This window comes from Myxocyprinus asiaticus, chromosome 24 (assembly GCF_019703515.2).
Source record: "Myxocyprinus asiaticus isolate MX2 ecotype Aquarium Trade chromosome 24, UBuf_Myxa_2, whole genome shotgun sequence".
Taxonomy (NCBI): Eukaryota; Metazoa; Chordata; class Actinopteri; order Cypriniformes; family Catostomidae; genus Myxocyprinus; species Myxocyprinus asiaticus.
The window spans coordinates 15,339,506-15,483,684 of record NC_059367.1 but is presented as its reverse complement, the minus strand read 5'-3'; the positions used below and the strand labels follow the sequence as shown (position 1 = coordinate 15,483,684).

At 39.0% G+C, this 144,179-nt stretch overlaps 4 protein-coding genes and 1 pseudogene across 6 annotated transcripts in view; 1 reads left to right on the top strand and 4 right to left on the bottom strand.

Moving 5' to 3' along the window:
- LOC127415242 (forkhead box protein D2-like) overlaps positions 1–96 on the bottom strand; it is a 2,332-nt gene extending 2,236 nt beyond the window's left edge. Inside the window, exon 1 of the mRNA XM_051653908.1 lies at positions 1–96. This exon is cut by the window's left edge and continues 2,236 nt beyond it. The gene's annotated coding sequence lies outside the window, so the exon portion shown is untranslated.
- A 4,930-nt stretch (positions 97–5,026) lies between these two features.
- Positions 5,027–9,310, bottom strand: LOC127415241 (forkhead box protein E4-like). Its single transcript, XM_051653907.1, has 2 exons — positions 7,303–9,310; positions 5,027–7,018 (listed from the first exon to the last, which is right to left on the bottom strand). The coding sequence occupies exon 2, from the start codon at positions 6,760–6,762 to the stop codon at positions 5,497–5,499; it is 1,266 nt and encodes a 421-aa protein (XP_051509867.1). The 5' UTR covers positions 6,763–7,018; positions 7,303–9,310; the 3' UTR covers positions 5,027–5,496.
- Positions 9,311–26,224: 16,914 nt separating this feature from the next.
- Positions 26,225–33,716, top strand: LOC127415245 (protein FAM78B). The gene is made up of 2 exons (XM_051653915.1): positions 26,225–27,316; positions 30,749–33,716. Exons 1-2 carry the CDS (start codon positions 27,054–27,056, stop codon positions 31,269–31,271), a joined length of 786 nt encoding a protein of 261 aa, XP_051509875.1. The 5' UTR covers positions 26,225–27,053; the 3' UTR covers positions 31,272–33,716.
- A 137-nt stretch (positions 33,717–33,853) lies between these two features.
- On the bottom strand, positions 33,854–42,586 carry LOC127415244 (UDP-N-acetylglucosamine transporter-like). 3 transcript variants are annotated; one of them, XM_051653912.1, is made up of 8 exons: positions 42,208–42,586; positions 41,503–41,725; positions 40,242–40,396; positions 39,793–39,915; positions 39,434–39,608; positions 37,425–37,543; positions 35,743–35,876; positions 33,854–35,611 (listed from the first exon to the last, which is right to left on the bottom strand). In XM_051653912.1, exons 2-8 carry the CDS (start codon positions 41,690–41,692, stop codon positions 35,521–35,523), a joined length of 987 nt encoding a protein of 328 aa, XP_051509872.1. In that variant the 5' UTR covers positions 41,693–41,725; positions 42,208–42,586; the 3' UTR covers positions 33,854–35,520. The 3 variants fall into 3 exon arrangements, with proteins under 3 accessions (XP_051509872.1, XP_051509873.1, XP_051509874.1); XM_051653913.1 differs by lacking the exons at positions 33,854–35,611; positions 35,743–35,876 and adding an exon at positions 35,889–37,239; XM_051653914.1 differs by lacking the exons at positions 33,854–35,611; positions 35,743–35,876; positions 37,425–37,543 and adding an exon at positions 37,759–39,043.
- A 2,409-nt stretch (positions 42,587–44,995) lies between these two features.
- LOC127415233 (neurogenic locus notch homolog protein 2-like) lies at positions 44,996–128,564 on the bottom strand (annotated as a pseudogene).
- Positions 128,565–144,179: the final 15,615 nt, after the last annotated feature.

Here is a 144,179-nt window from a genome sequence, read left to right as displayed (position 1 = left end):
GAATTTGGTAGCGTGTACAGCCGTAGCGCGGTGCGTGAATGAGACTCCAAGTATACCGCCTTGCGGCTCTCAAAAACTATTTATCCAGGCACCACAATCACGTGACCACCAGCATGTTAGTATCCAGGAACAACTGGAAGTTGAGAGCCGAGAAAAGCAGCACAGGAGAGAAGGTATATCAACTGCGTGTTATCTTCTATTTAACTGACAATCTCGACAAATGCCAAAAACACACGAGAAATACAGCAAAAAACAAAAAAAAACAAAAAACAAAAGCCGTAAAACAGGTAAAATTCCGCATGATTTATTCTTCTAGGATAGGACAACAAATAAACTGCAAATCCATTACTAAATAACTTTTGGTAGCTTATTACACTGCATTTTTTATTTTCTGATATTGTTCAAAATATCAATATAACATTGGACACAATGCATACGATAGTAATGGTGGTTAGAAATTACCCATAGTCTATTAGTAACAATAGCCTATTTTCAAGAGTGATTAATATAGCAAATATATTAAAGAAAGAAAAAAAAGATTTTTAAAAAAATTTTTTTTATGAATTATTCTTTGCATTAAATCTCGAGGTGGATGTCCTTTAGGCTAACAGAGATAGATACATTCAAAATAAATACAAATAATAAATTCGTTACCGTCAAAAGTAATTAACAAATGAAAATGTATTCAATGAATAAATAATAGGTTGAATGACACTGTAAATAGAAACATTTAAGATCTCTCAAACATCAGTGATCATTCACAAATTTGTACAGCAGCATTAGGGGCAAATTAGTTTAATTATTCAAACTAAAAATGAGTCCTCAATTTACTATACACAGACGAGAATGCAGTTAATTCCACTTATTTAGATATTTTATGTTATTTGTAAATTCTGTATTTATTTGCATTTTATTACCAATTCAAAACGCCATCAGTAACTTATTATGGTATTCGGCAGAGGCTCTTTAAATAACACAAATCGTGATCTAAAACACTAGTATACTATTTATTTAGTTAGCTATTCGTTTGCTTGTCTGTCTGTCTGCTTGTTTGTTTTTGTTTGTTCATATGTAAATTACACTAGGTTGTCTATTATTATTATTTTATATCCTCCCAAAACGGGGTTGAATCGAAATGTTATTAAAAAATTTTTTTTTTTTTTTAAGTGAAGTCTCTCCCTGCCTACGTGTGAATTCTGAGGTTTCTCTTTGTATAGCCGTTATTACTCTATATAGTCACTTCTCTGGGGTTTATGTTTTCTCTGTCAGGAATTCCAAACATCTCTGTTCACGTTTTTGGCATAGCTAACAATACTCCTAACATATAGCATACTGTATGTAAACGACACAAATGTACTCTTTGCAACCTGCTCCAATTCGTCTGATTGTTTATGGGTGGATGACAAGCTATGCGCCACAGAACTCTCTGTCATTATGCTCATTATTCACATAAACCAAAAACCCCGTTCGTGTCTCAGAAGACTAAAATGAAGTCAGATTAAAATCTTTTACGGTTTTTAGAAATTCTCATGTCACATTCCTCTTTTTAAAATACACTCTGTGTTTTGTCTGTCTATGTTTCTCGTTTCCAAAAGAAACTACTATTTCATTAGGCTAAACAGAAGGCCATCTTTGTATAGTTATTACACTTTTTAAAAAGTTAAATATTTTATTTGGATCTTTTAGTCTTATTTTAAAAAACGAACGACTTGTAAATTATAAGGATGTATGTTTGCCTGCACTTGGTAAACGTCGTTTAAAATATTGTTGTAGTTTATAAACTGAAGGAATCTGTTTATTTAAAACAATCCCGTGGACGAAGCTAAACTGTGTGCCTTCTGCAAAAAACAAAAACAAAACAAAATTATCATCAAATACAATATTTCTGATTTCTATGGCTCAAACTAGGATTTCCTCAAATTAGGCTCGGTTTTAGGGTGTATATTTTAGGAGTGTTTTTCAATGAGGCCTTACACCGTGCACCTAATGTAATGTCAAGAAATGATGTGCTACATCTCCTAAATCACTAAATACACTTTCGTAACATTCTCTCCTGGCTACTCAAATGAACAAAAAGTCTTTTGAAATGTCTGCACGTTTAGGGCTCTGCACGGCATGAATGTCATAGTGCAAATCACAGGCAACACCCTGAAAAAGACCCAGATAATCACCATCAGTTCTGGCCTAAACTGACAAAGAGGCTTCCGCCTCCTTTTTTTCCTCCGTTCCCTTTACCGTCCGATTTTTAAGTGGACTCACCAGTTGATGTGCTGAGGGCTGACACGGAATAAAAGCACCCTGGCAAAGGATACTGTAACTCAGTAACAACTTTTATACCGATTTACTGCCACCTAGCGATTGTCTGGTGCACTCCGTAAATCTCAAAAGAGATTGTGCTTGAATTTTACAAATTAGCGGCCGTTCAACCTCGTGCAACTCCTTAGCCATTAGTCAGACTTTAAAATTGCAGGCCTTTAAAAATTTCTCATTTCATAAGTACCCTACAATATTTATATATAATTCCTAAATGAACTCTAAATTTAATTCAATTGACTTTATGTTGCACTTAAAGGAATATTCCGGGTTCGATACACGTTAAGCTCAATCGACAGCATTTGAGGCATAATGTTGATTACCACAAAAAATAATTTCTTTAAAAAAAGCAAAAATCGTGGTTGCAGTGAAGCACTTACAATGGAAGTGAATGGGGCCAATTTTTGGAGGGTTTAAAGGCAGAAACGTGAAGCATTTAATTTTATAAAACAAATTAATTCAATTCAGTCATTCAGACAATACATTCTTCTGTTGAAACTCATGTATTTTATGTGAAGTTGTTTAAATTGTCGTTTTTACAGTTTGTTGACATTACTTCGTGCCTACAACTTTACACAGAAAAGGTTATTAAGCGATTTTATCCCACTAAAATCATGTTAACATGCATATTGTTTATGTCTTGTGGCTATACTTTTGAAACAGTGAGTATTTTAACGTTTACGGATTGGCCCCATACACATACTGTTTCAAAGCAGCTTTAATCATGCCGTAATGTCTTATAGCCCACACCCCAGTGAGCAAGCCAAAGGCGACAGAAAAACACTTCATGTTAAATCTCCATAAGATGTGAAGAAGAGGGAAAAGAAAAACCCTGGGAGGAACCAGACTCAGCTGGGGGAGCAAATCCTTATCTGGCATTACTAAAATGTATATATGTCAAATATTATCTACATAAGTGTAGCCTATTAATATATATATATATATATATATATATATATATATATATATATATATATATATATATATACACATATATATATATATATACACACACATATATATATATATATATATATATATATATATATACACATATATATATATATACACACACATATATATATATATATACACATATATATATATACACACACATATATATATATATATATATACACACACATATATATATATATATATATATATATATATATATATTTCATTCAATAACTTATTAAAAATCAATCAATCTGTTAACAAGGGAATGTTTAAAAAGTGCGGATAAATATTAAATGAATGATTACAGTAATAATTAGCTAGTTTATAGGCCTGGCCTATCCTAAATTAACTGGAGAGATGCAAGTAGTCAGTGAAACGGCCTTCGCCGTCAAAAAAAAAAAAAGAAGAAAAAAAAAGGCATAAAGTTATTTACTCATGTAAATTCAGACTTATATCTTGGCATGCACAGACTGCGACGATTTTTTTTTACCAACACTTTTCTAAATTCTCGATCAGCCTTTAGTGTAGAATGGCGTTGCAATGTTCGAAATGCATATTTTATTTTGAGTCTATTGTCTCAGATAACTGTGAAAGTAAATGGAAAGATCCAAGATCCACACAACTTACTTCTAGTCCGATGATCTCGTTAATTAACGAAAATGTTTTACATAGCCTACTATTTAGCTAACGATGTTGTCTATTTGGAAAAACGTGCAGTAGAGATTAAGCAGGCTCGTATTTACGTGCTATTGGCCTACCGTTTCGGGACGCCAAGCCATGGTCTTGACTTGGTGGTGCCTGACATCTAGTGGATTTTAGGTGAATTGCTGCAAATCATAATTTTACAGAGCTCGACCTTTAGTCCAATAATCCAAAGATGACCAGTCGATGTCGCACCCTCACCAGCAAAATGAGTGGACGTTTACACAGTTTGTCGTGATTGTGGGTTAAATAAAGCCTTTAAATATTATGTTGCATGTAGAATGCCACAGTGTGAATGAAAATGAGAGGATTCAAACGCAGAAAGACAAACGCAGTTTTTAGCCAAAAAGTAACATCCACAGCACAAAATGTCTATCTGTTATATTATATCAAACATCATGGCACACGTGTCAATCTTCATATCGCTCCAATGGCGGCACGAAGTGATTCTTACTTGTTAATCTGGTCCATACAACTGGACAGGAATAACTGTAATTATTCACATTTTAAAAATAGTTCACAATATAAAAACATATTTTATATTGATGGATAAATATAATCATTTCAAACCATGTTGAATAACTTAGTACTTAAATTAGCCCGAATTATTTAAATGGTTCAGCGACTTTATAAAATAAACACAGATATCCAACGAACAAGCCCACGTTAAGATTTCAGTGCTCTTGGATAAAAAGTAACCTGGCCTTACTCATGAAACACGAGCAGAACAAAGTTCTGTGCAAATCGTTAATAAAAGAAGTATTACGTAAATTGTCACATTCAATTAAATGGGTCAGTTTACGAAAAAAAAATGCATTTCCAAATTTGTTTTGCTCATGTTTCATAAATAAGGCCCATAATAATATCCAAACAGATTATAATGTTATTTGACAATACATGTTATTACAATAAGAACTGTGTATCACATACACTGAAATGAGCGGTTCAGCATATTTATTTAATTTAATGAAAGAACATAGCTTGAAATTACAATGGAAAAAAAGGAATGATCTGAAAACATTAGTTATTATATATTTAGTTTTTAGCAGCTCTAAGTAATGAAAACTTAACATAAACAACATAAACTATTGTATTTTTATTTACTTTTTTAAACAAAGTGATTTAAAATAGATGACAAACAAAAAGAATTACTCAGAACATATTTATTGGCTTACAAAATTTACATTTTTCATGGGACTGACTGTCAGTTTTCTCATATCAGTGGGACGAGAAATATATATATATAGGCATTCAGTATATATACATATCCAAACAAAGTATCAAATTAACCTACATTGCAATAACAGAACTGTAATTCTTCTTGTTTTAGGTAACACAACGTGCTCATTTTGCCATATGGTACACAACTTCTGTTTCACAGTCAGCACTCGTAAAGATTAAGAACCAATTCGAGTGTTAGCAGTGTGATGAAGTCGTCTGAACACTCATATCTGTAGTTCCTTTATCTGTTAATGTGAAACTGCAAAATGGGTTGTCAGTGCACGATATTTGGTCGATATTTCACATGTATCGCTCCAGTCCAGAGGCATAATTTGCTTGTCTCACATATGAATTATTGTAAGAGTTCATTGCTTGCCCGGAAAGACCTAAAAGGGGTTCTGTATGCTCGGCGCACGACCCAGAGCGCACAGCTGGCAGCGAAATCCTGTTCCCTGTACAATACACCTGTGAACCATCCGGAGAGAAGCTGGACAGCGTGACCCCGGACAAGTGAGTAGGTGAAGCCGACGGGGAGTAAGTGTAGCCGACTGTCATGTTGGAAGCAAGAGATCCGGTGTTCCTGCACAGCATGTTACTTGTAGGGTTTATCGACTGGGCCTGAAAGCAGGTTGAGTCAGAAGTAGATACGGAACAGCTGGAGGTCATGGTACCCAGGTCTCCCGTGACCAGGCCGAGGGACTGCGGGTTGAGGTCTCCTCCTGGTCCGCTTTGCATCTCTGACTGCTGACTAATAATATTATCGATGCTGAACATCCTGGGCTGACCTTGCGCGGCCCCGGCCGATGTCTGATAGTGATGGAGCATCGCTGGGTGCGGAGATCCAGTCAACTGAGACCCGTAGCCCGACGTCATACCCGGGTACAATGTGTTGGGGTATGTCTGTCTGCCCATTGCTGTGGGCGTGAAAGCGCTGGAGCTTTGCATGTACCCAGGATATGTGCTAACATCAGTCCGCTTGAACCTTTTCCTCCTTCGCAAAAAACTTCCGTTGTCAAACATGTCCTCAGCGGCGGGGTCAAGCGTCCAATAGTTCCCTTTGCCAGGCCTACCGGGTTCCCGAGGGATCTTCACGAAACAGTCGTTGAGAGTGAGATTATGACGTATAGAATTTTGCCACTTTTTCGAGTTCTCCCGGTAAAAGGGAAAGCGCTCCATGATAAATTTATAGATGCCTCCCAGGGTAAGTTTTCTCTCAGCTGAATTGGCGATGGCCATCGCTATAAGGGCGATGTAACTGTAGGGCGGTTTTCCTCGCTGTACCGGCCTTTTCCTTCGCCGGCTTCCAGTGGCGAGCAGGTGCTCCTCGGTTTGTCCCAGTGAAAGCCCTTCCTCTTTGTCTGTGTTTGGACTGCTGCCCCGAGGCTCAGCTTTAACGAGAACACCATCTTTGGATCGGACTTGGTGGTTCAGTGATGGCGGAATCGGTGAGTCCAGGCTCACGTTGGGAGATACCACCACTGGACTGACCGCCTCGGCTGGCGACTGCTGGGACTCTGCCGTCATGTTGCACATGCCCGTGAAATATGAAAAATCGGCAAGATTCATAAAAGTTGTTTTATATAAATCTTTTTTTTTTTTTTTTTTTTTGAATTTTAGAATTTTGTTTTTACTTAGTTTGTCAACTTAAAGGACGTATGAATACTGACAATAAAGTTGAAAGATTCGTGTCCTCAGCTGTGGATTAGAGAGGTGTTTGTCTAACCAGGTGAGTGAGTTGGAGGTAGTTTTATAGAGCGGGCCGAGTGACGACACAGGCTGCCTCATGACGAACGATTGGGCGCTGCAAGACAGTCCCCCCTCACTTACAAAGAAAGTAAGGTCAAAAGATCAGCGCTAAATTCATGTTAGACAGACAAATTCAGATTTTGTTAAAACTGCAATTGCAAAAATATAGTAAAGCCGATTAAACTGATTATCTACCAAAAGTCAAAAGAAATGTCCAAAGTTTAAAATATGTTAAATAAATAACACAAATAAATAGTCAAGAAAACAAAAACTTACTTTGTTAATGCTTTTATTATATATATATATATATATATATACACACACACTAACCTGTACCATGCTTAATGTAAACTGTCAAACCTGGTTTCGTCTTCTGTCCTTTAAGGAAACCCATAAAGAAAGTGGTACCTGATCCCTGATTTTGACCCTGTGAAATATACATGTGAGATTTTAGATAAGGCAAAGTGGCTGACATAATAGATTCCACTGAATCTGGGGTCTTACGATTGACAGGATTTAGAAGGAAAGGTTGGAGAGGTGGAAGTTAAATACTCTTCAATTAAACAATGTTACTTGAACTGTCTCACTGAGGACAGTTTTTTATAAGAAAAAGATGAAACTATGCCAGAACTGAATTCGTTGACAGAATTAAATCCAAAACTCACCTGCAAATTTCATCTTTGATCTCTCTCTCTCTCTCTCTCTCTCACACACACACACACACACACACACACACACACACACACACACACACACACACACACAGTTTGCCTAGAGTTCAATGAGTATCTAAGACAGAAACAACACACAGAATGGCTGTAACAGACTTCTCAAACTAGCTGTCAATCCACCAACTGAAAAATAATAACAAGCCTCTAAAAAAAAAAAAAAAAAACCTTTACAGAATGTTAAGAAAGTACTCTGGTTTATTTGTATTCTCCAAAATGAGACTAGATAAGTCTTTGTTACATGGTTATTACAGCATCATTGCAACACCTCTGACCCAAGATTTACAGAAAGACTATAATAGTCTATGTGCACATGCACTGCACAGAGAAATCTCTATGGCTGTAATGAATAGTTAAACCTATCAGGGAATTACAAGAGCTTTGCTTTTCAACACAAGGGATCTACAGGAAGGTCAGAAGATAAAAAGTAACTCGAGTTTTTTTACTCTCTCACTCTTTCTCTCTCTCTCTGTGAATGCATATAATAAGCCAATGTCCAAAGCACAGACCTAAAGCTCAAAGTTTTCTGTATATATGGTCAATATATATATTTATCTGGTAAGTGCTTTAAGTAGGAGTGAGCAAGAGAGTGATGATTAGCAAGATGGAGAAACTGAACAGACAGTATTTGTTTTAAAAAGTGAGGTTTAATTCAACAGTGCTTAGTAGCCCTCTGAGTCTGACTGATAAGAAAAAAATGGTAGGATGAATAAGACCAGAGTCATAAACCATGACAATGTCCATCCCTGCCCACACTCCTCACTGCCCCGACACAAAGCATGTGGCCAGACAAACTAAGCCCAGCTAGCCGAACACAGTGGCTAACAGCTTCAGACAGGCGTGGGATCAGGGTTGTATTCAAGCAGGATCTGCCCCTAGTGCTGCCAGGTCAGGCAGACAAACAAGGGCTACAGCCAGGAAACAGCCCCTCATCCAGCAGCCCCAGGGCCCATCATCTCATGGTAATCCCCGTAATATTACTCCCACATCACACACACACACACACACACACACACACTAGAGAACACTGCAGATACACACAGTCTCCCAACTCTTACAAAAGTACTGTAAGATTGTGTATGTCTCCACATACAGTAATGTACTATAATGTAATGTGACCACATAAGTATACATACATTGGCATATGTTATACCATGACAGCTGTGTCAGCATCTACAACAACGTATATAAACGAATTCCTCAGGGCCTTGTTTGAAGTTGTATTCAGTTGAATATACAGTTGAAGTTTAATGGTCCTGGAGCTATTAAATAAAAAATACACCCATGTCTGTTTCCCCTGGATCTTTATGTAACTTCAAGCAAAGGAACGATAAAAGATTTGGAACCAACATAGCTATAGTTGCCCCAAACAGTATTTAGACACTTGATGACTAGCATTCCTTTAGATCAAGGATTTTCAAACTTTTTGACCCCCAAAGTGGCCCTAATCCTGAAATACAAAGGGAGATTTATATCTTCATGTATAAAACAAATACCCATTTTATTTGTATGAGCATGTTCATAAGTGTGATATCATTAAGACAACATGATGTTTGCAAAATTAAATAATTGGATTTTATATTGTTATTGTACTATAGCCAGAATTTTACAAAGTGAATAACGCCTTAAATTCTGTTCTGTTCATCACACAAATTGATTGTATCCCTCCAGAAGACTTGGAATATAGTGCATAAGTCGCACTGACTACTTTTGCTGTGGTTTTATGGCATTTTATGGTCCTTTTTCGAGCTTGACAGACCAGAGTCACTATTCACATGCATTACTGCAAATAAACATTGTGAAGACCTTTTAAAAATTGACCTTGTGTTCCACAGAGTTAAAGAAAGCCATACAGGTTTGGAGTAACATAAAAAAAGTAATGACAGAACTTTAATTTTTTGGTGAACTACTCCTTTAAAGATTTTTTCACCCACTATTAGAGTAATGTCTAGAAAACCAAATGAAACAGTAAAAATGTCACTCCCTTGCGGCTCCCTGATGTCCACCGGACCACAGTTTTAAAAAAAACTCTGCATCAGATGAAAAATCCAAGATTTTATCCAAGAGTCATCTATAAACAAATGATGCTCAACCTTCTCCTTTATTAAAACATAGGCTACTTCTTTTGGTTAAATATTTTGCTTGAAAAGTGTGCTCTTGCAATCATTCTTTTAATTAAACCCAACTTGGTTTGATACTTTGTTATCTATGACAAATACATTTTTAGTTTCCAAATACTATATTAAACGCAGTCAAAGCTTTTTCATGTTGGAAGAGATGTGCTTAAAATTCAGCTTGACGTCCACTTTTCCTTTATCTGTCATTCTCTCAGAGCAGAGAGAGGGATGTGAAGGAACAGGGGGAGAAAGACAGAGAGAATTGCTGAGTAAACACTTGGAACTCATTCATTTTCACATTAGCTCCAGGCAGGGTTAGGGTTTGAGAGGGGGTGCATGAGAAAAAGAGAGAGAGTGAAAGAATGAGAGGGAGTGAAAGAGGGAAGAGCGAACGGGAGAAAGCGCTGCCCCCTTTTCTTACTCAAGCTCATCAAGTACGGGCCAGGGCTCCTGAAAACGGCAGGATTAGTGGAGGGCCGGGACTCGGTCAGGTCGGCTCAGCCCACATCACTCCTGTACTGCACGCTACACTGCTTTGCTAAAGCACTCTAGTATGGTTCTCACAGATACACACACACATACACAAAGACACAATGCATATACACACTTACTAGCATGTTCTCACAAAAATTCATCACATAGGTCACTGATGGGCATTATCGGTCAAGAGTGGCACAAACATTTGCTGTAATTCTGACACATCAACTCCCACACCAAAACAAACTTGTTCCACATACTACTTCTTACTCTCTTGTACAACTGCAAACAAGAGTTCTAAAATAAAAATAAGAACATCCATTTATATTTATTATCCTCTTTTAGCACTTTATTTAAGCACACCTAAAATGTTGCCTCTAAGCTACATGCATTGGTCAAGCTGTACATAAATTGGTTGATCTTATCAACAAACTCTTAATGACAGCGCTTAGTGATTTTGACCCTCAGGGCCTACGCCCAGGCACAAAGAAGAAAACTCACGTTCACTAGAACAGGCTCTGTTAGATCATCAGCAAAATTAGTTTATCCATTCTTTTTTTATTATAATCTTCTTTTCCAGTGGAGCAAGACCACATCGTCACTACACAATGGTATATACGGTATATGATACAACAAAATGTGAAAATTGTCAAAGTCCAGTACAAAGTCCAGTTTTAAAATAAAATTCAAGCCTATTCTGTGATTAGAACTTTATTTACTGAAGTGGCATTAACACAATTACTTGCTGCATGCAATTCAAAATAAATTAAAAAAAAATTAATGATGGTTTCAAACGACACCATTCTGAACTAACCCTGAAACAGGTAAACAAGTATATGACTGAACCTGTCAAATGGGAATATCCGTCAACAATTAAACTAATAACAAAAAGCAGGGATTCACCAGTGGTGTATCTGCCTCTAAATCCACTGGGTGCACCTAATACAGAATCTCTGTTTCGATAGAGTAAACTTCAGGATGACCGCATCACTGCTGATGAAACCACTTTGGGGAAGAACCAAAATCTCTCATTTTAAGGGACAAATCAAAGTATAATGTCTGTAGCACTACTGCAAGTTCATTATGAAGTAAAACCTTATTCACTCTGCCTTATGCATTATATTATATTCAGAGCCCATTGAGGGGGGAAAAAAGCTTCTTTTTTTTTTTTTTAAACTGGAACTGAAAAAACTACCACTCTCCAGCGGTGGTAGTCTAGGTTTTGTTGAGTTTGTTGATTCTCCAGTCTGCTGTTCTAATCGGGAATTGCCCTAAGCAGGCAGAAGATTTCTGAAGTGTTAGGTGGCCCAGACCGCTGCCTGACTGACTAATGTGTCAGTGTCTGTGTAGAAGCAAGCAGGGGTTTTGGGGAGCTGTGAAGGTTCTTAAAGCACTAAAGATCTCACAGTGAATACAAAAACAGTAGGCTGACTTTTCTTTTTGAGATCTTTTTAACTCGTTTTGTGCTTACCGAAATTCGAAGCACAGCAGGTGAAATACCCACTGAGGGGTGCCAAAAGAGAGATGTTCTGAGCTGTAAAAGGTGTAATACAGTGAGAAGACTGCATATTTTATGAACTCTACCCCCAAACCCTAACCCAAAATCTAACCATCTGTGGAATTAAAATGTAATGTTAAAGGGAAAACTCATCGCTAATTATGCAAACGCAACTACTTCCTGGTTTCAACACGAGATGAGGGTCTTCAGTCACAGGGGAAGGTAAACACACTTGAACCAATGCAAAAATATCTGATGGGAGATGGTGCTTGTCAGTAACTCGGCATAATAGGCCGATGTCAGGGTACTGGAACATTCCGACTTCCCCTGTGGTCATGTTGCCAGATCACAGGAATTATTTAAATGCAATAGACTAGAAAAAAGACTAAAACAATTTAAATACAGATGCTGTCATTAGAATTCCAATACAATTTTGGGGTTTTGTACAAGATTTGAATTTGAATGAACATTTTGTATGTAATTTGAATAAACATGAAAGAATTAAGAAATAGCTGATCATTCAGACATACAGTGGAATAGACCCTAAGGCTATCCACCAATAAATTCCAGTGGAAAAAAATTAAAGAGTGACGCAAGAGGGGCCACTAGCTCAGTGATGAGAAACCAAGACAACCAAAAAACACACAAAGGCCTTCTGTTTTATTCCAGTTTTATCTTTCAACAGACACTTTTCCTTGTCTTAACTCTGCTCATATTATGGAGGGGAAAAAAAACTCTGGTAAAATTTTGGTTAGATTCCAAGAAAATTCTGTAACTTTCCAGTTGGGTTCTTAATGTTACCATGTTAGTATAAATGGTTAACATTTAATTAAGCGCTTTCATAAAATATGCCTATACTTCACTTTGCCCACACATTGTACAACAAGGATTTTTCTTTATTTACTTTTTCATTTATGGAAACTGTTCATAACTGAACAGTAAGTTGAACGGTGTGAAAGTATTAAATGGAATCAGCCTGAAAGTCTGGCAGAAGTCGCGGTTTCCAGGTACTGTATCTGTGATGCAGCTGAGCAATGAATAGTGATGAGAGATGGCGCTCCAGCATCTCTAACCCTTTATTACATAGAGAGAGAGAAAATAAAGAGGGATAGAGGGAAGAGAAGAAAGAAAGAGGCTGTGGCAAGACAACGTATAACATACACATCTGTGGGTCTACATTCTGCTCACACTCACAAACAGGTCCAGCATCACACAAGCACACACAGTACTCAGCTTTTATCTTCATGACATTTCATTAAAACAGAAAGGTCAGATTCAGGCAGGTGTCTGATGAGTTCCTCACCTTCTGTGCTCCTCCCACAACTCATCCAGTAACATTCAAACACAAAAATTTCTCATAACCTTGGAAGACACCAAGAAAACATGGCATCAGATGCATGTAAGTTACAGGAATTTCACTATTCAACTCCCTGGTCTCTGTTCCATCTAGACTGCATGGATTAAAGTGTTTTGTTGCACTTGTTTACAGAAGGAGGATTCTCGTAAATGTCTCTTAAGTTTCAAGCACTGAGTCACATTACAAGGTTTGAATAGGTGGTAAAGTGGTCTAGACCTGTGCCTAATAGAAGAGAGAAGGCCTGGATTATTTACCCACCCATGTAAGGATTATAGAGCATCTTAACCTGTCCATTAGTCCATTAGTGCTGGACCATCTCAGACAGATAGGCTACCTGAAAAACGTCTCCCAGCTCTCACAGTCTCGATCTCTTTCTTCACCTGAGCTCTAATCCACCCCTCCAGAAGCCTGATCTGTTAGAGCCAGGCGGCTGAACTAAGATTCCTGCTTCCTCCCTTTTCTCTGCTGCTTTTCTCTGATGGCTTACTCTCTTGTTCTCTATGATGTCATACTGACCATAAACCAAGTGGGCTTGTCCCTAAAGAGATAGAAATACAAAGCTATGAAAATAAATATCAAGCACATATCTAATGGAAGAAGTTAAGAACTGTGGACGGTGCACTCCAAACAGATGTGTGTAATTACATAGAGGAGACCAGGGCTATATTGTCACTTGGGGAAGTCACACTGTAAGCATCGCAGCTAGGTAACTCCGTCCCTTTTGCTACGTACGGCAAGCCGCGAGCGCCGAGTGCATGAAGTGTCCAACTTTCCATTTCACGTTTTGATGGTTTATCATCATGATCAAGTGCATCTTCCGGATACTCATAGTACACTTCTTTTTATTGTATTTTCAGATAACATACTAATCACACTACTTATGCTACTAAATGACGTAGAATAGTGCAGAGAATAAATTCACACTGGCATACAATAATGTGAGATTTGATACAATGAAGTTAGATTTTAACTGAAAAGTAAGTGTGCTTTAGGCACAAACTGTGCTTTAAGTCAAATGCATTTATTTATTTGTTTATTTGAGGTATACAAAAAAGTGAAAAAGTTATATAGTGTGCAAAACTAATTACAAAAAAAATATATTTTTTTTTAAATAGGCCCCTACATGCAGAGCAATTTTAAGCCTATATAACCCTTTTGAGCAAAAAGGTTTTTTCTTTGTAAATCTTTGAAAAGAGCCTTTTGGCATAAAGGTTCGTTAGAGTTGAGATAAGAACCTTAGGGTTCTATATGGAACCCCAAAGAACCTTTTTTTTCCCTAAGAGTGTACATTTATTATGGGCTGGTTGCATAAACAGCCATTCACTTAAGACTGCATCTAACAATTATGTTGACTAACTATCGATGCTGCATAAAACAAGTTTGCAGCTGTCTTTAGTACCAGAGATTATTTTATTTATTAAGAAAACAGCCTCCGAGGCTCTATCATAGGAGAGAGCATAATGGTCAACTAGTGTGTTACAACACTTAGTCACCGTTGAACATGTTGAAGATTAGCGGACAGGCGGACAATTCATTAAGTGATAAGCTGTTTGCTCCCAAAAGCAGTTTATTCAGCACACAGAAGCATCTCCTCCATAGACATCCATTCAAAATAACAGGCTCTCGTCTCCTCACCACTCTACCGCCCATAGAATATGGGACTGCCATGTTACGTCCGGAAGATAATAACTTCTATTATTTCATAGCCATACTGACTACTGACAATGTGTAAGAAATACCACTTTTTAGGAATAGTTTTTATACATTCCCAAATTGGCAGCAAGAGTACTTTGTAAAATAAGACAAAAAAAAAAAAAAAAAAAAAAAAAAAATATATATATATATATATATATATATATATATATATATATATATATATATATATATATATATAATAAAAAGTCTCTTAATAATTTGGAAAGGTTTAGGACACTGGAAAACCAAACTAGTGGGGTATGGGGGATCCTCTACTGTTCATACATACATACATACATACATACATATATATATACACTGGCGGCCAAAAGTTTGGAATAATGTACAGATTTTGCTGTTTTGGAAGAAAATTGGTCCATTAATTCACCAAAGTGGCATTCAAATGATCACAAGTATAAGTACAGAAGTATAGTCAGGACGTTACTGACATAAAAAAAAACAGCACCATCACCATCACAAAAAGTAATTTTTGATCAAATCTAGACAGGCCCCATTTCCAGCAGCCATGACTCAACACCTTATCCTTGAGTAATCATGCTAAATTGCTAATTTGGTACTAGAAAATCATTTGCCATTATATCAAACACTGCTGAAAGCTATTTGGTTCATTAAATAAATCTTAACATTGTCTTTGTGTTTGTTTTGAGTTGCCACAGTATGCAATACACAGGCATGTCTTAAGGTCAATATTAGGTCAAAAATGGCAAAAAAGAAACAGCTTTCTCTAGAAACTCATCAGTCAGTCATTGTTTTGGGGAATGAAGGCTATACAATGCTTGAAATTGCCATAAAACTGAAGATTTCATACAAAGGTGTACACTACAGTCTTCAAAGACAAAGTACAACTGGCTCTAACAAGGACAGAAAGAGATGTGGAAGGCCCAGATGTACAACTAAACAAGAAGATAAGTACATCAGTCTCTAGTTTGAGAAATAAATGCCTCACATGTCCTCAGCAGACAGCTTCATTGAATTGTACCCGCTCAACACCAGTTTCATGTACAACAGTAAAGATAAGACTCAGGGGTGCAGGCCTTATGGGAAGAATTGCAAAGAAAAAGCTACTTTTGAAACAGAAAAACAAAACGAAAAGGTTAGAGTGGGCAAAGAAACACAGACACTGGACAACAGATAATTGGAAAAGAGTGTTATGGATCTTAACCCCATTGAGCTTTTGTGGGATCAGCTAGACTGTATGTTGCGTGAGAAGTGCCCGACAAGACAGCAACATCTATGGCAAGTGCTACAGGAAGCATGGGGTGAAATGTCACCTGAGTATCTGGACAAACTGATAGCTAGAATGCCAAGGATCTACAAAGCTGTCATCGCTGCACGTGGAGGAACTCTTTGAAATAGTTCTGAACATTCTTTTCAAATTGTAATAGTAATTTTTTCGTTATTAATGTCCTGACTGTACATCGTGATCAGCTGAATGCCACTTTGGCAAATAAAAGTACAAATTTCTTTCCATAAGAGCAAAATCTGTACATTACTCCAAACTTCTGGCTGCCAGTGTGTATATATATATATATATATATATATATATACAGGTGCATCTCAATAAATTAGAATGTCGTGGATAAGTTCATTTATTTCAGTAATTCAACTCAAATTGTGAAACTTGTGTATTAAATAAATTCAATGCACACAGACTGAAGTAGTTTAAGTCTTTGGTTCTTTTAATTGTGATGATTTTGGCTCACATTTAACAAAAACCCACCAATTCACTATCTCAAAAAATTAGAATATGGTGACATGCCAATCAGCTAATCAACTCAAAACACCTGCAAAGGTTTCCTGAGCCTTCAAAATGGTCTCTCAGTTTGGTTCACTAGGCTACACAATCATGGGGAAGACTGATGATCTGACAGTTGTCCAGAAGACAATCATTGACACCCATCACAAGGAGGGTAAGCCACAAACATTCATTGCCAAAGAAGCTGGCTGTTCACAGAGTGCTGTATCCAAGCATGTTAACAGAAAGTTGAGTGGAAGGAAAAAGTGTGGAAGAAAAAGATGCACAACCAACCAAGAGAACCGCAGCCTTATGATTGTCAAGCAAAATCGATTCAAGAATTTGGGTGAACTTCACAAGGAATGGACTGAGGCTGGGGTCAAGGCATCAAGAGCCACCACACACAGACATGTCAAGGAATTTGGCTACAGTTGTCGTATTCCTCTTGTTAAGCCACTCCTGAACCACAGACAACGTCAAAGGCGTCTTACCTGGGCTAAGGAGAAGAAGAACTGGACTGTTGCCCAGTGTTCCAAAGTCCTCTTTTCAGATGAGAGCAAGTTTTGTATTTCATTTGGAAACCAAGGTCCTAGAGTCTGGAGGAAGGGTGGAGAAGCTCATAGCCCAAGTTGCTTGAAGTCCAGTGTTAAGTTTCCACAGTCTGTGATGATTTGGGGTGCAATGTCATCTGCTGGTGTTGGTCCATTGTGTTTTTTGAAAACCAAAGTCACTGCACCCGTTTACCAAGAAATTTTGGAGCACTTCATGCTTCCTTCTGCTGACCAGCTTTTTAAAGATGCTGATTTCATTTTCCAGCAGGATTTGGCACCTGCCCACACTGCCAAAAGCACCAAAAGTTGGTTAAATGACCATGGTGTTGGTGTGCTTGACTGGCCAGTAAACTCACCAGACCTGAAACCCATAGAGAATCTATACGGGTATTGTCAAGAGGAAAATGAGAAACAAGAGACCAGAAAATGCAGATGAGCTGAAGGCCACTGTCAAAGAAACCTGGGCTTCCATACCACCTCAGCAGTGCCACAAACTGATCACCTCCACGCCACGCCGAATTGAGGCAGTAATTAAAGCAAAAGAAGCCCCTACCAAGTATTGAGTACATATATAGTAAATGAACATACTTTCTAGAAGGCCAACAATTCACAAAAAATGTTTTTTTTATTGGTCTTATGATGTATTCTAATTTTTTGAGATAGTGAATTGGTGGGTTTTTGTTAAATGTGAGCCAAAATCATCACAATTAAAAGAACCAAAGACTTAAACTACTTCAGTCTGTGTGCAATGAATTTATTTAATACACGAGTTTCACAATTTGAGTTGAATTACTGAAATAAATGAACTTTTCCACGATATTCTAATTTATTGAGATGCACCTGTATATATACACACACACACACACACAATCAGCCACAACATTAAAACCACCTGCCTAATATTATGTAGGTCCCTCTCGTGCCGCCAAAACAGCGCCAACCCGCATCTCAGAATAGCATTCTGAGATTATATTCTTCTCTCCACAATTGTACAGAGTGGTTATCTGAGTTACAGTAGACTTTGTCAGTTCGAACCAGTCTGGCAATTCTGTGTTGACCTCTCTCATCAACAAGGCATTTCCATCCGCAGAACTGCCGCTCAGTGGATGTTTTTTGTTTCTGGCACCATTCGGAGTAAATTCTAGAGACTGTTGTGTGTGAAAATCCCAGGAGATCAGCAGTTACAGAAATACTCAAACCAGCACGTCTGGCACCAACAATCATCCATGCGATTATCTAATCAGCCAATCGTGTGGCAGCAGTGCAGTGCATAATATCATGCAGATATGGGTCAGAAACATCAGTTAATGTTCACATCAACCATTAGAATGGGGGAAAAATTTGATCTCAGTGATTTGGACTGTGGCTTGATTGTTGGTGCCAGATGGGTTGGTTTGAGTATTTCTGTAACTGCTGATCTCCTGGGATTTTCACTCACAACAGTCAAAAACAAAAAACATCCAGTGAGTGGCAATTCTATGGACAGAAATGCCTTGTTAATGAGAGAGGTCTACAGAGAATGGCCAGACTAGGTTGAACTGAAAAAGTCTACGGTAACTCAGATAACCGCTCTTTACAATTGTGATGAGAAGAATAGCATCTCAGAATGCTATTCTGAGATGCGGGTTGGTGCTGTTTTGATGGCACGAAGGGGACCTACACAATATTAGGCAGGTGGTTTTAATGTTGTGGCTGATCGGTGTATACTGCAAACTGAGGAAAGATACTGAATGGGGGCATCAGGGCAGTGGCGAGGACAGGAATCTCCAAGTGGGTGGACCTCTATTCTGTGCCTACTCTCTAATTTTATCATGAATATTATGAAGCGTACCCCTTTCCTAAGCCGTTATGAGTCAATACTCGCTCATTTATGCAGCCTAATCATAAACAATTATTACGTTTATGATTAGTATTTTACGTTAAAGGTCATAGTGATATGATGAAAAATGAAATGGCTACAGAATAAAATACAGTACCATAATATTAAAGATTTAAAAAATTTAAAAATCATTATTAAACTTGACACTTTTCAGTCCTCCTGCAGTGCACAGGTGTATCTATTCCCGATAAGACTGAATCTTTACGTTAGCTGACACGCTCTCTCTTTTGGCTGATGTTTTGTGCTTTGTGGAGCTACTGTAAAGTTGCATAATATTTACACATAATACAAATCTCTGCAGTTACTCAACAAGCAGAGTTTGTCCATGTTAAAGCGGCAATTTTAAACTTGGCATATCGCCTTAACACGGTCACTTTAAACGTGCTTAGTTATTATGTGTAGACACATATTATTATCGCCTTAACACAGTAATTTTGAATGTGTAATATTTTAGACACTTTGACCATGTTACAAAACACTTTCTTTCTTTAGTTTAGTGGCATTAAGTAGTGTTTAACTGCTAACATACTATGATGAAGTAAATAAATAAAATGAAGTAAATCCTTAAGGATGTTTCCTTATTATATAGGTTTTAATTAATATTCTCACTATTTTGTAGGAGTGACATACATGTATTTATACATAACATATTTATACACTCACTGAGTACTTTATTAGGAACACTATGGTCCTAATAAAGTTACCGACGTGGTCTTCTGCTGTTGTAGCCCATCCACCTCAAGGTTTGACATGTTGTGCATTCTGAGATGCTATTCTGCTCACTACAATTGTACAGAGTGGTTATCTGAGTTACCATAGCCTTTCTGTCAGTTCGAACCAGTCTGGCCATTCTCCGTTGACCTCTCTCATTAACAAGGCATTCCCATTCATAAAACTGCTGATCACTGGATGTTTTTTGTGTGTGTGTTTTTGGCACCATTCTCTATACACTGATGTGCCAAAACATTATGACAACCTGCCTAATATGCTGTTGGTCCTCCGCGTGCCGCTAAAACAGCGCCGACCCACTGAGGCATGGACTCTACAAGACCCCTGAAGGTGTCCTGTGGTATCTGGCACCAAGACATTAGCAGCAGATCCTTCAAGTCCTGTATGTTGCAAGGTGGATTCTGGATCAGACTTGTTGGTTCACCACATCCCACAGATGCTCAATCAGATTGAAATCTGGGGAATATGGAGGCCAGGGCAACACCCTGAACTCTTCATCATGTTTCTCAAACCATTCCTGAATAATGTGTGCAGTGTGGCAGGGCGCATTATCCTGCTGAAAGAGGCCACTGCCATCAGGGAATGCCATTGCCATGAAGGGTGTACCTGGTCTGCAACGATGTTTAGGTAGGTGGCACGTGTCAAATTGATGTCCACATGAATGTCTAAACCCAGGGTTTCCCAGCAGAACATCGCCCAGAGCATCAGACTCCCTCCACCAGCTTGTCGTCTTCCCACAGTGCATCCTGGTGCCATCACTTCCCCAGGTAAATGGCGCACATGTACACGGCCGTCCAAGTGATGTAAAAGACTCATCGGACTAGGTGACCTTCTTCCACTGCTCCAAGGTCCAGTTCCGATGCTTCCGTGCCCATTGTAGGTGCTTTCGACAATGAACAGGGGTCATCAAGGGCAGTCTGACCGGTCTGCGGCTATGCAGCCTCATATGCAGCTGGGTGCGATGCACTGTGTGTTGTGACGCATTCCTCCCGTAACCATCAAATAAAATGTTCTGTGACTTGTGCCACAGTAGACCTTCTGTCGGTTCAGACCAGACGGAATAGCCTACATTGTCCTCGCGCATCGATTAGATTTGGGCGCCCAACACCCTGTCGCCGGTTTGTGGTTTGTCCCTCCTCAGACCACTGTCGGTAGGTACTCACCACTGGGAGCACCCCACAAGCCTTGCCATTTCAGAGATGCTCTGACTCAGTTGTCTGGCCGTAACAATTTGTCCCTTGTCAAAGTCGCTCAGGTCTTTACTCCTGTCCATTTCTCCTACATTCAACACGTTTACCACGAGAACTGATTGTTCGCTTACCATCTAATCTACCCAGACCTTGACATGTGGCCTTGTTAGGAGATAACGTTATTCACCTCACCTGTGAGTGGTCATAATGTTTTGGCTCATCAGTGTACACTCCAGAGACTGTTGTGCATGAAAATCCCAGGAGATCAACAGTTACTGAAATACTCACCCCAGCCCGTCTGGCATAACCAATCACGCCACGGTTTAAATAACTGAGATCACATTTTTTCCCCATTCTGATGGTTGATGTGAACATTAACTGAAGCTCCTGACCCATATCTGCCTGATTTTATACATTATACTGCTGCCACATGATTGGCTGATTAGATAATCGCATGAATAAGCAGATGTACAGGTGTACCTAATAAAATGGCCGGTGAGTGTGTGTGTGTGTGTGTGTGTGTGTGTGTGTGTGTGTGTATATATATATATATATATATATATATATATATATATATATATATATCAGCCACGGCCCGTGCATTTTAAGTCTAGGCCTTCAGTGCGAATCATGCCATTAAGCACAGTTTCACAATGAATAAGACAGCATATCATATGTTATGTGGCAGTCAACTAATAATAACAATTGACATTTTAAAAACACGTGCATGCACGAAAGCCAGAACCAAGGAGGTCTAATACCAAGAAAAAGCTCTCTAATAATATTTGCGATTTAAATTTTGCTTGCAATACATTTTGTTTCGTCAGGGTACATGGTTACTTTTCAAAACTTGATCCGACACTGAATGCTCAAGCAGCCTAATTTACACTTAAAAAACTCCTGATGTTGCTATAACAATGCAAAAAGCACTTACCAATTTTCTTGAAGTGAAAATCAGTCCTCCTTTCCTGTATAATTAATCGCACGATCATGCAGAACATCTCAGGCTTTTAAATCCATAAGGATTTCTTTCTCGATGGTAATGAGGCAGTGACAGCCAACTCGTCAGCAAGGTCTCGTGGTCTTCACTTTCAAATTACATACAGTTGCGATCGAAATTATTCAACCCCCCCAAGACAGTAAGGATTTACAAAGGTAAGCTTTTCTGATGACCCAGAATTTTTAAACTTTACATCTATATCAGTTGAGTGACACATTCAAAGACATAGTGTGAATATATAACCTAATATTTCTAAATAGCAGGATTTTTAAAAAATACAGCCATGTCATAATTATTCAACACCTACTGCATGTAGCTGTTCCTTAAATATGTAAGGCTACACAAGTAATTGTTTTAAAACAAAATTAAGTCATCAATCTGCAATGGCACTTATTTAAGTTTTAAAATGTAAGTTTAGCGTTGTAAGCAAAAATGTATTTCTATGCAAAAAATGCAATTAAAAATAAGCTGTCTCAAAAGCTAATAGAGGAGATTATTTCATTACACAAGAAAGGTCATGGCTAAAAGTACATTTCCAAGGCACTTCAATTTCCAATAGACAAAGTTGGCAGCACCATTCATACATTTTTTAAATATGGTACAACAGCAACCTTCTTGGGGTGTGGAAGAAAGCAAAACTTCACCAAGGGAAATGTTGACTTGAATATTCAAGAAGGAATAGGAAATAAGTAGGAAAGACCTGTGGAGTCCTGGAAGAAAGTTTTATAGACGTATGACACTAAACTGAAAATGAGTTTTAGATCCATGGGTCAGCAGTACGTCTGGAGTAAGATGACAAGGTGATGACAAGAACGACACCATCACCACAGTCAAGCATGGAGGTGGGTCAGTCCTGTTATTGGGGTGTTTTGCGGCTGCAGGAAACGACTATCCTGACTATGTGACTGACACCGTGGATTCTTTCAGGTATCAGGCCATTTTGGCATGACAAATGTGATGCCTTCAGTGTGTAAATTGAAGCTCGGTGATCACTGGACTTTTTCAGTAAAACTCTTTGTTCTCAAAATCACTCAAATGTGTATTAAAAACTTACTTTGACTGTTTACTGAGGTTTTAGTTGATGTGTTTTTATTCACATCACCAGAATGTATTGCTGGTCAGGGGGGTTGAATAATTTTGATTGCAACTGTACATCACTTAAAGCGTGATTGTGTCACTCAAGGCCAGCTAGAAGGCCTGGACTGGGACATATCCTAAAGACCACACCCACCAGGAACAAAAATCTACATGATTGACTGATTAATCTGGCAATCTGACTTTAGATGCCTATTCACTACAGTGTTGAGGGATTCTGTGGAAATTCTGAAGGCCTGATGGGGTGGAACTCAGACTCACACAGTGCTTCGCCTAAGGAGCATGGCTTCGGCATGTGATTTGTGAAACAGTTGTCACACTTTGCTTGTAAGCATCGAGGAATAAATTCTGATTGGATAAACTTTTTGTTTTTTACTATTCGTTTGTAGATGAATTAGGAGTGGAAAGAGTTGAAAATACATAGGCAAAAAGGTCAATGAGCCCACTTATTGTTCTGTTTTGCCCTGGAACCATTAGCAGCCACGATAAGAAAGGAAGATGATTTTCCAGGGGTGGTGGCGGGTGGCATGGCGCATAAGCTTTTGCTTTACGCAGATGATGTTTTATTATTTGTCTCCGATCCTACTAGATCTATGCCTTGCCTCAACCAAATTATTAATTCCTTTTCTAAGTTCTCATGATACAGAGTGAATTCGGTCTAAATCCAAAGCTTTGGCTCTGACAGCGTACTACCCGGTAACGGCTTTTCAGGCAGGTGCCTTCCAGTGGCCCAAACAGGGTTAATTTTGACTCTTTAATAAAAAGGTTTTCGACCGATGTGGGCAGGTGGGCTTCATTACATTTTTCTATGATTGGGAAGGTTAATGTTATTAAAATGAATTGTATTCCAAAATTAAATAACCTGCTACAATCTCTCCCTGTAGATGTCCCCCTCTCTTATTTCAAGCAATTTGATAGCATAGCGAAGTCCTTCATTTGGAATGGTAAACGTCCCAGATTACATTTCATTAAGTTACCGATTGACAAAGGTAGGCTAGGCCTACCCAAGATTTTGTTTTATTATTATGCATTCGGTCTCAGACATTTGGCTCATTGGTCACCTTTAAGAGGCCTTTAAGAGGGGGGGGGGGGGGTAAGGGTTTAATTTTATATAATTTAATTCTGTATTTTCTGTTATGTTTATTTAATTTGTTGAATGGAATCAATACAAATTGTTAATAATAAAAAGGTCAATGAGAACGAAAGGATAAAAAAATATTGATTTATTAGGCATTAGGCAGAGAAGGCTTTGCTGGCCCTGAGAAAATAGCCACTGATACAAAATATATATAAACTTATATATATATATATATATATATATATATATATATATATATATATAAAGTTTACCTTACAGTTACTGATATACACTCACCGGCCACTTTATTATGGTGCATCTTTTTTGTTTTTGTATCTGCATTTATTGCTGTATTTTTTCCTGGTCAATAACGGGGGAAATGTTCAGAGCTTTTTTGTTGTCTAGAAACCTTTAAGATGTCTATCCAAACATTCAAAAATAAACTTACCCCAAGAAATATGGAATAAAAGTTTTTTTAAAACTAGCCGTTGGCCTCTCCTATCTAATTTGCTGTTGTTATAGCATAATGCTCTCAAAAGAAACGTAATGTTTTTGACATTTGAAACCAGAACCTGTGTGCATGGGGGACACTGGACTTTTCACACAATGCGGAACTTTTTAGTTGGTGCCACAATATCTCCCCCTGCTGGATATTTTGTTAAATGCAGACCATGCTGACAGATTTTTTTTATTATTATTATTATTTTAAAAAACTACTTAAAAGGACACCAATATTAAATAATTGGATAACAGATTTTTCAGATGCAGAAAAATAGTTAAAAACACGTGTATATACAAATTTTAATTTTGCCATACACGTAGCTTGAAAAAATAAAAAATAAAAAAAATTATATATATATGATGTGTATGGCAAAACTAAAATTTGTGTGCTTTGTATTTGTAAAACTGTGTGCCGTTTGGTTTTCTGAAAATAAAAAACAGACTTTGTGACTCATAGATGCGAGGCATTTTTAAATGTACTGTAACTCAAATATGACTCATATTCAGTTATTATGAAGATAGGTTTATCTCTAAAAGTAATCTTTTTTCTTACCTCACTCTCTGTCTTATTCATGTCTCTTGCAACAGAGTCTCTCTACATTAGTTTAGTTTTAGACGAACGTGTAAAGTAACACGTTAATCCAGCATACTCGATTATTCTTCCCTGATGTCACTCACATCTGTACACATTTCATCTGTCAGGTCTATACTTTATTCCGGGGTGGGTTCGGATTCACTAATCACCATCATCAGCGTCTGACATCACGCAAACTTCAAGATAGCAGCTATTTTCCAAAGTGATGTTCCCTGACAGAGAAACGAATAATTTTGACACGAGTTTGTCCTTAGTGACGACATCCCATCTCTGCCGGTTGTCATGGTTACACGGAAAGCCATCAATTAAGAAGCGGAACATGTCTCTCGTGCTGTATAATCTGCACTGCGATCAAATCTAACGGGAAGTAAATATGAATTATACTTCCAGAAAGGTAAATATTATTTTCAGTTCGACAAGTGGAAATGTACCTCCTAAAGTCAGCGGCGAAATTCCCATTTAAATATTCTATAGTAGGCTATCTCTTGAAATATCAAAAGTTTCGTCATATTTAGAGTTCTTTTAGTACACAAAAAGTACACAGTACACATTTTCTCAGAAGCACGCTCTCTGAAAAGATCACATTCCATTTTATTTTGGGAAACGCAGTTAAATACTAGGCTATTCATTTTTCATGAGCCTGATATATTAGGAAGAGTCCTCTTCATATGATCTCACATATTGCATTAATACGCTGTTAATACGAATAAGTATTACACATATAGGCCTATTGTTGTGCTGCATATCCAGTAAAATCAACAGGTTTCATTTCAAGTTATAGTCTGAGCCTGCTTTTCACTGCATTTCCAACCAGACCTCAAGAGAATTCGTCACAATAGTACGTGGCATTTTATAATTGCATAACTGAATGATAGCATCGCAAAACTGCATTATTTTTTCCCCCTACTGGAACTGATTAACTGAGAGTTCATCAACGTGTGTACGTGTGGAGGACTAAAGCGTGCTCTGTTACTCCCAAGCGCCTCTGACCGTTCATTCAGCACCACAGCAACTGAACAGCGACAGCAGCGTGCACGCCAATAACGGAGACGGGAACTGTTTATTTAAAAGCCGAATACCAGTCATTTTGACAGGGCTCAGATTCAGACTTCAGGGGTACATCTAATCTCATTCAGACGCCTCGCGGGCTTATGTGGGTTATCTATGTTTACAGAGGAATACGCTATAACGGAACGTCAAATATGATGTGATCGAGAGCAGCATCCCACAATGTAACACACTGTTTTCGCGGTTCCTCGTTTGCCGTAGATCATGAAATACTTGAAGACTGTTGGTTTTTGCGAAAGAACAAACATCAACCGAAAAATGCAGAATCGCGAGCACATCTTGTCGAGGCGAGCGGTCCGCCACACCTGACTGTTTTGCTCTGTCTCCGGTTGTGACATGAAAACTCGGACCAGAAAGAAACGGATAAAAGGGCGAAGAGCTTCAAAAGCCCATTTGGATTTGACAGGAAAGATATCAGATTAAGGTGGTGGGTCAACACTTAACTCCGAAAGAGAGTGACAATCAGAAGCATGGGTAACCTACAGTAAAGATCAAGAGATGGTAGGAGGTCTTGCAACCTGTGAAGACAGTGATTTGATAGCTGTTGATCATTTGTTAATGGTCGTGATTTGGGAGATAAAATCGGTTCTTTGGTGTTTGTCTTAATTCAAATTAATTTATTCATTTTTTTATTTTTATTATTATTATTATTATTATTATTATTCACATAGTCTGCTTTTGGTGCCTGTTTCCCTAAGGCGCGTGGATATCAGCCTAGATTTATGCGTTTTTTATTTATTTATTTTTGAAGATAAAAGCAGACTATATTTGGGTAGTTATTCTGACCTTTTCGAACCATGGGCTGCCTTCAAAGCGTCGCCTGCAAGCCCCGCATTAAACGCGAGAACATCGTTGTTTACGACGTCTCAGCGACGATTGACCATTGCCCGACAGTGATTGAAGAGAATTCACCCATAGTGCTCCGCTACAAAACCCCTTACTTCAAGGCCGCCGCCCGGATAGTAATGCCACCGATCCCTCGAAACGAGACTTGGGTGGTTGGATGGATCCAAGCGTGCACTCAGATGGAATTCTACAACACTTATGGAGACCTTGGCATGTAAGTTTATCTACTGCCTGGCGAGTGTATAAAATAATGTTCCGGGTTCTATACAAGTTAAAAGAATATTTCGGGTTCAATACAAGTTAAGCTCAATCGACAGCGTTTATAATGTTAATTACCACAAAAAAATAATTTCGACTCGTCTATCCTTTAAAAATAGCAAAGCATCGAGAATAAAAGCAAAGCAGCAAAAATCATTTTAATGGATGCCCTTATAATGGATGGTTTAAAATGAGGAGCTTATTTTTTTTTTAAAGTACTTACATTAATTCATCTGTTAAAACTTTGTAAAGTTGTTTAAATAATCATTTTTATGGTCGTTTTAGGGTTTAGTACCTTACATTGTCATGACAATGAAGTTGTGAAATTGGATACACTATAACTTTACACAGAAAAGGTTAGTCAGCGATTTATCACACTAAAATCATGTTAACATTCATATAGTTTACGTCTTCTGGCTATACTTTCAAAACAGTGAGTATTTTATTTGTATTTATTTTTAAAAAAAATATCCCCTTTTCTCCCAATTTGGAATGCCCAATTCCCACTACTTAGTAGGTCCTCGTGGTGGCACGGTTACTCACCTCAATCCGGGTGGCGGAGAACAAGTCTCAGTTGCCTCCGCTTCTGAGACCGTCAATCTGCACATCTAATGACGTGGCTCATTGTGCATAACACCGTGGAGACTCACAGCACGTGGAGGCTCATGCTATTCTCCGCGATCCACGCACAACTTACCACGCACCCCATTGTGAGCGAGAACCACTAATCGCAACCACGAGGAGGTTGCCCCATGTGACTCTACCCTCCCTAGCAACTGGGCCAATTTAGTTGCTTTGGAGACCTGGCTGGAGTCACTCAGCACACCCTGGATTCAAACTCGTGACACCACGGGTGGTAGTCAGCGTCAATTCTCGCTGAGCTACCCAGGCCCCAAAACAGTGAGTATTTTAACATTTACGGTTTGGCCCCACAATGGCTCTTAGAATGGAAGTGAATGGGGCCAGTTTATAAACGTTTAAATCAGAGTTGGAATCTTGATCTTGCGGTCTTGGTCTTGGTCTGGATCTGGGTCTCGGCTTATGGTCTTAGTCAAGACCGCAGTGTTACGAGTTCACTAAATGTGATAATTATTTCAACCACTAGATGGCATGGCATAGCAGCCATGGGGGACGTGGGGTACATGTCCCCCACACTCTTTAAAAAGGTGATTTTTGTCCACCGCACATTTCCAAGCTAAACCCATACCGAGTCCAAATGGTGGATTTGAATACAGTATTCTTTGCGTTTTGTTACTTTGGGCTGATTGAGCGACCATCCAGGCAATCACAGGTGAGATTCATGAGCCGAAACCACCCTTACGTAAAGGGCCATCAGTCAGAGAGTCTAATCCAGTGTTTCTCAACTGGTGGGTCATGACCTAAAAGTGTGACGCAGGTCTATTCAGACAGCAGGGAAAGAACAATGACATGGTTCTCCACTGAAGATTTTTTGGCGGCTGCCCAAGTGATAGCCTATTTAGGACTGCCGAGACAAATTTAATGATAATCTCACAGCTAAAGGCTTTTCATCTGCACTGTGATATTTTCGAGGTGCGATTTATAGCTTTCGTGCAGGTGTAAAGGAACCAGCTAGCGCTTATGATCTGCTCTGCTCTCTGGCACTCACGCAACAACCGTGCTTCTCTCGATATTGTGGTGCACAGACATCAAAACTGATGAGATCAATTTAAATTCTAGTGAGACTTTTCTAGTTTAAAGTGTTATTTAGAAACTCAAGTCAAACCTCTCACACAGTAGGCAGCCCGGACATGCCAAACAGCACCGAGGAGGAAAAGAGCAACACTGTGTTATGCGCAAAAAAATGTTTTTTCATTACGCATCACCTTTACAAAATTGTTTTATGATTTTACATGAGTAAAAGTAACTGATATATTTTTACAAAATGTTATAGCTTCATATGAAATAAATCTATAGGTAGAATCTATTACACATCATTTTTATATCAACAGTGGCTGTTGCAGTTGTAGTTAAAGTTTCAATGTGTTTAGGCTAGTATTTTTTCATATATACTATAGTTTATTATTATTATTATATATTATTGTAGACTAGGAACATTGACCTAACCATGACAATGAGGAGCCTTTCCTCCTGTGTATTATGTATGTTCTGTTTGAATGATATTTGAAATTAGGAAACAAATGGCACAATAATGGGCTAATTTAAATAAATATGCTCTTTATTTTTTAAAAGGGGGGGAAAACTTCCTGTAGCTTTTGTCAACAACAAAAATAATGTCATTGACGCATGCCCTTATACTTGAAAACCATGAACAATACTATGCAAGATAAAAGGAAATGCGACCCAGGATACATTAAATACAGGTTACGTTTTTACTATGGTGGGTCGCCACTTGATTTCCAATGTAAAATCTGGGTCCTGAAGCAAAACCAGTTGAGAACCACTGCCTTGGTGTACAATTTTGGGTATACATTTTAACTAGAGGTACAGAAAAGGTCCTTTTGTACAGTAAAGGTCCCTAAACAGTAAACTTTTTTTTCTATAAGTGTTCTTTTAATACCTTCAATGCTCTTCTTCTCGACCAAAAACCATCTTTTGTGAAATTAAAATGTCAAAAATGATGGAAATGTAGCCATTTAAATGCAAATATTTGTTACACTGTTGTTAGTAGATCTGAGTTTGTGTGTGCCTTTTGGCTCAGGAATGGCAGGATGTTGTGTGAAAGGCCAATTTCTGTGGTGCAGAAGCAATTTATATTCACTGAGTGAATACATCAGCTCAGTGCCTGAGGGGTGGAGTGTTTGCACCTTCATCAGTCACATCTCTTTCATTTATACTCCCACAAATGTGTTTCACAGCTTGTCACTAGATCAGACAGGAGAGTCAGAACAAAAACAGAACAGCTGCTATACTGTATGAAACATCAGCGTGGTTCTACTACACAGAGAGAGTAATGAATTTAATGCTTAATCTACAAACAAAGATATAGAGGGTGAAAGAGTGAGAGAGATTCTCACACCCACCCACAAACCCTGTGACGTGTGATGTGGGCACTTCTGATGCTGCCTAGGGGGCCTGTCTGTGTGGAGGTGTGGACATGTGTGTGGGGGTGTGCATTACTGCCTTTGCGGGCGGTTGTGTGGGGTTGTCTGTGAGACAGATGGTGTCATACCAAAGATGAAATGCCAGCACTGGGGTCATACCTAACAACACCCAGGCACATTAATGTCCTCTCACACTGAGTCACTTTACACCGACAGCTGAGACCATGATAATGAATGTCATCATTAACCCTAGTTATCATGTGACAACTGGAATCGCCATCCTCTTCCGTTTTTTCCATATTAAACGATGTAACTGTGTCTTTGCAGGCAGGTGGTTTAACCTCTTAACTTAATAATCTTTACAGGTCAAGCTGGGAGCTGCCAGAGTTAAGAGAAGGACTGGTCAAAGCCATCAGCGACTCAGATGGCGTGAGCTACCCATGGTACGGTAACACCACGGAAACAGTAACCCTCTCTGGCCCTACATCCAAGCCGTCACGCTTCACCATTAGCATGAACGATAATTTCTATCCCAGCGTAACTTGGGCTGTACCAGTGAGTGAGAGCAATGTGCCTTTGCTCACACGGATTAAACGGGACCAGAGCTTCACAACTTGGCTGGTGGCTCTGAACACTGCCACGCAGGAGAAGATCCTCCTGCAGACAGTAAAGTGGAGGATGAGAGTGGACATCACCGTGGACCCCTTCAAGCCACTGGGCTCCAGAGCAAGACTCACTGGACGGCTGCACCAGGACCAGCCCAAGATGCTGACCAATATGGAGCCCATCCCACCAAACGCTCTAGGAAAACCCAATGCTAATGATGCCCAAGTACTTATGTGGAGGCCCAAGAGAGGGCCACCATTGGTGGTGATTCCCTCTAAGTAGCAAGGTGTGGGAAAACAATGTGAACCAGATGCACAAGTTTTTTTATTTTTTTTATCAATAGTGACACACAAGTCAATTTGCCTTAAATCCACACTGCTGCCTTCAAAGAGATACTTGGTTCCTAAATTGTCCTGGAGAAACTCTATAACTTTTGCCTTAAAACCTCTTTAGACTCAAGAATAAAAAAGAAGAGATCTTAAGGAGGGTCAGTCCACTGGCCTGTTGAGCTGCACATTGAATATCACAGCCTATTCAGCATTTAATGCTGCATTTAATCTGATAAGAGCTTTGACCAGTGTGGTTCAAACTAGAGCTTTAAAGAGAATGTCAGAAAACCTTTTGTGAAACAAGAGGCATCTGTTTTTGGCACAAATACAATATATGGGCAACTCATAGGGCCAGTCTTGCACAGGCAGTGCAGCAAACTGTACACGTTGTTGAGACACATGGTCTGTTCTAAAACCACGTGAGCTGCCTCACTGGCAGCATCTTAAGAAATGGTCATGTTTCCATCCAAGTAACAAATGTAATTTATGCAAAAAAAAAAAATAATAATAATAATAATAATAATAATATTGCAAAACAATATAAAGCAGTGTTGTGTTCAAGAGAACAAAATAGTCACTTCCAGTTGGCACACAATAGAAGTTGTAGCCACTGGGGACATTTTGTTTAATGTAATAAATTACGCCTCATATTTAAACCTCATAATAAATCTCATGATTGCTTGGGATCTGCAGCAGATGCATTATATCTGGGTACGAAAGTGTGTCAGGCAGTTCTGGGAGGTAATTGTAGCCAGTCATTTAGATGACAGGCTTTGGCTCCGGCATTTCAGAATGACCAGAGGAACATTTGAGATGCTATCCGATGATACTGGTCTGCCGGTTAGTCCAAGTAGGTATGGCTGCAAGCCGGAGACCTCCAAATGGGGGCAGAATCTCAAAAAGGGAGCGGAGTTACTCCAGAAAGGGCGTGGTTATTACAAAAGGGGGTTGCACTAACTCCAAAAGGGGGCATTACTTCCACTCACGGTTAAGGTTAGAGAAAGGGTTAGGTTAGGGGCTTCCTATATCTTTAATTCAAGTTTGGAACTCCCGCTCCTTTTTGGATCAAAATGCCTGCAGCTTTATCCTTCTCGGTTAGTCCAGTTGTGTGTTAATTATTCAGTCACACTACTTGAGGCAAAGTCATGTGATTTTTTTTATGCATATCTAAGAATTTATTCTGTAAATGTGCTTCCATCATAGTTTATGCATGTCTTCTTATCGATTAAAAAAAAGACATCCAGTTCAGGCAAGCATACATTGTTGTTTTTTTCCGCATTATAGAGATTATTCGCATCTTGGTGTTTTCATCAAGCATGTTTTATGCAGAATCCCAAAATTTTCACAAAAGTTTGATGATGGAAACAAAGCTAGGCACGCTCCAGCGCAAAGGCTAATCCAAAAGCCTAATTCTGCTGCTTCTGAAATTACCTAATTTCTTGCCAAATTCTAAGGTAGTATTCTTCCCCAGGAAGGCATTCTCAGAATGCACTGTTATGAGCTCGTGGAAAAATAAGTCCAAGATGGCAGACGAGGCAAGATAAATTTTTTGGTTATAAATATACTCATAATCCAATCAATATTGAAAAGTATCTATAATAATTTTACCCAAGTGTGTGTACTATATATTTGCCATTGTTTAAGTGTTACGTTGTTCCACTTGCATCGCCTGTACTGAAAACAATTGAAAGTTCAGTCTCCCCTGTGCTGTGCATGTGAAACTCTATCTGTATGGTGTGTGGAGTTGCTGCCTATGTAGAGCACTTCAAATCGGTCACTTATAAGGCTCCATGTCAGTTAGGATGATGCCATAGAAGGCAGCTGCCTAAGTAGGCAGGAGGCAGCGATGTAGCTCACTAGGTAATGGAACAGACCCAGTCTTGTTACTTAAAAGTGTACAGTTTAATTCAGTATTGCCTTTTATCTCAATTAGTTTACATTTAAACAAAGTTTATGGTTAAATCATTCTCATATGAAGCTTTGTATAAGAATGAAGCAGAAAGACATAAAGAGAAAAAAGTCAGGGACAATGAGGGCAAAATGGACAAGATTTTTTTCATTCCACTGAGCATAATCTGGACTGTGAATACTGCTGCAGTGGTTTTGTTCCTGGAAGTCAGAGGACTTCTGTGGCTTAAATTTTTATCCTCTAAAATGTCAGCAGCTGTCTACTAATTTGCTTTTCTGCTCACCTTTGAGCGAGGGAACGAGAAAGGAAAGATTTGAAAAGTATTGCCAATACTAACTCCCACCACTACTCAGTAACTCATTAGAGAGGCACAAACCATCCAAACCTTTCTACTGAGAAAATGAACACACACATCCAAACAAAGAAGCACAACAAACACTCACCTTTCTTCTTGCTAAGTACCATCCTCCCGATTCCCCTAAACCAGCACAACTTAAGCAGGAGTGACTGCTTGATTATCAAAAATAATCAAATCACTTCACTCAAGCATTAAAGCCATTGTGTTCGTACAAACTGAATTTATGGTGCCATATGGGATTTACTGACTTCAATAACAACATTACTGCTGCTGGTCTTCAGAGGTCATGGTAGAAGTTTATTGTTTTTGAGGTTCACAGTGTGGTTTGAATTACTGATGACTGATCAAACAAACATAGGTTTGAAAGCTGAACCAACTGTATGTAGGAACAGAAGAATCCTTTTGCCTTTTTAATCAGTTTTTTTCAATCTGTGATTGCATGCATTGTTTTACAGTAATTACACCTTTTTTTTTTTGAAAAAAGCCAAGCCTCTTTAAGTTTAGTGCTACCCTGGTGAAAGTGTGTAATGTTTGAAACAAACTGATAATTAAACAACTTTTTTATATTATATTACTCTTCAGCAGTGACTAACATAGTTTCACACACTGTGCAAAGTAGCTAAAACTGCACTTCCTTGCATATATAATGGAGTAACTCAAGTATTTTTAGTTGCCTGGTGACAGAGGTAATATGTAAAATAATCTGTAATCACGACAGTGGAGTAATTCCTCAAACTGACTGGCTAGCATTACTATCATCAGTATTGTTATTACATCAAAGGTTTACATGATATTCATAAAAGGTCCATTATTTATCTCCATTTCTACAGCACCAACACTAAACCAGCAACCCAGTCAATTAAAAATAACATTAAAAGCTTCTTTTTGGGACTTAAAGGGATAGCTAACCCAAAAATGAAAAATCTGTCATTATTTATTCACCCCCATGTTGTTCCATACCTGTATGACTTTCTTCCTTCCCATCTACAACGGACGTGAGTGATGTCATGTCGCAATGCCCTGAGGCTGTCTAAACTGGATGTGTTAAATTTGTCTTGTTGGCAAAATAGTACAGTGTATCCATTTACTGTCAGCAAGACACGACAGACACATCCAGTGTAGACAGCATCATTGATTATAATGGAAGCGATTTGCATTTGTCGCATCGCATTAGGCAGAATGTTAGTGTCAGTCACCATTCACTTTCATTATATGGAAAAGTAGATCCAATGAAAGTGAATGGTGACTGAGGCTAACATTCTGCCTAACATCTCCTATCGTGTTCCACAGAGGAAATTCGTACAGGTTTGGAAAATGAAGGGTAAAGAATTATGACAGGATATAAATTTTTGGGTCAAGCCCTTCAGCAACCTAAATTCCACAAAACAAGTTTTTGCAAGATTCAAGTTTCATTTGTGGTGAATTACTGCGAGCCACTGTAGCGATCCGAAAGCAGCCATCACCCGACAGAAATGAACATACATCAAACGATTCATGACAAATGAGAAAAGCCAAACTCTTCGGAATGGATATGGAATGGAGTTCTGTGCTACAATTCTCAGAAAGGTTTAATTCCTGATTGTCCAAAAAAAAAAGAAAACATTTTCAGTTCTTCAAGAAACATTTGAAAGAGTATGGCACGTTTGGAAAGGGTTTTATCCATCACCCATTGATAAGAGTATGCTTTTTACTCTAAAAGAGAGTTTTATTGAAACTCAAAGGCATAATCGGTCTCTCCTTCAGGCCCAGAGCATCTCACCCAGTGTGCTTTAGCTCAGAACTGCATAGCAGTGGCCTAGCCTACTGATCCAACCTTGAATCAATAAATTTTACACCTCTCTATACCTCCTCTCTTCTTCTCTGTCCTTCCACTTGTTTCATCCTTTTGTTCTGCTCCACTTTTACATTGTGCATCCCTTTTTCATCCCCTCTCTTTCATGCTTTGCTTGGGTTGGGAGCTGGCTTGCCCTCATAACCATAGAGAAATGTTGCCACTATGACGAACACAGTGCCCAGGAAGAACACACTGGATGGGAAAGAAAGAAGTGTTTTTACGGTCATTTCAGTTCAACTCCATTCCATTATATTGAATTCAAATGAATTTCAACTCTACAAATCCTAAATGAGTGTATAGTCACACTAAAGAAAACTCAGTACCTGGTAGGCTCAAAGTCCTCGAGCCAAAAATATGAAATTAATGTGGAGAGGATAATTGAGAGTGATGTAGCAAAGCCTTTTAGTATGTTGTCTGCATACTTGATGACAGCTGCTATAACCAGCCCTCCAAGAGCCTGAAGGATAAAGAAAAATCTATTCATATTGTTGCGCATTAATGTATTTCAGGTAAACAGCTCTCATTCAGGCATCTCTTTAATTGTTAATAAAGAAGCAATTATCAATTTTGAATCACATGAAGTACAAAAACAAGTTTTCCAGTATTAGGTGGCAAACATACAGGATGCGTTCTTGTGTTCAAAGAAGCGCAACACAGGTTTAATTAAATAGAACAAATCGCAGGGCTTTCGAAACACATTTTTAATAGTTGTAACAACTATTCATCTGTATTAAAGTATTTATCTTCATCTGTTACTATCATTTTGGTGTCATGTGTGGGTCATTTCCCAATCCCACCACCGTAACTTTACATGTGTCTAATAAATGCAAAGATGGTCATGGTGAGAGACAGTAAGAACAACGCAACCACTATGTACACATCCATCTGATGCATGTGTACATAGACCAACAATTAAAAAATAGCGCAGATGCAAAAACATGTGCTGTGTGAAAGGCCTTTGCAGACTAAGTGCAAATTTCAGTTGAGATTTTTCGCTGCGATTAACATTTTGAATAAAAACAATGGATTACAATGAAGCAATTTACACCTGGAGTGAACATTCATGCACCGACAAAGCATTTTTTTTTTTTTTTTTTTTACTGTGTGTTGATTCTTTTTTCTTCGCCCGGAGATTAAATTTCCTGACCAATAAAATATGACCTTTGGATCATGTATGAGGAGTTGCTGCAGTTCCCAAAACCACCGCAACTGGTGGCGCTTAAGCACAGAAAGCTGTTTTGACCAAGCTGAAATAACTAGAGGAAGAAATCCTGAACAAGCAGCGAGGATGTGTATTTCACTTCCATCAAATGCCTTAAAAACTGAAAGTTTTTTCACATGTAGGTTCTCTTAACATGTAAATGATATTGCTGCATCACAGTACATTTTAATCGTAACATACAGGGTTTTGAGCAAATATACATGGAAATAAGATACAATCAGTATTGTTCCAATTGATAACATGTATTAACCGTTATTGTTATTTTTTTTTACACTCAATTCTTTCTAATCACCCCTCAGACTGTGTATACTGCACATGATAATACTGCCAATCAACTTGTCCAGCAGGTGAACTGAAATAGTTTGTGAAAGTGTCTCAAATGTTTTCTTTCTTACTGAGAAAATCAACAATTAACTTGTCATCGCTGCTGCAGCTTGTAGAGAAATCTGTTTTGTTTTTTTCGATCTGCTCGTTAGAGAAATCTCTTGCTTGTCTTTTGAATTGAGATTTCATGGTTGTTTTGCAAACTTGTAGAGTAGTTCTTCATCTCATCCGTGATGGGCGAAGGGCAGACCAGCTGAAAGTTGCTTTGCGCCACCTACCATACCAAGGTAAAATTGCTGGTCAATTAGCGACACCTTTTGTAGAGGTGTGAATGTGTTTAAGGCAATCATTCACCTCACTTTTAATGTGAAAGGGCCATTCTTCCACGATTCGTTTCACATTATCGCATTGCCTTTGGTGTGCAAAGGCATTTATATAATGCAAAGTGTCTGGGCTCACCTGAAGAGCAACCACAATCCAGGTGAGAGTGTTGTAGCCCTGAAACATTCCACTTTCTTGGACTCTGGCACCATCATAGGCCAACATCCCAAAGATCCCGAAAACCAGACCAAACATGCCTGCAAATAGGAGACACAGAGGAACTTTTACTACCATGTCATACAGAGTACATAAGATATGTTTAGTATCATAAAAGGAGCAGCTTTCATAATTGTTTTTTTTATTTTTTTAGACAAATATACTTACACATCTTTGTAAGTCAGAATAAATAAGAAAAATAAACAATCAAAATTATGATAATTTAATTAATAAATTACTTGAGGGAAGGTATTAATGAAAAACTTCATGCCATTAAAACAAGAACCTAAATTAAATAATTCTGATAGACTTTGACATGAGTGCAGTGTTATTACAGATAGAATAAAATTATGCTGGCTCTCATAGAACAACAGGGTTGCTTTTTTTGGCTCAGTTCATTATGATGAACAGAAGTTCACATTAGGAGGTGAATCACTACAGACGCTCAATTCACACATTCCCAGTTAAAAATAAACTCAACACTGACACTCCACATGGCAGGAATGTAAACACTGAAAACTGGCTTTAGCTTCAAAATGTGACCTGAGAGATTTGTATTTCAATTTGGTGCAAGGACACTAGGTTTATAAAAAAAAAAAAAAAAAAAAAAGACAATTTTGAAATTATTTGAAATAAGACCTGTAACTAGATATTGGTTTGAAATGATGAAACCAGAACATTTATCTTAATAAATTGAGGTACTTGGAATCCAAATAAACTCCTTAAGGAAAGAATACGGGAGTAAAGCATAAAATATCTTGTGCGTGCCGTGGTACTCAATGTCGTTGTTAACATTTCATTTTCACCAAAGCACTCGAGTGTTAATTTGCACTCCATGGGTTAAATAACATGTTTAGATTTGAGAAAAAGAATTAAGCCACACTCTCACTACACAATTTTTGGTTGGATTTTGCTGTTGCGGACAGACTTCAAAGGTCTGTGACAAAACCCCCAGAACGTGGGCCGATGCTTGTTGAGTATGAGCAGTTCAGCAACATGATCTGAGCCTGTCTTGATCTGTCACAGACACTGCGATGTTTGATATTTTCGCCACATAATCTTAAAGTGTGAGCGATGCAGCAACAACAGCAAATTGCTCCAGCCAATCATATCATGCATCTTTGTACAGGAATGGAAACCACAATTTGATCATTATTGTGTTTTATTGTTATAAACTAACAAGGATAAATTTTTTCCAAATAAATAATTGGTACAAGCACTATACTTGACATTGTGCAATGTTTTATTGACCTCCAACTTTTTCTCTAAAACAGACAAAGACTGCCCACATCTTCCCAATGATTATTTTTTCCATACTTTATTTATTCGTTTTATATTTTTGTTTTTCAGACAAAATCGGAAAACACATTTTTGACAGTGAGCTGATCATGTCCCTCTGGAAAAATCCCTTGATCACTCTAATTTTTCGTCTGAAATTATGTGAGAACTTTTTTTTCCGCTGTTGGTCGGGGATGACTCTTGGCCAAAGATCTTGTAATTGGTGCACCTCGTCTGGGATCTGTTGTGTGGTATGTGCACTGCTACGAATAGAAGATGACAGATACCAAGAAACCTTATTGTGTAGTGTGAGCAGCACATTGATTCAGGTAGTCTGACTGTAGTGTACTGAAAGCGTGGCTTTAACCTCTACCATGTCTTATTTTTCACCATCCAAAATCTGTGCCTTTAATGAGCAAAACTGCAATTTATTGATTGTCATATGCAAGTGTCTGAAAACTCCTCTTGTACAAAATAATTATTATTTAATGAGAAAATATTTCTAACAGGCAAAATCCACAAGCAGTCTTTACAGCAAGATTATTCAACAGTCTTCTATGGTATGAGAATAACTGCTCCACTTCAAAATGCAATCCAAAATAAAGTGATATAATGAAATTTAGAAGAAGCCTTTTTGTAACAAACATACTGACCCAGTTGGATATTCCGGACCCAAACACTCTGTTTGGTCTCTTTAAGGATCTTCTCAAAGTAGACTCCAGCAAACCCACTGGAGCAACAGGCTACCGACACAGCCACCAACCCCACAAACTCTGAGCCTGCAGTCATCTGCTCTTTCTTAGGGTCTGATGGGGAGTCTGCTGGCCACTGTGCACACAAACAAGCACAAATTCTATTGATAATATATCGAAATGGAAAATATCAAAATGGAAAATTTCAAAATGAAATAAAAATGCATAAATGCAAAAATGTTTGTATAGTTTCAGGAAATCTAATTTCAAGTGATGCTGTCTATTATTGGCCTAATACTTGACATTTCATCCAGCTTTACCTGTACAAGTGCAACCCCAGTCATTAGAATGAGTAGAGACAGCCACTGGTACACCCCAAGCCTACGGTCCAGCATGGACACTGAGAATAAAGCTGTGGTCAGGATCTTTAACTGGTATGTCACCTACAAGTGTACAAAAAACAGATAAACCTTCTAAAATAATTCAGCTTGGGTTAAAAATTAATTATCATAGCTGCTGTACTACTCTTTTATTATGGATGGATGGATGGGTGTAGATATTTAAATGGATGGATGAATGATGTAGATCTATAAAAGGATGGATAAATGGTGTAGACCTATAAATGGATGGATGGATGGTATAGATATATAAATGGATTGATGGATGGATGGATGTGTTGTGTAGATCTATAAATAGATGTACAGACATAAGGATCCATAGACGGATGGTTTAGATCAACAAATGGATGGATGAATGAAGACTGACTCACTTGGTATGTAGCAGCATCAAGGTTAGATAGTGCTAGGTAGAGCAGGTTATTCTGCAGCGTGTACATTCCTGAAGGAATTGCCAGCTTCAACATCTCTATAGGCTTGTGAAGAATCTCCTGCCTCAGAATGCTGCTAAGCGCTCTGCAACTGTAACCTGCTCCACACAGACAAAGCAGTTACCCCGCAATAATGAAGCACATTTACAGAAATTCCTTCCTGATGTAGTTTCAGCCTCACAGTCTGTTCACTGACCATCTGGCGCATATTGCAAACAAAGCTGGAAATCACATGTGAAAATTGCAAGCTCAATCAGATTGCACGAATGCAAAAGGACTGCCAGGAAACTTTGAAAAATTGTGCTTGAAAAAGTACCAGGTTGATATTATGAGTGCTTGTGAGAAAGAACTAATCACTGGCTTTGCCAAAGTTTTCCAAGTTAGTGGTATCAAATATTGACAGATACGTATTCAGAGTTTTAAGGCACTTAGTAGCAAGCAAACAAGATATTCACAAGCAGAACTGCATATACAACTTTTTTTGTGTCTGTAAAATAATCAGAACATATAACTTTGAGATGGACATTCGCATCACAAAGACTAAACACCTTTTTTGTTATTTACTTCTGTGTTTTCTTTACTTGCTTTCCATGGACACTCCCACACCATAATCTGAATTAATATTTTAATTCAACCTATAATTGTGTTATAATCTACTTCAAACCTGACTCTAAACGGCACATAAAACCACAACAAACTGTAGTCAGTTGTTTTACAGTATTGTCCAATCTAAGTGGGTTTTTCTTGGCCAGAATAAGCTGCAACTGGATTTTACACCCAAGTCAAAAATCTGGCTAAAAGAGACAATCCCTGATGTAACTCAGATGTCTTGAGACAATGCAAACTAATGCAAATACAATAAGTCCATGTCTCACACATCTACATCTCAGCCTGATGAATGCAGGCTTTAAATACACAGAGATGTTACGTTTAATTTCACACTGCATTCATTACCATCCACAGTCACCCACGGAAAGTGGTGAGTGATTTTCTAACAGGTCTGATCAGGCTACATTCCTGAGATATTGTGGTGCTTTAAAGAAAACTTTTCTTAGAAAAGGTATCAAAACAGTTCCAAGAAACCAGAGAAGATTGCTATGAGGCTGGTCATTATATTACACCACAAATAAGTTTTAAACCTAAGAGACCAATGTATCATTTGAGGGCTGACATGGGCGAATAGCTTTGTTGAAAGGAAATTTACTGTTATCCTTGAAGACAAGCCCCACGCATGTGAGAATCTTAAGAAGTTCGGCCACCACCACAGCAGAGGATGCCAGGTAACGCGGCCCATCGCCCTGTAGGGTACGCGAGTACCGCATGGTCAGCACCAGGGAGGTGGTCTGGAACACTAGAACCCCCAGAGAAAGGTACTTCAGATTGGCCGATGCCATGGTAACAGCCTCTCAGGAGGAGACCAGGACAGGCTGGGGTGACATGAAAGAGAAAGGTGCATAGAACAGACAGATGTTGAAAGACAATGTTGTCCCAGCTGGGTCTGACAGACATGCTGCTCTGTAAATATTAATGGACATAAACAACACTGATGACGTGACCAGGGCTTATGTCCACACACTAGATCTAGTTTACTTGACAAAGAAATCAAACATTAACCCTGCAGTTACTTTATTTACGACAGAGGATTTAACAGAAGAAGAAATACAATGATCTCAAGTTTAAATGCATGTAAAATCATTTCTATGATAGATGAACGTGTAAAATGTTAATCAACTTTTCAAGTAAATAAAGTCAATTGCAGATTAGCGAGTATTTCCGCATTTACATGTGGAAATGGCTGACTGAATTGTAATATTTTCCCACAAAATACAAACGACTTGAGAAGACAGAAGGTTTAACATTTGAATATGATCCCAATTATAAAGTTTGCCATTTTAAACAAAACAGTTACCCTCTCAGAGATCCGGAAGAGAAGTTTCAGTAGTTTTTAAAGACGAGTTTGAAAGCAAACTTCTGGCCATAAAATTCAAATATCCATCCTTGCAGATGAGTTCCAGGAAAATAAATCTGAGTTCTTCGACAGACTGTGAGTTATAGAGTTAAGTAGTCTTATTTTGACAGTTAACGACAGAGAGCTACTGCAGCTAAGCTGTTAGTTAGAGAAGTCTGACGGAGTTATGAATCTCCATCACGAATTATCACCGGCTACATGTCGATCTCATGGCGGATTTCTTCTTTCATAACATATTAAAGCCAAACTTTCAAGCAAGGTGCACAAAACCTTCATCTGAATCTCAAGAGTCTTTCAGTACTTCCTAGTATCTTGATGTTTCGCTCCCCGTTGTCGCCACCTATTGGCTGGCGGGTGGAACGACGTTGGATACATTAGGTGCCGTTCATACCGAACTTGTTCTTGTTTACGTCTGCGCTCCTTTTTCTTTGTTTCTTCGTTTTTTGTTTTTCATGTAAATATGCGCTTGACGGACGTCTTTGACCGTTGCACCGCGTCCAACTGTTGTTTTCAGTGTCTCATGCAGGAGCGCCTCGTGTCAAGTAAAAATAACTTCAACTGTTAAAAACGCGTCTCGAGACACCTGCTTTCTGTTGTATGCGTTGCGCTGCGTTTAGCCTTTAAGCGCAAAAACGCGTTCGGTCTGAATGGCCCCTCAGTATGTGATCAAACAGTAATGGGTTACATATACAAAAATAAACAGACCTTCAAAATAATGCCCTTCTCTTTGCAAAAGGTGAAGTGCGGGTACAGAATGGGAGCAGTTGTAAAGTTGTAAAGCAGTTAAATAAAATGTTATGATTTAGTTTTTTTTTTAAATAAAAACATTTTGATGCCACTATTACTTTTAGTCCTGTAAAATCCCGGGATGCAATGCTGGCCCTCATACAAGAATTAAAACATATTATTTATAACTGATTAGACTGATTAAATCATTGTTTGATTTGGAATTTGTCGCATATATAGCATATAATTCAATCAAATAATGACATCAATACACTCAATCTTTTGTGTGTGTGGGTGTGTGTGTGCCTATTTTCAAGATACACATTTCAATTTAACAACAAAACTATCAAAATGAATTGTGTAATTTTAAACAAAATTAAATAAATTTTTTTTTTAAAATAAATATTTTATTGTGTTAAAGTTGATTTGATGCATTTTTGTTATGAAATTGAAATGTGTAAAAAAATTGTGTCATTTGTGTATGTGTGTGTACATGTTTATACTACACTGTGGGGACCAAATGTCCCCACAAGGATAGTAAAACCTGAGATCACCTACCTTTTGGGGCCCATCCAGCGGTCCCCATGGGGGAAATGGCTTATTAAACATGCTAAATGATGTTTTTTTGAAAATGTAAAAAGGTTTCTGTGAAGGTTAGGTTTAGGATTAGGGGATATAAATTATTGTTAGATCTGTATAAAATCCATAAAATGCATGGAAGTCTATGGAGAGTCCCCACAATGATATAAAAACAAGTTTGTGTGAGTGTGTGTGTGTGTGTGTGCAGGTTTAACATATTATTTCCATATTCTGGCTCTAAGCAGTTTTCTTGAGTTTAGGGTTCACACTGAATATTTAAATGTTTTAAAATGTATACATGTGTATAAAGCAGGCCTATAAAGTTATGTATAAAGTTTAAAAAATATTTGTACATTTAAACCAGATGAAATCAAATAAATGTAGCCTACATAAACATTTACTCAAAAAATATTTTCAAGATTAACAATATGCATTTCAAGATTTACACTTTTCAATTTCATAACAAAAGTCCATCAAATTTAACTGCGTAATCATTAACAAAATTAAATAATTTTATTTATTTATTTAGATATTTTAATTTTTACTTATTTAATTTAGTTAAAGATCACAAAAAAAAGGACTTACCTTTTTTTGACATGTTTTCCAGAAGAAACAAAAATATATCTTGAAAACATGTCCAAAAAAAGGTATTTATATATATATATATATATATATATATATATATATATATATATATATAGTATTATTATAGAACAAGCATTATAGTAAGTAGACTAAAATTTAAAGGACTGCTCATTGAGTGAAAAATCTCAAACTCAATCATCCAAACAAACCAGTTCACTAAAATTAATCAGACTTTCTTATGATTCATGTAAGACTGCATTTGATTCTCCTCCTTGCATAGCGTGCTTATAAACAAAGTTTCATATGTGTGAACTCGTCTGGAAAATATTAAAATTCCGGGACATTTTGCGTCCAGGGAATGGAATTTAATATTTCCAGGACAAATGGCCAAAAACCATGACGATCCTGGAAAATGTGAGTAGGAAAAGTCACAGTCATTGTCATTGATTGTAATAAATAATGAACAAAATAAAATATGCATGGGGAATGCTTTCATATAAAGCTATAGGGCATTTAATAGGCACCAGTGGTGTAGTAGTGTCTGAAGAGGTGGGCATACTGTGAATGTATGAAAGACCCAAATATTTTCCTACTTAGAGATATAAATTGAAATGATTTGATATCAAGACAAAGGCACTAACTCCCCCACCCAACAACTTTTGGGCCAGTTTCTATGTAAAATCTCTTCTCTTGCCAGTCTGCCCCTGACACTAGGACTTCAGGTTCTGCTACAGTTCAGGGTTACCAATTGTGGAAAGTGAATGTTAAAGGATGGGATGTTTAATTAAGCAAACCTTTTTGTCAGTGTGTAAGCTGCGGAAAGGGACATTTAGCCACATTAATTTGTAAAGCTTTTCCTTTATTTGTGTTTCACCTCTATTGTAATAAACTTGCTTGGTTTATTTCCAATACACAGGCTTTTGTTTTTTAATTCATACATTTTCAACTACAAAACACTAAGACGAAACAATTACTTCATTCTAGCATATTGTATGCATATATTTGGTGAACAGGTTAAGAAGGTACAATCAGCATAAAAAATTAACAATAACAAATTTATATACAGCACCTACAAAAAATAGTTTGCATAAAATTGGGTGAAAATGCAATGCTCCTAGAGCCTCTTTTGATCTTCATTTGGTTGACTAACACCCATTAAATCACTCAGATTTCAGAACACTAAAAGGTTGTACTGTTGAAGTTATGGTCATAAGTGCTACAGGAGGGACCATTTGAGAACATATAACTAATTTTTTTGAGCGTCGTACAATGATATGTAAAGCCACATATACTGACGCCAATTTTTTCAGAAAACATATACGTTGTATGGAGATCATATTACAAAAAAAAATCTTTCTGTTTGCAGAAGTGAGTTTAATGAACACTCATAATATTGACCTGGAGCAAACAATATCACATATCCACCTATTAGAACAAATACAACATATCGGCAGTTCATAAGACGTTAAACAGTATTTTGTCACTGCTTTGTCTAATGTATGAATAGATTTCGAAACACTATTTTGAGTGCTTATTTGGTGTTTAGGAGACCCAGGGGCTTTATTGTGCAAAACATAGAAAAGTGTGATTGTACTAATCAGTTTTATAAAGCTTTGCTTGAAAACAAAAAACAGCGAAACAGTACAACATTTAAACTGAATAAAGAATGATTTGTAAATTACCAAGTGATTCGAACGGTTGCACAAACATGCTGATTGTAATTAAGATAAAGAAAAGACATGACAAGTATTTAAGTCATGTAAATCAGAACACAAAAGGTAACTTCGGAACAAGTTAAATTGCTCAGAATATTAATATAACACTAAAAGCCAAAACAAAACAAATAAAATTGTAACAATGGTTACAAGTACATTGTAAAAGGCACTGATAATATTTGTCTAACCTTAACCTTTCTTTCCTTTCCCTGACGACTAATCTAGCTTGACGGTGGCTGCTGGAATTGCTCTCCAAACCTGCATCGGTCATGTTTGTGCGGCCACAGAATACTGCATACCATTTCAAAAGAAACAAAATGGAACCCATTCTTATTTACACACCTCCTTTTACCTATTTTAAACATTGGCAAGGCAGAGGATTAATCGTAACAGAATACATTGAAATACATAACAAATGTAACATTTTAAGGACAACTATTTACACCACAGTTTAACTCTGAACCACACATGATTGAGATGTATGTGGGCATGAATGTGGACCTCCTATAGTCCACATTCATGCAACCAATCTAAAAATCAAAGGTTCCACCAATTCATTAAAGAAACATTCAATTAATACAAAACTACAAGGCAGATAATCTAAGGGAAAACTGATGAAAAGGTGACCCATTACATGAAAAAACAGATTAAATTATCAATCAAGATCAGTACCAAACTAAGCATATCTGGCTTTAACAAAAACAAAAAAGTATATACATATATATATATATATATATATATATATATATATATATATATATATATATATATATATATATCAAAAAAGAGACTGCAGATTAAATGAGAAAATATCCTTCAAAAGGGATTAAAAATTACAAACCTCCCCGCACCAGGGACATTAACCACAGATGAGACGCCTTAGCTTGGCAGTGCGATCGTTCATAGGTGACAGTGCCTCAGATTGTAGATGGCTCTTGGATTTGTTTCAAAAACATCCTAAAGTTTTTTATCTGCTTAAAGAACAAGAATTGTCAGTTGAGTCCAATCCAACTGCGATTTCAAACAAAGGGGCTCCTGGGTGGTAAAATATTTGTGCTAGCTGAAATTTCTAATATAAAATACCACAGTAAACATGCAGAGCATAACAATGACATGAAGAGCAGAGAAAAAGAGAGGAAGACCATTTGACAGAGTGATAGTTGGTAACTCCATTGACAGCTGGAGAGAGACACCAAAATGGCCATTCCATGCAACTAAACTCGGTTAAAAAAAGGTTAGAGTTCACTACTGAGGTCCATGTTCCTACGCATACACACTGCTGCGTTGCGACTGCTGGGACTGCGATGGCTGCGCAGACTGCGACTGGGGCTGAAGTTGGGCCTGTTCAGGAATGTGTTTGTGACAGGAAGGAGGCAGTGTATGGGGGTTTCCTAAAGGGGTGGGGCTTGTGGTGACATCAGACCAGTCTGAGTTGGAGTGGGGGGATGAGGAGGACCAGGGGTCGGGTGATTCGGGCGAAGGGGTAAGGTAGGGGTGTTCGCTGGTAGGGTGTGCTGGGTGACCTGGGGTGGTTCCGTCGGAGCCAGCAGTGGCGTAGCTGTGCTGGGATGGTGGGGTGGGATATTTATCAACTGGGCTCTGGCGTGGCTGATAGGATGCCAACTGCCGTGCCTGCCCCTCTGCCAGCCCATGCCCGTGAGGGAGGGTGTGGTTGTGACCATGGGGGTGCTGAAGGGTGTGCGACAGGCCATGTTGCATCCCCACATCAGGCATGGGGTACATCATGCTCTGGTTGCAGTGCAGATGCTGGCCTTGTTGGGCATGTGCCTGCCCGTGGTTCTGCCCCTGTGCCTGCATCTGCCCCTGTGCCTGCAGCTGCCCCTGTTGTGCCTGCTTGAGGAGGCTCTGCCCGCTGCCTGTTGCCATCATCTGGAAGGTGACAATGGGTGGGAGCTGTTCACGGCTCATGGTGACATTCATCGGGGTGAGCATGCCAGGGCTGTGGTGCTGCTGCATGCTCGTGTGGCCTGTGCTCATCTGGCTGGGGGGCATCAGGCCAAATATGTGGCTATTGTAACTGTGTTTGGACAGACCCACCCAGCTCTGCTGCTGGCCCAGCATGTGGCTGACAGGGGGCAGCATGGGCCGTGCAGATGGGCTGCCCAGCAAAGGAGGAGAGTTTGCCACAGTGGAGGGGGTCACAGCCTCTCCAGCATATGAGTGTGGAGACTCCAGAGAATCGACAGGTGACATGGTGACTGAGCTCTCAGAGAGACCTCCGGCTGCTTTCGTGACATTACCTCCATTAACTCCACCCACTGCCACTACAGCTGGGCCCTCTCCTCCAGCAGGCTTCTTTCGCCTTTTGGCTTTCATGTCTTTCAGGTCTTTGGCTGTCCCGGCCGCAGCACTGCCTACTTTCCCTCCTCCTCGACGATTCTTTTTTCCCTGCGGTCCTGGACGCATGCCGATAAATCCTGTCCCATTGGCCCCACAGACCATAGAGGAGTGCCCTCCACCATTGCCCATGTGGTTGGGCCCAGAGTGTGGGCTGTGCACCAGGTTGTACTGATCCAGCAGACGCACAATGTCATGGTGCATCCTTTCTTGGGCTGTGTCACGTGGCAGGCGGTCAAGGTGGTCGGTGATGTCACGGTTTGAATAGTGATCTAGCAGAACTTGAGCTGCTTCAAAACTGCCCTCCCTTGCAGCCAGAAACAAGGGAGTCTCCTCCTACAACGCAGAACAAACATATTTAAAGTGTCTGACTCAAGAGAAAAAAAACCAAAACAAAACATAACATAACATTAATAAATAAACAAACAGACACATGAGAGTACGTGCTCTTACTTTGTTGTCCTGCATGTCTCGATTTGCTCCGTTCTTAAGCAGCACCAGTGTGGCTTCCACATTATTGACAGCAGCGGCCCAGTGCAAAGCCGACTTACCTGAGTAATTATAAGACACAAAAAAACAAGATTAAATTAGGCATAATATTTATTTGTAGAAATTATTACCTTACCATTCTTTTGTCATGTAAACAAAACGTAGTAATTCTTCACATTTCATAATGTTGTAATTTCATGTTAATGTGTTTGTTCATATCACCATGGTCATCCACAGCATTGACATCTGCATGGCAATGAACCAGTTCCTCCACCATGCCCTCCACTGCCAGTCTGGCTGCCAGGATTAGTGGTGTGGTGCCATCATTCATTCGGGCATCAAGATCCGTGGCACGGTTACGGATAAGAATCTATTACAAAATACGTAACAGTAATGAGTGGCATGCTAACACATGGACAAATATACAGTCTGAGTAATGTTATGTAAGCAGTAGATCTAAATGTACATTTGTTTCTACAACCAATAACCAATAATAGCCCAAAAGCATCATATTCCAATGATCAATTGGTATTAGTAAGACCTAAACTAAAGATGAACCTAAACACAGCTTAGTAATGTCTATTCACAGGGTTACCAGACTTGACAACTTTTAGCTCCCTATATTCAGAGAGATTAATTGAGATTTGAATTAATATTCATTCAAATATCTCGTAATCTTTCTAAATAAAAGTGACAGTACAAAAACAAGAAGTCATAAAACCTTTAACCGTCAAAAAAAGAAAAGAAAAGGGACTGAACAGCGTGTAACAGAGGACTTGTCCGAAAGAAAGGGATGATGCCGGGCCATGCTAAAAGGTGAACATGAGCAAGATGTAATTCAGTGGGATGGAAAATATATGCAGACAAATCTGCGACTTGAGAAAAGAAATGAAGACAGATCTGTGGTCTTTGAGTCACTATAGACTTTTCCAGGCCTGGATATCACAATTGAAAAATTCCCTGATATTTACAGTTTTTCAAGACCTTCGGAGCCCTGCTATTGTGTGTGAAATTAATGCTGGGATCCATTCAACTCGGAAAGTCAGATTTTACGACTTCCTACTAGGAAAAGTGCAATGCAACACCAGTTGAAGTCGGATTCCAACTTACGGAAACTCTTACGGAAATCTTCAACAGATATAAAAAGTGATAAACATTCACTTTTATTAAATATAAATATTTATTAAATATGAATTAATATGAAGCATTAATATTAATATTAACATTAATGCTTCAGCATTGTTTATCTGTTGGGTTGCTAGGAGACATCTCTGGTAACAGTCGAACCCCTGCTAAGCTAACTGGAGCATTGCCGTTTTGTTTCCTTAAACGTCATCTTCTGAATATCGGTCAATGGAATGCATTTATGGTCGGAGATCAGAGATATCAAGTAGGAATATCCCACAACCGACTTGAATGGATGGCAGCATAACCTTAGCAGGCAGATGAAAGGAAGCACATCACCTGGAAGACTCCTTGGGCGTCTGCTGCCACGGCCGCATGTAGAGGCGTGCGGCCCATTTTATCATGAGCATTCGCATCAGTACCAGCATCCAGCAGTCTCTTGGCAGCATCTGCGCGGGCATATCGTGCAGCGAGGTGAAGGGCGGTCTCTCCGGTGCGGTCCGTCTGGGCATTGAGTGACGCACCTTGTCCAATGAGGTCAGTGATGACATTTGTGCCAGGCTCATCTGCGCCACTTTCCTCCTCCTCCTCGGCCAGCATGCTGCCACAATCGGGGCTGGTGCCACTCCGAAGAGATGCCAGCATGAGAGGAGTGAAACCATCTATGAGATATAGAGCAAATGCTGACTTTTTTTGCTAATTGCAGAGTAGATTGACGTTTACACTACAAATGTGATCACATGCGTTTTAAACTACCTAAGAATGTGATATGAGTGATCCTTTCACCCTGTTAACAACTGTATATACTGCTGAGCACGTGTATGCGTAATGGATGTGTAAATGTGGTCTCAGTGAATTCACCTGGTCCTTTAACATTGACATCAAGGCTGTCCATGTCTATGTCCGCCTGAGGGGGAGTGAGTGTGATGTCAGCAGCTTTGTGATGCTGCAAGGTCCACTCTCTCCGGTCCACTCCTCCATCCACACCAACAGAAAGCAATGGCTTATCTTCCATCTGTGGGGTGGGATGGATGCATTCAGATTGATCAAACATAAAGAGATTTGATACTGTCATCTTCAGGGTAGTGGAGGTACTGTCTTTTACCCTGGGTTTCTTAGGTAGGTGATCTTCCTCTGACCAGTGGTGGGTGGAACAGCCATCCATCATTCCTACATCCTGTGGCTTCTGCATGTTCCTAAAAAAGGGTGGAGGAGGGAGCGAAAGAAAAGGAAATAATTAGAGATGCCACCTGAAAAGGGACACTGCCTAATATTAACACACTGATGAAGAATTCCAGTATAGCTTTATAGAAAATATAACTGAATTAGCTGGTTTATGAGGCAACAGGCTTGTGTGACAAAACTACATTTCCCATCATTCTCTGTGGCAGCACGAGAATGATAAAATCTACACAGATAAAGCATCAATTACACACCTAATGCGCATCATTTGTTGTTCAATTTGTTGCATTAGTTAGTGATAAAGAAAGAAATTGCCCAACACTTCCATTTTATTCACTTCAACGCACAACACATCATAATTAAAACTTCAGCGCTCATTAAGTAGAAACTTCCCAGGGGAACTTAAAGGCAGCATGTATCTTGAGATCACTGTGGAATTTAATTTACATACTTCATGCCAAAATCATCCTGCCCAACTGGCTCTCTGCGTTTGCTGTCCTTCTTTGCCAAGAAGCCATCGGGTAGCCATAAAGTCCCATGTTTGCGTTTGCGCTTGGCAGCCAACACACCCAGCACCAGAATCAGCAGGATGATAGCTGCTGCCACTGCAACGAGGTACAGGAGGGGGGGCATGGTTGGAGGAACCTGGTGATCACCTAAGGTGGAAGACGATGGTTAACAAAGTTTTTAAATAGAGAAAATCACACTGAAAAATACAAATCCATTTAGCTATGACCATAGAATGTGTTTTGGAAGTTTACTTACTGCTTACAGAGTAGACAGGGTATGGCAATTCAGATTTCAGGTACTCAGCCGCTATGAAGGCCGCCGCCTGGTCTGCACTGGAGATACATTCTTCTGAGTGCAGAGAACACTGCCGATTGTCGATCTCCAGGTAAACCTTCGATCTAAAGCACAGAGACATCCAAAACCATTCTAATTTAAAAACAAACACTTGTTTTTAGGATGTTTAGATACTTTAACTGGAAACCAATACAAAAATACAGATAAAAAAAAATATATTTTTTCAGTGTTCACAAACGTTTAGCAATGTTTAAATATGCGTGAGGGACGTACCCAATAACTTCCTTCTCCAGCTCTCGTTTTCCACGCTGCTTCATAGTAGCAGCCCCATCTTGTATGTCACCCTGCTCGATTCCATAGTATGGGTACACCATAGGCCTCTGCTGCTCGTCCAGCTTCAGTCGCAGGTTGGTGTGCAGCAGTGTCCCCAAAGAGCGCAGGAAACCCTTCAGGTCACCCAGCAGCTCCTTGGGCTGCAGCAACACCACGATCACCAGCGTGCCATCAGCCAGCTTGGGAGAAGTGTCTGTATCACAATCTAGACCATCCCAGCCACATGCTTCTGTATTACAGCCCTGGTTACAATGACCATTGGCGTAATGATCTGCACAGTACCTGTCGTATCTGAGATTAAATGAGGGTGTAGAGAGAAACAGAATGGAAAGAGAGGGAGAGAACGAGAGTTAGGCTTGTTTTACACATTTAAATGACACATGAGCAGCATGGCGCTGCATCCCAGAAACGGCATGGAAAGTAGAGTTTTGATGTTGAACCCATTTTGCTGCACAAAACAAGCTGAAATCTGCAGAGAACATGCTGAAAATGCACTATAAACCTATGTATTAATTTTTTTTTGCAAAATGGGCTTTATGAAGTAACATAAATTAATAGACGTCTTTGAAAAGTCACATACACAGTGACAGACATTCAAAAAACAATTTTCTATTCAGTAAATCTGACTGAATCTAGACGATTAAGTCGTTTACAGGTACACTTTGGGATCTGGATTCTGTTATGTGTAAGTTAACTACTTTTGGTTAAATTAGAAAAACTAGAAAATTACACTGAAGTGGTAATTCTTAATGGCTTACAATTTATGGTCATTAAAGGAAATACTCCATGTAGCAACCCAGAAATCACTTTACTTTTGGTACAGACAACTCTTGTTATACAGCAGAAACACTGTAAGTGTGAAAGCACAACATCAGTAGCAATGGCTGTTGCAATTAACCTTACTGCGGGATATGGATGTCACGTAGAATGTGTGAAACAGGCCTTACATGCAAATCTCTCTGGGTAAATAAGTTATTCATGTATTATCTGTCCATTTTATCCAAAGAAGAGCAGTGCTCTTCTGGAGTATGTGAGATATAATGGGACACGTACTTGCAAGTGCTCGGGACCGAAGATGAACCTTTCTGGCATTCAAAGCTGTCGAAGAGGCAGCCAGCGTTGTCACACTCTGGGTCACAGTGTCCATTATGGAATAAGTCCCAGCAGCGCACAGAGGCTGTGCAGTTCTTCCAGGGCTTATTCCAGTGTAGACTACAGTCGCCCCCATCCCACTCACACTCCGCGTTCTTACACTGTGGGTCACAAACTTTGTCCCCTGCCCTCTGCTCACATTCCACATATGGGCAGGTGGGAACAGGCTTGGGAATTCTCGATTTATTTTGACAGTTCAGCCCGTTGTAGCCGGGTGGACAGCGGCAACTGAACCTGTTGGAATCGTGTGGATCTGGGATACAGCTGCCTCCGTTTTGACACATGCAGTGTTTTTGGATGATCTCGCAGTGCTGGCCAGTAAAGCCATCTTGACACCGGCACTCTGGGCGACCCAGCATGTTCACACATTGCCCGCCATTCTGGCAACGCAAGCTTGCACAGGTGTACATCTCAAAGTCACCACAGTTGAAGCCAGTGAAACCCTGAAAGAGTCGCACAGAGGAATCAATCGTGAGATGCCAAAAATAAACAGTGCCACGGCAACTGATTCAGCAAGGTGCTATTTTACAACCAAATGGCTAGGCACTAGTCATGTAGCAACAGTGAGTGAAAAGAGAGAATATAAGATGAGCTAAGAGAGAAGATCAGTGGTTTTTTTATTTATTTCATACCTGATATATGCAGCCTCTGTCTTTATTGTAAGCATGAGAATAGAAAGAAAACAAGTAGTCTTGTGAAAAGAAAACAACTTAATGCAAAGCAGAGTCACATGCAGCCATTAAAGAAGAGAGAGATCAGAAAGCACAGTAAGAGACACACAACACAGTCACTTAAATATTCTCTCCCACCTCTCAACGAATTATTAGTGAATATTAGATAGAAGCTTTGTGTATTTATAGAAAGTTAATACACAAAGATTGGGAGAAGACAAGGTAATGGACTTAAAGGATAAATCTCACAAAAAATATCCAGGTCAGATATAATAAAAAACAAAAAAGAAAATAAACTATATCTTGCATAAAGAAAATTAGGCCTATTTTTGATCATTTTTACATAGTGAGCATTTTGCCTTATAGTAGGTATCTGAGAATTTTCAATGTCATGAACATAATCTCAATGCAAAAAGTCCTAAAAGTCCTAAAACTAGGCTTCATTTTCTTTGAAATATGTCATTTTTACGGGTGATAAATGATACATTTTGGAGTTTCTGTGAAATTCACCCTAAAATACTTGAATATTAAATACCATGCACATGTATGTGCACACACACACACACACACACACACACACACACACACACACAAAGACACTGCACTTACGGGCTGGCAGGTGCAGCTGTATCCATGTACTGAACTCATGTTCATGTCACATCTGCCATTGTGGTGGCATGGCTTAGATTGGCACAGATCCACCATTGACTCACAGCGTCGACCTGCAGGGAGGACGGAGAGCAGGTAAAATTTTAATAATCTCAATCAATATTTCTTATATAGAATAAAGTATATAGAAAAAGTATTTTTTTAAACAACTGTTTTTTACCAATTGTAAAATGTTCCCACAAAAATCACCTAAGAAACTGAAAGGACTGTGACACTAAAACAAAACCTCACCAGTGTAACCAAGACGACAGCGGCACTGATAGTCATTGTCGAGTGGCACGCAGTCGATGGTGCCGGGCGGGTGGCAGGGTCCAGACAGACATTCATTCACATCGCCCTCACAATGTTCTCCAGCGAAACCAGGCGGGCAGGAGCAGGTGTACCGCCCCACACCATCCACACAATGCCCACCGTTCAGACAACGTGGGCTGAACTCTGGGGCACATTCATCCACATCCACTTCACACTGCAAACCTAGAACAGAGAAGAGAGAGGGTCAGGGGATATCAAGTTATTTTTGCTTGATTCATTCGCCAATACAAGAGTGGTCTTTCACTTCATACTGACACAAATTGTAGTGGATGCAGCATTACACAGAAGCAAAGGATTTCGGTTAGTGGTGCAATTGTAGAAATACACTTTTTAAAGCGCATATTTTTTCTTCCATTATTAAACAACCAAAAGTGTCCGATAATAGGCGGGTTACTGATATAAAGTGAATAGAGTTTAGCTGGTCATGTGATCTTAACATGGTAGCCACTATGAGGGTGGAGCACCCTTTGATAGGATGAACAGGCCACTGATGTGACTGAAATCTTCTTCTCATGTGAGTATACAACATTCTAAACATCTCTCAAAAGTACTATTCATTTCTTTAAGTCTAAAACTTTTTATAAGTGGAAAAAATTACTTTGAGCACCTTTAACAAAAATACACACATGGTCATACCTTTGGTGCCAGGAGGGCAGGCGCAGGAGAACCGGTTAATCAGGTCAATACAGGTACCTCCATGGCGACAAGGATTTGATTGGCACTCATTAACATCATATTCACAATTCACACCCTGGTAACCAGCTTTACACTGAGTGAGAGAGGGAGAGATGGGTTTAGAAATTAGATATGGTCTTTAAAATGTCTTCTGAGAGTGGAAGGAAAAGTTCAGTCTGGTTGAAATGAATTACTGTTATCAAGATCTTTGTGTGATATATTTTAGTAAGACAGGATGGTTATACCTGACAGTCATATCCTCCCTGGTAATCCATGCAGGTCCCTCCATTTCTGCAAGGGTTGGACAGACACTCGTCCACCTCCTCCTCACAGTAACTGCCCATGTAACCTCTCTGACAACGACACTGGTGTGTGTGGTCTTTATCCACACACCGCCCTGCATGCTCACACACCATGTCCACCGTCACACCTAGAGAACAAGAAGGCCCACAAAATAGCATTAATACTTTAAACACATAAGAATTACACTGTGGTGATGGGGGCGTGGCCGAGCGCTGGTTTGTGAATGGAGAGCGAGTCCAGGAGGAATGAATGGGAAGGACTCGCACCCGTGTATAATTTCCCTAACAGCTGTTCTGTGTTTCAGTGAGTGGCGTTGGGGAGATAAAAATGGAGATGAGAAGCCCAGAGGGGAGAGAGACCTGATCCTGTCTGTGTGTTCCCCGTTTAGCTGAAACGCAGCAGTTTGTTTATGTTTTGGCTGAAAAGACTTGACTGAAAAGCATCCAAAATAAAACTTACGTGGACTGTTAAACCAGCTACCGCTTCCTTCTCCCCCCATCACCATGGGACTGTGTTACAGTCACATACACATACATACTGAAACTGATCATATCTCAAAGATTCAACGAAACATCACTGAAATCTATCATTCCTGCATTTAAAAACAGTTAAAGTGAGATAAGTGAGTTTGAGAGACAGTTGAGTGTCTGATATCTCACCCTTGCTAATGGCAATAGCCTGGCAGGACATGTTGGGGATGTCGCAGTACAGGCCTGTCCAGCCATGTTGACAGCTGCATCTCCAGTCCATCTCCTTCTGGATACACGTACCTCCATTTAGACACTTAATCTGAATGCACACGTTCACCATTGACTGTAGAGTGAAACAATTGGTCAAACAACAGAACACCAACTGAAATACTTGCAATCAATACAGTTTGTGTTATATTACGTTATTATATAACAGTACATTTGGCATCGTTCTCTCTTAAGAGTGCCGTAATCCAGGGTTTTTCCTGGGACAAAAATGGTCTTCGGTGGTGGCTGAGGTACACAGTCATCCACATCCGTGATGCAATATTTATTTGTTATTTTTTTACATAATTGCAATTAATTCATTTTTAGGATGTAGTTGCATTGCAGGTTTGAATTTGATATGATTAATTTCTGATCATCTGAGCATCTAGAAACTTCAGAATTTAACAGTTTTTTTTGTACTTCAAAGTACTGTGGAAAATCAAACTAAATTAACTTATTTCTATAGGGCTAGTTATAATATTTATTAGTAAACCACTTTACTAATTTGGGACTGTGCTTCTCTAGTGAAAATGTCTGTAATGCCCTAATCACAGGAGAGACCATGGATGGTTCCTTATTACAGTAGTTAAGTACTTGTTAGTCGTTCTTAAAAATAAGCTGTTTGTTCAAAATTTCACTCTGGCAGCCACTGAATTTTTTTTAATGAAGGATATTCCTCTTTTGGAATATCATGGAAACATAATAGTGGATTTATTCTATTGCAGTTGGAGCAAATGGGAACACAAAAACAATCATATTTTCCTATGATCTTCTATTCACCACTATAGAAGTTTCCCCTTCTATAGTTTATTCCCACTTTCCAAATAAACATGTGCACAAAAAACTACCCATCTTATGGCAAATAACATAGAACTGAGTGGCTAGTATGTATTTTTATAGTTCTAAAGAATACCTTGGATCAACATCTGTGATTGAGTAACTGAGTAAATATTTAGTAATAATAGAGTAATAATATTAGGGAGTCAAAATAAAAAAAGTTGTGTAACATCAGCAGTGTTGTTTACGTTCCAAGAATGGACAAAATGTTTTTTCTTTTTTTTGTACCTCACAGGTTTTTCCATTGTATATCAGTGGGCAGGTGCAATGGAAGGTCCCCAGGCCATCTATGCAGGTGCCGCCATTTTTACAGGGCTGAGAGTCACACTCATTCAGTTCAAACTGGCAAAACTGGCCCGAAAAACCTTGTCGACAGCGGCAGGAGAAATGGTTAATTCCATCCACACATGTTCCATTGTTGAGACAGGAGCTGTGTTGAATTAAAAATAGAATTTAGAATTCAAGGAAATTAACAGAAAATAAATAATTAAATAAATATTGATTTGGTACAATTACAAAAACATATTTGTATAAGAAAATTCAGCATATTTCAAAAGTGAGTTTCTCTGTGCGTATGATTTATAATCTCATAAAAAGAGTGTCCAAAAATAAAAACATTATTTTACAATATATATTTTATATAATAAACATACGTCTCAGTGCAATCTGGGATATCACGTTCACAGTTGATGCCATCAAAGCCAGGCGGGCACTCGCATGTGTAGCTGTTCACATAGTCCGTGCAGCGGCCTTCATTCCAGCAGGGGGTGCTAGCGCACTCGTCCACCTCCTCCTCGCAGCGATCTCCAAAAAATCCTGCTCTGCATTCGCACAAGAACCGGCCTACTTCATCCACACACGTACCACCGTTGCGACACGGATCTGGAGAGGGAAAGAAAACAGTGAGATTAGGCTTGAAATGTGTGAAAAATACCACCTTAATTCTAATTAATACATTTGCTGATGCTCTGAGGGATTTGCAGTATACTTATTCAAAGGGCTGATCCTCTGGAGTCACAAGGTGTTACAGGGATAGTTACCCAAAAATGATTAATCTTTATTCCATGCAATGAAAGTGAATGGTGACTGAGGCTAACATATCCTTTTCTGTTCCATGGAAGAAAGGAAGTCATACAGGTTTGGAAAAAAATTAATGATGACAGAATTCTCACTTTTGGTTACTTGTAATACTAATGTCTTACTAAAAGTCAATGGTTTGTAGATCAACCCTATTGAGGTCGTACCTGACCAGATCTTTGACCACTAGGCTACACCAACCCCAGCTTCAAAAAGAGAGTATTAACATAAGGATGTGCAGTGTTGGTCATACATCCACAAGATGACTATGGGAAAGACACATACTAGAGCTGCAGTCATCAATGTTGGTCTGGCAGTTGACTCCACTGTATCCAGGCTGACACTCGCAACGATAGCTGCCCATGGTGTTCACACACTGAGCTCCATTCTGACACGGGTTCTTCCGACACTCGTCTACATCCTCTGTGCACTGGGCTCCTACACACAAACATTACACAAATACCATTGAGATGTTGTGGATTGTTCCTAGACTTCGACAGATTCAATCTACTTAGGCATTACAAGTCAGCAACTAAAAGGTACTGTATTTAAAATAGCCCGTGATAAAGTAGCACCTGTTCAAAATGGCATTGTTGAGAGGAAAAACCACAGGTAAGTCACATCTCTGTATAAGTTGCACTGACAGAGGTTGAGTGCGGCAGGTACTAGGACCCTAAAAGCAGCCGCTTGAGTTCCCTTCAATCGCTCAAAATGTCAAAACACACTCCGTGAAGATAACCTCAGGATTTATGCATCGTATCACTGTGTTTTGGGCTTGTTTTAATAGGGAGCACCTGCTTTAAGTAATCATGTATAACAGATTTTCATATTCTCTTTATGTTTCATGGAAAGAAAAAAAAAAAAAAAAGCAACATCTGTTTATGTAGCTCTATGCTGTATACAAATAAACAGATTTTAGTCAGTGAGTAAAACAATATGCCTGTTGTATTCTATTCATTTATTAACGTTACCGACTGTCTATCTGTGAATATTTCTGATATCTGCGACACTCATCGCTACACACTTACTGAATGTTTTTTCCTATGAGTGTTATAAAACGTCATTTGGTGGACATGTGAGGAGCTGCGTTTGACAGCGGTCTAGAATTTATCTGAAAAATAATGTTATGATAAAAGGCAAATACTCTGAATAGGCTACTTTAAAATGCAGCTACCGTCTCTATGATTGATGCTTTCATTAGGGATGTGCGGAACGACTAATTTCACTGACGTTTGAAAGAAAATTTTGAAGTCGATTTGTCGACTAGTCTAAAAAGAAACCAACCTTCAGAAAGGTAAAAAATTAAATAAAAAATGTGTATATGCGCCCCATTTAAAGTACTTAGTTTATTCCAAATTCCACTAAAAAGGAGAATTTATCTGCGAAGTGCTCGCCTTGCATTATGATCATTGTACATTAAATATAGAACATGATATGAATTCACTGAATTAGTGAATGTTTAACAGGCATATTTATTGAAAACAATTGAATGAATAGTGCAGGAACAATAGAGCAACCCAGCCTTTTCTAAACGGAATTCACCAAGTAACAGTTACTTAACATATTAAAACAGTCAGGACGTGTTGTCGTGCATTAGCCATTGATATAATATGACAGCTATTCAGTAAAGAACGTTAACCAATAACAGTTACAATGTAAAAAAAAGTAGCTATAGGATAGATATAATAAACCTGATGTATTCTAAACATGACGTGCACACAAAATAAAAGACAGTTTAACCCGTTGAAAATAACCTTTTTAGTCAGCAGATTTAAAAAACAGGTTACCTAGCCTAAAACTGTCATTTTCTAGGCTACTTACTCAAAAGCATAAATGTTTTGTTGAGCAAAGTTATCACATCGACATGGTCCGGTGAAAGACAGGACTTGACTCACCTGAGGCGGCTATCCTGCGCTTGAAAAAGCCTGCACAGCGGAATATAACGTACAAGCAAGCATATATTCAAATGTGAAAATATACATAGGGACTTTCAAACGATTCCCGCACAACCACAGAAGTGATTTCTATAACTACTTTGCTGAGTTTGCTTGTCTAGCGAGAGGATATTTGCCTGCACGTGCCATGAGTGAGAGAGGGAAGAAGCACGTGCAGCCTGAGGTGAAATGAAACTTTGTATCTGCTACAGATATCCTCTTTTTTAAATAATATTTGAATTAATAAATCTATTTAAAATATTTAACATTAATATGACAGTAATTTAAGCACAGCCTCTGTAAAAATATAAAGCCAAACGTAAATGTGTCAAAATGTTGATCAGTTTAATGGGGGGGAAATATTTACTGACAGTTTTCATCTGTTTGTTTGTAAGCATGTGTTTTGGTGTCGGTCGATTACCGGTCGACATCAATTACATATAAATAATGTAAAAAAGCCACTTCGGACTACACCGATCAGCCACAACATTAAAACCACCTGCCTAATATTGTGTAGGTCCCCCTCGTGCCACCAAAACAGAGCCAACCCGCATCTCAGAATGGCATTCAGAGATACTATACTTCTCACCACAATTGTACAGAGTGGTTATCTGAGTTACAGTAGACTTTGTCAGTTTGAACCAGTCTGGCCATTCTTTGTTGACTTCTCTCATCAACAAGGCAATTCTGTCTGCAGAACTGCCGCTCACTGGATGTTTTTTGTTTTTGACTGTTGTGCGTGAAAATCCCAGGAGATCAGCAGTTACAGAAATACTCAAACCAGCCCGTCTGGCACCAACAATCATACATGCGATTATCTAATCAGCCAATCGTGTGGCAGCAGTGCATAAATTCATACAGATACGGGTCAGAAGCATCAGTTAATGTCACATCAACAATCAGAATGTGGAAAAAAATTTGATCTCAGTGATTTGGACAGTGCCATGATTGTTGGTGCCAGATGGGCAGGTTTGAGTATTTCTGTAACTGCTGATCTCCTGGGATTTTCACGCACAACAGTCAAAAACAAAAAACATCCAATGAACGGCAGTTCTGTGGATGGAAATGCCTTGTTGATGAGAGAAGTCAACAGAGAATGGCCAGACTGGTTTGAACTGACAAAATCTACGGTAACTCAGATAAATGCTCTGTACAATTGTGGTGAGAAGAACATAATCTCAGAATGCTATTCTGAGATGCGGGTTGGCGCTGTTTTGGCAGCACGAGGGGGACCTACACAATATTAAGCAGGTGGTTTTAATAATGTGGCTGATCGGTGTATAAATCGACAGACCTTTCAGATGATGAAAAAAATTTGAATTATATTCTGGAATTTACCCTACTTTAAATGGATAGTTCACCTATAAATATAAAATGAAAAATGTTATATCATTTTGTTCCAAACCACTCTGACTTTCTTTCTTCTGTGGAACAAAAAAGGAGATGTAAGGAAGAATTTTAGGGACTGACAGCTTCGGTCACCTTTTCATTGCATCTTTTTACATACAATGAAACTGAATGGTAGCTGAGGCTGTCATTCTGGCAAAAATCTTCTTTTGTGTTGCATGGAAGAAAGTTTGGAACAGAATTTTCAATTCTGGGTGAACTATCCCTTTAACCATATCAAAGATATTCTTAAATAAAAATAATCAAAAGCATGAACACACAGACTCAAAACACTTACCTTCCCATCCACGAAGGCACCTGCAGATGTAGGTGGTGTAATCCAGGGATGGCTGACACACCCCTCCTCTCTGGCAGGGCTGAGATGCACAGGGCATCAACTTCTTCTCGCAATGTCTCCCTGAGTGTGCGAGATCACAGCAGTACTGTCAGTCAAGCATGCAGTATGGACTATGTTTAAGATACTTTACTGACCCCCGAGGGGCAATTATGGCATGTGGATGTGTCACCTGTGTAAGGTAGGGTGCAGTGGCAGGTGTAGCTGTTGACTCCATCTACACAGGTTCCTTGATTCATACAAGGGCTTGACTCACATTCATTAATGTTGATCTCACAGTTGGAACCTTGAAGAGAAAAAAAAGGGCAAAAAGAGGGAGTTGGATACTGAGATAAACTTCACTGTTATTCTAAACAACTACTTACAAAGGCTTATAGATTTGTGTGAAAAATAAAAGCTCACAAGCCTTTACCTGAAAATCCATGGGCACACACGCATTTGTAGTTGTTGAAAAGGTCATGACAAATTCCACCGTTCTGGCAGGGGTTGGACTGACACTCATTCTTCTCTCGTTCACAATTCTTACCCTCCCAGCCAGGTTTACATGCACAGTGGTACCTACAAATACACACGAACTTAAGCGCTCAGCAAAATGCATAATCATCTCTTTACTTATTAAAGACCCTGTGAAATCACTAGAAGAGTGCAGTTTCTTTCCTGCGTTGATGAATTCCTGTGTTGGGCTGAGTTGCCTGTTGAAATAGGATGTTGGGGCTGGTCATATCAATGACTCTATATATTTTTTTTGTTTTGTTTGTTTTTTTTAAAGCCAGTAGCATTTACAGCAATAGTCACAGTCATGAACATGAACTGCTACATGATATTTACTAGTCAGAAGAAACTTGTATTGGGGGAGGGACAAATGACTGAGTTCAAGATGAGTCATCAATATTTTACTCAGTTTTGGAAGAGATAGACTACACATTTTAATTGTGTATATCTGTTATAATATAATTCTTTAGGAGTACACAAAAGCAAACATACATAGACTAATGCCACACTACTCCAATTTGATTTCATGGGGTGTTTACTAAAGGCAGAAGAAAAGCAGATGGAGGAATGACATCAATGATGGATAAAGGCTGTTCCTACCCGTCCTGCTGCTCGACACATTTTCCATTCTGGCAGGGCTCGGGGCTGCAGCGGTCTGCACCTGAGTGACACAAAGGACCGTGAGTCCCAGCCGGACACAAACACTGAAACCCGTTCAGTTTATCCACACAAGTCCCTCCACTCCGACATGGGCTTGAACTGCACTCGTTTATTTCCTCAGTACATCGCTCCCCTGAGCCAGAGAAGAGAAAGATAAAGAAAGAGACAGATTAACAATTATGATCTATGACTAATTCGACAAAATTATAAGACGCTTTAGAAAACCAACCCTTACAAAAACAATTGCAATTTTCTATACTGCAGTACAAGTGTGGTAATTTGGACAACGTATTATTGTAATTTTCTTTACTGCAGTACAAGTGTGGTAATTTTGATGCAGTACTACTGCAGTTTTCAAAGTCCTTTTTTCACAGAAAGTCAGTCCACTTGGTGACCATCTTTGAAAGTGCAGCTCCTACCTACTTCAATGGGGAAAGACTGAAATCTCCAAGACGGTTGGTCAATATTACGATCAAGACAATATATCAAATCAGCAGTATAATCTGACAACAGCGGTATCATTAATTGTGCTTCTTTTGCTTGGATCACACTAAACAAGGCTATTTTTCAGGGAGGATTGGCTAAAAACATACATTGATTGACAGGTGATCTCTCTATCCAAAAGCTGATTGACTCTTTTACCTGTGAGGTGGGACTTCCTTTTCAACATCCATTGGCTGTTAGGTTTTCCAATTTCTCCTATTTATTTAAATAGAAGTGCTCTGTCTCTGCTAAATAGTCTCTGGTACTGCAATAATACAGTGTCCAAATTACCACATTTGTACTGCAATTATTTTTTGTAAGGGAATGCATTAATATAACTGAAGTTTTTTTTTTTTTTTTTTTTTTTCTCAACACTTTTTAAGAGAGAGAGAGGGAACCTGATCAAGAAATTACAGGAACTGGATTCAAACTCACATCTCAGTTCAATGTGTCAGAGCACATGTACTAAATGCTAGACCAGAATAGCAGTTAAATTGACACATTTGACAGATGTTGTCATCAAAAGCAATTTGCAGTGCATTTAGGGTGTAAATTTTATCAGTTTGTGTCTTTCCTAGAATTCAAGCCCATTACCATTACTAGCGCCATGCTCTACCAATTGAGCAACAGGAACAGTTTGCACACATGTTAGTAAATAAATGGGAGTGACCCACATTCCCATATTGTGTGCATCTGCATGTGTGTTGTTATGTACAGGTGCATGAACAAACCTGTGTATCCAGGCTCGCAAACACACTTGTAGTCATTGATTCCATCCTCACAGGTCCCGTACTGGCAGGGATTACTGGAACAATCATCATGGTTAATCTCACAGTTCACGCCTGTGTAGAGGAGACAAAGACCAAATGACAAAATGCTCAAAGGAAAAGCAGGCAGGTGGAAAAACCTGGTTCAATTTACACAGACGTCTCTGAAATAACTCTCAACAAGTGTGTCAGTGTGACTAATGTTAAGGGGTATTTTTGGGTGTATAGTAAGGTATAAAGTCCAACAGGGGGCTGTAGTGAGCTCTGTTGGCTGTGGGACAGTGTAACTGAGAGCCATGAATCAATGTCCTAGCAAATCCAAACAGTGATGCAAGACTTATGGAGGTCTCTTAAAGGGGCTCTTTTAAAATTAAAGTGTTTGATGCACTTTGTAGACATACTTTACTATTTATGAAAAAACCCTGCCCAATCTACTCAGACCATTTACTGAAATTAACATGCCATTCAGAAATCGTCAATGATATTGATGGTCCACCCTAATGAATAACTGAGATGATTGACATATACAAATCTTAAAGGTACTGTAGCAAACAGCCTGTTTAATTCTAAAGGTCAGGAAAAGGGTGGAAAACGCAAGTAAATTACAACTGTTTTTGCTGCAAGAAACCTTGACTGACATTATAAAAGGACTTCAGGGAAAGAAAATAAAATGATATGAAGAGAAGAATATGGTCCCTTGAAGAACCTGTGCAAGGTAAAGATCATGTTTGAGACCCACCTGAGGTGCCCGGCAAGCAGTTGCATTGGTACATGTTGACCAGGTCAACACAGTGTCCTCCATTTTGGCAGGGGTTACTCAGGCACTCCCGTATCTGCTCACTGCAGATGGGGCCCATGTAACCTGGGTGACACATGCAGAAGAAGGTAGCAATTCCATCTATGCAATCGCCATGGTGACAGCGTTTGGGTTCACACTCGTTAATGTTTTCCATACACAAAGGCCCAGTGAAACCTATAGAGACCAGCATAAAAGACAAGGAATTAGATAATTGTTCAAGAAGGTCAAGCATGTGAGCACAACTTAAGCCTACAAGCAATGTTAATAATACATTTTAATTATGCAGAGCAGTAAATATATGTTATGACCACAGTTTGACAAATGAATTTAGATGAATTTTCAAGTGGTTTGTGTTTACTGGATAAGAATTTTTAAAATAATTTTATACACATTGCAAACATAAAGAGCAAACTTTTAGCTAACTAAATATTTCAGAGCTGAGCATAACCAGAAAAATCTATATTCACTGCAGAACACTTTTCCAAGACTTTTTAGATTTTATTTATCCACACTTTTTCAGACCTTGATATTGACTGGTGAAAATATGACTGGGGTTTTTTGTGCTTCTAATCTGTGTTTTCCCCACAAGGTGAAAAGTTTAAAACAGCTGTATAAACAAGCTTGTAACGGTACCTTCAGCACATTCACACTCATATCCGTTAGGTCGGTCAAGACACTTGGCCCCATTATGGCACGGAGTACTGGCACACTCATCAATGTCAACCTGACACATTTCTCCAGTGAAACCTGTGGTCAATACATATACACACACATGCATCATCATGAAACTGAACAGCAGATAAATAACTGACAACATTTGCTGACAGTTGAATATCTGCAGAAAGTATCTGCAGACAGTTGTCTGACTCTGTCTTGAAGATGAAATGAACGCACACAGATACATTGATTGAAAAAGATCTGCAAACTGCAGCAGTGATGAATCAATCTTTCGGCACGGGTCAATATTACAACACTCACCTTGAGGACACTCGCAGACAAATCGGCTGACTTGATCCAGACATTTACCATTATTGAGACAAGGTAAGCTGGCACACTCATTAATGTCAATCTCACAGTGCACTCCTTCAAAGCCTATGGGGGGAAACACACACACAGTCAGTAGATGAATATGGGGATGACATGGAGCCAAATCAGTGTCATCATACAGTTGATTACTGTGGTCTATTCAGTGTATGAGCATGTGTGTATATGTGAGAACCTGGCATGCAGATGCAGGTGTAATCTCCTATCTGATCCAAACAGGTGGCGTCATTTTGGCAGGGATTTGAGCCACATTCATTGATGTCCTGCTCACAGCGTGGGCCGGTGTAGCCCGGAGCGCAGTTACAGGTGAACGAGCCCTCTGTGTTCTTACATGAGCCACCGTGCTCACATGGGTTTGGCCCTGATGGATAGAGACAGAGTGAAAGAGAAGTGAGTCAAGAAAATGGCTACTGAAACCTCCAGCAAGAAGGTCTGAAAAGGCCTAAAACTAAAGAAATTTAACAGCAATGTACACAAGCAATACACTGCAACTTAAGTACGCAGGACAGGAAGAAAGGGAGAGAAACAGGGACAGAGGGAGAAAAGGGTTCCCATACTTTTTCACTAAAGAATTTTCACTGACACTTTACAATAATGTTTCATTCGTTAACATTAGTTAACGCATTAGGTATCATGAACTAACATTTAACAATATATTTGTTAAAGCTATTATTAATCTTTGTTAATGTTAGTTAATAAAAGTACAACCAGATATCCATTGTTAGTTAATAGTGCATTAAATAATTTGTTCATGTTAATTTATGTTGTTAACTAACGTTAACAAATGGAACCTTATATAATCTTTTTTTGAGTCAGTTGAATGAAAATGTGTATTATTCATTAGAATATTCAAATTTTCATTCAACTGACTCAAAAAAAGATTAGCTCACAAATCAAACATCACTATGGCTTGCAAACAAGTTTTACTCTACACAAGAGCAATCACTAGCTAAGAAAATATTTTACAGCAGAGCATAACTACAAAAATATATATTCATTATAAAATCTTCCATGACTTTTAATATTCACATGACTTTTAAGATTTTTTTTTAAGGTTTTTCTCACCGATGACACATTCGTCGATATCCTCTGCACAGGTGCTGCCCTTGTACCCTGATGGGCAGTTACAGTTGAACTTGCCATTGACTGGGTTTGTGTCGCATTGAGCTCCCATCTTGCAAGGATTACTGGTGCAGGCATCATCAATGTGACAAAGCAAGCCTTGACCATGGAAACAATCGCTATGGTTACTAAAATGTCACAGCTTATTTGAGATGCCTTTTACAGTACACGTTAAAGGCCACTTAACCTTCCTATTGCATTCAGAATCAGCATACACCTTTTGCATTTGCGGGTCAGTTTTGACCTGGTGGAATTCATTCGTAACCCGATGGTTTTCATCTAAAACTATACTGACTATAAGTCATTAATAGGTTTCTTAACTGTTCATACATGTAACAAGATTTATAGTTTTGGCATGCAAACTGACAAATCTAGAAGTTATTCATTAATATGCCATTCTTTTAAAAATAATAAAATGTAGAAATTCTTTGACATTTCAAAATATACATTAATATAGCAAAACGTATGATACATGTGAAGACATCTGTTTTTACAACATTTCTGTGAAATTGAATCTAGATATAACATAATGTACAATTTATATTAACATTTAATGTGAGAATTACTAGTAATTTAAATGAATTTCCTATTACTCATAACTGCTCAATGCAAATTGGTGTAAGCAGTACCTGGCGACCACCAGGGGTCGCTATGTATATTTATTGTTCACTTGTGTCTTTCATTTGATTATGGGTTTTGTAGTTCTTTTCCTTGTCGTTGTTCATTGGTTCTTGTGTTTATTACTCACAGGTGTGTCTTGTTAACCCTATTAGTCCTTGTGTATTTATTCCGTGTTCCCCTGTGTTCTTTGTCAGTTCTTAACCTTTCATGGCTGTATTGGTTTTTTCTGTTTTTCTGAGTTTATATTAAAAAGCCTGCACTTAGATCCTCTTTCTCTTGTCTCATTCCTGCAAACATTACAGAAGAACTGACCGCACTATGGATCTAGCAGCTTTGCAACTGCTGTCTCTCAGACAAGGTGGCGGTGCCATCGAGCAGTATACAGAGCAGTTCTGCAGTCTCACTCATGTTCTCAGTTGGGGAGATATTGCGCTCAAGGACTACTATCGTTTTGGACTCATCGAGCCTGTGAAATCCTGTCTGACAGGAGGCAGATGTGATCTTTCCTTGGTTGAGTTCATTGACTATTGTTTGAGGCTCACATTCTCCCCTTACACTGTGGGGTATGGCAGTAATCCCATGCCGCTGCCAGCGCCCATGCCTGCCACTGTCCCAGAGCCAGCGCCCACGCCTGCCACTGTCCCAGAGCCAGCGCCCACGCCTGCCACTGTCCCAGAGCCAGCGCCCACGCCTGCCACTGTCCCAGAGCCAGCGCCCACGCCTGCCACTGTCTCAGAGCCAGCGCCCACGCCTGCCACTGTCCCAAAGCCAGCGCCTGAAACCTTGTCTGTCCCAGCACCGGAAGCCTTGCGGTCCCAGTGCCGGTGTCCTCGGCCATGGAGGCCGTTCCCACAGCAGTGCTCCTGGCCATCTGGAGGAGGAGGAGAAGGGCTCCTGCTCTCCAGTCGCTGCCAGCGCTCCCGGCCACGGAGACCGTTCCCCAGTCGCTGCCAGCGCTCCCGGCCACGGAGGCCATTCCTGTAATATAACATTACAGAAGGACTGACCGCACTATGGATCTAGCGGCTTTGCAACTGCTGTCTTTCAGACAAGGTGGTGGTACCATCGAGCAGTATACAGAGCAGTTCTGCAATATCACCCAGGTTCTCAATTGGGGAGATATTAAGCTAAAGGACTGCTATCGTTTTGTACTCAACGAGCCTTTGAAATCCTGTCTGCCAGAAAGCAGATGTGAACGGCCTGCTCCCGGCCACGGAGACCGTTCCCCAGTCGCTACCAGAGCTCCCGGCCACGGAGGCCGTTCCCCAGTCGCTACCAGCGCTCCCGGCCACGGAGGCCGTTCCCCAGTCGCTACCAGCGCTCCCGGCCACGGAGGCCATTCCCCAGTCGCTACCAGCGCTCCCGGCCACGGAGGCCGTTCCCCAGTCGCTACCAGCGCTCCCGGCCACGGAGGTCGTTCCCCAGTCGCTACCAGCGCTCCCGGCCACGGAGGTCGTTCCCCAGTCGCTACCAGCGCTCCCGGCCACGGAGGTCGTTCCCCAGTCGCTACCAGCGCTCCCGGCCATGTAGGCCGTTCTCCTGTTGCTACCAGCGCTCCCGGCCACGTAGGTCTCTCTGTGTCCCCTGTTGCCTGGACCATGCCAGCCTCCCACAGCCATCCACTGGGTTCCCAGTGGTCACCTGCTGCTCTGCCTGGTCTGCCCTGGTCTCCTGGTTGTCCACCTGGTCTGCCCTGGTCTCCTGGCCGTCTTCTTGACCCCCCATGGTCTCCAGTGTCAGCTCCTGATCTCCAGTGGTCTCCTGTTGCCATGCATGGTCCACTTTGCTCTCCTGGCCGGCCGCCGGCCCTTCAGTGGTCCCCTACTCTGTCCAAGCCCCCCTTGGTGTCCTACTCCTCCCATGAACTATTGTTCTGTTTGTGTTAAGGAGTTTCAGGAGCCGCTCCTTAGATGGGGGGGCTCTGTAAGGATTACCCTGGTGACCAGCGGGATCGCTATGTACGTTTATTGTTCACTTAGTCTTTCGTTTGATTATGGGCTTTGTAGAGCTTTTCCTTGTCGTTGTACATTGGTTCTTGTGTTTATTACTCCCAGGTGTGTCTTGTTAACCCTATTAGTCCTTGTGTATTTAATCCCTGTGTTCCCCTGTGATCTTTTTCAGTTCTCAACTGGTGGTCAAAAGTTATGAAATCAATGTTTTGTTTTACAACTATACTTCAAAACAACTGTACAACTCAAGTATACAAAATTGTTACTTCTTTACTATATTTTTAAGCAAAATCTATTCTTTTTACAGTACTTGCATGAACTGCCGAATGTTGAGGTGTGAGTATGCTGTCAGTTGGTTTGGCATCAGGTGGCTGCAGAGTAAAATGTGGACAATTTCCTCTTTCAAGCCCTTTTTAGACTAATGTGTGCATTAACTTTTGCTCTCTCCACAACCCCTTAAGACAGTAGTACCTTTGATTTAGTTTATGTTTGTTACATCTGTCATGTCTGTTTTGTACAGGAATGTGTGTGTGTGTGCATGTTTGTAAACAAGATGCAGTCCCAGTGAGAGGCAAAAAAGTGTGTTAGAGAATATGGGAAAATGGCAAAATGTAAGTGAATTGTTTTTTTTTGTACCAAAAAAATCTACATAATATCTTGTGTATAGCCACAATTGATGACCGGATCAAAACTGACCCGTGAATGGCAATTTTTCACGGGTCAATTCTGACCCAGTCATCCATTGTGTTATATCTCTTAAACAATATTATTTAAAAATCTGAAGTAAAAAAAAATGTGTATTTTGATATTCTTGACAAAGTCCCAATGTTTGGTTGTAGTGATACTAAAAACTGTGTGGTATTCCAAAATTATCTACCTGTCAAAAGTGACCTGAACGCAATAGATTAAATATCTGTCAACAGTCTTCTTTCTTCCGTGGAACACAAAACTGGAATTTTTTAAGATTACCCTTTCCCCTCTTTCTCATATCATAAAAGTGAAATGGAAGTGGGTCTTTCAAGCTCAAAAATCTCAGAAAAGCACCCAGTCTCCATTTACTTTCATTATATGAAAAGGCAAGGATATTCTTCAAAAATTTACCTTTTGTGTTCCACAGAACGAAGTCATATGGGTTTGAATAACATCATGAAAGTGAGTAAATGAAGGCAACATTTTTATTTTTTACTTTAACTATTGCTTTAACTCCAAGTTGATACAACACGTAGAATTAAATAATTGCAAACAAATTATCACCAAACTATTCAAAAGTTTGTATCAAGTAGAATGCAGAAACACTGTCAGTATCTAACAAAGTTCAGATACTTAATTGAATGATTTACTACTGAACCATGAAAAAATTACAATGCATCGCTCCAATACGGAATTTCTGAGTGTGAAAGTGTCCATGCATTGTTTAGTTTTTAAATCTTTTTATGCTTAGATGTTTTTCAGACTTGGTGTGAATAGACCTTTAGAGCGTTATGGTTATAGACAAGAATCTCTGAGTAGCCTACATGTGCTGTAATTTTAAGGCCATGTCATTTATTTTTACTGACCAGTCTTGCCAGGCGGGCAGCTGCAGACGAAGGAGGCCACACGGTCAATACAGGTGGAACCAGCAGAGCAGGGCTCAGCTGCACAGTCATCAATGTTCTCTGAGCAGTCGGGGCCACTCCAGCCGTTCACACAAACACAGTTGTAGCCGTTGAGTGTGTTACTGCATGTGCCTCCATTCTGACAGGTGTTGGGCTGCAGTCGGCATTCATCCACGTCATTGGTGCAAAACTGACCTGATTTCAATAGAAATTTTGAAGGAGGTGAAAAGAGATTTTTGCTAGCATTGAGAAGTCTGAATCATTTTAATGAATTGGATTATTTGGAACATTTGTTTCAGTAAGCCAGTGAAAAAAAATTAATAACTGACTCATAAGTGAATCATCACTTATGATATTTAGTTAAATATTGCTGTTCATCACTTTGTTTTTTTAATTACATTTGTTTATGATTCCATCTCAAAGTTGTACTCCCAAACTAAAATCTAGCATTCGAGTGATTGACATATGAATTGTGAATCAGAATCAGTTCGACTGAATAATTGAAAAGAACCAGTTAAAAAATATTTTTTTCCATGTTGCCATACCAGTCCATTCAGGTGGGCACTGGCAGTTGTAAGTATTCACACTATCCATGCAAGTGGCTCCATTCTGACAGCGGTGATTTGGACAGTCATCAATATTCACCTCACAGTTTGTTCCATTAAAACCTGATTAAAGAAAAATAATTTTAAAAAATCTCAACTCACTCTCAATTCCAGTTATTAGCAGATATCATTATTACAGGAAAGCTCTTGCTCACTTTGGCATTGTTAAAACCTAATTACTCAATTTTAGAGCACACACAGACATTTCTCACGGCTCGGGTTCACTGCCTGAGGTGAGAGACTGGTTTTGGCCTGTTACTGTTTTCTGCCAGAACACCTATCTTCAAACATTGAACTTATAAAGAACATTTAGAGTCTATCTGTTTTTTAGCCCCAAACAAATATAGATACAACCAGCAAACCTTATTAAGGAGATGCCATGATTTCATAAAGACTTTTAGGAAACAGCACAGTGTTTGTTTTGACTTAGCTGAAATTAAGCTTGGCCTTGTACTAAGAGCAAGCTAAGCTAACACCTACATCATGATATCCACAAAATTTGGGTCAATAATGAACTATATCACAATATACACAACTGCACTAAAAACAGTACTCAAAAATGTATACTGCTATACAAATTTCTACCAGTATATCACCCACCCCTACTTTTATTGTGACAAAATTTCATTAGTCATGTCTCTGTTTGGCTCACGTCCAAGTGAACATGGACATAGAGATGTCTGAGCTCACCACATGATTAAGAATCTGAGTAACATGTTTCAGTTCCACCTGAACAAATGTAATTTCTGCTTTAACTCTGCATATGTTCTGGCAATGATCACAGCTGTTTCCTATTTCCTCTCCTAGGAAACTAACCTTGCAGGCAGTGGCATACATAAGTTGTGTCTGTCATCGGCCGGCAAGTTCCACCATTGAGGCAAGGGGAAGGAGAGCAAGGTATGTAAACCGTTTCGCAGTGGCGGCCGGTAAAACCGGGTAGGCAGTTACATTGATATGACCCTTGGGTGTTCAGACAAGTGCCTCCATTCTTGCAGGGAGAGGGGGAGATGGCACACTCATCTGTGTCATTGAGACATCGGGGGCCGTGGTAACCAGGACTACAGGTACAAGAAAAGTCCCGGCTGGGCAGAGCATGGCAGGAGCCTCCGTTGGCACATGGGCTGGACAGGCAGGTGTCCTCTCGCTCACAGTGCTGACCTGAGAGGAAAATGCCAAACACAATGTTTACACAACTGAACAGCAACAAAACTTGACATTTTGGGCTGAACGATTTGGGGAAAAAAATCGAATTGTGATTATTTGGACAAATATTGTGATTGCGATTTGAACTGCAATATGATTATTAACATAAAAAGAATAGAATGTGTTTCCTTTTGATCAAAATTAAGTCATGGGCAAACATGCTCTACTGCTAATAGAAATACTGTTCTAGAAAGGGTGTTCACACAGGGCTCAACCCTAAGGATTTTTCTCCTGGCCCGGCTGGGCCAGTGCTTCAGATTTTTACTAGCCCTGCCAAAATTTTCCCTGGCCCCAACACAAAAATGACAAATAGCTGTTTTTACCATCATGGCTTTAAAAAATATGTCCAAAGATAAATATTTTTTACATATCTTATGTTTTTAATACAATGCCCCCCAGGGGCCTGGGTAGCTCAGCGAGTAAAGACGCTGACTACCACACCTGTAGTCGCGAGTTCGAATCGAGGGCGTGCTGAGTGACACCAGCCAGCCAAATTGGCCCAGTTGCTAGGGAGGGGAGAGTCACAAGGGGTAACCTCCTTGTGGTCACTATAATGTGGTTCGCTCCAGGTGGGGCATGTGGTGAGTTGTGCGTGGATGCCGTGGAGAATAGCGTGGGCCATGTGATAAGATGCACGGATTTATGGTCTCAGACGCGGAGATTGAGGCAAGTCACTATGCCACCATGAGGACTTAAGAGTGCATTGGGAATTGGGCATTCCAAATTGGGGAGAAAATGGGGAGAAAAAAATAAAAAATACAATGTCCCCCAAAACTGAATCACATTTATAATTTGCAAGATATGATTTATGCCTTATGTAATCACATATATGCACTTTACAGATATAAATTCATAAATACATCATATTAACCTCAGCCGTCCTGCCATTTACACATGTGCTTGTAAGTCAAGAGCTCTGTGGAGGAGATGATGGGTTTTCGGTCACCCGTTTAGTCATGTTGTCATGCGACTTTTGACCATGTGTGGTGTTTTCACAAGAAGGATCAAAGATTATTCACTTAGTTAAAGATTTGATAATTGGCTGAGAGAACAGACTTGCTACTAAATCGGTTGTGATGTGTAATATACAGTAGGTAGATATTAGGCCTAATCTGTGAATTAACAATGTGTATACAACATGAAATCAGACAACCCAAACAAGACCAACACTGACTGATGCACAAAGCACAAAAACAAAAATACCTGTATGGTCCAGAAATGAGACATGTAACAGGTGTTTTATGAGGATGATATGAATAGACTGTTTCAAATATTCATCTTCACCCTGCAGCTGAACAGCTCTAATAATAATAGCCTAATAGCCATAGTGATCTGGCTTCTTTTCATATCAAACGCCATTATCATGTCGAATTAATGATTACATTTTGAAACATTACCTAATTAAATCTATACTTACATTTTGGATATTGAGCAGCTCGTGATTTCCAGACACGTGTATAACTGAGGTTTAACAAAGTTTATTACGTCTCATTCAGCGCTTCATCTCTAAAGGCGAATTAATGAGAGAAAATGTGTTCGTTTTTTTACAGTGGGAATAAAATTAGTGCTCTGTCCCTTTAAGAGAGTGCATGCATGTTAAACAGTCTACGCTGCACGGAGAGAGATGATGATGAGACATATGCACGGAGAGACATGGATTTTCAGTTCTATAGACTGAAACTGTTGATTTTTTGTGTTCCAATGTGTGGATTACTAATTTTCGTTAGAAATGTAGAAACTAAAAATGTGGGAATTTCGTGCACTGTGAACATGGAATGCGCGGGGATACTTAAAATGTTGCACAAGACGTTAAATCCCACTACGAAATTCATTAAGTGGGTTTTTTACCTGCTATTTTCTACTCATTGGTAATAGCTGCTGCTAAGACACTTGGAAAAGAGCAAGGCCAGTGCTAGGAGAGTGCGCTCGGTGTCTGCACAATCTTGCACGCAACTGTGCCTTGGCGCGTCCAGTATATTATGCGAGATAAATATACTCGCGCTCGCTCCTCGGTTAGAAGACTTCGTTTGCTCTGTGTAATTGTTGTGCTCTCTCACTTGTTTGCTTGCACTAATGTTATAAATGCAGCACTGGCCGATCGGGAAAGTGACAGTTCTAGCAGATTCACATCATCTTCACATTGTATGTGTTTACTGTGTACCTGTTTTTGATAAATACACTAAGCCATATCACAATTTCGATTTTATTTAGATTAATCTTTTAGCCCTATTTACATTTAGGGTTAAGGTTATCCTTACTTGATCACCATGAGCTTTCTGTACAAAGTGTGTGTTTTAATGTGTGAAAGAAAGACAAAGAGAGAGAGAACGAGAGAGACAGGAAATAATAAAGAAAGAAAAACTGAAATGAGAAACTGGCTGTTTCTAAATCTAATAAGCTGCCTACCTAGACCGCATTTTTGGGTATCAAAGGCACATTAGAATGTTCAAATCCTATGATGCCCAAAATGTTTTTATTATTATATTTTATTTTATATTTTTATTTTATTTTGCATTACCCATTTTCCATTTTATTTGTTACTATTACTTGTTTATTTGCACTATTGTTACTTTATTTTACATTCCATAATTCCTCATTGTACCTATGCTGCACACATTTTGACAATACAAATGTACAGTTTTTGTCATACTAATAAAACACACCAGAAATTGAAAATGAGAGTGAAAAAGAAAGGGTAAGCGAGAGATAGATCTGACCTGTCCACCCGCGGGCACACTGACATTTGAACTGGTCGTTGGGAAGGAGTGAGCACTTTCCCCCATTGGTGCAAGGGTTGTTGGGATAGCAGGTGGAGTTCTTCTGGATCTCACAGTGCTGCCCGGTGAAGCCTAGAGGACACATGCAGCTGGGGCTGCCAGGTACTCCAGTCACACTCACAGTGCACTCTCCTCCATTCAGACAATAACCCACATAACAAGGGTCCTTATGCTGGCAGTACTCGCCTAAGAAACCAGGAGCACACCTGAAACACACATAGAAACATTGCACAAATATGATTCAGAGTCTGTAAATGCACATTTGAAGATCTAAATCAGGGTACTTTTTGGTAGATTTGAAAGATTTGAAGTCATACCATATATAAGCTACATGGTAATAAATATGGCCAAAGAGTCTTTAAATTCTGAGTGAAAAAATGAAGTGTAAAACTCTTACATTCTCTTACTTTATGCAACTCCATCTTACAAAAATTAGAGGCATAGTTAAGTTGTGAACAGATATGCCTAGGAGCTCAAATCAAATAATCTTTAAACACCGTTGTTAAAGACAACTTGATATAAAATGTTATCCTATTTACTTTCTTAATAAATATCCCTGGTGTTAATCCCTGCTCCTCTCTCGCTGTTGCTTGCGTGCTAGTGATTACATGATTACAATGATATAATATCAGAAATATTTAATATTCCACACAATTTCGTGATCGGTAATCAAATAAGTAAATTTGTGACATTTACGGTGTTAACTCATTTTGTACAAAAGGACAGGTTTTCTTTCATTAAAGCACTTTCACAAGATGCTCTGTGAAAATTCACATGCAGGATCATGATTATATCATAATCATCGGGTTTTGCACACATTTTTCACTCAAACTGTTATGCTGCTAATATCATTTGTAATGAAAAAGGATTAAATTAGAAAAATGTTCACAAGTGGACTCAAACTTCGGAAAATCACATAAATGACAATGTCGGCACAGCCATTGGCCAGGAAAATACAAAATGGCATTCCATGTCAAAAAGGTTACCAACCCCTGTGATAGTGCATGCATGTAAAATTATGAGAGAGACATATGTCTCTTCCGCATTTTCACTGTAGCTCTCCAGAGACACATGACCAGCAGGGATAGGAAGCTTTAGGCACCTCATGATTCAATCCAATTCTGATTCTGGAAGTCATGATCCTATAACCACAACAAGAGGTTGCTGGGCCAGGAGGGCAACATGAGATATGGTTATGTGAAAGTGCAGATGCAGATGTCAGCTTCTCCTTTCCTCACCACAAGTGATAGTAAAGTGACACAAATAGCTGGTTGCTTAAAGGTGCAGGTTGTAAGATTCAGAAACCCTTGTTATTAATGACACCTGTGGCTGTTAAGTGAACTGCAGCCAGCTACCTGTTGCTCGTGCTCATGCACACACTCCATAGAGACGCGAGTGAGCATCGGCCAAATCAATGACGTAACGTACAAAGACACTGAACGTGATTCACCGGCATCATGCTGACAGATGAGGTAGCATAATTAAATTTACACAGTTATGATTGTTTTACTACAAACTTTGAGACTGTATATTATATTTGACTCTACAGAGCTGGAACAGGGCTAAAACAAAGTGTGGATATAGGTCTGACTATGCGAGACTGTAGTTTGAAGTAATCACTTTTCTTTGCATGATACATTGACTGCGTTTATACAATAGCCTAGGTCAGCATTAGCTAGCTACCCAGCTTTATCAATAGCTGTTAGCTAAATTTGGTGGATGATGACAGAAGCTGTTTATAAAATAGACTGTACATTATAAATATGTTGACACAATTCAGTATTGATGTGATTCCATCACAACTGTAATTTTGATATATCGATACGCTATTGTTTTATAATAATAGAATGAATATATTTTCTGTATAACCAAGTTACGTTACACTAATTAATGGGTCTTTTTGCATTATCTTGAACATTGTCTAGCATTAATTTATTGTTATTGTAGTTTACCTTGCTATATAATTACAGATTAACATTGTTTATGACAGTTACTGTGCAGGCAAGATCAAGTTAGTTAAAATTACACAGATCAATCCTTATGGCACTATATTTCACATGCTTTGCAGTTATGTAAGCTTACCTGTCCAATAAGAAGAACGCCAATTCAGGGTCGGTTTTGATCCCCAAAACCAAACAAAGGTCCCTCCAGGAATCAAATGCCCTGCCAATGTTCACTCTAGTTTTCGCTCGACCACAATCACGTTCCCGCTTAGCCAGATGGGATTCAGTAAATAAAGTTTTTTTTTTTTTCTTATTCAGATTTTGTGTAGGGAGCCGGCCGTTTGCTGGATTCCATCTCTAAGATAACATTACCTAATGTTGCAGACTGTTTGTTGTCGCTGTTGAATAGCGGAAGAGAAGCACTGAGGCAAGACTCTTGGGAGCGCGCATAAACGTCACACCCTTTGGATTTTCCCGGCAAAAGCCATCCACTCCCTTCGCATGAAAATCAGTCTACAGGCTTTAATAGGCAACCTAGGAAGTCCAGGAAGGGCTCATTTTTTTAAGTTGTGTTATAAGCCGTTCACACAAAAAATTACATGAAAATTGTTACATACTGCACCTTTAAGAAATCTATCAAGCATCTCGTATGCACAACAGCCAGTAATGAGCAACAGCCAATGAAATATAGAGAAAGTCCAAGAGGAGAGAAAGGCATTGGGAAGCAGGAGACAAAAAATAATTCTAAAATAATAATAATAATAATAATAATAATAATAATAATAATTCTAAAATAAAAATATCACCCACGTCTCCCGAACCACTGTCTCATAATTATTTTCAGCTGTTTTTTTTCCTGTTCTGTGTAAATCAGTGCAATAACCGGTGAGTCTTTATTGTTGTTTGTTGACATGTTTTCACAAATAAATTCTCACGATGCTATTTGAGCAAGTTTGTGAATGAATTTCAGGATCGTAGTTTTAGACTGGAACGAATGGTCATGTGTTTGACACACACAGTCTGCGATGAGTCGTGTAGTGGTTTAAATTGAACTAGAATTTTTGAGAATCACTGGAGAAAGAGTCGCGACGCATCAGTGAATCTATTTTTGCTCCAACCCCTAATGACCAGCATTCACAAAAAGGAAATTACTTGATTGCAAAATAAGATTGAGGGGAAGAAAACAGCCTGTCTGCTCTTCTGTCTTTCTTTCTATCCATTCAACCCCCACCAGTCTCTTTCTCTCTCTGACCTTTAGAGATACTATTGTTTAAATGTTGTGGTCTAGAATGAAGTCATTGAAATGGACTTCCCAAAAAGAGTGTGTGAATGAGTGAGAGAAAGAGAGAGGCAAAAAGGAAGTGCTAATTAGAAAAAAAGAAACAAAGAAAAGAAATAAATAAAGGAAAATGAAATTTATTATAAACTTAACTCTTAAAAATCAATTTCAGAACTGTGCAAAATGTTCTTGTGTATGTGTGTGTGTGCAACACGACACGGCCTGCTGCCATGCAGGTGCCAGCCTCCCAGAGGATGGTCAGGTAACACAGATGAGGGACACAAAATAAAGTTCCTTTGACAATGTCTTTGTGTGTGTGTGTGTGTGTGTTCGCAGGCCCGCCCGTATGACTGCATGTACACACCTACTTGAGATTCTAAACAGCCCATATCCCAACGCGTGTCTTCAAAGATTGTATACAGAACACACATATATTGTTACAGCTGAAATCTTGACTCAGGATTAGGGTTGCAAAATTCCGGGAATTTTAAAAGTTGGAAACTTTCCATGGGAATTAATGGGAATATATGGGAATAAACTGGAAATTTGCAAAATTGCAAGTTAGCCTATAACAGGGAACTTAAATGTAGTTGAAAAAAAAAAAAGCATAATCTTGCAGCATAATCTTGGTTAAAACAACCAGATTTGATGCAAATTCAGTTGAATTTCTACCCTGCGCATTCTTCAATCACATACACACACCACACTACTTACTGCAGGCTACTTACTACAGCAGAACTACTGAAGCCACACTACTGCATTTGAGCCCAAGGACTACATCCAGTCAAGTAAGTTTTGATGATATTACTAGGGTAAATATATTTGATCTATGATATTAAAGTTTAACTAGCAAATATTTGTTTATACAGTAGCTAGCTAGCCAGTAAATCAGATATGCTAAATGTAAGCTAGCTAACACCATTTCATTGACAATTTAAGAGGCTAGCTATCATGGTGCTAGCTAGATCAACTGTGATGCTGTTTCTTCTGCTAGCCAGTTTTCTGTTATCATACAAGAACGTAGGTTATAGTTTAATTTAGCATGCTGATTGAGTGTTCATCTACTCATCTAGCCTATTTCTATTCATTTGTCCAGCATCAACTGTAAAATATTTTTACCATTCCAGAATATTCCAATTGTTTAGCAAACTATTTATATATCTGTGCATAGCATTGCATTAGTGTTTTTTTACAAGCTTTTTTCTAATCGTATTCTACAGAACAATGCCACGTGCGCCATCTGATGTGTGGATACATTTCACCTCAGCCAATGTAAAAGGAAAGGCTGTGTACATTTGCAAATACTGCGCAAAGACCTTATGTATGTAAAGAATGCCACAAAGATGCAGCCGCATATAGCCAAGTGCCCAAAGTTTTTTCCAATATTTCCAAAATTCCCCAGCTTAACTTCCCATGGAAAGTTTCTGGAAATTTACCGGAAATGTTCCACCCCTTTGCAACCCTACTCAGGATCAATAGATTTTTCAGCCCATACACAAACACACACAGTCCAAAATTAACCGATAGCAAGTGAATTGAGAAAAGTCTAGGCCATAAATATTTTTTTATCAACCATGAAACATTATTTTTATATAACATAAAATATATTTTTGTTCATATGACAATGAGATTTTTACATTATAATTTTTCCTTGCATATTTGTGAATAGTCATTGTGTCACTTGCAGCATCATGTACAGGATAACCTAGTCTCTTTCTCTTGGTCAAACTGCACCTGTCACAACAACATGAGGACCCATTGTGATTTTGTTCCTTATATTTTATGTGTGTGTAATTAAGTGTGTAATTGTTGCGGTATTATTGGCATTATTATAAAAATTATGACTCTTTTCAAACAGGGTTTCCGAACATTCCCACAATCTGGTAAACAGATTGAAACTCACACCATTGGTTGATTCAATGTTGCTATGTCAGGCTGGGCAGGATACTCAAGCACACCAAAAAATCTTTTAATACTCCAACAGAGCCAAAGTGTATACACATTAAGTGAGAAACATCCATTACGCGAACACAAACCCAAGCGCTTGGTCAGCACACTGGCAACGCGCAGTCCGGTTGAACATACTAACACACGTTTTAGTGTTATTGTGTACCTTTATATTATGTAATGTTGCAGTTCCTAATTAAGATCCTGACCAACTGGCAAGTAACTCCTTTTTATTTACCCACCAAAGCAACATGAAATGTTTTACATACATAAAGTTTTGACTTGCATTTGGATGCTTTTGAATGTTAATTTTGGACCCTGTACACAAACACACACACACACAAACACACAAGCATACAGAATTTCAAATCTTTACACTACACTACTTCCGATGCACAAGCAAAGACACAAAACCGTATCCTCAACATGATTTCATCATACTGACGATATTCAATATATATCTCGATATTTATGTATTTGTACTGAAATGGCTTAAAAGTGATGTTTTTTTAAATCAGAGGAACCATAATTTCAACCAAACAGTCATTGTAGCCAAGTAGATTCAAAATGTAAAATGCATGAAGTAAAAATGTAGTTAAAAATAATTAAGGCATGTTTTCACAGTTTTTTACTAAATGAACCCAAGAATTGTTTTTAATCATTTTCATTTATATACACCAATATACAACACATAGTAATAAAAAGCATTATTTAATTATATATATGTTTGGAACCCATTTAAATATATTTATAATAGCCAATGAATCATTATTGTGGGTCCCAGTCAACTGTATAATTATTATTATTTTGAGTATTAGATTTATTTTATACAATAGTAATATATTTATGTAGTTTTAACTTCACATGAAGCCTTTATTTTGGTGGAATCCTGAAAGTGTATATATATATTTATATACAACTTGTAGAAGTTACACATTGTATGAAAGTTTGAACCTTTATCACTTTGCTTTCACAATGCACGAAACTGCTCGAAGAACGCTACAAAGAGTGTATCATGAGCTCTGGCGTGCACACAGAACAGCGCATTACCTGTTCATTCTGTAGTGCACACACCATTTCTTTTACGGTTTAATTAAATGAAATATGACTATATCGCAATTTTTATGTTATTTTGATTAATTGTGCCCTGAAGAAATTATCTTATTATCTTTAGGCAATGTAGTGGCCAAATAAACAGCACATTAAAATCATTGCGATATTCACGATATTGCTTAATTTTGTGTCGCAAGCAAAATCATTGCAATAATTTTGTAAAAATGTTAGATATCGCCCAGCACTAGACCGAGTCTGGTCATACTGTACAAGCATGATTTGGCCCTGTTTCCAGCTCTCTGTCTCTCTGTGTGTGTGTGTGTGTGTGTGTGTGTGTGTGTGTGTGTGTGTGTGTGTGTGTGTGTGTGTGTGTGTGTGTGTGTGTGTGTGTGTGTGTGTGTGTGTGTGTGTGTGTGTGTGTGTGTAACAGAGTCACGGCATGCAGCTCCGGGGAAAGAACACACCCACAGCGACCTTCTGGTCACGAGATCACAGCAGTGCTGACACTTAAACAACAATAAACACACTTAAACTCGGCGCAAGCAAACAGCCCGGACTCAAGGGAACAGGCCTCTTTCAGCCTGACTTACAACTGTTGTCACTTTATTCTATTCAAAGACATGGTGGGATTTTCACTTTATCTCGATTCGATTTCACCAGGGAAAAGCCTGTAGACCACCAAATCTTTTCTCAAGGGTCCTAGGTATTACAGCCCTGATTTGAAAAAGAATGAATGCACTTCTATTACTTTATTTGTGGCAGTGTAATGGTGATTTACACACTCACAAATTAACAAATTTAAAATCGAATAACACCACATCGACAAATTAACTACACTATCAGACAATTAAGCGGCTAAACTCATCTATAGGCCTCTTTGTTATCCTTCATAAATGTTTCTCTCTCCCTTTCTCCCTGTCTCCCTTTCACTCTCTTTTTCTCTTCTCTCGAGGTGTCAGATTTCTACAGATGGTTCATATTAGCACCCCTCTCTTTCTCTGGCTAACTGACCTCTTCTTGTCCTATCCACAAGGCCTGGGGTGAGTGGGTGGGGGAAAAGATCTTTCTCAAGCTCTCTTTCCTTTCCTCATGCAAAACGTAACCCCCCTCACCCACCCACAATACCAAGATTATCTAATCTGAAGCAATTGAAAATCAATTGGCTTTTGCAAACTTTGGCCAAACTTTACATTTTTTCATCTCACACAAAAGGCAACTAAACGTGTCTCCTCTTTCGTTTTTTCCATCCTTGTTCCCTTTATTGAGAAAGAGAGTCGGTCATATTTATAGAAGCAGTCAGCCTCCCTACTTCTCTCCATCTTCGTCTTTCTCTAATTTTCGCAGGAGAGGCAAACAACCATGGAAAAAACAGAGCGGAAAAGAGTGGAGGCAGGGGGAGGGGTGCTACACGAAAGAGAGTAATGCAGACAGAGGGCTGAATCACAAGGAGGGACAAGAAAGGGGAAGAAAGAAAGATTAAGAGAGGAAGAGGAAAAAAGAGAGAAGTACAGAAGGAGAGATGGGTGGAGCAGGCTGAAGTCCTGTGGTCAGACTGAGTGTGGATTTGAGTACATATGTGCTATAAATCTGATCTGAAAACAGCATGTCATCTCACTAAAGGAGGGAGGGTTCTCTGAGCTTTATATACTCCTCCTTAATATAGTCTTTCTCCTCTGCCTCTCTTTTCCTGTGTTGCCTTTCAATGGTCTCTTTCTTTTCTCTTCAGTCAGTTACTGTACCATTTTCGTCGACACTTTGATGAAAACCTTCATTGTGCCAGTATAAAGTCTGTTCCCCAAACACACACTGAACTAATCTGGATTTTAACAAAAGTTGGCTGAACAAGTCCATGGCTGAATTGGGCAAAGAATATAAGTTTTTATTTCATGTCTCAGACATTTTTTAATATATAAAAAAAATAAAATAAATTCAGCCGTTTTATCATTCTCTTCGACTAGGGCTGGGTATTGATACAGATTTTCCGATTAGATTCTGATTCAAAGGCTCTCGATTCGATTCCGATTCGATATCGATTCATATGGGTATATTTTAGTTATAATGTCCCTTTTTCTTACATGTGAAAGAAATGCTCTTCTAACTAGGTACATTACGGAAAAATTTTTTACTCATTACATTTTATTAGTTCATCATATTGGTCACATTTTGGCTTTTTAAAAATTAACAAATACATGTATTCAATCAATAAATAAGATATTATATTACAATTTACACTGATTTGTTGAACAGGTGATAAAACCGGTACCGTCTCTTTAATAAAACCACCATTTCTGTAAAGAGTGTCTATAGGAGGACTTGAATAGCTTTATCTCATCTGTTCCATGTATCAACAACTGATTAGAGAACAGAAAAGGTATTAAAGAGACATTATTCAGTGACAAATGGGTCGATCGCGTGGTTCTCGTCTTTGGACAAACATACACGGAATAACTTTTACTCTCAACACGCAGTGAAAGGATCTCGCTGCTGAATACTCCACCACTACACTACACAATTACTGATGAGTAAAATGTAAACATCTACCTGCCAGTTGCCAAATATATAAATTTCAGTTGCATAGTGCGAAATTTGGTTGCAAATGCAAGTGATTTCCTCTCATTGTAGTGGAGGGTTGTGCATAGAGTAAAAGATCGATCTTGGGATTTTAGAATCGATATTTTGTGTTTGCTCAAATGAAGATTGCAATGCATCAGAAATCAATATTTTTAACCACCCCTACTATCGACCAATGCTTTATGCTACAAATGCTGTGAATTGAACTTAACTTGTACTGAAGCTGGAACATTCCTTTTAAGTTACTTCATCACTTAACATTAATCAAAGCAAACTAATAATGTATACAACATTAGTCATTATAACAGTTTTGAAAGTATACTGAATGGTATCAATAAACGAAGCTACAAATACGAACATTTTGAGACTTACAATTCATTCACAGTCCAAAATGTTTTTCGACGTTTTAGCAGAAAAAAACAAGTTTCGCTCCGGATTCCCCTGAATAAAGATAATTATCTGCAATTACCCACAGGGTCTTTGTTCTAGATGACAGGAAAGGTGGTCTTTATATATCCCCCTTAGGTCATTGGGTCAACAACACACCCATGTAGACAATGGTGTCTTTGCCAAAAAGCCATCATTAGTTTAACATATGGAAACATTTATCATACCAAATTTAGAAAGTCACGTGACCTCCAAAAGTGCATGGATTTTTTCACGAATAGTTGCATTTGCAAAGATTTTAAACTTACTTGTTGATTTGTTCGGTAAATGGCAACAGAGAACGCAAATGCTTGTTTTGTATTTCAATATCAGTAAACACCAAGTCTATGTGGGGCAAAAACTCCGCTAGGATTCAGGAATCTTCATTCAATAGAAAGCAAACATGCTCTAAATCCTCGAGTAGTGTTAGTTAGTTAAAGTGGCAATCGAAATTATTCAACCCCCCAAGACAGTAAGGATTTAAAAGGTAAGCTTTTCTGATGGCCCAGAATTTTTAAACTTTACATCTATATCAGTTGAGTGACAGATTCAATGTCATAGTGTGAATATATAACCTAATATTTCTAAATAGCAGGATTTTTAAAAAATACAGCCATGTCATAATTATTCAACCCCTATTGCATGTAGCTGTTCCTTAAATATGTAAGGCTACACAAGTAATTGTTTTAAAACAAAATTAAGTCATCAGTCTGCAATGGCACTTATTTAAGTTTTAAAATTTAAGTTTAGCGTTGGACGCAAAAATGTATTTCTATGCAAAAAATGCAATTAAAAATAAGCTGTCTCAAAAGCTAATAGAGGAGATTATTTCATTACACAAGAAAGGTCATGGCTAAAAGTACATTTCCAAGGCACTTCAATTTCCAATAGACAAAGCTGGCAGCACCATTCATACATTTTTTAAATATGGTACAACAGCAACCTTCTTGGGGTGTGGAAGAAAGCAAAACTTCACCAAGGGAAATGTTGACTTGAATATATAAGAAGTAATTAGGAAAGACCTGTGGAGTCCTGGAAGAAGGTTTTATAGACGTATGACACTAAACTGAAAATGAGTTTTAGATCCATGGGTCAGCAGTACGTCTGGAGTAAGATGACAAGGTGATGACAAGAACGACACCATCACCACAGTCAAGCATGGAGGTGGGTCAGTCTTGTTATGGGGGTGTTCTGCGGCTGCAGGAAACGACTATCCTGACTATGTGACTGACACCGTGGATTCTTTCAGGTATCAGGCCATTTTGGCATGACAAATGTGATGCCTTCAGTGTGTAAATTGAAGCTCGGTGATCTCTGAACTTTCCAGCAAGACAATAACATCAAGGATACATCCAAGTTGTCCAAAATCTGGTTCAGGGATAGGTCATGGAATGTCCTTAAATGGCCCTTTCCGTCCATCGTTAAAATCCCATTGCAAACATTTGTTGGGATTTCAAGGAAGCAGTGGCAGCACAGAAACCAAAGAATGTCAATGAGCTGGAAGCTTTTGCTCATGAGAAATGTGTAAAAATTCTAATAGAGAGGTGTCCGAAGCCTGAGAACACTTACCTGAAACACTTATTTGCTGTTATTAAGGATAAAGGATGCTCCACAAATTATTGACTTTTGGGGTTGAATATTTTTGACGACATTTGTGGAGAGAATTAGTTATTTTTTATTTTAAAATTTGGATAAACTGAACTCTTTGTTCTCAAAATCACTCAATTGTGTATTAAAAACTTACTTTGACTGTTTACTGAGGTTTTAGTTGATGTGTTTTAATTCACATTTTTCAGAAGGCTCTCTTTCCAAGAGCCTCTCATAGCCCTTTTCCACGATATTGTGATGGTTCTCGTGCCGAACATGTGCTCTGCTGGTTCACGGCCAGGGCAATCTGGAGCCTATCGTAAACCAGCCGTGCTTTTCCACTGACCTCAGAGCTGAACAGTGACATAATGGGTTAATGTCTACGTGGTAGTTTCACGTGACTATCTCAAACATAAACAAACATGGCGCACCACAATCCTCTTGCAGAACAAAACAATGCACAAAATAAGATGACAACAGTGTAAGAAAAGCTAACAAAGTTGGCAAATATAACAACTTACTGAGGTCAGCTGCAGAGGACACCGGCGATTCACTGTTTATCACGAGCATTACTGGCTGAATTCAATGCCCCGGTTAGTCAGCAGGCTGTTCGTGTCCGAGTCCAAAACACTGTTGCTCCGTCCCCTGTCGCTTTTGCTTATGTCCTTCTTATGGTCCCTGTACTCCTTTTAGTGTTTTTCAATTTGTTTATGATTTGGTCAATTGTCCGACTGAAGGCAACGTGCATCATTTCGTGGTGTAGCTTCATTCTCGCAGAGTATTTTTTTCCTTTGCGATCTCTCTAGTTTATCTCGGATCTTCGTAAATACCATACAGCACTCGTTTCGTCGTGTTACCTGAACACTTTTGATGTCTGATAATTTTGTGTTTTTTTTTAATTGTTATTATAGAGCGATGAAGTACTACTTGTCGCAGACTGTAACTACTGTTGTTGTTTGGGAAAATTTAACCATGGTGACAAAACATTATCCCGCCCTCAGTCCCCTGACGTAATCGGTTCCTGCGTAGAGACCAACAAGCTTTTGGGGCCGGTGCGGAACCAGGTTTTCACCGGCCCAGGAACCCGCCCCCAAATCATGTCAGTGGAAAAGGGCTAACAGTACTTTAATTGTAGGGCCGGTTCCCCTGGAGCAACCTGGGGTTAAGTGCCTTTCTCATGAACACAATACTGATAAGGTCCTTGCTCAGGATTGAACCCAAAACTTTGTGTCAGGAACCAAGACCCTTAATCATTACAGATCAACCTGAACCCGTATCAGAGACTTAGGAAAGAGTACACAAAAGCCAGAAATCACAGCAAATCCTGTACGCTTTATAACCTAAAACCTAAGCAATGTTAACACCCCGTCTGTGCACCTGTGTGTGTCACTGTTCTCACAATCATGCCATCTTTCTGTCACTCAGCTGCACTTGTCAGCACGGTGTGTCGTGGGTTTAATGCCTGGTTGCCACATTTCCCACTATTGTGTGAGGCCTCCAGCGATAGGAAACATTTGTGAGAACTTGTGCAAATGTTGTCAATAGACTTCGGTTCATCTTGACATGGGACGGCCCCTTTTGGCCTGCAGCAGATGTTGACAGGCCTCCTTCAGGTTAGCTGGCAAGGATGAGTAACTTTCTCTCATGATAAATTGCTTCATACCAGTGTGTGGTTTGAACATGTACCCACGTCCACACACACACACACACTACACTGACACTTTTTCAAACTAACACAGATACTGAAGCCTCAAACTACAGCAATACAAGCTATACTTACATGAGCTCCAGCAGATGGGCTAATCTTTTGGCTACCAACACAGAAAAAGAGAGAGAAAGAGAGAAATTATCTATAAATATTGAAAAAGGACGGAGAGCATGTAGATTGAAAATCTCTATTTTTTATTATTAATAAATATAGATACTTGGATAAAGCAGAGAGAACAATATACAAACTACACAACAGCTCCTGTAGCTGAACTGGTAGAGCATGGCACAAACAATGCCAATGTCATGGATTTGACTCACATGGAACACACTTACTGATAAAATGTTGACCTTGAATGCACTCTAAGTTGCTTTGGATCGAGGTGTCTTCCCAATGTAAATAGTAACTGTGTATAGGTGGGTTTACTTCTATTTTGGGGATTAAAGGCTGTGGTATACAATGTTTTTCCACATGCCTTTACGTCTTGTGCGCAGTCTTTACTCTTTTAAACCACGAGCTTGTGCGAATGCATTCGCATGTGCACTACAAAAGCTTTGTGATACTCTTTAGTACAGTTAGGGCCCTTAGAAATACATTTGATTTTTTCCTAAATTCTTTTTTATTTTTCCTAAATTCCATGTTTTACATTTTTTATTTTTCTGGAACATTTTAATGTTAAATTATTATAATTATTACTACAACTACTTCTACTACATTTAATATAAAATCTATACAACAGTAATATATTTTTGTCTTTATATCTTTAATTTAATGATACCTTTTGGCACAAAATTGAGTGAAGACAGAGACCCCGTTTACGTCTGGTATTAAGATGCGTCTCGGGTGATCTGATTGCACATGGTCAGGTGAAACAACAGCGGCACAGTTTCTCCCAGATGAAGTTGAAATTTAATCTAAGCACAAATGCAACATTTAGAGCTGAATTTTAGTGGAGTACCTGTGTAAGTGGAGCTTCAAATGTGTGTCCCTGCATGTTAAAATCAGACACATTGAAGAAGATCCGTGAAGTTCTCATGCTTGTATATGTATCTGCTTTTCAAATGTTTTTGTTCGGACAGTTATTTCCTTTTAAAGTCACTAGTAACCGGCAAAGTTTAAACTCTAGTTTTAGTGCAGTGATTGATTGACAGGTGTGGGGTGGTGCCTCGCTGCTGTCCGGGATGAATTCAGCAAGGATTAGCATTTACAGCTCAAATGCGATGTGGTCACGTGTTTTTTACTGCCTTCATATGTGCTTTTTGTGATCCGACCACTAAACTTTTCGGACCCCGTTTAGACCTGTATTTAGCGCTGACCACATGTGATCAGATTTTAATACCAGATGGAAACGGGGTTAGAGACTTTGGTGAAGACCTTTGAGTTCCTGTGTGTATTTGACAGTAGTTTTTAATAAGCTTCCCATTCTAAATCAAATGCTGAAATGCTTGCGATTTGAACTTTCATAGCAGCACTGGAGAAAGTGTTTGTGCAGTGTTCACACACCATCTTGAGCATCACTGTGTGTGAGACGTAGTTGTCCCATGAAGTTAGCTAAATCTGACAAAACATTCCCTTGGAGAAAATGAATCATGAATTTAGTACATATATGTTTTTATTTTAAAACTGCAACAATATTTTTTTAGGGGTAGGGTTAGGGATAATCAGCTTTATCTAACAACAACAAAAGTCTAAAGGTTTGTCCCCATGAGATAACTAGGTAAACGAGCATGTGTTTGTCTGTGTGTGTAATCGGTGCTTGAGTCTCTGCCTACCACTCTTCACACACGGCTGAGTTGTTGACTTTAGCTTGAGTGTTATCGACAGTATTCGGTACATGTCCTGAAGCTCCTATACCTCTCTCTCTGTCTCTCTCTCTATCTATCATTCTTTTACGACTAGAGTTTCTGGTTGGCAGACGCTCTTCCTGAGGCCATCACACTTTGAATGTGGCTTTGAAACAAATCAGCCCAGCCTGCAGGTACACAGAGAGATTGAGAGAGCGAGTGTTGAAAGAAATACAGGGATGAAAGGAGGATAAAAAAATAACAGAACAATAGGACATGTTAAGATAAGGGATGATATAGCACAAAGATTAAAAAGGAGGAGCGAGAGAGAGGGATGGGGTAACAATGAAAAAGAATCCAAAAAGGTTGGAAAGGAACAGAAGCTGTGAGATAGAGGGATAATTGACAGAGATGAGGAGAGAGGTATTGACTGGCTAATCTCTAACTCTACCTCCTCTATCTCACATACATGTCTCAGATTTCACCCTCTTGAGCGCTAGAGATGTCTCTGCACTGTTCTCCTCTCCCTGCAGGCACATTCTATCTGTCAGATCAAACAAACGCCAAGCTGACTCCTCTGACTCCTTCCGACCGCAGAGAAATAGAGAGGGAGGAACTGGAAGAAAGGCAGGTGGAAGGAAGTGAGGGGTAAAAATTAATAAGTTTGCACCCCTTTACACAGGCCAAAACAAAGAGATCTTGTTTGATGTGAAAGAGGGAAAATAAGATTCTGGGTATTCTAGCCAGACTCACTCACTTCTGCTCTAAACACACACACACACACACACACACACACAGCCAGCTATTCTCTTACTGCTAACTTACTCTTGTTCAGAAAAAAAGCAGACCTATTTGCAAGATGCAAAACACTTATTTTTTCTAGGTATGGATGTGCGAAACTGCAAATTATAAAAGTCGACTACTCAGTCTTAAGGAAGCCCTATTATGCTGCTTTAAGACTAGGGTATACTATGTTTTTCCGCGTGCCATTCAGTCTCGCACACGGTCAAGTGCTCAGCCTTTCAAAGTATAGGCTCACTCTTTTGACTGTGAGCTCTCATGGAAGTGTTCGATGCATGTTCACTACGACTGCTTTATGGTACTCTTTTTTGTACAGTCAATGTCAGGTGCTTGTGCAGATGTGCAAAGATGTGGGCTGTACAGAGGTCCACAGAATGGAATGGAAAGCAAAGGTCTTGTGACATGTTTTAAAAAGTATTTTTACCTTGACATGTCGTCTTCAAAACGCAATGCTCTTGGCACAAGACAGTAAGGACATGTGCAGTTATAATCGATCTACAGTGGTATTTTGCATAGTCAAGCCACAGTCTTCATCCAAATGTGCATGGCAAAGTGCGTAATTGAATATTTTAAGGAAGGACGTCAAATTAGCCAGGTTAAATACATGTGGTCAACTCTTGTCTTGTAGGAATTGTACAATTTCAGTTGGACTAAAGCAATCGCATGACATTTTAAGATTAATTTTTGTTTGAGTCCAACTAAAATGTAACTTTTTTTAAGTGCATATAAACATATTGACATAATGACTGCCGGTTTCGTTTTCAAAACGCTTTCCATCTATACTGCCGTTTTCAAAGTTGCTCGTCCTCACTGAAACATCTGAAAATGCTTAAATCCCCTTACTGCTGTTGGGCCTCATGTATTCAGTTAGAAGACAAAGGCAGGCCTAACACAGTCGTAAAACCTAACTCAGGCCCACATACAAAGTCATAAATCTTACTGACAAAAACCGCGCCAAAATCAAACAAAGGGAGTCCAAAACAGACTACAAATCCCATGAAGCCTTGCTCACTAAAGGATCAAACTCTCAACTCCTATTGGATGAGGCACACAACAGAACGCCCCTCAACCATGATGTCATCAGGAGTAGAAATACCTCTGAAATGATTCCGGCAACTTTGCTCGCCGTGTGTAGATGCAGCTCATCGCTGCTCTCAGGTGTAGCCTCGTGGCACAAGGAAGTAACGTCCGACTTGAAACTGTGGCTATACAATCTCCATCTCGCTGGACGAGTTGAGATTACTCTGAGTTCCACCGAACACTCTAACGGATCCGAAGGAGACCGCCGAGCAATCCACATCTTCATCCGTTTGCCTGCAGAAGTGAAGAGATAAAAGATTTCTCTTCCATCTTCAATCAAGTTGACGTCGCTGATTTCTCCGCCAGGCCGCCGAGAATCAGCAGCCGTACCGCCCACCGACAGAGCGAGGAAACGGCCTCCCGTCATCACCCGAGCCTCGAGGAACCGAGTCAGAGTTAAAGGACGGATGAACACACATTCTATGTCCTCATACGATTCAAGTAAGAGGTTTACGTCTGGGCAGAGATAGAATATTATAGTGTGTTATTCTTGTGTATCAAGGTTATTGCTTGTACAGTTTAAGGACCGCCGAGTCCGCTCATTGCTGCTAATAATACTCAAGGTATTATCACAAATGAGATTTGCTGTGTTGTAGTCCAACCACATTGGACTTTTGTGCATTTCCGCCATCGCGGGTGAGACCGGCACACTGCGTTTATCCATTAAAGAATCAAAGACCGCGGGACGGTTTACGAGCCGTCCACCGCATCTCTGAGTGATAAACTAACAGCTGCTTTCTCTCCCACGATCGCGAAATCAGCTTTGGGGCCGTCACTTTATTCTCTCTCTCTCTCTCGTACTAACCACACACACACACGCGACCCCTCACAAACATTCTCGCACACATTTTTGGCTAGTAGATAGCATCGTGATAAAGCTCAGCTTTGTCCCTAAGCTATCGTACAAGCAGATGCACGCGGTAAACTGGTAGACGCCATTGGCTGGTTTCTCTCCACCCACATACTTTCCACGAGAGTCACGTCCGCCATTTTGAGCGCGTCCCTCCTTACACACACACACACACACACACACACACACACACACATACACAACCTCATATGTTATAGGATTATTTTGATTTCCATATCTAATCATATCACTGTTTAGTTTGTAGTTGTAAGTCAGAAGTTTATTGACTGCATTGTATTAATTATTAATTGATATTACTGCATAAATAAACTTTGTTTATATTACAAAGAGAAGTGTTTTGGTTTGTTTTGCATACACCTGTGTCAAATGCTGACGGGATGTCAGTGCTCGGATTCAAGCCTTCATTCATTATTTCGTTTCAAAAATCGATATTCGGATGTCGATTTTCCTAAGAGAACAATCTAATATTGAGACTGTTTTACTATTTGGTTATCAGTCCCTGATTCCATGGTGGTGCCCCAGTAATATTGATCCTTATTATTATTCTATTGATTTTTGATAATTGATAATTATCTTTGATGATTGTTGAATTTGAAGGATCAATAAGCTAGTGTTAATTTTAATCAATGTTTCATTGATGTTAACAATTAATGATTATCCTTGATAATTGTTGATTTAAAGGATTAAAAAAAGCTAACATTGATTAAATCAATGTTCTATTGATTTTAATAATTAATAATTATCTTTGATAATTATTAATTAATGCTAATAACCAAACCCGCAAATTTACTGGAGCCCCATATGAGGTTTTAATGAGTTAGATTCAATTAATTCATTTAACTATTTATTAATAACTAAATAAATAATTATTAATTATTTCTGATAGTAACACTGATCTAATCAACCAGTAAAGACCTACACTGCACATGCAAAAAAACATCAGAAGCATCGCCCTGTGTTATTTCCATGTACGGTGTGAAATGCAATTGTCCTAGAGTTCCGGTACAGGACAGCAATTCCATAATTCCGTAAATTTCCCATCGCCTTAAAGGAATACAATGTGAAGGCTGTACAAATTAGCAATTTATCTTTAACAACTCTTTCAAAGTGGATAGCAGGTACAACAATGCTGCTACAACATGGGCCACCATCTTGACTGTTTTGGGTTAAATGGATCACATGACTGCATCATGAGACTACCAATATGTCAACTTTTTTTAATATCTCAGTTAACCCTATCCACAATATAACAAAAATGTTGTTTTCAAATTTATCAACTTGGGAGAGTGTTTTCGAAAAGCTAAATTTTTGCTGGACAAAAACACAGTCTCAGGCCGGAAGGAAGGCCAAAACGTAGAAAAAAGATGCTTTTTTAAATGAAAACATCTTAGTGTGGACTTGGCCTAAAACAGTGAGAGGCAACAGCCAAAGAGATCCATTTACACATGTTCATAGAAAAAAAAATTAAGACATATTTGAAGTCCAATAATTAATAAGAAATCAATCAATCATTGTTTTAAAACATATCTTGAAGGTGATGGATTTGTAACAAAAGTCGTGCTTTAATTGGTGTAGCAGGGGTGTTTAAATAAAATGAATTTAGAAACAAAACTTCTCGAAAATGGTTTTAGCGTGCTAACAGTAAGTGTTGGGTTGTCAGCATGCTAAACCTTTCTTCAAGAAGTTGTATCTCCAAATGTATCCCCTTTAAAGATGATGTGTGAAATCTTTCAATGTTAAAATATTTCTTGTATCCCAGCTTAATCTGCAGTCAACTATGAGGTTTTTTTTAGAAGATTCCCCCGAAAAATGTAAAACACTGAGGCTCTCTGGTCCTATCAATTGTTCTGTTTGCTTTAAGACAAAAAAAATCTAGATATACTCACTAGTCAAACTAACTAATTGACTAGTTGACATCCAGATCCATCCTTAGTTCTAGGACTTTTTCATTGTTCTAGAGCTTTAACCAACAGGTGCGTTGTGAAACTGTGGTTCTACAGTAGATATTTGCCACAATGGAAATCTTATACAACACACACTTTCCAGTATAACGACACACATATGAACCTCTGAAACCAGACAGAGGCACACGTTCACACAACACACACATACACACACACACACAAAAATGACATTGACACACAGCTTGGTTCTCACACCCTGGCTAGAGGCTTGCAGACGCACCGGTCTGACCACTCACATACACACACCCTACTCTGCCAACCTCTCTCACACTGCTCTTCCTGTACTGTGCTCTCAGTGACACAGAGAGAGAGAAAGAGAGAGAAAAAAAAAACTGAAAAACACCTTGTTGACTTTAGTTCTCGGGTGTCACCTCACCTACACAGAATGTATTAGTAACTCCAGAGAGCACCTTGTGTCAGCCTGTTCCATTTTGAGATCACACGCACACCCAGGCAGCCATTTCAGGTTGCTAAAAGCCTGCATTCTTCAAATCTCGACTCAAGTTCTTGAACTTTTTGAGCATTGCAGCACTAAAACTCAAGCTGTAGAGAGTCTAGAGCTGTTGAATCTAGTGGCGACTGGTGTGTGCAATCCCTATCAGCCTGGGAAGGTCACATTTTGTTGCTTTATTGCAAGACTTTATGGAACTTTCGAGTGCAAATGATCACGATTCAGTCACCTTTTTTCCCTCCATCTCCATAGGATAGATAAATCACAAATTAGATTTCTTTAATATCTCAATGATGTCTGTTTGACAGCAATGATATTAAATGGAGATATTTGTTTTATCCTCTTCTTTCTGAGCTGTTTCTACTGAAAAATAAAACCCTTTGTGGTCTCCTCTAGAGTTTCAGAAGAGATCTCAATGTCAAAAACTGTGCTGATATACTGTATGTATGTATGTATACACACTACCGGTCAAAAGTTTTGAAACACTTATTTTTTTTCACAGTTTATAATAATAGTAAAGTCATTAAAACTATGGAATAACATAAATGGAACTATGGGAATTATGTTGTGACTAAACAAAATCCAAAATAAATCAAAACTGTGTTATATTTTAGCATCTTCAAAGTAGTCACCCTTTGCCTAGAATTTGCAGACATGTACTCTTGACATTTGGTATAGGGTTGTGTATATATGTATGTATGTATGTATATATATATATATATATATATATATATATATATATATATATGTACACTACCGGTCAAAAGTTTTGAAACACTTGACTAAAATGTTTCTCATAATCTTACAAATCTTTTGATCTGAAGGCGTATGCTTAAATGTTTGAAATTAGTTTTGTAGACAAAAATATAATTGTGCCACCATATTAATTTATTTCATTATAAAACTAAAATGTAATAAAAAATAAAAAAAAGTTTTTGAAATTGATGACTTGGACCAAATAATAAAGAAAAGCAGCCAATAAGTGCCCAACATAGATGGGAACTCCTTCAATACTGTTTAAAAAGCATCCCAGGGTGATACCTCAAGAAGTTGGTTGAGAAAATGTCAAGAGTTCATTTCTGCAAATTCTAGGCAAAGGGTGACTACTTTGAAGATGCTAAAATATAACAGTTTTGATTTATTTTGGATTGGAACATAATTCCCATAGTTCCATTTATGTTATTCCATAGTTTGGATGACTTTACTATTATTCTAAAATGTGAAAAAAAAAATATAATAAAGCATGAGTGTTTCAAAACCTTTGACTGGTAGTGTATATACATACATACACACAAACACACACACACACACATATAAATACACACACACACACACACACACACACACACACATATATATATATGACATTTGATAATTTGGAAGACTTTGACTAGATCCAATCAAATGCTTCTAAATTATCTGAGCTATGATATCCACTTATATCATATTTGGAATTTTTGTTGAAACCCCTGTGATAAAGTTGATACTTAAATGAAACATAACTCCATTTAAGTCTCCAGAGCTATGAAAAAACAACCCCCATGTAAACTGCCCTCTGGGTCATCTCTTTTCACTCACTCTTTCTTGTCAACTCTGGCTGAAGAAACTGAATAGTTTAACAGACACACTAAAGTCTGTCTGAGGTAAATCTGGATGATTACTCGTATGAACAATGAGTGATATAAGTCTGAGATTTGATCTAACCTATCTTACTCAACTTGAACCTGTGCTAAAGGCCTAAAAGTGACTCATCTGCTTTCCTGGTAATATTTGTTGTGAAAATCACAGAAAAGCAGAGGTCGCAACTTTTGGTTGCAAATTACCAACATTGGGAAACAAAGTTTAACTCCTTAGAGGCTGAAACATTCTGAGCAGTAATTCCACAGACATCTCAAATACTTTTTGAAGTTTTTGACATCTAAGTGGTGCTGAGGTAAGCTTGTTGTGCATTTCTGCACTGATATACCACAAGGTTGAGCTTTAACAACAAATGTGGTTTTAATGGTTTTGTTATTTTCTTGTTGCTGCGTTTGGAGACGCACTTTCCGTAACCCCAACCCAAGTGCAAAAGATCATTTTCAAGGTAAGAAAGATGGGTGAAAATTGTCAAATATATTTCCATGGCTCTAGATTGTAGGAAGAGGATTCATTCAATGCTGGGAAAACGGTCCCTCTGTGTTTCACAGCCATTGAAATGTAACATTATAGGTTTGTTAGCAAGTGTTTATTTTTGGCAATGTGATAAATGTAACCCTCAATCATACAGCATAAAAAGCGCAATTACAAGCCGAGATGTGCTACCACAAGCACTGTTCAACAAACAACAGCAGTAAAGGAGCCAGCAATTAAAAGTGACTGAAATGTGAGTGTATGTGTGTTAAACTTTGGAACCACAAGAATTGGATGCATTTCACCGTTTTTCCACTCCAACTGTTTTTGGAGTTTTTTTAATCCGCTTTGCATAGTTTTTCCTACACTCAGAGATGGATTTGAATGCATCGCAAAAACACACACACATAAAATCAATATTTAAAACCATGCATTTGTGGGAGAATTCAAACTCTTTCAGGAAAGCAGATTTGGCAATATTAGGCTGACCTAATTTCATTATTTCTGTGGAAGACATTACGTTTTGGAAAAGGATTTTTTTCTCTGTTAGATTTCTCTCGCTGAGCCTTAAGAGTCTCCCTGCCTTACCTGCAAAAGCCTGTTCCATTGTGAAAGGTTACACAGGTAGCATTGTTCACACATGGCTTCACGGGGTCCACACACTGCAGCGCTGTGAAGGACAATCAAGACATCAGAATTAGGACTGGAACAGTAAAAATAAAATCAAGCTCTGTGCTAAGAATGTAATATAGCCATTTGCTATAGAAACATAAGTGAATTTATTAGTATTAGCAAATAAAACTAATAATAGTACAAATTCAAAATTAAAACTATGGATGCTCCCAGTGTGCGAATTATACAATGAGTTTATACACTACAATGACAATGCAAGAGGGGTCAGCTATTTCTAAGGAATTTCTATATGTAATTTCCAGGGTGCAACCTGTTGAAATTCCTCTCATGCAAACCAAATTGTCCTGTGGACAAATCTTTTTTGAAAGTTTCTTTTGTAATATACCTGTGATATGTAGACTACATTTATAATAAAGTGATAAATAATGAAGCACATACACTCACTAAGCACTTTATTAGGAACACTATGGTCGTAATAAAGTGCCCGACGAGGTCTTCTGTTGTTGTAGCCCATCTGCCTCAAGTTTCGACATGTTGTGCATTCTTAGATGCTATTCTGCTTACTACAATTGTGGTTATATGAGTTACTGTATCCTTTCTGTCAGCTCAAACCAGTCTGGCAATTCTCCGTTGACCTCTCTCATCAACAAGGCGTTTCCGTCTGCAGAACTTCCACTCACTGGATGTTTTTTGTTTTTGCCACCATTCTGATTAAACTAGGGATGTCATAAAATATCGATATATCGATTATTGATATCGATATATTTTTGAGGCATCGATATATTAAAATTTATCGACATTTAAATTAGAAGCCCAATTTGCGTGCTTTCCATTACACTCTGTTGGCCTCTGTTTAACAGTCTTGCGTAATTGCGTTTGCAGACCACAAGAGTGCGATATAACATTTTCTAATGCACACAAGCACACACACACACACACACACACCCACAAACACTCGACGAGCTAAAGCGGCACAAAAGATGGTAGTCCAAAGTTCTAGTACTTCTTCAAGAATGAACAAAGTGACGTTGATCAGTTTGCAGGTTAGGGAAACTGGTGTAACAGCGCAAATTGAACGATTAGAAATGGCGATGTTTATTATGCTATATCTCTGTATGTAGCCTTGAACAGGTCTTTCATTCAGGCTATCAAACCACAAAATGACATACTTGTAACTGAAAATACATTGTGTAGGCTATATGAAAAATTAATGAATTCATGTTCACAACAGATAATCCAGTGATGGCTAGAGTAAATAACCTTTGTCCTTTGATAACGACTTGGGTCGAAATTAATGGAAAAGTATGCGAGTTGCGCTCCGTGGCACTTGAGACTGTTGACGCTGAGAGGTGGTGGTGTGAGCATACCTTTGTAGAATATAAAAATTGTTTCTAATTTTAGAACGCGCCATGACGTCTGCTAGATGCATCCGGTGTGCGACCCCCTTTAATTTACCCTGCCGCTCACACTTTATTAAAGTTGTGTTGAGGGGCCTGGATAGCAAGTAAAGACGCAAACTACCACACCTCACAAGTTCGAATCCAGGGTGTGCAGAGTGACTCCAGTCAGGCTTCCTAAGCATCCAATTGGCCCGGTTGCTAGGGTGGGTAGAGTCACGTTGGGTTAACCTCCTCGAGGTTGCTATAATGTGGTTCTCGCTCTTGTTGGGGCGCATGGTGAGTTGTGCATGGATGCCACGGAGAATAGCGTGAAGCCTCCACACGCCCTATGTCGCCGCGGTAACACGCTCAACAAGCCATGTGATAAGATGCGCGGACTGACGGTCTCAGACGCAGAGGCAACTGAGATTCGTCCTCCACCGCCCAGATTGAGGCAAGTCACTATGCCACCACTAGGACCTTGAGCACATTGGGAATTGGGCATGCCAAATTGGGGAGAAAAAAAAAAAAAAAGAAATATGTCTGAAGAGACAAATACTAACGAGCAGCCCTGTTTATATCTGAAAATCTTCCGATTATCGATGCGTGAAAAAAGCATCGAACCCAAGCCTAGCTTAAACTCTTCAGTTTGTTGTGCATGGAAATCCCAGGAGATCAGTAGTTACAGAAATACTCAACAAAGTCTGTCTGGCACCAACAAACATGCCACGAGATCAACTTTTTTCCCCATTCTGATGGTTAATGTGAACATTAACTGAAGATCCTGACCCGTATCTGCATGATTTTATGCACTGCTGCCACATGATTGGCTGATTAGGTAATTGCATGAATAAGCAGGTGTACAGGTTTTCCTAATAAAGTGCTCAGTGAGTGTATATTTTGTAGATTCAATACTGATCATAACTGAAAGTGGTCAAGCAGCCTACTGTTGCTATGGTTACCTACTCAGGCGTATTGTGAAACATTGTTTGAAAATGATAATAAAATGTCTGAAATGATGATAACAACAGCTGATAATCATAGCTGTTTTAGCTGTTAAACGACATGATGGCAGATATCATAAATCTAGACAATTCTGCCTTTTTTAAAGGCAAAATCTGTCATCAAAACATCTTAATGTAGGCCTACAGTTGAAAAAAATCGATAAATGTTTAGTACTTTTGGAACCTGACATAAAAACGAGTATATTGCTTGATTAAAATAAGGTCTGACATTCTTGGATTCCAATAATCGCCTAATCAGACCGACAGAAAAAAAAGAAAAAAAAAACATAAAAAAAAAAAGAACACCGCTAATCATGACTAAAATAATGTCACTCTATTGTCCTACACATTAGTCTTTCAAAAGCAGCCAAATCTACTCTAAGATTTCAGGATGTTCCACAGATCTGAATGTGGCAAATTTCTGACGTCACAAAGCAAAGGCAAAAGGCTGCTGCAGATTGTAACCACACCACTCCCTCTGACACAAACTCTACAGACAGAATTGTTGAGGGAAAGAGGTGAGAGACAAAGTGGCAGAGCAACAAAGAAAAAGAAGAAAAAGAAACAGTAACCATTTATGGTAATGATGCAGAGGAGAGAATTTAAAATGGAAATTCCTAACTGATCAGACACTTTCACTCATTTCCTCTAAAATACAGGAAGCATCCTGGATGTCACAAAGAAGCACATTTAAGCATCTGAACAGGTTTCTGTAATATATCTAACCTGGAAAATCATATGAAACAATCTAATTTCAGACACATAAACATGTTTTGCTTCTATAGATGAGGATGTTTAGGTTAAATCTTAAACCTATGGATCCATGAAGCCGCTTAACCGGCAGCTCAAGTGCATTTCTGCAAATAGAAGTAAGCCCTAGCCCACACTTCCCTCTGTGACACTGGGTGGCAGGTCATATGATTTCAAAGCAGTACTGACACTAAGGAACATAGTACTACAGCTCAAGACAGGAAGTGCATTCAGCGCTAATATTGACTTCCTGCACTTTGACCAGAGTGCAGCAGGCCTCAAAATATCCCTGTGTGCAAGAATGCAGAGAAAGTAAGCACAGCCCAGGCATGACGCCAACAGCTAAAGATGGGGCTTTACATAAATGCCCCAAAGCTCTTTAACTATGAGCCCAGTTTCATTTCATTAATAACACTTAGATGTCTAACACAAAAAAACAGAATTTGAGACTGAGATGACAAGTCTTGAGTGCCACGGACTTAAACCAGGCTTTGTCAAGACACGTCAAAGTCTCATCATACAATACACATATTTATACAAGAGTTAGTTCTGGTCCTCTAATTGAATTGAACTAGTGGTGTTCCAAGACTGTTTCACTCAGTACGTTTATATGCAAAGTTAAATTTCAGTCTGACTAAAACTGAAATCATACCAGTCCAAGACTGTAGCTCGGCTCTATCCAGCATGTATACACATTAATCTGACCATGTTTGGCCTCACCGATGTGCACTTGCAAGACAGGTGCCGCACGATTTGTATTTTACCCAGTGTATTTCATGTCCTTTCTTTAAATATCAGATAAGGCATTGTTTCGTATAGGTCTGGCCGATAGGACGATGAAAATTTCCCGATGCCAATTGCGACACTCATTAGCCTAGTTTCCATCCACTTTTCTCGCTATTTTGTTATCAACAAAGTGAAAATGCATAAACATTTTTTTGAGAAATTTGTCGTCTTCTGCTCGTTTCCATTCAAATGGCCTTTCATCAATAAAAATGGTGTGCGATGACATCATGCTTAAAAAAACACTTTGTCGCATACGTTTTGGTTTAGCGCGAAAGAAATCTATCCTTAAGCCGTTTCCATTCAGAAATGTGTGTTTATCGCTAATTCTCCTCTCAGATGTCCCTAATTTTGGTAAAATGGGGAGAACATTGAGACAATTCATTGAAATTAGCCAGCTTACTCTCATTTTAATTTCACAAATAAAAGCAATCAGAAGATGAGGAATTGCAATCAAAAGGGAGCAGTTGCCCTTCTGACAGGACTGTAATATTGGTCCTTATGTTGCGCCTATCGCAGGTTGCCACCGGTTCCGACCCGAAAGCAAATCGTTATGGTCCTGTTCAAGCTGGCAACCTGCACCAAGTAGTGGGGGAAACTTTCGGTCTTAGTATAAGGACCATCCATCAATGTGCATATGCTGTGTGTATATGCTGGGTGCACAGCTATTAAAGAAAAATTGATGTGGTGTAATATCAGGGTTTATATATGATACATTCCTGATATTCAATAGGCTATTTTGAACAATCATCTAATCTAAAGCACTGCCATCACAACTGCATTATGTCCCGCATATTTGTCCAGCAACTTTTAACAACCAACTGAACTTGAATGTCATCTAAAACTAATTTAATATCATAATGCAATTTACATTTTCTGAAGAAGCTCAGCAAATGCGATCCGAGGTAAAGAGGGTTAGATTTAAAATATTTAAATGTTTTAAAATGTTCAAAAGCTCGTTTTCTGAAAGTGAACTCAGCATTGGACAAATAGTTCTGATAGTTTATAGTCTTGAAAAAAGTGAAGAACATTATGAGAATGTCATTCAGCCAACTTTTTTCATCTACAGAACAGGGTAAGGCTAATTTAAGTTTGTGTAAAGAAAAGGCATATATAGGTCTAAAAAAAAAAAAAATGTAATTTGGTAATTTATTTTTTTAATTTAATGCTTTTTTCGTTTGGTAATTTATTTTATTTAATACAGGGAATTTTGCCGGCATTTTCCAGAAGTAAGCTAAACAATAATTTTATAGAATTGGGATATATGTTAGTGTTCCTAAAATGCACACTGATGCTTTTCTCCTAGTACTGTGTATTTATTTTTAATTTAAAACATCTTTGTGCACAGAAATGATATGTTTTTGTACTATGGGCTAATTCCGTGACTGCCATCTATTATTTTGAATGGTGTGGAAAAGCAACTTTAATAAATAAATGGATGGCTACCGCGATTAAATTAATCACAGAGAGTGGCCATTCATTTGTTCTCCATTCATTTGTCCATGTGCATGATATGAGATATTTGTGTTGGCACTCCTGGAAGTGTCATGTTTGCAGCATCAGATCTAGATGCCATTAAGATCAATCCATAATCATGTACAATAAATTGGCTTTCAAGGATGTATACTGTCGTCATGATTCACACAGGCTAACGATTGGGGCAAATTCTGTCATGTGACACTACACTTTTGCGTTAATGCCAATTTTCTCGACAAAAAGTGTTTCCAAACCAGTTTTTCGCGACATTTGAAGTATCGACATAAAGTTTATGCGCTAGAGTTAAACGGAAAAATATTATGTCAACACTTCTGAAATTTTAGCGATAATTTGCATTTCCATCAGCTTTATTTTGATGTGCTAAAACTTTTTTTGCAAAAAATCCTTGGATGGAAACGTAGTCTGTGACACACGATGATCGGCGATATCGGAAAATTACAAAACCATGGAGCTAGGAAGTCAGTAAATATATAAAAAAGGAGCCCAGGGTATGAAATTAGCACCCACCAAAAAAAAAAAAAAAAAAGAGTGAGAACCTTTTACATGCGCGTGTTCCGTGAGACTGCACGCCTCCGTACAAACAGTGTGTCATACATGCGCATAGGCGGGTTTTCTGTCATCTGTTCTTAATAATATAATAAAGTGTGTTTCTTCAAGCATGTGTCTGTGTGTTTGCGGGCAAATTATTTGTAATATTGATTTGATAATAATAATAGCCTAATAATAATAATAATAATAATTTCTACATTAATGGGAAAACGAGTGAAATATCATCTTGACATCGTCAAAGGCATCAGCTATTGGCGATCACTCTGACCATCGTTGATCCCCGAGATCATCGTCTACCGGCACAACCCTACGGCTAACTGTAAGACATCTCGGAATGACACATGACAAGAAATGCTGTTAGACAGAAAGACGCGCTTGAAGAAACAATATTTTGAAGAACAGATGAAAGAAAAGCTGTCGATGCACATTTCTGATTCGCTATTTAGAGGCGTTCAGCGAGAGCATGTCCTGTGGAACATACGCATAAGAGTTCTCACTCTTTCTTTTCTGTTTCAATCATCTGAAAACAGTTTGCAAGAATAGTGTCATCTATGAGATGCTGCAAATGACCTCAGACCATCTCAGGAGGTGCTCGAAATTTAGTTCACTTTACTTCCACGGAACAGTTTGCACTTAACATGCATTGTGAATGCAACTCTGAATGTTCACTTTATCACCTATACATGTGTATACAACCTAAACAAGTTCACCTTTTCAGATATAAACATTTATTATTGTCTTTAGATCTTAATTTGTACTACTAATTTTCCACCTGTTGTAGACAGATAATTTTGTGATGACAAATGGAAGGGTTGTATATACAATTATTTGACCACTTTGTTATTTTAATTGTTTTTTCATTTTGTTTGAAGTGCAATTTGAATTTAGAAATATCTTTGGTTTAAGTTTTTGGTGTTTCAATAAATGTAATTTTTAAAGCAAAATCAATAAAGCAAAAATATTCACAGATCCCTCGGCCGAGGGGTTGACGATGTAATCGGATATCGCAATTAGAGCTTTCAGAATTAACGCATGAGAGTAATTTTAAAGTTTAATGCGTTCATTTTTCTTATTCGTGATTAACGCATTTACCATTAATATGGCATAAACACTTGTGTGAAGGGTGGAAACTTTATAATGTGTCCGCCCGGAGTCATTACACTGATGCACACTTCACAAACAGACACAACGCCAGAGCCTAACAAGATGAGCCTACAAGCTTAGCATATAGTAACACAACACGGCAGTCCCATTGACATTCTTTAGGCGGTACTGTCATAATACTCTCCTATGATAGAGCCGCGGAGGTTGTTATCTCAATAAATAAAAGAATCTCTGACAGCACTTCCCTGTCAGTGATAAAATGATGGTGAAAGGAACTCTTAGCTCTATATGATGTGCAAAATAATTCCAGATGGGACTTGTAAGGCACATTTTAATTACCACAGAAACACGTCAAGTCTTATGAGACGTATTTGTTTGTAATCGCTTTTCATGGTGAGTTCAAAGTGGCGTTGACGCCCTGACACGAATCATGAACGCAGCTTCATGACTGCTGTAGGAAAGTGGATAGCCACAGTCTACCGGCTGATTAATATTGTGGAGGATGAGAGTTTAAGAGATTTAATGCCCATTGCAATGAAAATGCAACCTATGGGGAAACTAGTTGTTTCAATTAGTCAACCTCCCACTTAGACTTTGGGAAACGTTTAATGTTACTCGAATTGGTGATATTTTAGTGCATTTCTTGTGGAAGGCCTTGTTTGGAAAATGTTAATAAAGCATTATATTGTTACATATTGTTTTGTTTTCTTTCCTAAGATGGAAATAAATGCATTTTGACAAAAAAAATAAAATAATTATATAGTGTCAAATTTCAGCACAATCGAAATGAACTACCTAAAATGATGCGATTTATCGCGATTAATAATTTTAATCGACTGGCAGTACTAATTGCAATATTTTTTTAGAAAAATATTGTGAACATATTTCTTGCATACTGCCCAGCCCTAATGTATACTTGGGCAGACAGATGAAGACTATAGCTCAACTACACAAAACCCGCTGAAGCTCATTTATAACTGTGCATGTAAACATACAGACTGCATCACTTGCATGTGGTGCATTTGCAAATAACTGATCCTATTTTAGATGGCACACATATTCAGTTTTTACATGCCCACACATCCTCCAAGACATTTCTAGGTATTTACTTAAACTTTCAAAAGATATTTGGCAAATACAGATATATTAAGAAGTAGCATTGTGCCAGGCATCTAATGCCCTGTGAGGTCAAACCCTGCAACACAAGAAGGCATTTGGCTGCACCCCTTTTTGGCAGGAACTGTGGTGGGAAATATTTGGGAGAAGTGGGTAAGCTGAGTGTGAAATTGAGCTTTCACAGAGATTTAAGAGCCAAGAGGAGGGGAACGGGAGTGCTCGATATATGAGAGAGGAAAAGAAGCAATAATGGAGGGCAGAAAGAGAGAGAGAGAGAGAGAGAGAGAGAGAGAGAGTGTGAATTTAAACACTGAACTTTTTTTTTAAATTACACCAACAAGAAAGAAAATACTAACTCTTCCTCTCTCACAGAGCATATAACTTCCTTATAGCCCCTATGAAATAAAAAGCTTTCATAATCCTTCATCATTTAAAAAAAATGGCTTCCTTTCACAATGTTTTTAAAAACTGCCACCACACTATGTCCATTTCTCCCCTCTATTTTGTTTTTCCTACTAAAGTAGATGGAAAATTTAGCTTGACCAACTAAAAAATTGAAGGTATGAGATACCTTATATCGAGGAGCAAAAATAAAAACATGAGAAGAAAAAACCTCATCAGACTTTTCAAAAAGGTCCTTCAGAACCACAAACAAATCACATAACTTCATACACTCTAAAAAAACAATGAAAAATGGTTTCTCTTATACCACAAAAGGGGCACACATTGGATACATTTGGATTTATTACAGTGTGACGAGGAGGAGGGCGGGGACGGGCCGTGACTATGCATGCCCGCCCCCCAATCAGGCTAATCAGCTGAGGAGAGGTATAAGTTCCTGCCTCCTCCTTCCCGGGTTTCGGCACCAATGTAACAAGGTTTAAAATGGGAAAGGAGGAGGCGGGAATCTGCTGAATGGTCAAAATAATATTTAATGAAACAAAACGACACACAACACAAACGCACACATTGCAGCTGCGTGTGGTTCTCTCTCTCTCTCGAACTGCCGCATCCCGCTGCACTTATACCTCTGCTCGGCTGATTAGCCTGATTGGGGTCCGTGCGTGCGTAGTCACGGCCCGGCCCCGCCCTCCTCCTCGTCACATACATTAACAAAAGAATTAACAGCAACTGCACCATGTAAAATTGTCCACTGAAAGTCACCTGCTAATTTCAATTATGGAGGTATGTATAAGATTCTCCAGATGGGTTTTATTTCATCATTAACACTCAATTTTTCTCTCCACACTATATCAACCCTTCTCTTTAATAATTCTTTATTCAGGGCTCCAGAATAAAAAATGACTAAACTGAAACATTACAGCGCAAAATGGCTGTTTTTAGTCACCAAATCACAGAATTGCTCGATTTAGATTGCTGTTCAGAAACAAGATAGACAGCCAAAGAAAAGGAAGGCAGCTTATAACCCATTAATCGAAGGTTTAATAAACAGTATATATAGCTGAGAAGATAAGTTTGCATTCCCTTTTGTCTCATAAATGGTCACACCCCTTTCATAATTTATACAAATATAAGAGGTAAAATACTTTTTTTTTTTAGTACTGCTCTTCAGAATCTACATTACAGATTAGGGATGTACCGATACCACTTTTTCTCTTCCGATTCCGGAAATCTCAGTATCGGCCGATCCCGATCCGATACCAGTGTTGTTGTTTGCATAATCAGTTTAGAATATCTTTTCATTATTGTGTGGAACTAATTGGTAGTACTCTTTAATATGTAAAGAAACACAAACCTCTAACTACACATTATTTCAATATAAATGTATAGCTTATTAAGAAACACTTTATTACTAACTGGTATACTGGATAATGTAGCAGCAAAATTAACAATAATTCCAGACTTCAAGTCTTCAATAGAAAAGAAACCAGTGTTTTATTTTTGCCCTTTTTTTTTTTTTTTTTTAATGTTTCAACTTGCATCTGGACTTTAAAGGATTCAGATATCTTTTTTATTCAATTTAGTTGTAAGACATCAGTCCACTTTTCATTCACACAGTTATTTTTTGAACCCATTCAACTTAAATATTGTTATAAATTGTAAACAAATATTAATGATGACAATAATAATGATAATAATAGTTTGTTATTAATATTATTATTATTATTGACTTAATTTTAATTTTAAATACAACAGTAATATATTTAAATTGTGCACTTTTTAAACCCTCACGCTTTTATTTTGACATTCTAAACTCTCCAGGAAGTCCAGTATGTGTCTGTTTGTAGGCAAGTTCACAGTAGTTTATAATAGTAATAGTTGTGTGCAAGTTCCTCAATTGTAAGTGTCAAAATCTTGATTTTATAAATACACTGATCAGTCACAACATTAAAACCACCTGCCTAATATTGTGTAGGTCCCCCTCGTGCCGCTAAAACAGCGACAACCCGCATCTCAGAATAGCTGTCATGAACTCAAGGACTTCTCCTGCTCATCATCTCCCTCACCCGGGTTCTGAGGGCATTATGAACTACACTTCCCAGCATGCCTACATGGACTGATTACACTCACACCTGTTCCCAATTTAAGCGCTGTACAAACTGAAGTCTATGCGAAGTCTTGTTTTGCCATTGCTAACATTTCTGAGCGTTTACACTGTTTATATTGCCTGCCTGTGTTTGACTCCTGCCTGTTACCCACCGTTTGATTCTCTGCTGCCTGCCTGTGATTACATCTTGTTCACCTGGATTTGTACTTTGATTGTTTGCTGCCTGCCCTGACCATTGCCTGTTTATGACCACGTCTCTTGTCTACCTACGCTGTTCCATTGCTGGAGATTTACCCTGCCTGTCTGTTTATGATTTGCACCTTTACTAATAAACCGCACATGGATCTAAACCCCAGTCTTTGTTACAATAGCATTGTGAGATGCTATTCTTCTCACCACAATTGTACAGAGCTGTTATCTGAGTTACCGCAGACTTTGTCAATCCGAACCATCAATAAAATAAACTCTAGAGACTCTTGTGTGTGAAAATCCCAGGAGATCAACAGTTACAGAAATACTCAAACCAGCCCGTTTGGCACCAACAATCATGCCACAGTCCAAATCATTGAGATCACATTTTTTCCCCATTCTAGTTGATGTGAAAATTAACTGAAGCTCCTGACTCGTATCTGCATGATTTTATGCACTGCACTGCTGCCACTCAGTCAGCCATTGGCTGAGTAGATAATCGCATGGATGATTGTTGGTGCCAGATGGGCTGGTTTGAGTATTTCTGTAACTGCTGATCTCCTGGGATTTTCACACACAGTCTAGAATTTATTCAGAATGGTGCCAAAAACAAAAAACATCCAATAAGGGGCAGAAATCCCTTGTTGATGAGAGAGGTCAACAGAGAATGGCCAGACTGGTTCGAACTGACAAAGTCTACAGTAACTCAGATAACCACTCTGTACAATTGTGGTGAGAAGAATAGCATCCCAAACAGCATGCGGGTTGGTGCTGTTTTGGCGGCACGAGGGGGGACCTACACAATATTACACAGGTGGTTTTAATGTGGCTGATCGATGTGTGTGTGTATATGTATATATATATATATAAATTAAAATATTGCCTTAGTCTTTCTTTACTGTTACCAGATGGCCCATACACAGAGACAACAAGAGTGCAAACTGAATGAAATCCCAGATGCAGTTTATTGTGCTACTCCATCCCAATCAATAATTACCAGAAGGAAAAAAAGTGGTACACAATATGGGACTTTTAATTATAAAGAATCTCCAAACACACATGGGACTCTTATTTTGAAATGTCTGCACTCCCAGTTGTGAGCTCACTGATGGCTGATTCGCTGAGAAAGTGAATCTGATTCAAACTGTTCCTGAGTTCAAACCCTCAGTTCTTTTCGGGTGATTCATGAAAAAGACCCGGTTCAAAAGAATAATTTGTTCACGACTCTCTTGCACTGGGTTTGTTGTTGCGTGTGGTGCAGTGAGCTCATCAGAAACAGAACAGGTGAAAAGCGGCACGAGACACACTGGTGCGCGCTCTAAAAATATATTCAATAACTCACAAGATATCTAATGAAACTGCAAATAAACACACACAACCTGACTGTCACCATGGTGACTAGATTTAAAATGATTGTCACAGTCAATTATTTTTGGTCGCATTTGCGATCATTTTAGTTGCAGTCTGGAGCCCTGCATTTGTACAATAACTTGCTCTTTACTTCGTACAAACTCAAGTCCTTTTATATTAAAAAAAGAACCTGATCTTCCCTTAAGCTCTGGGGTACGACATATTTCTGGAAAAGCATCTTAGATATTAGGAACTTCTTTTCCAATACAATAGTTTTTTAACAAAGTTTTTTCTTCAAATGTAATTCTTTGTTTTAAAGATCCACTATCTTCCTTACTTGTCGAACAGACTTTAAACCTAATTGCGATGCCACTTTTTCAGTTTTATTAAAACCGGGACCACCAATCTCTACAAATTACTGTAACTTCAAAATTTACGTGGTTCATAATGCATAGGTGAGACCATATGTGACATCACAAGAAACATCAAATCAAGCCCCATTGACAAGAGGTTCTTCCAATAACCTGTACAGTGAAAATGCACCCTACAACCTTCATTTTTAAAACAGATCCCAAATCTTAAAAGGTCCTTTGTAAAACAGAGTTATTCCACTGGTTTGTAGTTTACTCTTTTCCATTAAAAAGAGGTCATAGTCCAGACCTAATCCACCTTTAAGATACTTCTTGCTACATTTCTCCATACTAGATTTCTTGGCACAGTTAAATACCTTTGGATGAACATGAGTATAAAAGTTGCTGTCCTACTAGCCAGATGAATTAATCCTTCTCTAGAGAGAAACAATACACTTTGAGGCACACAATGAAGTTGGACCCAGAAAAAGTTCACCAAAATTGCTTGGATTTTTACTAAAAGTCCATTAGGAGGATCCAGGCAGGCCAGTGCTGATGCCACCAAATTATGAATTATTATGACTCTTCCTCTGAAAGACATTTTAGGTAAGAGCCATTTCAATTTTTCCAACCTCCCCTTAACCTTATCTAAAATACCATCCCAATTTTTTGTACAGTACAATCATCTCCAGTATAAATACCCAGATATTTAATTCCAACTTCCAAGATATACCACATATACCACCTTCCCATTTTCCGAAAGCTAAAGCTTCACTTTTTGCCCAATTTAATTTAGCTGAAGAGATGCAACCAAAACCTTTGATTATCCTTTTTAAAATGTCTACATTTTTTGCTCCTTAATTAAAACCATAAAATCATCAACATAGGCTGAAAGTTTAAAAGATACTCTAGTATGTGGTATTGTCCAACCTTCAATATTAACACAAATTTTGACCAGCAAAGGTTCAATAGCTAAGGCATATAACATTCCTGACAATGCACAGTTCACAGTCGGGCCTGACTGTGCCTCCCCTGACTGTCTGTCTGTCTCGTCTGTTTGTCACGTTTGCAGGTGCCACGTGCGTTATACATCACTAATTACTCCCTTCAGCTCATCAGCCATGTCACCTGTCTCTCGTTATGTTTTCCCCTATATATGCTCTCCTCGTGTTTGAGTCCTTGATCAAATCATTTGTTGTTATCATCGTGCTTTGTTGTGTGTTTCTCCAGTCAGTTGGTTCCTGTACCTGTTATTTTCTTCAGTCTTGTTCTGTATTTATTTTCCAGTGTTTTAGTTCTGTCTGTTTTTCTCCACTGTGAGATTTTTGGTTTGAACTTTTATTTAATAAAGCCCTTATCCTGGCCCCCCTGCAATTGGGTCCTGCATTGCTCTCTCAGACGTGGCAGCACACCCCTGTCTGACACCCCTATGTATTTTAAAAGTAGCACTCAAACCACCATTAATTTTGAGTACACTCTCAATGTCTTGATACAGAGCCCTGATAATGGTAATAAAACCAGAGCTGAATCCAAACTCCTTTAGTGTATGTCAGAGATAGCTGTGTTCAACCCGGTCAAATGTCTTTTCCTGATCTACTGAAATTAGGGCTGCACTGATACCACTTTTTCTCTTCTGATCTGATTCCGATATTGGAAATCTCAATATCAGCCGATACCGATCCCAAGCCGATACCAGTGTTGTTGTTGTTTTTTTTTGCATAATCAGTTTAGAATATCTGTACATTATTGTGTGGAACTAATTGGGAGTACTCTTTAATATGTAAAGAAACACAAAACTCTAACTACACACAATTTCAATATAAATGTATAGCTTATTAAGAAACACTTGTTAACTAGTATACTGCATAATGTAGCAGCAAAATTAACAGTAATTCCAGTCTTCAAGTCTTCAGTAGAAAAGAAACCAGTGTTTTATTTTATTTATTTATTTTATGTTTCAACTTGCATCTGGACTTCAAAGGATTCAGATCTCTTTTTTGTTCAATTTAGTTGTAAGACATCAGTCCATTTTTCATTCACACAGTTATTTTTTGAACCCATTCAACTTAAATATTGTTATAAATTGTAAACAAATATTAATGATGACAATAATAATGATAATAATAATTTGTTATTAATATTATTATTATTGACTTAATTTTAATTTTAAATACAACAGTAATATATTTAAATTGTGCACTTTTTAAACCCTCACGCTTTTATTTTGACATTCTAAACTCTCCAGGAAGTCCTGTATGTGTCTGTTTGTAGGCAAGTTCACAGTAGTTTAATTTGCTTCTTATTCAAATTCTGGTAAAATGCACCTCTGGTGCCATTCTAAATGCATATTAAGTGAACCGAACTATTGAGCATCTACATCTGAGATGTTGTTTGTGAGTAGCGCTCAAATATAGTGCACTGCGTGAGGGCTAAAAATAGCCACGAGTGAATTACCCAGGGCTGCGTGTGCTTATGTGTGTGTCAGAGCAGCACCACTCACTAATGTGCTAGCACTGCGCGTGCATACTATATTACTATAAAATACAAAATACTATTTACTTATTAAACACAGCCTATTGCGGTTCACAGAGCTATCGCAAGTCTTCAAGTGACTTTGAATAAAATGCACGAGTCATATGAACAACTTTAATGGTGTTTTTATGGTTCTTTTATGTCTGGCTTGACAGTAACGAACATGACTAACACACAGTATCGGATTTGGATCGGGCTTGTCGGACCGATACCTGATCCGTTTAAAAACATCAGTATCGAAACCGATAAGATCCAGGTATCGGATCGGTGCATCCCTAATTAAATATAACCAGTATCTAAATTCAATAATCTGGAGATGTCCAAAATGTCCCTGATTAAATAGATATTATCAAAAATGGACCTGTTAGGCACACAATAGGTCTTATCACAATGGATGACCCGACCAATCACCTCACCCAGCCTGGTGGCCAAAGCCTTAGAAAGGTGCTTCACGTCTGAGCACAAAAGTGAAACAGGTCGCCAGTTTTTATTATCTTTTAAATCTACTTTTTTTTTGGTAGTAGGGTAATGACTGCCTTCCTGCAGCTCAGTGGCAGAGACCCTCTGGACAAACTGTCATTAAGGACTGCAAGCAAGTCACCTCCTACCTCAGACCATAAAAATTTATAGAAATCTATAGGTAAGCCATCTATACCTGGGGCTTTACCACACTCCATTCTCTGTAGAGTAGCATACAGCTCAGCAGCTGTCAATGACTTCTCAAGCTCCCTGTTGTCCTCTTTAGACACTTGAGGCTAACCAGTATAAAATGTGCTGGCTAAATCATCCACCTCTTTATGCTCACTTTTATATAAATAAAAATAAAAATGTACAGCTCTCTTTCTTATTTCTTTAGACTCAGTCAACTCACTCCCAGCCACTGAGAGCAAAGTGTGAATATATCTACTTTGACCATTCTTTTTTTCCAGGATGAAGAAGAACCCATTTGTGTAACACTCTGAGAACATGATCTGACCAGAGCCCCTTGTGCCCTAATACCAAACAGTTTATCTAGAATCTTTCTTTTGGCTTTGAGGATTTCAATACATCCTCGATCTCCTGTGGAATCTATTGAATTCTGCAGTTCCACCATTGACCGAGAAATGTCTCGAGTGTGTACTGATGGCACAGTTGTTGTATCTGTATTTTACCATAATCCCACCATTGCTTAAGGAAACTAAAAACATGTTTTCTGGCACTAAAGCCCTTCCGAAAAGAAAAAAAAAACACTTCTTTAAAAAATTTATCTTCAAGTAAAGAGGTATTAAAATGCCAATATGCACTTTTGGATTTTATGTTTGCAATATACATCTTACAATTGACCAAGCAATGGTCCGAAAAAACAACAGGTAAAATGATACAATCCTTTACGATGTTAAAATGATGTTTATAACAATAAAACCTATCCAACCTTGCCAGTGTAATAAAATTCTCTCTTATTTGTGCCCATGTGTACTGCCTTTGATCTTTATTTAAGACTCTCCATATGTCATAGAAATCATGAGTCTCAGTAAGCTGCATAAGCACATTCTTAGATGCTGCATGAGGTTCTTTATGATTTCTATCCAATTTATAATTTGAAGTGCAATTACAATCTCCCCGTAAAAACAAAAACTGATTGTGGAAACACTCTTAAAAATAAAGGTAGGCCTACTTCGATGCAAATTTGCTTCAGCAAAGAGCCCTCTTCTTATTAAGATTTTTTTTTTTTTTCACTCTACAGTGTTCTTGTGCTGTCAATGTGTGTATGTATGTGTGCAAAAGCATGATATGTCTTGGGGCACCATGTATTAATGTAATTTGACAACTACAGCAAAGGGGAAGATTTTCAGCAAATAATGCCTTAATTACATTTTTTGTGTTAATCGTCCCTAAAGCCATTCTGATGTAAATTCTTGGATTCATGAAAGTTTGCGCATTATCAAAATGTTAGTTGGTACAAAAATGTTTTACACCTGACCATTACAAATGTTTTGTATCCTTTAAGACAAACTGTCATGACTACATTTCGATAGAAGTGAAATTAAACAAGTAGTGAAAAAATTAACTAATAATTAAATGAGTAAAATTTACTATAAAAAATAGCATAAATTAGTCAAAGGCTTTTTGTTGTTTTCTTTTTAAACCATATACTAATTTAAAAGCGTTTAATTGATGCTTGTATTTGTTTCTTCAAAGTATAGTTTATTGCCAACTCTGCTTAATAAATTTGATCAAATTTTTCCAATATAAATGCATGGCATGGGGCGAAAAGTTTGTAAAAAGATGTAGTTTTTGTTTGATCTTCTCGAAAAAATGAATGCCCTCTAATGTGACTGGTTGGACAGTTTCTTCATTTGATACTGTATTAGCTGTACAATTTAGATTTCACTCATTCAGTATAGGCATCGATAAATCGTGTTCAGTTGAAACATATGGTCAGTGCTGTATAACCTATATGTGGCGGCGAGGGGCGCGATTGAGCGTTCGTCCGGGGAGAGAGAAAGCAGTAAGGATTCACCCCTGGGAGATAATTATGTTTAACAGCTGTTTCTCATTGCAGAAATCCTGGGGATAGCAATAAAAGAAGAGCCCACACCAGAAGAAGGGAGAGATGCACAGCAGTGTGGCGCATTTGTGTGTTTATGTGTAGATGTGCTGAAAAGCCGACTGATGGCGATTTATCATTCTGTTAACAAAAGGGTTTAAAGAAAGTTACCTGAACCTCACTTCCTCTGTCCTACACCGACCAGACCTGCTACACTATAAATTAACATGTCATGGGCAGGTGCGTACATAATATAACAGGGAAAACAAATATTAAAAAGTTGTATAGCTTGCAAATCTTTATTAGCTTACAGCATTCCGGTCAAAGACATTACATTTATTTCTCTGAAGATTCTTTGAGTTGCAAGGGAAATATATTACTGTTACCATCATAATTTACCTGAGAAGTTTCACAAATGATGCTGCCGATACGTGCAACTAAATCAGATAATTTGGTGAACATCCTCCTCCCGGCATGACTGAACATTTTTTACACTAAAGCTTCATGTCAAACTATTTTTCTTGACCTCTTGGACTATTCGATTCACAAAATAACCTCCAATGTAAGCCAGAACATGCAATGACAATAAGTTCCTCACTTTTTTTGAGACAGAACAAGCTAGTGTGTTTGCTTAATCAAAATGTTACAATGTGATGTACTTCATTCATAAAAACGATTTCATTACTGTTCTTCATACACCGATGAGCCAAAATATCACTGGTGAAGCAAATAACGTTGATCATCTCCTAACAAGGCCACATGTCAAGGTCTGGGTAGATTAGATGGTAAGTGAACAATCAGTTCTTGTAGTCAGTATATTGAATGAAGGAGAAATGGGCAGGAGTAAAGACCTGAGCGACTCTGACAAGGGCCAAACCGTTATGGCCAGACGACTGAGTCAGAGCATCTCTGAAACGGCAAGACTTGTGGGGTGCTCATGGTCAGCAGTGGTGAGTACCTACCAATAGTGGTCCGATGAGGGACAAACCACAAACTGGCGACAGGGTGTTGGGCGCCCAAGGCACATCGATGAGTGAGGGCAACAAAAGCTATCCTGCCTGGTCCAAACCGACAGAATGTCTACTGTGGCACAAGCCACAGAAAATGTTATTGATGGTTACGAAAGGAATGTGTCACAACACACAGTGCATTGCACCCTGCTGCATACGGGGCTGCGTAGCCGCAAACCGGTCAGAGTGCCATGATGACCCATGTCCACCGATGAAAGCGCCTTAATGGGCAACCAAGCATCGGAACTGGACTTTGGAGCAGTGGAAGAAGGTGCCTGGGAAGATGAGTCCCATTTTCTTTTACATCACGTAGATGGCCGTGTACATAAGCACCATTTGCAAGCCGGGGGAGGAAGTGTGATGCGCTGGGCAATGTTCTGCTTGGAAAACCTGGGTCTGGCCATTCATGTGCACTTCAATTTGACACGTGCCACCTACCTAAACATTGTTGCAGGCCAGGTACACCCCTTCATGGCAATGGTATTCCCTGATGGCAGTGGCCTCTTTCAGCAGGATAATAATGCGCCCTGCCACACTGAACAAATTGTTCGGCAATGGTTTGAGGAACATGATGAAGTGTTCAAGGTGTTAACCTGGCCTCAAAATTCCCCAGACCTCAATCCAATTGAGCATCTGTGGGATGTGCTGGAACAACAAATCTGGTCCATGGCAGCTCCATCTCACAACTTACAGGACTTGAAAGATCTGCTGCTAATGTTTTGATGCCAGATACCACAGGACACCTTCAGGGGCCTTGTAGAGTCTATGCCTTGGCAGGTCAGCTCTGTTTTGGCGGCATGCGGGGGACCAACAGCATATTAGGCAGGTGGTTATAATGTTTTGGCTCATCAGTGTAGACACTAAAAGCTTCCTATTCTCATTTACTAGCACATCTGTTGCCTTCCTTATAGGGTGTTTTCATGGCCGTGGATTATGATAATTGTGAATGAACGTGCATATGCCCCCTATTTACGAATGTTTGGAATTAACTAACAAACACACGTTTAACTAACAAATCTTGGGAAGCATTCGTGAATCCGGAGGGAAAATTTTGGAAAGGTCCATTTTACGCACAAATTACACAGAATTTACTCATTTACTTATGAAAGTTTCATGAATGAGGCCCATTGTATGGAAAATGCAATGAAAGTGAATGATGACTAAGGCTAACATTCTGCTAAAATCTCCTTTAGTGTTCCACATAAGAAATTCATAAAGTTTGGAACAACAAAATTACAGTGAATTTTCTTTTTTGTGTGAACTATCCCTTTAATTTTAAGAGTATGCAAACAAATTCTCATGGGCAGACTTGATGGAGAAAATGAGAGAATGGAGATGAGTGAGAGATATAAGTGAAGGGTGAGGCATTCACAAAGAGAGAGGCTTGGTCCTGACTGGTCTGACAAGCTCCCTATATGCTCCATCAACCCGGGAGATTGCAAAGGATTTTAGGAAAGGCTGTCCAAAATGACCACTTCTTCACTTCAATGCAACCGTTCCTTTTCATTTTCAGCTTTAGTAAAGAAGTGTCTTTAAACACTGAACAACTTTTTAAATCTCCTTACCTCTTGCACATCTAAACTGTGTTTTAAACTAACATCTGCCAATGACACATTCAGCTTTAAACAGGCACCACTTACCCTGGAAGGTCCCACACCTGCAGCTATCCACATTCTGCATCACTGATCTAAAAATCAAGCCATAATTTGAACAACCTAATGAGTAATGATCATACTGTTCCAAGATCAGGACTCTTGATGCATGTCAACTTTGATGCATCTCCATATAATCTAGACCTCCACTCCGTTTACTGTGAGTTTCCTTGCAAGCAAACAACAGCCAAATTCTTTCACACAAATTCTATTTAGAGAAACCTGCTGTGATTTACCAACTGCTAAACATTTTGCCTTATTTTTTATTTTTTTTACATTCATGAGGCCCACTCTGCCCCTGAGGTGTGAAATAAAAGACCCAGAGGCAACTGTGAGGACACAGTAAGAAACAGAGGAGGGAAACCCAATGAAAGACAAATGGGAGGCTCATAAGAGGAATAATTAAGAGAAGCAATTCACACTCATTTGTTAAAAACAAACATATCTCCTTTGGTTAACTGCCAAATTACTCCCTAAACATGTATATTTCTTTGAGTAACAAACTTATGGATGGGCAAAAAAATAAATAAAAAATAAAATAAATAAATAAATTATATATATATATATAATTGAATATAACTGACTGGTTTATAACATAAATACTGTTAAGTCTAAACTGACTGGTTGTTCGTCAATGTGTAGTTATAAACAGAATTTTGTTGTAATAAATGGTATTTTAATTTAAAAAAACAACAACAATATGTTGGAATTGTATTGTTATAAATAAGGACGTGTCTTTATGTCAGCTCAACACTGGCTCCACACATTCAATGGCACTCGCATTTAAAGTGCTACACATGCAAACTATATATTTATCTCATTAAATCACAGTTTTTGCGGTTAAGAAATCTCACTAGGACATGATTTTGATTTGTGCGCTGAATGGTTACGTAACAACATTCATACATCAGTGGTATCGGTTTTTGGTATCAGAGCATTTTTACGAACACGAGTAAAAGTACATGACTATGGTATCAGACCCAATTCCAATACCAGTATCGGTATCGGGACATCCCTAGCTATATATGTTAAACTGTATTGTTTAGCAAGTTGTTAGGTCCAATTTTTGGGTTGTCATTGCCCTCTGCAGCAAAAACAAAATCCTGTAGGAAACTCTGCATTAAAGGGATCGTTTACCCAAAATGTAAAATTCTCTGATAATTTCCTCAACCTCATGCCATCTGAGATGTGTATGACTTTCTTTCTTCTGCAAAACACTTTTGAAGATTTGTAAAAAAAGATCCAGGCTCAGCAGGTGCTTAGAATGGGAGAGGATGTTAATAATATATTTGTAGGTCCAAAAAGCACAGATAGTCAGCATAAAATAAATCCATCCTATCTCCAGCGGTGACATTAATGTCTTTTCTTGCGAAAAAGAATGATATTTAAGCACTTTTTACTATAAAAGACCACTTCCAATCAGGCGTTGAGGAATGGACGATTTTGCCCGAGTGCTTCTGTGACGCAAGTCGTTAGCACGTTCCTTCGACTCATTGGTTGTGTGTCTGTCACTCGTCAGTTCACGTGCCATCGCGCTTATTTCACGGGAGCACTCAGGTAAATTCGGATATTCGTCAACGCCTGACTTGAAGCAATCTTTTATAGTTAACAAGTGCTTAAATATCGTTCTTTTTCGCACACAAAGTGATCGATTCACTTTAGAAGACATTAATGTCACCATTGGAGATAGGATGGATTACTCTCCCATTTTAAGGACATGCTGAGCCTGGATCTTTTTCTACAAATCGACAAATCGAAATTAATTTCTGTGGTAATTAACATTATGCCACAAATTGTGTCGATTAAGCTTAACATGTGTTGAACCCAGGATATTCCTTTAAGTAGCCTACATTTGATCTGCCTTTGAAGAAGTTCACTAGAAATGATATAGCGACAATGAAAAACTTTTTTTTTTTTTTAAATACACAATGCTAAGTGAAAATCATTCAGTAACTAAGAAATGTACCAGTAATAGATGTCTATCTTCAACAGCCACATGATTTTAGATACACTATATTGCCAAAAGTATTCGCTCACCTGCCTTTAGACGCATATGAACTTAAGTGACATCCCATTCTTAATACATAGGGTTTAATATGACGTCGGCCCACCCTTTGCAGCTATAACAGCTTCAACTCTTCTGGGAAGGCTTTCCACAAGGTTTAGGAGTGTGTTTATGGGAATTTTTGACCATTCTTCCAGAAGCGCATTTGTGAGGTCAGACACTGATGTTGGACGAGAAGGCCTGGCTCGCAGTCTTCGCTCAAATTCATCCCAAAGGTGCTCTATCGGGTTGAGGTCAGGACTCTGTGCAGGCCAGTCAAGTTCTTCCACACCAAACTCGCTCATCCATGTCTTTATGGACCTTGCTTTGTGCACTGGTGTGCAGTCATGTTGGAACAGGAAGGGGCCATCCCCAAACTGTTCCCACAAAGTTGGGAGCATGGAATTGTCCAAAATCTCTTGGTATGCTGAAGCATTCAGAGTTCCTTTCACTGGAACTAAGGGGCCAAGCCCAGCTCCTGAAAAACAACCCCACACCATAATCCCTCCTCCACCAAACTTCACAGTTGGCACAATGCAATCAGACAAGTACCATTCTCCTGGCAACCCCCAAACCCAGACTCGTCCATCAGATTGCCAGATGGAGAAGCATGATTCGTCACTCCAGAGAATGCATCTCCACTGCTCTAGAGTCCAGTGGCGGTGTGCTTTACACCACTGCATCCGACACTTTGCATTGCACTTGGTGATGTATGGCTTGGATGCAGCTGCTCGGCCATGGAAACCCATTCCATGAAGCTCTCTACGCACTGTTCTTGAGCTAATCTGAAGGCCACATGAACTTTGGAGGTCTGTAGCGATTGACTCTGCAGAAAGTTGGGACCTCTGCGCACTATGCGCCTCAGCATCCGCTGACCCCGCTCTGTCATTTTACGTGGCCTACCACTTCGTGGCTGAGTTGCTGTCATTCCCAATCACTTCCACTTTGTTATAATACCACTGACAGTTGACTGTGGAATATTTAGTAGCAAGGAAATTTCACGACTGGACTTGTTGCACAGGTGGCATCCTATCACAGTACCACGCTGGAATTCACTGAGCTCCTGAGAGCGGCCCATTCTTTCACAAATGTTTGTAGAAGCAGTCTGTATGCCTAGGTGCTTCATTTTATACACCTGTGGCCATGGAAGTGACTGGAACACCTGAATTCAATTATTTGGATGGGTGAGCGAATACTTTTGGCAATATAGTGTATCTTTCATGTCCTTAGCACAACCAGACCAGTACCAGGGTTTGTTCAAAACCCTAATGTATAAGCAAGTATGAGCAAGCGTGATAAAAAAAAAATGCTTGCTTTGGCACCACTAATAAGGTCAACGTCAAGAAGCGTTTCAAACAAAATTAATTTATCTTCCTTCCAGAGGGGAATCAGGCAGCATTATAGTGTGTCAAAGCTTTTGCACAGAGCAGCTGTTTCACAGCTGTAAGCCTTGCTGCAAGCATGCTTGTTTGGAAGCACTGCCTCATCCCTGCGACCAAACCCTGAGTTAGGGTAGATCTCTGCTCGTGTGTGTCTCGATCTCTCTTAGAGCTAATAGCTGCTGAGAGAGATAGGGAAGTAATTATAAGAGTCTAAGTGGGCTAGGTTGAGTGGAAAATACTCAACAGAGCAAGAGCAAAAGTCAGAAGAGATTTGTCGGCATTGGATCCCTTCCAAGCTGGACAGCAGAAGGAAGTTGTTCACACTGAGTGAGGAAGTAACCCCATTTCCTGGCATTTCAGTTTATGCAACAAGTGCTCTCTATTCTGTTAAATGTTGACATGGCAACACACAATAAACCCCCCTCCCATCCTCCCCGCCCAAGCCCATCTGTAATGAGACAGGGGGCATAATTGCATGCAGAACTGATAACATAAACACAAAGATATGTTTTCAGTGGCGCTCATTAAATTTGTACGTCAAATGGGGCTAAAAAAGCACTCTGATTGTTTAATGACAGGCTGCATCTAGTTTGGGAGGAAACCTTGCTAATTATCCGGGCAACTGCATTCCAGTGAAAGTGTCTCTGACTTTTGTGATTCTGAGAACAAGCAATCAGATAGAACACTTTCACTTTTCAACAAATTCGATGGCCTCTTTATGTCCAAAGGTCATTATGAATATCACATGTCCAATGCAGACAATGCAGGGGTGGGGGGGGGGGGGGGAGAACACAGACATGTACAAATACAGTACACATAGACATGTACAAATACAGTATGTACATATACAGGGTTCCTACAGCTTAAGGCAAGTTAGATTTAAGACTTTTTAATGCCACTCGGAATGAAATTTCAGACCAACTTTACAATAACCAAAATTGAAGAAAAAAATGACATCAATTACTTAGGGTTAGGGACAGTTTTGCAAAAATGTTTATTGTGACATAAAACATTACTTTTTTGGTCCAGTGAAAAATTTAGATGATCTACTTCAAATGTAACACTTTCTAGAGTGGAACACATGGAAAATAATAACATAAAACAACATCACCATGAATCATCAGTAAAAAGGCACAATTGGCTGAGAACTATATTTCTCGTATTCGTTATGTGCTTTCATGGTGGAATGCATTTAATGCATATTCAAAATACACAACTAAAAAGCCAATAATAATGTGTCACTCAGAGGCAAATTTCTTGTGTGTGTGCGTGCACATCTGGGCAATAACAATGTGATATCTGATGGTATCAGATGGTAATACCATGGTACTCTGAGATACAATTAACAAAGTTATGTACAATTGTAATAACATATTACATGTTGCTTCAAAGTACTTCAAAGAATACCATGGTACTATCATGGTAATTTGATATATGATTACCATATTTATATACTGTACAAAAAATACATTTAAATGGTGCTTCAATGTATTTCAAAGAATACTATGGTACAATGCACGTCACTATATGATTAACTTATTCATATACCATTGTCTTAACATGGTGCTCTCAGGTAATGGTACATGTCGAAAAAACATGGTAATGCCATGGTACTTTTTTGATGTTTCCGTGTAGGCTAGTAAATGTTTTGGCTCTTTTAGTGGTAAAATGTTTTTACCTGCAGTGCCGTTCAAAAACTGAACACGTGTTGAACTTAATAAAGACCTTCTTCATCACTGGAAAACGATAGGACGCATTTGCAGGTTTGTTTTCCATTGAGTGTAGATCCACTAGATCCAACCAGTGTTATCTTAATTTTCCGTATTTTAAAATATTCCATGAGCATGTTACCAAGTGAGATCAGCAGTTCAGCAGCGTGCGCATGAGCTTTCGGAGTCATTCAGATTTAAATGCAAACCGATACAGACATCTTTGCCACCACGTTTGACAAATTCATTGTAATGAACAGACTCAGATGAACGATTCATTTGTGAGTCATATATGTGAATTTAGTTCTGATTCAAAACTGGCGATAGTAAACACTGGTGTGATGTATGATGTAGCGGTGTAGATTTTGTTAAAGCTACCTACCAAATCAAAAATATAGCTTCGCTACTGACAAGCTACCTGATTTAAAAACTAGCGAAGCTACTACCTCGCTACTTAGAAATGTAGTATTTGTAGCAAAGCTACTGCCCATCACTGTTAAATAGACAAATTTTCATTGAATTTGCATGTTCCCATGCCGTCGCTAGCTAGCAGACAGTGCATCTGCTCTGAGCATCCCGGTCGCAAACAAAATATAAGTGTTGTTGGTTCCGCTATCCTGATCTGCGTGACGTTAATGCGAGAGGCATTCGGTAAATTATTAAAAACAATAGATGTTAACAATTATTTTGAGATTTTAAATAGCAATGTCAGAAAAAAAACGAATATATTTCCCATGTCTTGGCATTTTTAAGACTTTTGAAAGATTGATTTAAGACATTTTAATACCAATTAAGGCCTTATTTTTAGATTAATGAATTCAATGCCTTGTAAGACTTTTTAAGGATTCGCGGGAACCCTGATATATGTCATACGTCTTTGGCTGCTGCATTGTGTCTCGTTGTTCCAACGTCTATTCATTAACATAGGTTGTGGAGTCACGTGACGCCAACAGCGAGCTCTGCGCACTTTGCTTGTTTTAACATTTTTAATGACATAAACCGGTGAGATTCAATACAATCTGTTCCATAACTGTCCTAGGAGGACAATATATCAAAGAATTCAAAATACTCAAGCTCTGGAGACATTAAAAGCGCTTACGTGCTCAAGCTGACTCAGATGCTGAACATGTCGGAAATGCTGACGAAGGTCGTTGCTGACTTGGAGGATCTTGCTGTGATATGTCGATCAATCACTGAGTGATTTTGATTTCAGTGAATTTCGAATTCAGTGAAAAGTCACGTCAAGCATTTTCATTTTCGATCATCGTTTTCATGATCGATCATTGTTGTCACTTCAGAGTACTCGAGTACTTGAGTACTCATGCCCATCCCTAGTCAGCAGCACTAGGGAGGAAATGAGGCTGCATGACATATTAGTGTTTTCAGATCATGCCTCTAAAGCTTATACGCACACACACATAAGCATTTGTATGTGTGACCGTTGGTGTTAAGCTTAACGTACTGCCATGGCAGGAATGCAGAATGTCTTAATTCCCACTTCATATGTTAACATGCTCTGCAGCAGAGACACAAGGGTTTTAATCCATGGATTTATCAAGCTTGAGTGTCTCACTGCTTTCTGGCCTCCTGCAACATTTTCAGACAAAGGTGTTGACCACTCAGCTTTGGAGGTTTGGTCATTTACAGTTGTGTGTTGATAATGCAAAGCACACTAAAAATGCTTTACTCAAATGGATTGGAATAATAAACTTGGGGATGATTTCAAAATGTCATCATAGCACAGGCTTGGTCGAACCCTCCAGCGCAGCAGCTTGTGGGAAGCGAACATCTCTGAGAAATGCACAACCGTGGGCTATTCCATAAACAGCCCGTTGTGTTCTAAAATGTGGGAGTTTGCCAAAGATAAATCACATTTCACACCAGAGAGCAGCAGCGGGTCAGAACCGTGTCCGAGCACCATGCAGCTTGCAGGTGGGAACAATGGGCTAACTTCATATTGCACACGCCGTAACAGCTGATATAAGCAAACCATAAGACTTGTAGCAACCTACACAACTAGGTCAATGTGATGTCATGAGCCTGCAAAAGAAAGAGAGAAATCTATCCCATCGCAAGGAATGATACTCAATACATACAGTAGGAACAAGAAGAAACATCATATGTGAGACACAATGGGCAAGCATCTGCAGCATTGTGAAAATGTGTATGAGAGAGATGCTTTTCATGACTCAAAGCACAAAGTACACTCACTGAGCACTTTATTAGGAACACCTGTACACCTACTTATTCAAGCAATTATCTAATCAGCAAATCATGTGGCAGAAGTGCAATGCATACATGCAGATACGAGTCAGGAGCTTCAGTTAATGTACACATCAACCATAAGAATGGGGGGAAAAAAATGTGATCTCAGTGATTTCGACCATGGCATGATTGTTGGAGCCAGACGTGCTGGTTGGAGTATTTCTGTAACCACTGATCTCCTGGGATTTTCATGCACAACAGTCTCTAGAGTTTACTCAGAATGGTGCCAAAAACAAAAAAACCCCCAGTGAGTGGCAGTTCTGTGGACGGAAACACCTTGTTGATGAGAAAGGTCAACGGAGAATGGCCAGAATGGTTTGAGCTGACAGAAAGGCTACGGACACTCAAATAACCACAAATGTAGTAAGCAGAATAGCATCTCAGAATGCACAACACGTCGAACCTTGAGGTGGATGGGCTACAACAGCATAAGACAATGTCAGGAACTTTATTACGACCATAGTGTTCCTAATAAAGTGTTCAGTGAGTGTATTAAGACATTCGGCAAAAATACTTTTTTTGCAGAAAATCTTCCATGATTTCATGAAATCTTCCATGATTTCCAAAATTATAGTCATGAAAACTAACTGCCCCTTTTATTGGGAGAGAATGAGATATGCTGCCAAATATATGACTGCCTGCAACAACCTGAGAACCCAACCAATAAGCTCCCTGTTCCACATGACCTTTTATTCATTTACACTCGCCTGTTTTCTTGCTTTCTTTCTTAACACCAGTTTCATTTTAGCTTTACACCAGTTTCAGTTAATTCTGTTTTCATGCAACATTAGACAGTTTGTTTCACTGTCACAAAAATTACCAGCTTTGGCAACATGAATTGAGATAAAGAGAACGAGAAAGGCAAGGGAGAGAGAGTGGAATGTGAAACACCAACACCAACGAGCCTGCAGTCATTCTATATTGCCTTGTTTTCTTTTGTGAGGCTCCTCTATTCTGGAGGGACTGGGTCTGACTAAAGCATTTGGAATAGAAGTCATATGTGACCTTATTCTTGCAAACACGACTCTCGAATGTAACACCTGGCACCCTTTGTGTCTGAAGCCTGCTGAGGTGATCTTCTCAGCATAAATAAACAGCCGTCAAATGGAAAACTCTTCGGCCCTGCTGTTCCAAGAAGACGAAAGGCAAACATAAAAACTAAATGCAGTCAGACGGTCAGATTTGACTTGCTACTTTCGGATAACAAAGAAGATTCCCTGTTCACACACAGTACGAAAATATATTTATAAAACTTCCTCTTAAAGAAAAACAAAACATTGTTACTCTTTTATTCGATTACGTTTGATTTTCGCTTTGCTCCTCGAGTGCAAAACGTATTTGCACTTTTTCCTCGATGGTTGATTTAGCCAGGCAGCCCCAAATACACATAGAAACACACTTAAAAAAAAAAAAAAGAAAGTCCATATTGTTTCCCCTCAGCCGTGTCCATTTTGAATGCCTCTCACACATAATGAGAGTTGCTGCAGATTTCATTCACTCCAACTCATTCACATCTGGGCAGCGGTGCGAAAGTTAAGAGGTCCACTCAGAAAAAAAAAAAAAAAAATTCTGGGGGCGTTAAAAGTTCATTCTAAATATATGCACGCCATATATCACTGAATACTGCTTTGTTTATTACATAAACGTTTTCAAATATGTTTTATGTGTAGGTTTCAGACCAGAAGTCTGCGTTAGCTAAAGCTAACAAGTTGCAAGCAGGAAAAAAAATACAAAGTTGCTTCACTGTGAAGTGCTTTCTGACTCTGAAAGACACGCAAAACAGATCAAATGTATTAAAAATGAAATTAGCTCTAAGATGAAGCTGACACACGCCATTCGAGGCCGTGCAGAACTGAAACGTGAGCGCGGATGCTTCAGACAGCCGTACAGATGCGTACTCGGCTAATGATTCTTTTGAAGAAGAAAAAATGACCAGGGAAAATTACTTACCGTATGATAATTTAAAGCAGCAAATAGCGAGGAAGATGACTTTTCCCGAAGAGACACCGGGTGTTTGGCCCATATTTTGTGTAAAATCCACATAGAGTCGCCAGCGCGAGGCTGTGCTCTGTCTCAGGTTAAAGCGCAACAATCTTAAAATGATCTTCAAACTAACAAACGAGTCGGAAATAATTTTATATTCGATAGATGAGTTGTCTTTTTCAGTCAGAGTATCTTGATTGACCGTATAAATCCGTTTAGTTTTGTCTTCATTTGAGGGTTTTTTTTTACGCGGAGATCAAACTTTCTGAACTTCTCTCTTCCTTTCGTCCGAGTCACTGAAGTCGCTGACAAACATGTTCTTCCGCGAACCGTACGGGTGGATCTATAGTCTGTGATGCGTCCATACATCAAAAGCTTCTCAAATATTTACTTCATAGGAGTCAAGCCTTACATTTAAAAAATTGCAGTATAGATTTTAGCGCATTTTTGGGAGAAAACTCGAATTAGTTCAAATACATGGGTTTTTTTCTCTTTCGGAGGCGGAGGAATTTACACTCATTCTCAACTCCGCAAAGCAGAGTATGACTCAAATTTAACCCGTTCATACTTCCCCCCTCCACCCGTTGACGTTACCTTGTTAAATGCCACCCCTCTCCCAGGGGATTTGATTTAGGGAAATTCTGTTGTATTACTTGTCATTTCATTCCTGGTCATTCTGTATATAGGACACAGAAAACGCATTAAGTACAAAAAGGTGTTAAAATTGAGTTCAGATGGAGCAGACCTACATGAGAAAAGTTTAGTGAGGCAGTATTTGCTCAGAACTAAACTTTTTTTTCTTTCTTTTTTTTCTGTGTACTAGATGTGAATATCCTTTGAGTATTTTAACAACATTCGTCACAGAGCAGTTCATTTCGATTTGCCATTAAAAGCCTAAAGGTAGAAGCAAATAACATCATTACATAGAACATTTGTATGAATCAAAGCTTTTAAAAGACCTTTGTCCTAACAAAAATGATCAAACAGCTATTGTTCCTGCTCAAAAGGAAAAATTATTTTAGACTGAACAAGCTCCACTTGTTGTCCTACCCCAGTTCTTTCCAACTACCCCACATCAAAACATTACAGCACAAATATGACATGACTCAGGTACCATCTACCCTGCCATCTTCAAAGATGTAGCTGAGGGACTCCATTGTTTAAAATGTCACATTAATGGGCTTGTGTTGTAAAGTCAAAATCAACAATTCAATCCCTTTTTTGTTCAAGTCCTCGAGTCCTTTCTGATGAAAGCCTCTACCTTGAATAGAACAATTTAGCACTCCTGGTCTCACCGTAGGGGGTCCAGCTTTGGTTACTCTAGTTGACTGCTGAAACAAAAGGTTGACTTTTCTTTACTTACAATCAGTCTGTTCTTTCTGAAATTTGAAACACTGCCCCCAGTGTTTTGTTGGGGCGTATAGGCACGAGTAAGCTCCATTTTCTAGGTATAATGTCCATGAAGGGGCGCCAAAAGTGAGTTGTGAAGCGAGTTGTTTTCAGCTAAAGGCTGGAATACAGTGAAGAAGAATGCATATTTTATCAAATGTACCCCCCAACCCAAACCTAAACCTAACCATCAGTGGAGTAAAAATGTAATGTTACAGGGGAAATGCAACATCTAAATCACACTCATCACAGATTATGCGAAACGTGATTACTAGGGCTGGGTATTGATACAGATTTCCCAATTTGATTTTGATTCACAACCTCTCGATTCGATTCAATTCGATAAGGATTCATATGGGTATATTTCAGTTTCAATGTCCCTTTTGCTTACATATGAAAAAATTCTCTCCCAGCTAATGCTGTTAATTATACAGGGGACCTTCTAACAAGGTATATTACAAAAATATAAATAAAAAATTAAAAATCCTATATTCAATCAATAAATAAGATATTATATTTAATATATTATTATTTTTTGCATGTTTATTGTTTAATTGTCTAAATTGTAATATTTACAAGTATTAACACTGATTTGTTGACCACATGCTAAAACTGGTACTGTCTCTTTAACAAAACCAGCATTTCTGTAAAGAGCGTCTGTAGATGAATGCATGTTAATGAGAGAGGACTCGAATGGCTTTATCTCATCTGTCCTATGCATGATTATAATTAAATGTTTATTTTTAATTATAACTGACTGTAGAGAACAGAAAGGAATATTTTTTTTCTCCCCTTTTTCTCCTCAATTTGGAATGCCCAATTCCCGATGTGCTCTAAGTCTTCGTGGTGGTGTAGTGACTCGCCTCAATCCGGGTGGCGGAGGACAAATCTCAGTTGCCTCCACGTCTGAGACTGTCAATCCATGCATCTTACCACGTGGCTTGCAGAGTGTGTTACCCCAGAGACATAGCGTGTGTGGAGGCTTCACGCTATTTTCCGTGGCATCCACGCACAACTCATCATGCGCCCCACTGAGAGCAAGAACCACATTATAGTGGCCACGAGGAGGTTAACCCAATGTGACTCTACCCACCCTAGCAACCGGACCAATTTGGTTGCTTAGGAGACCTGGCTGGAGTCACTCAGCATGCCCTGGATTCAAACTCGCGACTCCAGGGGTGGTAGTCAGTGTCTTCACTCGATGAGCTACCCAGACCCCCCAGAAAGGATATTAAAAGAGACATTATTCAATGACAAATGGGTCGTGTGGATCTCGTCTTTGGACACGCGGAACAACTTTTACTCTCAACGTGCAGTGAAAGGATCTCGCTGCTGAATACTCCACCACTATATTACACAATTACTGGTGAGTGAAATATAAGCATTTACCGGGCAGTTGGCAAATATATGCATTTTGGTTGCATAGTGCGAAATTTGATTGCATATGCGAGTGATTTCCTCTTATTGTGGTGGAGGGTTGCGCATAGAGTAAAAGGTCGATCTTGGGATTTAAGAATCGGTATTGAGATCATTCAAATGAAGATCGTGATGCATCAGAAAAACCATATTTTTATCCACCCCTAATGATTACTTCCTGATTTAACCCAGGTCTCACATGCTGCTGACGCAACGCTCATCCGATCGCACCACAAGGGAAGTAAATACATTGGAACCGATGCAAATGTCTGACAGGAGATGGCGCTTGTCAGTAAGTCAGCATAGTGTGGCCGAACGGGTACTGGAACTCTCAGAAACATGCCGACTTCCCGTGTGATTACCTCTTTCACCAGGTTGGCATAGACTGTTTTTTCCCATTTCCCTGACCCAGAGTTTTAGCTCAATCCACAAAGATGATGTACTTTTTAGCAGCACATATCATGTGATTTTTTTATTACTGCTCTAGTGATAGTAACGTAGAGGAATTTATGTTAATTGTATGACCTTGGCCGACTTTATTCTACCAATTAATTTCCCTTTAACTCAAGAGACCTTCAAGGTAAATAATGCATTTTTTATTTAAAGTCACGGTTACTTATATGGCTTCAAAACACTGGGCAGTTCTAATTTATTAATCTGTTTTTGTAAGAGTTTCTTCTGGAATCTCCCTTAAAGTCCTTAAAAAAACAGCAGTTTCAATTTATGGGTGTGCCATCTTGAGCTCAGATTATGCTCGCTCAGCAAAGAAAACATCTGTGCAATATGTCAGTTGAATCAGTTTGTAAAACTCAGTTCCATTTATTGTTATTTTAGACTTCTGGATGAAATGGAAGTGTTTGAGCTGAATCTGAAGTGTCTTGTCTATAGTAAAGGGAAGAAAGAAAAGTTGCCACTCCTTGCATTTAATCTCAAATCACATTTATATATCAGTGGCAAAACTTTAGAAAGAGTACTTACAGTACATATTTACAGATTGAATTTACTAAAAGTTCTTACAACCTTTCAGAGTTCACTGACAAACATTATTTTGATCGATACACTCAATACTGTGGCTGCAAATTAAAATATCAAAGTGACTGTACAGTATGTACCCATGATAGGGCAGAGGTCATATGGAAACTAATGGGACAATTTTTAATGGCCTACAATCCAGATGATGATTTATCCTAGTAGGCATGCATGTCAAAGGGGGCCAGATAAAACAGTGATATATTGCGGCTAGGTGGCATCAGAAGACTGATTGCCTCACCATTGGTTACCTACACCCCCACCTTTTTTGCCCATCCTCCTTTAGCGTGGGAAACTACACTTAGCCACACACTAAAAACATTGACATTGGAGGAGGAAGTTACCAGTTTAAAGAATTGGAAAACAGATAGACAGACATATAGAGACATTCTGTACTTAAATGCATACACACATATTTAAGGCAGTGGTACAAACCAAGTCCGTGCCAAATTCGCAGAGCCCACATATGATGACATACTGACAAAATTAGATGGAAGCATCACCTATCTTTTGCCCCTTTAAAATGAAATGAGAGAGGGGGCACAGGAAGTGAGAGGGTATATTTAGTGGTAGATTATCTCTCCCCGTGACCTCTTTAATCTTCTGCACTATAGCATTGGGAAAAACTATCGCAGTGGCCGTAAAATGAGGGTGTTAATCACATAGGCTTAAGATCTGCTCCAACATTTAACAAAAAATACATAACATATTAAATGATCAGTGCCCTAAGTATCATCACTAGATTTCCATGTAATGAATGAACTGCCATGTTTTTTACTGCCAAAGTCATTACAGAATGCTTTCTCAAGCCTACTGAAGACAACTTGATATGTGGGAAAAACAAAGCATGGATTATTTTAGATCTTAACATCCAAAAAAATGACATTATTACTCATATATATATACATGCACTGGTAGATATTTTCACTTGTTTTGACTATAAAAACTCTGCCAGTACAGTAAGACAAAATACACATGTAAAAAATATATTCTCTGAAAAACCTAAATATCATATGTAGTGTTGTTTCTAAAACAAGATAAATCAAATTGATTTTGTTTGAAGGATTTTTAGATATTGTTACAGGAAAACAATACAAAAATTATCATCATGAACATGATTTTTGCCCTAATATCAAAGTTCTTACTAGAAAAAAAGAAATTATGATCCAGCGTGAATTTTCTTGATAAACAATATGATCATGCCTGGTAACATGCATGTAAAATGGCTAGAAATAGCATTTTAGCTTAGCATAAAGCTGACAATTTACACAAGGTTTATTTCTATTTCTCCTGCTCCAAACTAACTTCAAACTTACTTCTCTGTCTGCTCATATGAATGTAACACATCATAAGAAAGTGTTTCACCGCTGTTCAAAGGCACTTTGGATCGTATCATTTATATGTATAAATGTTTTCCATCTGAAAGGACTAAATATTAAATGAAACAAATGACAATAAAATGCAAAGTAATCTCTTTGGTAATCAAAATACTTTTTGAATGTAACTGTATTCTAATTACCAATTATTTAAATTGTAACTGTAGTGGAATACAGTTACTTATATTTTGTATTCTAAATACGTAATCCCGTTACATGTATTCCGTTACACCCCAACCCTGTATATATATACAGACTCTGTAAGACCCCTAAAGGTGCCCTGAGGTATATGGCACAAAGACATTAGCAGCAGATCCTTCAAGTCCTGTAGTTGCAAAGTTTAGCCACCATTGATCAGACTTGTTGGTCCAGCACATCCCACAGATGCTCAGTCTGATTGAGATCTGGGGAATTAGGAGGCCAGGGCAACACCTTGAACTCTTCATCATGTTCCTCAAACCATTCCTGAACAATGTGTGCAGTGTGGCAGGGTACGTTATCCTGCTGAAAGAGGCCACTGCCATCAGGGAATACCATTGCCATGAAGGAGTGTACCTGGTCTGCAACGATGTTTGCGTAGGTGGCACATGTGAAATTGACATTCACGAGTATGGCCGGACCCAGGGTTTCCCAACAGAACATTGCCTAGACCATCACGCTTCCTCCACCGGCTTGTCATGTTCCCACAGTGCATCCTGGTGCCATCACTTCCCCAGGTAAACAGCGCACACGTACACGGCCTTCCATGTGATGTAAGAAAACGGCACTCATCGGATGAGGCGACCTTCTTCCACTGCTCCAAGGTTCAGTTCCGACACTCGCATACCCATTGTAGGCGATTTCGACGGTAGACAGGGGTCATCACGGGCACTCTGACCATACGCAGCAGGGAGCGATGCACTGTGTGTTGTGACACATTCCTCCTGTAACCATAATTCAAATTTCTTGGGACTTGTGCCACAGTAGACCTTCTGTCGGTTTGGACCAGACGGGATAGCCTTCGTTGCTCTCGTGCATCGATGAACCTCTCAACACACTGTCGCCGGTTTGTGGTTTGTCCCTCCTCGGACCACTGTCAGTAGGTTCTCACCACTGCTGACTGGGAGCACCCCACAAGCCTTGCAGTTTCAGAGATTCTCTGACCCAGTTGTCTGGCCATAACAATTTGTCCCTTGTCAAAGTCATTCAGGTCTTTACTCCTGCCCATTTCTCCTGCATTCAACATGTTGACTACGAGAACTGATTGTTCACTTACCATCTAATCTATCCAGACCTTGACATGTGGCCTTGTTAGGAGATGATCAACATTATTTGCTTCAACTGTGAGTGTATATATAAATACAGTACTGTGCAAAAGTTTTAGGTACTTGTGAAAAATCTTTCATAGTGAGGATGTCTTCAAAAATAATGACATAAATATTTTTCATTTATTAATTAACATCATACAAAGTCCAGTAATTAGGTCATCACATAATTTTCATACACAGAAGTGGGTATTAAGAGAACCATCATTCACAAAGATTACTCATAATTTGTATTCCTCAAAATCTAATATAAAGGTTGCCATGTGACTTGCAGTGAAGGCATAGTTTTGTCTTTTAAAATAGGCCTTTCTTCTCTCCATAATCAGAATTGAATTTGAAAGTGTTGTGACGAGCAATGTGACATTCATTAGGCCTTTAATTTGCATTAGTATGATGCAAGTTATGAATCTGACATGCAAGAAAATGTTGTACAGACCTCTTTTTAATGTAAGGTGTGTTTTGATCCTGATCACAATGGATTGCCACTTGGTTTGAAATTATATTATATGCAGTGATATTTACAAATTTTTTAAGTATGGATTAAGTATTCAGATTTTTTTTAGAGCCCACTGTGTGTATTGTCATAAATGCTATTACACAGCACTAGCACACACACCGTTAAAAATATATTTTTTAAATATTTTAGCCTATTTTTAAGATTTACTTACATTTTAATTTCCATCAAATTGATTTGCAAGCTTTAACAAAATTAAATACAACTTTTATTTATTTAATTTAGTTAAAGATTACTCAGTTCAATTTGATGGAAATTTGTTATGAAACTGAAATGCATAAATATTAAAAATAGGCAAAAATATTTGCTTGAGTTCATATGCTCTGAAAAGAGGTATGCACACAAAACTAATGCATTTACAAATTAAATTGTTTAATGTGCATTAATCTCCCTTTATGTGGTAAACTTCTGAATCTTTAACATTTACGAGCAACGTAATGAGCCAATAATTACAGGGCCCAAAGAAGTAATGTCAGATTTTGCACTGCATCTTCAAACTAAGACAGCATGCAGAAAAAACAAGTTCTCAAGCATCTGGTTCACTTTGCGCAAGTGCTTTAATGACCGCAGCACGTCACCACTTGTCAACGTTTTACAGTGGTCAGGGCTCTAGTTTGGCTCACGGCACCCTCTGTCACAGCCTGGCATGGAAACCACCCTTGTCCTCAGAGGGGCCAAGACAGTAGAGAGGTAACTGGAAGAAGGGGTAAGGAGAGAGCTGGCAGTTAAAGCCATGAGGTTCTTTAGGGGGAGAAAAGTGCATATCCTGTAAGCAGACCTTGGGTCTTGGCCGGGGGCAGGTGGGCGGAATTTGCTGGTGCAAGAGTGATGTCTACCCTGCCATTACATTCACGGTGAGAGGTCTATTTATACAGCACTGTGGGAAAAGAAGAGTGCTCATGTTTATGAGCATTGACCTACAGACGTGGAAAAACAGAGGCCACGCCATTCCATCCATAGGCCACCATTACTGATGCTGGGTCAAAGCCTGCATGTGGACACATTAGTGATGTGGGTAGAGTGTTCAGAACAGTTAACAACAGTTGACTGATGATCCACTACAAATTTGTCTTTACAGTTGTAGGGTATGGTAAATCGTTTTAGAGTTCATGCTGAATAAACTGCCCTTTGACTAACTAATTCTCTATGGTCTGTAGCCTCTCATCCACTCCAGAGCAAAAGGGAGTGTGAGAGGGAAATTAAGACTATGTGACAAAAAAGAATTGATTGCATTTGATTAAAGAAATCACAACATGATGAACGTGTTGAAAATATCACATATATAGTGATTTATTTTGTATAAGATACAGTATACACAAACACATCTAGGTATACAGGATTGCATGATGGGGGAAAGTGAAAAGTGAGTGAGCCTGTTTTTTTTTCCTGCCAAGGGTTAATTGTGTCATAAATTCAGCCTTAGGGCAGGCATGACTGGTATTCACACCTCCGTCTGCAACAGACTCACACAGCAGCGCAACTAATCTAGACAGGACACTATTAATACTGCCATCGGCAGTCACCAGGTTGACAAATATCCAGCACTCCTGCAGGTAAACTACTTAGCTGTTTGAAGACAACAGGATGTATTTGAAGGAATATTGTTGTGGTAGTTTGCGTGTTATGTTAAGGACAAGGTTAGACAAAGAAATCTTCAAGACATTGTCTATTTAACAGAGAATGTGTCTTTTTTCTGAAAACCAAAAGAAAAAATAGAAATTAAATTTTGCATGAACAAAATTAACCTTTTTTTCTTCTTCACATTTTCACATTTTCATGACAGTTTTCCCTAAAAATTGTCATTACTTTAATGTGAAAAGAAAATCGTATTCCCATTCCTGTAATACACTTATGAAAACCGTTTATTTACACTTACTGAGCACTTTATTAGGAACACACCTATTTATTCATGTGATTATCTAATCAGCCAATCATGTGGCAGCAGTACAATGCATAAAATCATGCATATACGGGTGAGGAGCTTCAGTTAATGTTCACATCAACCATCAGAATGGGGAAAAAATTTGATCTCAGTTGATTTCGAGCATGGCATGATTGTTGGTGCCAGATGGGCTGGTTTGAGTATTTCTGCAACTGCTGATCTCCTGGCATTTTCATGCACAACAGTCTAGAGTTTACTCAGAATGGTGGCAAAATCAAAAAACATCCAGTGAGTGGCAGTTCTGTGGACGGAAAGGCTTTGTTGATGAGAGAGGTCAACGGAGAATGGCCAGATTGGTTTGAGCTGAAAGAAAGGCTACAGTAACTCAAATAACTACTCTGTACAATTGTAGTGAGCAGAATAGCATCTCAGAATGCAAAACACACCAAACCTTGAGGCGGATGGGCTACAACAGCAAAAGACCACCAAAGAGATACAGTATAAGAAGCACTCCTGATCAAACCTAATTACAGTCACATGTTACTATATGGTTCCATATGGCTAATGGGGTGTGCAGATGAGGTTTACTGTGACCTCAGTATGAGGGTCACTGCCTTTAGTGTAGGTAATGGGGACTGTGTACACACAGGTTGAAGGGGCATCTAGCTTCAGCCATCAGTCTTGTTTCAGGCCTGGTGAGGAAGGAGGGCAGTTCTCAGGCCCTTGTGTGTACGTTGGAGGGCAATAATTCAGAAGAACTCCTCTGAACTTCCTCTTTCGTACCTGGATTTTACGATCCCTGTAGACTGGATTACAGCTACTCAGGCAGTGCGGTGCGAAACGCGGGAGCGTGAGAGAGGAGAAATAAGAGGTGAGAAAGGACAGCAGGAGAGCTGATGGTGAAAGGTGGTGTCAATTTAAATAGTGAACAGGAAAAAGAGGAAGCCTACAGTATTGTGATTTAAGGCAATTTTGTGATAAAAATGGCAGCCAGAACCGCAACAGGGTTACAAAACAAGTCACTGTGTGTGAGAACTGCACTACACTGATACTATAAGATTCATCATGGTTAAAGTGTTACCACAACAAAAGATAAGTGTTTGTAAAACAATTCTTCTGTAAATAATGACACAAATACATGTTATACATCAACATTTAGCATTTATTAACAAAAACAAACAAAACAAAAAAAAAGACCATTGGGCCCCTTACAAAAACTTGCTATTGTAATCATAGTTTCTGCCATAGTACTACAGTTATTGTTAATAAAACTAATGTAAAATGGTATTAGATGCCAAAGAAATCAGATCTTTTTTTCTTTTATCCCTTTTCTCCCAGATTGGAATGTCCAGTTCCCACTACTTAGTAGGTCCTCATGGTGGCGTGGTTACTCACATCAATCCGGGTGGCGGAGGACAAGTCTCAGTTGCCTCTGCTTCTGAGACAGTCAATCAGTACATCTTATCACGTGGCTCGCTGTGCATGACACCGCAGAGACTTACAGCATGGGATACTCATGCTACACTCCGCGATCCACGCACAACTTACCACGCACCCCACTGACTTACCACACACCCCATTGAGAGCGAGAACCCCTAATAACAACCACGAGGAGGTTACCCATGTGACTCTACCCTCCCTAGCAACCGGGCCAATTTGGTTGCTTAGGAAACCTGGCTCCGAATTCGTGACTCCAGTGGTGGTATTCAGCGCCAAAACTCTCTGAGCTACCCAGGCAACAAACTAGATTTTTTTTATTTTCTGACAGAAATATCAGTGGTGTTTTCCTATGAAAAAGTTGTTTCCATAATGATAGGGTGTTGTGGGTGGTTGCCAGGGCACTGCTATGCAGTTGCCAGGGTGTTCTGTGTGGTTACTGGCCAAAGTCAAAAGAGCCCTCCTCCAAGATATTCTGATCCCTTCTTTAACCTTAGTTTACTCTATGGCATTTCTTTCACCCATTTATCATCCACCAGGCTAAGATTTAAAATCTGATCACCTAGAAAAGTAATAGCTAACCTTTCCTAAATAAGCCACGCAATACAGTGCCTGCCCAAATTTTTAGCTGTCTTGGTTCTGGAAGTATTTTTCCCATTCATTTCTTCCATAAATATTTCATAAAACAATCATAAGAGTTTAAAGCCATGAAACAAACCAACCAACTCTGAGGTGAATAACAACATTCCAAACTTTGATTTGAAGCAAAAAAACAAAAAAAAAAAACAAATGTAAAAACATACGGTACATACTGTCTTTCATGAGGGAATGAACTACAATCCTATGAAGCATTGCAAATTAAATTAAAAACGATAGAAATAATAGAAAACTTAATTTAAAGTTGTTGATTAAGTATAGTATAGGGAGTGGTGGTGGTGTAGTGGACTAAAGCACTGAACTGGTAAGCAGAAGGTTGCTGTTTCAATCCCCACAGCCACCACCATTGTGTCCTTGAGCAAGGCACTTAACTCCAGGTTGATCCAGGGGGATTGTCCCTGTAATAAGGGCATTGCAAGTTGCTTTGTATAAAAGCATCTGCCAAATGCATAAATGCAGTATAGTAACAATATAGTGCACAGTATTAAATATTATATAGAATAATATATAATATTCAGACATACAAATATTTAAAGGTGCTGTAAGCAGTTTTTTTCATGGAAAGATATGTTAAGAAATGTTTACTCCCTGAAAGATATTAATGAAATACATTTCGTGAGATATCTCACCTGTCTCTGTGACAGCTCTAGACTCTGTAAAAGCAAACAAAAATGTGTCTGCAGGCCGTGGTCTCTGACACTTTCTGCCTGTCAATAATTTTTCAAGTTCTCATAGTATAGAGCAATCTCAGTTGCCTCCGTGTCTGAGACTGTCAATCCACACATCTTATCACATGGCTTGTTGAGCACATTACTGTGGAGACATATCACGTGTGGAGGCTTCATGCTATTCTCCACAGCATCCACGCACAACTCAGCATGCACCTCACAGAGAGCGAGAACCACACATTATAGTGACCACAAGGAGGTTACCCCATGTGACTCTACCCTCCCTAGCAACTGGGCCAATTTGGTTGCTTAGGAGGCCTGGCTGGAGTCACTCAGCATGCCCTGGATTTGAACTCACGACTCCAGGGCTGGTAATCAGCGTCTTTACTCGCTGAGCTACCTAGGCCCCACTTACAGCACCTTTAAGTAGTTTTAGAGTGTAGGCAAACTGACTCGATTTGGTCATTCACAGTGCATCATGGAAGTGGGCCATCGCTGCAGGCCTCTTTAGCTGCAGTTTGTTTGCAGCGATTCAATGATCAGATTTCTTTCCCTTAAGGATCATGGGTGGTGTAGCTCTTCACCAGGAATTCCGCTTTTAAAGATTTCTGTGAAATAACACGGACTGATGGCTTCAGTGGAAGCATACAGTATACCATCGATTAACAACCCTGGAACTCACAATAGGCCTTTCTTTAAAGGTTTACAATTTATCATTTATGATCAATTCCCTTATGGAAACAATGAATGGGATTTCTACTTCCGGAACCAGACTGTTGCCTAATAACTATACTTGCTCTTGCAGGCAAAATGATTCTGAAAGCTTCTCACACTGTTTGAAGGAGATACCATATAGTAACTTATAGTAGTAACTATAACTGTAGCAACTATGACATTTCTGAAAAACAGGCATTTTGTTAGCAAGGGACAATCATTAAAAAATTAGTCCTTATAAAACTGACATATTCCCCAGTAATAATACTAATTAGTTTAAGTAAATACCCATGCATTTTACTTCTCTCAAGATTTACTTTATCTTTTTATGTCTTTTCTCTGCCACAAACGTCACAATTATTAAGTGTCACTTGTGAGTGCCTATCACCAACCTTGCCTCCAAACAGCCTGGGGGCCCATGACAGTGTGTTTGTGTGTGAATAATCAGTTTATGGTGTGTTTAGTACATGTGCAGTATCCCCGACCCCTGATCACACCAAGTATTTTAATCCAATCGGCTTCATTTTCACATGACTGTCATGCACTCCTGCTGCCGTGGCAACAGAAAAGAGAGAGAATGGAAAAAGGTAGTAGAAAGAGAGCAAAAAAGGAAGTGCCAGAATGTTCCCTCCACCTCCTCTGGCCTTATAATATTTCTATCTAACTCCTCTCCTGGTCTTCTGGTCTGAAATGTGACCTATACTGAACTCCATCTTGTAGATGAAGCCTTATTACTGTCCTGCTCTGCTGCTGAGATATCTGTATCACTAGATCAAACTTCAAGCAACATTAAAGAACAACTGTAGGCAAACATTTCCCCTCTCACACTGTTTCACACGGTGTAAGATAAGGGTCTTCTGCAAAGGTTGTGAGAGAGATAGAAAATGTCTCCGGTTACACGTCACCTTGGTTCCTTGAGAAGAAAGGAACGAGACATTGCGGTGAAACACTTTTGGGGAATTCTTTTTCCGACGACCTAGTTGAAGCCTTTGTATCATAATGGCAATCTTATGATTGGCAATGGTGTTTGAGCCCCGCCCTTTTCGGTGTGCATTTACCCTATATAAGTGGGCGCTCAATCTCCATTTCTTCAGAATTTTCTGACTGAAGGACAAGAATGAATCGCTCGTACCTCAAAACTCTGAAGTAGTAGTACGGCCAAATTTTGCAATGTCTTGTTCCCTTCAACACAGGAAACCAAGGTTACAAGAGACGTTCCCTATCGATTCAGTTCACTCGACATTGCGGTGAAATGCTTTTGGGGAACGGAGTCCCATCACGCCGCACTACATAACGTAATACCCTAAGATGCACCAGAGTATAATCATATAATACACACAGTATAATTTAACCCCTTCATAACCAGAGGTTGGGAGGGAGGTTTTATTCTTATTGGAAGTGCTTGTGACTTCTAGAGGGACTAAATTGAATAGCAGCATACACAGGCGGTTGTATAAAATTATAACAGGTAGCCCACCCATAATAAGGATCTCGGGCTCACCTGCTGGGTGTTGGAATAGTAAGCTCTCTAGACAGAGAGAACTCGTGAAGCGATGGACAGCATGTCTAGGTTATAAAACCTCACAAATGTATTCTGCGAAGACCATCCTGCGGCAAAGCATATATCCTGTAGGGATACACCATTTGTCCATACCCATGAAGAGGCCATGCCTCTAGTTGAATGTGCTTTTACGCCAATAGAGCATCTCATGCACTGTGATTCATAAGTGAGGGCAATCGAATCAACGATCCTGTGAGAGAGCCTTTGCTTGGAAACGGACATACATTTTGTGCGTCCTCCATAACAAACAAAGAGCTGATCTGACAGTCTAAACTGGCGGGTGCGTTCCACATACTTGTGCAATGCCTGCATGGGGCATAATAAATGCGCTAACTGCTCCTCATCCAAATTAGACGGTGGGGAAGAGAAAGCTTGTAGGTGGATTTTCTGAGCCCTAAAGGGCATGGAAAGCACCTTTTCCAGCCTTTTCTGGGTTTGATGGTGGCTTTTGAAAGCCCCGGTCCAAATTCCAGACATGAAAACGACAATGCCTGTACAGTACTGTGCAAAAGTTTTAGGCACTGGTGAAAAATGTTGCATAGTAAGGATGTCTTCAAAAATAATGCCATAAATAGTTTTAATTTATCAATTAATGTCATGCAAAGTCCAGTAAACATAAAAAAGCTAAATCAATATTTGATGTGACCATCTTTGCCTTCAAAACAGCAGCAATTCTCATAGGTAGTCCTGGACAGAGTTTTTCTTGGTTGTTGGCAGACAGGATGTTTCAAGCTTCTTGGAGAATTTGCCACAGTTCTTCTATTTGTTTAGGCTGTATCAATTGTTTCTATCTCTTAATTTAATCCCAGACTAACTCAATGTTCAGTAGGGAGTCTGTGGGGGCCATGCTATGTGTTGCAGGGTTCCCTGTTCTTCCATTCTAATCTATTCTATTTACAAAAGAAATGTTTGGGAGTCTAAAATTTATATTTCCTATTGACACACTAAAGCTGAAGATATACATAACTATCTTAAGATAAATGTTTTTGTGAAACATCTTATGTGCCTAAGACTTTTGTACAGTACCGTTTATCACCAACCCGTTTGACTGAGGGCAGAGCCAACAGCAGTACAGCCTTTATAGAGAGAACATGCAACTCAACAGATTCCAATGGTTCGAACATGGGGCTCGTGAGTGCTCTCAGCACCAGATTTAAGTCCCATGTTGGAACTGTAGCAGGGCGAGGGGGTTCAAGCACCTTGCTCCCCTAAGGAGTTTTATGATCAGATCATGTCTGCCTATAGAGGAGCCAGCCTCTTTGACACAAAATGCCGAGATGGTCGCTACATCAACCTTAAGCGTTGACGGAGTAAGACCTGCGTCCAATCGCTCTTGAAGGAATGTAAGGATCTCCGTTATGGAGCAATTCACTGGTCTTTGCTGCGTGAAGAGCACCAATCCACAAACACATGTCATTTTAGTGCATAGAGGCGCCTTGTAGACGGTGCTCTAGCCTGCAAAATGGTGTTCATTACAGACTGAGCCAATTCAGGCTTATTCGCTTTGCTCCATTCAGGGGCCATATGTGTAGGCTCCACAGCTCTGGCTGGGGATGCCAAATCGTGCCCTGCGACTGAGAAGAGGTGGAGAAACTCTTTGCCAGAACACTAGAGGGGGGTGGGTGAATTCTTCCCTGCAGGCACTGAGAGTCAGGCAAAGAATGTCCTGATGCGTCTGCAGGAAAATCCCATGATGATTGTCGTAGTCAAGTCGAGACGATGTCAGTCTTGAAGGAAGAAAATTCTGAAGAAATGGTGATTGAGCACCCGCTTATGTAGGGTAAATGCACGCCTAAAAGGGTGGGGTTCAAACACCACTGCAAATCATAAGATTGGTGTTATGATACAAAGGATTCAACTAGGTCGTCGGAGAAGGAATTCCCCAAAAGCATTTCACCGTAATGTCGAGTGAACTGAATCGATAGGGAACCAGATAAATCTCCTTTGCAGGTC

Coding starts and splice junctions, on each gene's coding strand:
- LOC127415241 (XM_051653907.1), bottom strand. CDS start 6,762: ATGAATCTTGCCGATTTTTCATATTTCACGGGCATGTGCAACATGACG.
- LOC127415245 (XM_051653915.1), top strand. CDS start 27,054: ATGGGCTGCCTTCAAAGCGTCGCCTGCAAGCCCCGCATTAAACGCGAG. Junction 27,317..30,748: donor ACTTATGGAGACCTTGGCAT/GTAAGTTTATCT, acceptor TAATCTTTACAG/GTCAAGCTGGGAGCTGCCAG.
- LOC127415244 (XM_051653912.1), bottom strand. CDS start 41,692: ATGGCATCGGCCAATCTGAAGTACCTTTCTCTGGGGGTTCTAGTGTTC. Junction 39,609..39,792: donor CTGGGGTTGCACTTGTACAG/GTAAAGCTGGAT, acceptor TTGTGTGCACAG/TGGCCAGCAGACTCCCCATC. Junction 37,544..39,433: donor GGTCCGGAATATCCAACTGG/GTCAGTATGTTT, acceptor TCCTATTTGCAG/GCATGTTTGGTCTGGTTTTC.